This window comes from Tympanuchus pallidicinctus, unplaced genomic scaffold (assembly GCF_026119805.1).
Source record: "Tympanuchus pallidicinctus isolate F22 unplaced genomic scaffold, pur_lepc_1.0 scaffold6, whole genome shotgun sequence".
Lineage (NCBI taxonomy): Eukaryota > Metazoa > Chordata > Aves > Galliformes > Phasianidae > Tympanuchus > Tympanuchus pallidicinctus.
This window is the reverse complement of record NW_026294780.1, coordinates 8,788,525-8,915,339: the sequence shown is the minus strand read 5'-3', so window position 1 is coordinate 8,915,339 and position 126,815 is coordinate 8,788,525. Positions and strand designations below refer to the sequence as shown.

Sequence of the window (126,815 nt, the reverse complement as noted above, 5' to 3'; positions counted from 1 at the left end):
TCGATCTTCTTCTGTGTGCCTGGAACCACAGGTTAATGCTCCTCACCTGTGCCCAGATGTGCACATCTGAAATTAAGTTCTGCCAAACAGCAGGAATGCCCTGTGTACCACAGGGATGCTTTTTTTTTTTTTCCACTTAGGGTACTGGAGAGTATGAAGGTATTCCATTCCACCATGACCTTTGGTTAGTTTAACTAAATCATAGAATCATAGACTCATAGAACGGCTTGGGTTGGAAGGAATCTCAAAGCTCGCAAGTCTCCAACCCCCTGCCACATGCAGGGCCACCAACCTCCCCATTCAATACTAGACCAGGCTGCCCACGGCCCCATCCAACCTGGCCTTGAACACCTCCAGGCACGGGGCATCCACAGCCTCTGTGGGCAGCCTGTTCCAGCACCTCACCACTCTCTCTGTACAGAACTTCCCCCTGACATCCAACCTAAATCTCCCCTCCCTCAATTTCAAACCATTTCCCCTTGTCCTGCTGTTATCTACCCTTTCAAAGAGTTGATTCCCCTCCTGTTTGTAGGCTCCCTTTAGGTATTGAAAGGCTGCAGTGAGATCACCCCACAGCCTTCTTTTCTCCAGGCTGAACAAGCCCAGCTCCCTCAGCCTGGTTAGGAGTGAGATGCAAGTGAATATTCCTTGTAGATACCACTGTCCTAAGAGATTCACAGCACGTACAGCACAACAGGAGTTACTGCAAGAATTGTAAGCTCAGTCAGACCCATTTTATGCACTGCAGTTTTTAGGGATTTCCTTCATTCTTTATTTCCAGACTCTAATCGTGGCAAGATTTTGCTGGTGGCCTGACTGCTATGGAATGGGCAATGTCAGGTAGACTGGCAAAGCAGGGCTAAAGGTGCTAAAAGTTCTTCAGCCAGGGAAGCAGCATACTAGGGAGCATTTCAGTCTCTTGTCCAGTTTCAGCTTCTGGGTTTTCCCCTTTTGAGAGAGGGAGCCATCCCCCTGCTTTTTGTTGTCTTCCTGCATTGCCATAAAAAAATGCCTCTTAGCCTGGTGAATATTGTCTTCCCTGAGAACAGCTCTGAAATGGGCCAGGGAATGATACTGGGTGGTGCACAAACTGTTCTGATACTTGCCCCCTTGGTGGACTTGTGCTTCCCAGCAATTGCCTTATAACTAAGCCAAAATAATAAGTGACTTCACCCTGCTGTAGCTCCATACCAAAAAAAGCCCAAGAAACATTCCAGAACATCTTTTTCTTTCTTTTTCTTTTTCCCAGTAATGTTTTATTAGCTTCAAAATTAGAAATGGACAGCCTGTATCTGTTTCTGAAAGGCACCTCCCCCCACTCCCAGCCAACATCTTTGTCCTCTTGTGGGACAACAGGCTTCCAATCCCTTGTCTTGTCTAGGGTGAGTAATTCAACTGCAATTTTTCACAGCTTCTAAGAGTCTGTCTCAGACTCTGAGACAGTCTGTTTGTTCCCCTCTAGTTGTTTCACTTCTGTACATACTCTCTGGCATATATCCCTTGTAGAATCCTTTTATGGGAAGTCTCATACTTCCTTCTGCCACTTGGACTTGGCATTAGGTTAGAAAACTTAAGCAGAGACTGAGTGTACCCCCCGAAGCTACCACGCTGATGAAACTCTGACTCACACATTTGTTTCACTGTAGACCAATAGAGTGAAGTCAGGTCCCAGCTGTATGGTCCTTCCTGAAGGCCCACTGGGTGGGCTGCTGAAGGGTGTGCTGGTCCAGGCATTCTGCGGATAGCTTCAGTATTGATGCCAGTAGAGCAGCAGTTGAACTCCAAGTCTACCCTTGACTGGTCCTGGATGAAAGCAGGCACTGGGCAGAATTGTTTTGAAGAAAAACCTGTTTAAATGAGATTACTGAAGGCCCTCCTGGAAGCGCTGAGTGCACCGCAGAAGCTGGGCCATCCCCGGTCTCAGCAGCTCTTTGTTCTGTGACTCATTGGTTCAGAAGGCCAAAATACTGAAGCTGAGAATACTTGCTCCAAATTACAGGGTGGCAAACCAGACAAGGCAAAGTCAAAGTTATACTCAGTGTGAAGCATCACTGAGTGAAATCCTTCCACAAGTCAACACTTGTGTACTCTTCAATTCACCTCTGAAGTGCAGCAGCGGGTGTGCGGTCAGGCAGTCCAGTAGAAAACTTCAGTATAATTTGACTGTGACTCCACTGTTGGCAAGATGCTTCATTTGTTACTTCTGTGACAGAGTGTTTGCCAGGCTCTGGTACTTACCCTCAAAGTCCAACATCAGGGCCCCATCCAGACCCATCTGCTGTTACACTGGATCATCCTAACTTTTCATAGATGTGAAATAAAATGTAACTGTGCTTTCATGTCATTTACAGTCTTTCCTGATGCAGTATTATGCTTGTAACCAAAATCTCCAAAGCCTTTCAAGAGGTTCCTTTTTGAAACTGAGCTGAACTTGGGTCTGTCCTGCTCAGTATCTTTATTGACAACCTGGATGAGGGCACTGAGTGCACTCTCAATAAGCCTGCGGGTGACACCAAGTTGGCAGGAAGCGCTGATCTGCCTGAGGGTAGGAAGATCCTACAAAGTGCTCTGGACAGGCTGGATTGCAGGGCTGAGGCCATTGGGATGAGGTTCAACAGGACCAAGTGCCCAGCTCTGCACTTTGACCACAACAACCCCAGGCAATGCTACAGGCTTGGGGCAGAGTGGCTGGAGGACCTGGGGGCACTGGTTGATGCTTGGCTGGACTTGAGCCAGTAATGTGCCCAGGTGCCAAAAAGGGCCATTGGATGCCAAGATGCCAAGGGTGGCGCCCTGGCTCGTATCAGAAATAGCGCAGCTTGCAGGAGCAGGGAAGTGACAGCTCCTCCGTCCTCAGCACTGGTGAGGTTGCACTTCAAATACTGTGCTCAGTTTTGGGTGGCTCACTACAAGAAAGGCATCAAGGAACCGGAGCACATCCAGAGAAAGGCAATGAAACTGGCTGGGGTCTGGGGCACAAGTTATGGGAGCAGCTGAGGGGACTGGGAGTACAGAGGAGGCTCAGGAGAGACATTATCACTCTCTATAACAACATGAAAGGAGGTTGTGGTGAGGTGGAGGTCAGCCTCTTCTCCCATGTAACAGTGATAGGACTAGAGGGAACGGCCTCACGTTGCATCAGAGGAGATTCAGGGTGGATGTTAGGAAATACATCTCTAAGAGACTGGTCAGGTAGTGGAACTGGCTGTCCAGGGAGGCGGGGGAGCCACCATCCCTGGAGGCGGTCAAGAAAAACTAAGATGTCGCACTGAGGGATGCTGTTTAGTGGGAAATACTGGTGGTAGATGGACGGCTGGATTGGATGATCTTAGAAGTCTTTCCCAACCCTGGTGATTCCATGATTCTATGATTCTAGTGCCAACTAAACTGACTGCACATTAGGAACATACTTACCCAGTTCAGGCTGCCAGATTTCAAAACAGGGCAGGAACCCTGCAGGCATTTTAAGTTTATTTGCTAGAGTTGGCAGAATAGAAGCGCCATTTAGAGCACCAAAATAATTAAGGCAATTAATGGTAATTATTTTTCTTCGTTGCTGGGAACTTTGTATTCCCAGCAGCTTCCAGGTCTGGAAAAGAAAAGCTGACTCATGGTAGTCTGCCCCTTGTAGTACTCTGAACTACAAAGAATGTTTTAAACTATCAGAAGGGCCGTGAGCTCCGTGTTTCCTAGGGCTGCACATCCTCAAAGAATCTGCTTAGAACACTCTTGAAAGATTTAATTCATTACAAAATTGGAAGCACCCACCTTGGGACGTGACTTGCCACTCACCAGCCAGCATTTTCTATGCCCATGAAAACTGACTATCATAGAGCCAGCAAGGAAGCTTCGTTGTTTCCTTCCTGAGGTTTCTGTTCTACACACATCTCACACTCAGAATGTTTCTTTAGAAACCCCTGACTTTTGACCTATTTCATTTGTCTCATGTTGGGTATATTACTTAGGATTCATGTACTTGTTTGCTTTTTTAAGAGGTAGTTCTCTTGATTACTTTAACCAGGCAGAACAAAGTGAGAGTGCTCTCCAAAGCTAGCTCTGTATCAAGAAAAGGAAGAGCAGACACTCAGTAAAGGAGCCTTTTGGCCTAGGGCTTTCCTTTAAATGCTGAATGATTCCGTGCTGTTTGTCTCATGAAACTGAAAACGATCTCTTAAAGATCTCAAACTTTTGAGTTGCTTTGCCCCTGGACCACAAATAATAATTTTTAACTGGTGTTTGAAAAGAAACTTTTCAAAAGCAAGAGCTGAGGATATTGTGAAGGTAGCACAGGTTATTTGCATTAATAAAGGGAACGGCTCACACTGGGGGGGCAAAAGTCTAAATTAGATACGTTGCCTTGTCTTGTTCAAAGGGAAATTTTCAAAGCAGAAATTATTTTCTTTCTTCACAACTGCTCAAGCCACTGGGCATAGTAGCACCTTGAATTCATTTCTGTTTATATCTTCCAAGGAATCACTTCCTATTTAAAGACCTCCCAGGGAAATGGGGTTGTACGTTACATTAACTTCAGCAGCTTTCTTCACCTTGAACTTACTGCTGTTATCTGCCCCAGTCCCATCTCACAGGAAGCAGGCCCTGGCATGCCAGTAGCTTAACTAACTCTTCATTTTGCACGCAGGAAGAGACTTGTTTGCCCAGTTACTCAAAAGGAAATTCCATACGAACCCACACTGAGCATTTCATTACATTGCACGGTTCTAGAAATATCCAAATTTTAAGAACAAAGGAGTTCTTACAAATGCCCACTTCAGAGATCCATACCTTCTGCAGCTGCTGGTGACAGCGAGAGAGGAGCAACCTGGCACCTGGGGAGACTTTGTTCACATAATGCTAGATTGAAAAATGGTGAGTCTCAATTGTTTAACCCTTATATTTTGTTGCATACAGCATTCTTTGTAGCAAATTGAAATGTTCTCTTTAAAACAATGGATTCTGATAAAAATCTGCTGTAAATGTGGAGTAGTGCCACTGAATGCTAAGTGAATCTGTGTCACTGACAGTGTTGCTGCTTTCTTGTAGCATAGATGAATGTATTCAGTCACTGAGCCTTGCCTTACTGTTAGTGCAGAGAAACAAACACACTGAAGAGTGAGAAACTCAGTCCAAAAATAGTAAAGCACTGTAGATCCATGTAAGACCAAAGGTTACAAAGGTATGGGCGTAGCATAAACAGCAGCTGCTAGGCCTGGTTCTTACAAACTTGAACAGTAGAGACGTTTTACAGCATTTTGCTATCCGGAAAGTCTCCACATGGGCGGCATCAATGCTCTGTGTGACCCTGAAAACAACATATCAGATGCTCTACAAACTCATAGAGTTGAGGATGCCAGCTTTAATTGGCAGGGAAGTTTCTGTTCATGTAGGCTCTATGCACAGTAGATTTTGGCCTGAAGGTTACCACCACCAGGTGGATCTGTGCATGCACAAGTTCAGATAACACACGGAGAAGAAAACTGCAGTAGGCAGATCTTGAAAAAAGCAGTATTTATTTTAAAGTACAACCCAAAGTTGTAGCCATAAGAAATGCACAAGGTATCTTGTTTTTTCCACAAGTCTTGGCTGTGTGCATTTCATTTCAACTTAAAAATGCATTCAGGTTTACAAATGTACAAAGAGCACAGAAAGTGTGTTACAGTCTTAACAGAATGCTCTTACATTCAGCCATTTTGCTGTTAAGGTTCTGTGTTGGTTCTGTTGTGGAGTTTTTCTTTTTTTCTTTTTTCCTTTTTTCAATTTTTTTTTTTTTTTTCATTTTTTTACATTCTTAGAACCTGTGTTAACAAAGACAGCCTTATTTTTAAAAAAATACTCTGCATTTTAGCACAAAGTGCCTTTTTTCTTATTTAAATTATAAGTTGGAGGGTAATACTGGAAAAAATTTAAAAATCAAAACCGGTGCTTCCATAAAAGTATTGCATGCCAGGACCATTTTGTAGTTCAAACTGCTTCCTACATGGAAATGGCAGATGGTGAAATAGGAAGCAGTGAAATTGTCCAGATTTGCAAAGCTTTGGCTGTAGGTTGGATTTACGGCCACACCCAGACTTTCCCAAGCTTATCTGTAATCTCACACTACCATATTGCAGGATAGACTTTAAAGAGGAGCAAGTGATGAAAGTGTGACTTGGGGGGAGGGAGAGAGAGGAGGGAAAAAATAGCCATGACCAACAGGCGCCTGAAAAGGATGTTTCAAAAAATTTGCATTTGGAATCATATCACGACCTGGATTCAAGTTCTTTTCTTTCGCTTAGCTTTGGGTTTCAGTTTTCGTGAGGATAGTGTGAATTAGACCATGGGTCTGAACTTCTTCTTCCAATCGTTGGGCTCCAAATTCTCCAAGGATTGTAGGTCTGTCCCATATCTTCAGCCGGATTGGCAACAGTGGCAGCAGCAGATGGAGGAGGTGGTGGCGAGGAGTTTTCGTTCCCCATGAGATCAATACCTGACAAGGCATTTGTTGGAGTGGGGAAGGGAAGGCCACTGTTGAGATTACTTGACCAGATGGAACTGCTGAATGGAGTGGTGGACCACAGGCCGCTCGGGTTGCCAAGGATAGACTGTGGTGAAGACAGAGCTGCATGAGTAGCTGCCAGGTACCCTCTGCCGTCAGCTTTTTCTTTATTACTGATATTATTACAGTCCCTTTGAAAGTAAAGTATCTAGAAAAAAACAGATCTGCTGTAGAAGCCCTTCCACCTCCACTGTGACACAGTTTTGAACTATCTTTACTAGACCTTGCCCAGAGGAATCACGCTAACGATCACCAAATGTGTCTGGAAACTGAATGGGCTGCAGAGTGCAATTACATTACAGGCTTTTAAGCTGTTTTCATTTGGGCTTATACATCCCCATGCTATTACTAATTTAAACAGCAGCGGTATTCAAGGGTCAAAAAGCATCAGCCACATTAAACCAGCTTGAGCAAGATAGATAGATAAAGACAAAATTCAAGTTGTGATGGAAAGTAGCAGTGATCTTTGATCCTTTTTGACAGCTTGCAAACCTATCTCCTTGTATCCACACTTATCTGTTCAAAAAAAAGAATCACAGTTTGGATGATATGTTCAAGCCCACACTATCTCCCCATATTCCCAGTATACACATTTTTCTCCTATCCTTAAGCTGTCCAGCTAAAGAGAGAAGGAAAGGTATAAGGGCCATATGGCAGTACCAGCGACTTTGCCCTGGCTCTACAAATGGCCTCTCTGGCAAATGGTGCTGCAGAGCAGCAGCATCTGCACCATGACATCACAAATGAGTTTGGGGTGAATGGACAGGCACAGCAAGCCCAGAAGGTCACATGCAGACATGAACAAGGCCCAGTTTGGGTAAACTGTTTTACCAAAGTCCAAATGGTAGCAAGCAACAAAGAGAAGAATCTAACCAGTGGAAGGTGGTTGTGGAAGGGGATACTTCAGAAGCAGCCAGGGATGGAGATGAGACAGGATAGTATAAATCCCATGCTCATATGAACAAAGAACCTGCCACATGTAGGCTTAAGACCCTAGCCAATAGATTTAATAGTGCACATACACTGTAAATCCAGTTTGGAAATGCACAGTAAACTTGAAACATCCCAGTGGCAGGAGACTTGCTGCATATGTGCTATAAAGTACAAACTTCCTTATGTTTGGATTTACTGGGGGAAGATAGGACATCCCTTGCCAAGATCTCATTCCTCAAACAACGAACACTAAAGGATAACCACTACCTGTGTGCTGTGCACCTGATGATTAAAATAAAAATCTCTTTATAAAGCAAATAGGGTGAACTCTAAAGATGTCTTCATTTCAGGTTTTTATTTTTTTTCTCCCTTGGAACAGAAAAGATACATTCAACCTTATCTGAAACTGGCTGGACAATACTACATCAGCAAAGACCCCTCAAAGAACTTGATGCAAAGAGGTGGATAGGAATTTTGAGCATACTAAGGGGTTAACCAGCATCATTCTGACTATCCAGTGTCATTGGGATGTTGAGTTAAACCAGGGTCACAGTTTCCAACTGTTACATAACTAAATGGTTACATTTAAGCTATACAAGCATTAGACTGCTAAGCCTACAGCAAGAAACACTGATCCTGCTGCTCAGACAGCATCTCTAACACACTAAATCCACTCTATTTCTTGCTATGGGTGAAAGACCCAGGAACTATTCCAGTGTATCCCAAAAAGCACTTAGGAGAGACTGGCAATTGCTCATGAAGTAGAAGCAGTAACAAGGAAAGGACTGGCAGAGCAGTATCTGACAGACAGCTACTCCTTTTCAGTGCTTGTAGAGAGAGGCCCAAAGTGGCCCAAAGACAGAACGAGATGTAAGAAAATGGAGAGGCTGTTGTGAGAAAGAAGCTGAGGAGGAGTAGCACCAATGGTGCAAACTTTGAAGGGAGATGAGATGCAGAAGCCAAATGCTATTTAGTACAGAAGGCAAAGAGTTGTGCATAAAATGGGAAAGCAAGAGGACTGAGGATGATAATCAAAGTCAACTTCCTCAGAATCCTTCCTAGAAAAGAAGGTAAACTAGGAGCCAATATACAACACTGTTTGCAGGAAGAGATTTGGCTCTTGTGCCAGAAAGAGGAAATGCACAGGCTCTGGTCTGGTACCTGTCTTCTTGTCTTGTATTTAGCTTCACTTGCAGGAAAAGCAAAGGTTTCCTATTCTGGCTCACCACAAGCATTGAGAAAACACTGTCATTAAATAGGCCTTGAACATTTCTATCTGTTGGCTGCTTTTTGTGATCTTCTCAATTCACTTCTAAAATGCCCTTTTTCTTTCCCCCCTCAAAATCATTTAAAAGCAGAGACTAAAAATTCTTCTGTATCATTTGCTTGGCTTCTGCCTCAGTGCTTCCTGAAGCACAACTGCAGGTAGCTTTTGTTAGTGGCTAGGATGCAGGCTGTGAGCTAGAGACTGTTCCGGTTGTCCTCAGCCCTTCCTTCTCTCATGTGTGGAATCAGCCCTCTATGCGAGTAAAAGGAACAGTCTTTCCTTTTTATATCTAGTGATGTGCACTATGTACATAGATTCACACAGTAATGTTGCAGCTTTAAACACAGGGCAAGAGAAGGGTCAGCAAACGCAAGTGGGTGAAGCAGACAGCACCTCTTACTACAGAAACATTTCCAGAAGAAAAGATGAAGAATGATTTTCCCTTGCAGTGAAAACAATTACTACACCGTAAGTTTTCTTCTGATGCAAATGTATAAGGATGAGAGAGCAATGCTACAATCTACATGTGTTTGGCATATTGCTGTTTTTTCTTTTCTCTCTTTTCATCAAGATCTCCAACAAAATTAGCAGTCAGTTTAAATGCTTCTATTTAAGCTCAGTCATCTAGTATTATTTCTAAGCTCAAAAGAATACACTTGCGCTTTTTGGTTGTCAACCTTACGTTAATTTACAAAGAGGTGCCACACTGGATTCAGCAAGAAGAATCAAAATAGGAAAGTTATCACATTGGTTATTTTGCAATTGTCCAAACTAGAAGTGACAGCAGCAGTAGCACAGGAGCAGAATGTCTGAAGCATGTGGAAATGGAAGACATGGCTGTAAATGCTCTCATCACAAATTTCATCATCTGCAAGCAAGCACACTAACAGCTCATTGTCCAAAAGCCACTGCAACTTCAATTCATGGAACTATGAGCACTCAGCTGACCTTTTTCATCTAAATTTAAACAATCTCTAAATAAAATGACACAGTAGATACAGAGCAGGTTGGTAACAGTAACAAAACACTGTATTTGCACCAAATACTCACTGCAGTTGTATGAGTTGGCGAACTTGAGCTTGTAGGCCAGGAGGGTATGGAATCTGTAGCTGAAGGATCCCAGATGGATGATGGAACATGATTGAACTCGCTCCAGTTTCTCTGAACATCCTGCCCATACGCAGGTCGAGCTAAACCAAGCTTGCTAAAAACCTCTGAAAAATAAAATGATATCAATTTGAGCACATTACTGTTTCTCCTTGTTCACAAACATCAGCAGACTAACAGTTCACTGTCCCTTCCCATGTCCTTCTGTTAGGTCCTGCTGCAGGAGAACAGATAGAAAAGGTCACACGCAAACAGATCCCAGCTCACCTGCCCCGTATGGGGCAGTTGCTACAAATTTAGAATCTTGATTACAGTGAGGAGAAAATTTCTATACATACAAAAAAAAATTCCACAGGTTGATACTGAATGAAGTATCTCAGGAACTGTTTACTCAAAGGCAAACAGAGAATCTGGTAGAAACACAGCAATACTGCAAATCCTGCTAGTTCAGCAAGTTCAGTGTGGTTGGAGGAGCTGACTGCGCTGAAACAGACTCTCAGAAGTGCAGCACTCCCTTCCCAGGTGACTCCTGACATGGGATGTGGCACTTAGCTATGCCCAGCTGAGGCAGGCTGGCCCTGTCTCAACTAAGAGAAGGAAAGACAGCACCAGTGCTCATGGTTCACACGGTGCCTGCACACAGAATTGATCCCAAGCACCTTACTGCCATCCCTCAGAGTCACTGGAGCCAAGTGTTGCAGGTGAAGTGAAAGCAGACCCCAGACATTTTTCAGTAGAGACCCAATCCAATGACATGCAGATGCCGTATGAAGCTTGTTTTGCTTACTGATCTTTTGCACACACCTTAAAAAAATACCATGCACCCCCAAACATAGTATGCAAATCTACCTCAAGTATGTAGTGCAGTTGTGCCCCACAATATAACCTGCCTGCATCGAGGCCTCATCTCAATAGGCACTTACAGAAAGTTTACCTATCTAAATATAGCAATTAATGGATGGTTAATATGCATCAGTTCATTATACAGCTACACAAACGCTAGAGGAAAACACGAGAGGAAAGCAACATGAAGGATGGGCCGTTGCATCACATATATAGCAATGGGTTTATGCAAGTGTGAGGTGTTCAGGAAACCACAGGTCTCATAGCACACTTCTGAGACCTACTGTAAAGCTTCAGGGGAAGGATGAAGGGGAGGAAAATAGTGAGAACAGACAGTGAGAAAAGAAATATAAAGACATTCTTCTGAAACCAAGAAACTTCTAAACCAGTTGTTTCCAGCAAAACAACATCTAAGACTTTCCACCAACTCTCTGGGCTGAAACACAGAGTACACCACCAAATGATAAAATGTTTTCCTATACTCATTTGGGGGGATGGGGGTGGGAGCAGAGCCTGTACTTAGAACAGTGGAATGGAAATATACCATTTCTTTACCTGTATTTAAGTACTGAAAATATTTGAAAAAATACACTCACCTCCAGTTAAGTTAAAAGAATGTCCAAATGCAGAGAATGAATTGAGAGGTGTGAAGTCAGGACTGCTGGGGTTGCTGATAGGACTCCACAAACCCGAACTGAATAGTAAGGAGTAATGGGAAAGAAATATGCATTAACAGAGTCTCACCAACAGTAACATTGTGCTGGTCCAAACAGAAATATGTACAAATGTGCATGCATACGTGCACACGCACTATCCATATGTACAAAAATGGTGCCCAAGACTTGGTAAATAAGCTTATTTTTGTTTTAAAAAATGATGAAGGGAAACACCATTATCTTGTACATAGAACACTGCACTAGACACAATGCTCTTGGTCTGTATGCTGAGCTCCAACAAAGAGCAGCTCTGTTTTTCAGAAGAATTGCAGGCTCCAGAATGCAGCGCAACTTTTTGACAAGGAGAGCAAGCTTAGAACTGCTGAGAGGGGATACGAATGCTCGCACTCTACTTGTGGATAAGTTTCTTGAAAATACAGATGGGTTAACTGGAACTGGTGATAAATATTTATATAAACAAACCAAGAACTGACCCACAAATCCTGCATAGAAAAGCAATTCCTCTGTACATTGAAACTCGATTTCAAGTCTCACTGCTATATTAGAAAAGCTACCAGACAGCACTCTTGAGAGACACACACAGCCAAAAATCTAACAAAAAAGGCAGCGTGATTGGAAAAGATCAGAAATCCCCATTGCACTGAAGAATACAACTAAGCATGGCTATACTCTGCTTCTACTCAGAACACAAAGTCCTGTTATTGTCCTGGTTTCAGAGTTAAAACAGAGTAACAGATATTGCTGTACAGTGCAAAATCCTGCCTGTGAATTATTTTGAGTCACCTTGGTACCCATTCCTAAATAATCAGAGAGCCAAGCTGAGGTCTCCTTCTTTGGATGCCCAGGGGACACAAAATTGTCAAGTTACTGGGAATGAGAGTGGAAATCCCCATTGTATCCCAGAATGTCTCTCTCCCCTTTTGAGAGATTCACAAAAAATAAACATTCAGAACTCATAAACAGAACCAGAATGAACTCCATTCACTGCCTTCAAAATGCCACTATTTCTTTACAGGCTCTTCTCTAAGAGCTCAGGTATTTCCAAGAGGTATGAACACTTACCTGTCAGAGCCATCACTGTCAACAACTGTGTGGGAAATGCTGATATTGTTGGAAACTTCTGTCTTTGTTGGGGGAACCTTTGGTAAGCCACTGCCACCTGCAACAATAAATCTAAAATGAGACACAGAAGTAAACCAGCTAACCAAACAGAGTGAATATTCTGGAAATATGCAGAGGTATTTATTATGCCAGGCTGGTACAGTACCTGGGCTCTTGTCATAACCTGCAGCAACAGCAGCAAAAGTGGGGTTTCCATTCCTTCCTGGAAGAGAAGCTGCCTTTGCCAGCTTGTGTTTGGTACCACTGGGCTGCTTGCTTTTTGTTTCACTTAAAGAGGAGGAAAAAAGTGGGGAAAAAAAGTTTGTGGTTTTAGACTTCAGACAGTACTTTGATAAACAAGCAATAATTCAATCCCATATTCATAGAAACACTAGCAGTAGTTCAACAGTTTATGTAGGTGCACATTTCTGTAATCTAGCAAGTTGTAACAAACTCCCCTAAAACATAAATAGCACTCTACAATGTGCACAGTAATATCTGCAAAAAAGCAGTTTCCAGAGGAAGAGGAAACGGGTACAAGAAGAGAGATACACCAATATCAAGCACAGTGGTTCCTCAAGCATTCTCTGCTTGTAAAATTAATAGGAGGAGCAGATGCAAACTCACTTGCTGCAGCTGCTGTTCACAATGCTGCTGTAGGTGCCTCCTCGCGGCCCAAAAGCTAAGGATGCAGGAGGAGGAGGAGGAGGAGATGGAGAGGCAGGCGTAGGTGAGGGCTGTCGCTGTTTCAGGAAAGCATCTGCATTCATGGTTTGCAGAGAGAGTTTATAAAGGTTGTCTGTAGCTACATAAAGAAGCACAAAAGACTCTCATGTAGTATTACATTAAGATGATGGCTACTCAAACTCAGCTATAAATTCCATTTCAAGAATGATTTCAAAGACTGTTCCCAGTCATTGAAGTAGCAGCTCCTATAGCAGTAGATCTACTCCTTCCTTATTTTCTCCTACTACTATTCAGGTTTACTGACTACTGTGAGACTATTTTGATGAAAGCATGAACTGGTTTCTATGGAAGAAAAAGAATGGAACTTCTAGCCTAAGCAAGAGCTGCAGGGAGGGCTGACTTTATGATCACACGCAACCAAGAGGAAAATGACTTGTTTCTTACCAAAGCCTTAAAATATAACCAAAAAACTTGTAATAGTGCACCACCCTAACCATTGCAATAAGAAGCTTTCAGTGTTTCCTCTCGAGGAGGGATCACTTAATTTCAACTTTGGTCGCAGAAAAATGAGGAAGAAAAACTCAATTTGCTGTAGAAAATATATTTTGTTTTCAAGCAGTAATTCTCAATTCCTCAGCAGTTTCTGAAAAACTGTGGAATGTGTGACATTCTGCCCATGTGGTGTTCAGATCTCCCAAATTGCACCGGATGCTACCGATATTAGGCTTACTGCAGAAAATGGGAGCATAGATATACAGGGAATAAAAGCTAGGCTAAAAACAGATCAAGCCTGCCTACAGATATGCACTGCAGGAGACTAATTCTGTCATCCTCCAGCGATTACTCACAGCTGCCAGCTTTGTGAAGTGGCACAGAGTCCCACTCTGGTGGAGGAGAATCCTTTTCGCCTTCTGAGCTGCTGGTGTTTCCTAGCTCTTGTCCAGAACTACTGGGGAGAAACTTTGATAATACTGATGGCCTGCTCTCTATTAACTTGTTTGGACCTATTAACAAAAAAGAAAAAAGAAAAAAAAAATTAATCAGTGGATAATAAAGCATGTAGCTTTCTTAACATTAAGCTTCAGATTAAGCTTTCAAAAGCAAGCAGGTTGAAAGTCCCAAGATATTTGTGATACGTGAAAATAACCTCACAATACCTCTTGTTTTTGGAAGGTTTCTTGATTTGGACACATTCGTCAAGAGGTGCTGTGTGGATACCTTGGATGGAAAGGTTTTGCGCTGCTTGTTTTCCAGTGGGGGAGTATAAGGTAATTCCAAGGAACTAAATGAAAACAGAGATCCATTTATTTTTTTTTTTTGCTTTCAGAAGTGCTGCAGGACATACATATACATTTACCATACAGGCTTTACAAAGGACTGCTCTCCTGTGGATTCCTCCTATTATGCTCACTTTCAAAGTGATTCATAAGCACAGTTTTTCTGTCATCTCTTCTATTTCTCCTATATACAACTCTACCCTTTCACCCGTCCTAACTTTAGCTCATCTCCTTCTCACAAGGGCATTCCAGCTCACTCGCTTTCCAGGACTAGAAAGCCTGCTCAATAACACAGTGATAACCAGGAGATGGCATCTGCAGTTTTTCCTCTCTGCTGCCAATCGCATGCTCCTGATACGCTACTGCCACGAATGCACAAGACGACTGATCACAAAACTATTCCAACCCATCAAATTTATTTGGCTATATATTGTTCCTTTTCCCCAGCTGTTTGATTTTGTCCCAGATGCCATACATTTTCTAAGGAAAACTGTTGTATTCATGTCCTGGAGAAGAATTCCAACTCAGTTTGGGCCTCTGAATACTGTCACATATAATCACCACGTGATTTAGAAGATAGAGGAAAATGTATAACAGTAAGAAGAAAAAATAGAAGGGGACAGTGTCTGGCAATATTTTAAGAAATATTTTGAAGAAAATGAATGCATATGCATACCAACTACTCAGTCTAAATCTCAGTCTAGTATTAACTACAGCAACAGGCCAAAAGACAATCCAACATACCACACCTCAGACTAGCAAATTTATTTCTATGGCTATCCAATACTCATTTTGTTTTAGAACTGCAGAATCAGATTTCAAAATAGACTGTCTATAGAAAGGCTGAGGTTCTTTATTTTTCCCTTCTCTACCATCTGCAATCTGTCGGGAAGGGAATGGCATTGGCAGCAAACATCTCCTTTAACAACATATCCAAGACACTGATAGCTGTAACTTTACCACAAGTAACTAAAGGTACTCATATTACAATGCTGCCACTGCACAGTAACTCCTGTAGAAATGTTTACTCTATTTTGTATCTGTTATTGCAAAAGAACTTGCCATTGCTTAACTCCATTTTCTTCTCTGGATTTAGTTCTCATATTATTAATTGACCGTGCATCAAATAATCATTTACAAGCTCAGATGTTCCCTGATACCACAAAGGAAGCAGAAGCTGCCTGGAGCTATATGTGCTGCTGTCATTATCCAGTCTGGCAGCCATAAACAGTAGAATAAACGAATGGTTATCGATCCATCTTCCTGCTTTGTTGTGCTTACCTGCTTTTCACATCTACAGGGATTTCTTTCTTGATACTTGTTAGCAGTTTTTTACTTTTCTGTTTTATTTGCACCATTTCATTTTCTGGTTTTTCCGGTGTAACTTTTCCCTTTTGTTTTTCAGGTTCCTATAAAAGACATTATAATAGGACTCCTGTATTGATCAAATATGTATGTGTTTTCTTCAACAGATAGAATAGGCTAGGAGCACACACAGAGACAACTACTACAGTTCTGCTGACAACTGATAGCTCGTTCCAACCACAGTCACTGAAACACTTTCAGTCCTGAGATGACATGATTCAAGCATGCTGACACTGCCCTTTTACAAAAGAGGAAACACAGTAGTGAAAGCAAGGAAAGGGGATTTTTATAATTAACCTTGTTCCACTTCTAGCTATTGCAGCATATGAAAGTAGGGGAAAAAGAGACCCCATTCCTAAGTGTCATGTTCCTCTAACACACGATCTACCACAGAGCCTCCTTTTATTAGCAGTGCTGTACCTCTTTGAGAAGTGGTTCTGTATCTGGGTTAGAGGTTTCAGTTGTGGTTGAAGAACTGTCATCATCTGCCAAGGAATCCTTCAGTTCATCTTCCTGTTGCTTCCCTTTTCCTCTTCTGTCCTTTTCTTCCCGTTTCTTTTGTGGCTTCACCTTTCGCTGAAGTGCCTTCCCTTTCCCTGAGGAGATAAGAACATTTCAGATTCCCATCAGCAGTACTCTGTGATGGGCTCGCTCACTTCATTTGAGAGGCTAACCCACATGATAAAACCTCTGAAGTTTGCCTGCTATGCTCCTAAGGCCTAATTCCATTGCCTCTCTGCAGACGTGGGTACCTGGTCGCACAGAGTGCTTCTCTGCTACATTCCTGGTGTTTCTTTTGAACATCTTATAATTCAAATTGACTGTGCCACCACATAACAGTACTTTTACACATGGACTTCAGAAATTGGAACAAGCTTTATCATTCTAACAGAGGAAGAACTGGAAGACTTAGCATCCTTGCCAGTTCAAACACAAAGCAAAGGCTAAGAATAAGACTAGAGCGGATGAGAAAAATCACTATACTACGGTTAGTTTGGCAATGATGTGTGCATATCTCTCTCTAGAAATCTCACACCCAAATACAGCAACTTTCCTCAACATATTTTACTTTTTCAAAGTACACTGTATATTAAGAGCCATGGCTAAACTGACTAAAATTATTTGGCTTGACATACTTAAGTGTTACTGCATCTCAACGTACGAAAATCGTGCACTGAACACTCCAGGGATTGTTTAATCACCTTTCTTGAAGCAATCCACATACCAATAAATAGTGCTAGTCAATCAGTCATGTTTTTCTTACATTTTCTACAGGCTAACAAATGGAGCAGAGAATGAACTCAAAATGCAGAGGCTTAAGAACCTTCAAAACAAAGCCAGAGGTCCTGGGCTTGCAAAATAGAAGACTATAAAGCAGACACCTGGGGAAAATAACAGTTATTGAGAAAAGTATTAATATAGAGAAGCTGCGTGCACACGTGGAGTCAACATCATCTCACCACTGCCTCTTGCTGTGTTGTACAAGATAAATGCATTCAGAGTATTGTGCCTTTTGGTAGACATGCTTTATCAGAAAATCTTCCTGAGATACTATGACTCAGACTAAGTACCTTCCTTAACACACCACACAGTGCCTGCCCTCCTGCTTCCAGAACGGATTTTGTATGCTCAAAGCTAAACTGTGTTGAGTAAGTGGAATCAAAAACCAGGATTTGTACCAGCTCACATCAGAATTCATTTTGGTAGAAAAACAACGATGGCTGTCCTGTTTAATTTGACAATTTGTCCCTCAGGGAAAGTTTGCAACCAAAACACACATTTGACTCCAGTATTTTGGTAAATAGCAGATACGCATCGAAGGGCAGCATCTTCACATTTTGCTTCTTTCAGATGTTTTCAGTAACAATAAGAAAAACACTGCAGATTGTTTTTAACATGAATGCAAACGCAAGCATAAACACAAGTAGCTCTGTACATAAATTTTCTAGGGGTCAGCCTCACGCTTATTGGGGCATTCTATTTTTGCCTCAGAAAGCCTTATGCCAATATTCACACCACCTTTAGTCTACATTCAGAACTGCTGAACAGCTTAATGCTCACCGTTAGAAAATTTTCTCTAAAATCATAGAATCCTTAGTGGTGGAAGAGACCTTTAAAGGCCATCTAGTCCAACTCCCCTGCAATGAACAGGGACACCTACAGGTAGATCAACGTGCTCAGAGTCCCATCTAGCTTGACCTTGGATGTCTCCAGGGACACCATCCACCACCTCTGTGGGCAGCCTGTGCCAGCACCTCACGATCCCCTCTGTAAAAGACTTTAACATGCTGTCCTAAAACACAAATATAACTCAAAGTAGCTGTTCAACACAGCTCTAATGTAGCCTCTGCAGTACTCTGCTAAGAAATAAGCTTTAGGAACACAAAACAAGAAGACTAAGAGCTGAGATCCGGCAGAAGACATTCTGACATAGAATTTTAATTCAGAAGCTACTGTTCTTGCAAGTGTCTGCAAAGAGCTCTAGCTGTTTATAAAGACAAAGATCAGTGTGCATGTGCAGATCTGGATAGATAACTGAACTTCCTCTTAAGGTTTACGTTTTAAAGAGTGTGAATGAAAATGGGCAAGTTTTACTTGATTTGCTGACCTTTTGAGCAAGTAGCAAGTTTTAGCAGGATCCCCAAAACTCGGGGCTTCAGTCTCCCATTTCAAAGCCCAAATGCAACTACACATCCATTCTCAAGTATTTAAGACTTTACCTCTCATTACTAAATACTGTGAAATTCTGTTGTTCTATATGATCATGCAGATGTTTCATGATTTGCTTACCTTCCACCTTTTTCTTAACTTAATTTCTAATACTCAAATCCCTATCAGTACTGTTTTTTGTATAACATCACAGGGGAAAATGAAAATTCATTTAGAAATAAACACATCAAGATTAAATTCTTAACAACAAAAGTAGGATGTAACTGAGGTTGTGAATACAAAAAGCATGGTAAGAAGCTCCCAGACTCACAGCATCATCGACATTGGAAGGGACTTCTGAAGTTCAAGTCCAGCCACTGCTGCAGTAGGTTCCCTACAGCAAATCACACAGGAAAGGCAGAAATGGGTCTTGAATATCTCCAAAAAAGGAGACTCTTCTCTGGGCAGACTGTTCCAGTGCTCTGTCACCCTTACAGAAAAGAATTTTTTCCTCACGTTCAGATGGAACTTCTTATAATCCAGTTTGTGTTCATTGCCTCCTGTCCTGTTGTCCAGCATCACTGGAAAGAACCCAATGCCATCCTCTTGACACCTGCCCATTAGGTATCTGTGATAGTTGATAAGATCCCCTCTCAGTCTTCTCTTCTCCAGGCTGAACAGCCCCAGGTCTCTCAGCCTTTCCTCACAAAGGACATGCTCCAGGCCCCTCGTCTTCTTTGCAGCTTTCCACTGGATTCTCTAGAAGTTCCCTGTCTTTCTTGAACTGAAAAGCCCAGAACGGGACACAGTACTTCAGATGTGGCCTCACTAGGGGAGAGCAAAGGAGAAGGATTTCTTCCCCCAACCTGTTTACCACGTTCTTTGTAATGCACCCAGGATATCACTGACCTTGGCCACAAGGACACATTGCTGGCTCATGGCCAACCTACTGCCCACCAGGACACCCAGGTCCTTCTCTAGGGAGCTCCTTTCCAGCAGGTCAGTGCCTAACCTGTACTGGTACATGCAGCTATTCCTCCCCAGGTGCAAGGCTCTGCACTTGACTTTGCCAAACCTCATCAGATTCCTCTCTGCCCAACTCTGCAGCCTGTCCAAGTCTCATTGAATGGCAGCACAGCCTTCAGGTGTGTCAGCCAATCCTCCCAGCTTTGTATCATCAGCAAGTTCTACTCCAAAAGGAGTTTATGCTAATGGAAATAAACGACATAATGAATGTATCTAACGTGTGAAACTCATTTAAAGCATTAATCAAATGAAAAGATGCATAAGAAATTCAAACTCAACTCCAACCTCACACAAAGATGAAGATAACTTATACTAATTTGCTGACCACCTGACATCAGGTATTTTCTAAAATAACTGCAAGCATAGGTATGAAGAATTCCATTCTGAAACAATACCACAGTGGTTTACCAATGCCACAGGGATTTTCCTTTACCCCATCTGTTTTCCCCCTTCTTCCCCTCTCAGATTTCATAATATACTATGACAACTTCCCTTCATCGGCCCCCAGCTCCAAGTCCAAAAGACTTGTGAAGAGTGAATGATGTTAATCCAAAGGCAAAAGAGTTGCAATCAAAATAATTCTTTGGAAAGTAAGAAGTCTAAATATCCAGAGATTTGCTTTCACCAAAGTGTTCCAAAGCTTTTTCAGGAAGAATCATAACTGAGCACTGCAGGAAATTTCACTGCTATAAAATAGACAAAGAATGCATTCAAGATGCAGGCAGATACAGAAGAGTAGGGAACAGCTGAGAAGCTACCACCTTCCATGCTATGAAAACATGACCTTTACAGCTGATTAGATCTTCTTCTGTGGCTTACATAATGAATCATCCCTTTTTTTTAATTAAAAAAAAAAAAAGAATCTTATTACCTTTGTTTTTTGCTAGTGGAGATGGGGGTTGCTCTGTAAACACATCTGGGGAAGGGGCTTCTGGGTGGTCAAAGTCTTTTTCCATAGTTTCTATGAGTCCAGTGAGATCTGAATCCTCTGAGCTGTGCCTCCTGCTGCTGGCACACTCGGCATGAGGCGGGCTGAGAAGCGGTAGCTGTGGCAAAGCACTTTCAGTCTGTTGCTCTTGCTGCTGGGACCCAGATCCTGGGGGTTGCTGGAGGGGCTGCTCTGCCAAAGCCGTCGTCTGCTGCTGTGTTGGCTGCTGGTTCTGCCTTGTGCCCTTGGCTCTTTTGCTTGCGGCATGCGTCTGAGCTGTGGCACCTGAATCCAAGGTAAAGGGGCCTGATCTGTTCACTGACTGCACGGAAGTTGCTTGTGCTGAAGTCCTATTACTAGGCATGTTTGAACTGTTTTTGGATTTGATGTTTTCAACATCAGGTGCATTTCTATTGCTGTGAAGGTGTGCTGTTGCACTGCATTGTTTATGATTCCCTGCACTGGATCGTGAAGACGAACTGCCTGCTCCATAGATCCCTCTGGAAGGACCATGATTAGAATCTGATCCAAGCGCATTCAAGCTGGAAGAACAAGAAGTGTTTAAATGTACTTCACAATGTTTTAGTTCTTCTCTATGAAAAAAAAAGAATCACTATGTCCAAAAGAAACTTTTAATTATACTTTTCTTGGCATATAAACAACAAAAATGCCTAAAACTTCTTTGACAAGCTTTTACCATTCCCTGTTCACTTGCTCACTGTACACATAAGCAAAAATGGTTAAAATGACAGTCAACGTATATGTTGAGGGGAAAAGAGAAGTCTTGTTTATTTTTTAACATAAGTCCAAAGGGAAAACTTTTGGCCTGCTATTTTTCTGCAGTCTATACTTTACCTTCTAGAGAGTTAACAGAAAACCAAGCAGGATTTGTTTTGACAGAATATTCTTCACAACCACAAAACCTGTTTTTTGTAGCCCATTATCTCTCAATCCATGGAAGAATCTCTATTCATTCACCTGTTCTAAAGAGTCTATTTCTTTCTAACTGGTCTTATAACTAAAAGGGGGGGGGAAGGGAGAGGAAAACAAACCCAAACCCATACATACTTTCCATCAGACGAAATTCCAACTATTCTCCTGAGATCAAGTGGTCTTCCCATATCGAAGGGTGGGCCTGAGGCCTCAAAAGACAAGCGTCTTCTAAATGGCTCCCAGATTCCTTGAGCTTCTAGATAGGCTGTTCCAATTACTAGGAGAAAGAGTACACTGCACAGAAGAGAGGCACTCAGTTAAGTATTGCTACATTTTGAGCATTTTAAGGCTTATGAATTTAATCAAGCATGACAAAAAGCTTGTATCTTATACAGAAAAGCTGAAAACTGCATCCAACTCACATTTCTGTCTAACAAACATAAAATACCTAGACCTAACGTAACATACACAGCAATAAAACTGAAGAGCAAAGTTGAGATGTAGGTCTGGCCCCAAGTCCCCCATTTCAACCCAAATGAAAAATTTAAGATTGAACTGAAATACTAAAATGGCCACCAGAAGGTCACCAGCTCTCATGGATTTGGTACAATTCCACATGAAAAGGAAAAAACCTTCCCAGCAAATTGTGCTGCAGTTCAGAGAACTAAAATGAAGGAGCGCTATTTCAAGTTTTACAATTGCATCTGCAGTGGTGTTTAGGAGCTCTTCACTTACATAACGCACTGCAGTGAGCTGTATTTCTCATGAAGCAATTAAATCACTGCAGAGACATTCAGCACAGCGCTACAGATCTCATCTTCTAATGGTAGGAAATATCAAGGGGGAGGAGACAGCACTGATGACTAAAGACTGCCTTGCCTATTACCCTAGAATATTTGTGCAAAATTAACTTTGCATTAGCAACTTCAGCTTCTGCTCTCCTCCCAGATCCAACCAGTGGTTTTTGTAAGCCAAATGTTATGAAAAAGGACATCCATTCACAGAAAGTGATGAGATACTTGGTGAATTCGAGCTGTCTAGAAGAATTTGATATAGATATCATCTTTTATATTTTAACTGTCAGCAAAAATTCAAGCAGCTCTGGAGATCAACCCAGCTGATTTTAGCTGCTTATCAGTAGCTTTTCCCATCCCAGGGATTAAAATGGATAGCAGATACATAACCATACAGCAGAGTGCAGGCAAAATAAATTTCATCTGAGGTACTAACAAGCAACAGAAAAATTAAAGAAATAGAACAAGCTTACACAAACTCCTAGTCAAGAGAACACCACCTGCCTTGGACACTATGCCCGCAGATATACTGCTACTTTAGGGATGAGAAGAATGAGGTGTCACCACCAGCATTAAGAATTATATTAGCAGTATCTGAAAATATCATAATGCTGATACCAACATGATTACTGCATCTCTATAGCACTATACAAACTCGAGACAGGGCACAGAGCTTTGGTGCCACAGGTGTGACACAGGAGTGGGTGCAACAAATGGTCAATCACCACAAGGGCTTCTCCTCTGCCACCCTCAGGAGAAGAACCATACTGCTTTTACCAAAGCAAACTTTGTTGTTTTGATAAATGAGTATCAGCTTTGAAATTAAAAAGTAAACAAGCATGACAAAACCACAGAATAAATCTTTTTTTTTTTTTTTTTTTTTAATAAAATGCTCTTTCTTATCTTGCTGGGGTGGTGGTAGGAACAGTGCTGGTCCACTTTATGTTTGTCCACACAAACTAGGGATTACTTTGTGATTATACAGAAGTATTTTGGTGGCAACAAGCAAAACTCCATATTAGCATATGCTGAAAGATAGAGGATGTGTGCCTGTTCCTTGGAGTATGAGGTGGTCACATTAGGACTCCTCTAATTTGCTGCTGAGAAGTGTTTTCAACTTGTAGGAAAAAAAGTGAAAGGATTAGCATTTGGTTTTGTGAAGTCTGATTAACAAATACAGTACATATAAAGTTACCCAGGCAAACTACACGTGAGCTGAGAAATGTTATTCACTCTGCCAACAGACAGAGCAGAAATTAAGTTTGTGCATTTCTAGCAGATATATAGAAGAAACACAAAATAAGATCAAAATATTGCGTTCATGTCGAAGTCTCATGGAACCAAAGAAAAAGCAGCACACTTCTCTATTTCTTTTATCAATCCCTAAACAAGGAAAGACAGCCTAACTAAATACTTACGCAATGCAGTACAGCAAAATCAATAAGTTAGCATCTAAATATGAAAAAAAGATGCAAGGCTTCATTTGCTACTAATGTAGTGGGATAACGCTCCAGATTTGCAGCACAGAGAAAGATCACTTTTTCCATAACAGACATCAACAGCAGCAATCCATCTCACCCTCCAATACAGGCTTCAGGCCACCCCCAAAAGTAAAACATCCATCGTTACTGATTAAGTTTCTACCCTATTGTTTTCTCAAGATAAATGTAGTGGGGAAAAGCATCTTACATCCAAGGAAATGAGCAGGGAAGCACTGTTTATAATCTCAGGTTTTGAAAAATACAATAGATCTATACCTAGGTTAGACTAGGAAAACACAATGGAACTTTCAACTCAAATTTCAACCAGTCACTTTGAGGGGAAAAAAACAGCACCAGTATACTCCTACATAACCTCAGAGTGCTCAGCATAGCAGACAATGCCCTTCAGGTTCTCAGAAATTCCATTATTAGTATCACCAGTTGTCTGCCGCATACAAGTGGCAGCAAGTTAAATTCATCTAAGGCACCTGCTAAGCTCATTGAGTCACTGCCTGATATCTTTCTAAAGCACAGCACTGCAGAAGGATGCTTCAATCTCTACAGGAATTCACTGCTAACAGTGCTCTAATACCTAATTCGATTCAAGTCTGGCTTAATCAGTTGTCAAAAAAACACATTATCACAGCTAACAGGATCTTGCCTAACAGCCCCAAGCAATAAACATATTCTGTCCTCATTTAAAGCAGAAAGTCAGTACTCCTCAACCTAAAGCTGTTCACATTAAATCCTGACAGCTTTCATTAATTGTTCTCCTTTTGCCACATCACATACTACTCTAAACATAGCATGTATTGAATACACATGCCTTTTTTCTATAATCTATATTTAAGTACAGGTACCTCACACACATATACTGATAAGAAAAGAAATACACGTTACCTCATTATTCCTGAGGTAAGGATGTACAGTGCCAATTCCCAGTTGGGCCTGGGCAACGCTTCTGCACATGTTGCTAGCATATGATATGGAAGGGATGCATTCAAGATAAATATGAATTCAGAGCCTCCTGCTGTGATGAGTTTTAATTCACGAATTACTCTGGAAGCAGTGAAATCTGGTGTAAACCTGAAAACAAAGTAAAGCATGTATATATACACATACAGACACACACACAAAACCCAACAGCAGCTATACCTAAGCAATGAAACTGATCATTTAAGTGCTTTGCTTTTTGAAATGCCATGCTTTTTGAAAACATCACTACATTTGTCTCATCACAAACTGAGATCGTTGCAACAATGCTAGTGAAGTTTCACTGCCTGCAGTATCTTGGACAACCTCTTGCATAACAGTAGCATCTTCTGAACTGTTTAGATACTGTATTCCAAATACCTGAGTTTAAACCAAGCAGAGACAAAGAATAATCTTTGGTGTGAGATCTTTTACAATAAAAATGAGCAGAATTAACCTACTGTTGTCATTAAAGCAACAGGCAAAATATTCAAGACTGAAATGCTGCGCTTTACGACTTTAATCCTTACATCAAGGGCTTTTCAGCATGTACTGCAATGCAGCAAAAATATACATAAATCTAGATCTCATGTGCATTCATAACCTAAATGAAGGAAATGGATAAAAAGCTGGGTTGTAGCATTATTCCAACTCATTAAATTGCATTTACTGGACAGTAACAAATATAACACTACAGTCAGTCACAGAGACTTAAAGTTTTTTAAAGAACAAGTATTGCCTGCAAGGAGAGGTTTTATACTTTAACCTGTATTAAAAAAAACCTCAAAGCTTAATTAAGAACCCTCAGAATTCAACCAATATCCACTGCCTTTGAAAATACAATTACATATACCAAATTCCTGATATACAGCTCCATTCAGATAAAAGAAAAAAAACAACACTTACAATATGACTATGTCTTTAGAGGCATTGACACTTAGTGCAAACTCTTGACAGTTAACTACTTTAAATCCATATCCTTCACATGTATAGCCACTGATTTCCATAGTTTTCACGTTTATCTGCAGCTGCCCTGTGTTTTCCACTTTAAACGTTCTTCTGAGCGTGAAATTTGGTTCTTTGTATTTCATTTCTGAAAACAGATGAAAGTAATTAGTGCTGTGCTAAAATGACGTTCTTCACTACATACATCTACAGCAGAAGGGAGTCTTTCAGTTTCACATCAGGAAAAAGAACTGGCAAGGCCACAGAAACCTTGCATAACCTGCAGGAACAGGTTTCTGCTGTCAGACTGCTGTATGTTTGCACAGCTCCAGAGCATTCCAACTCTTCAGGGAAAGAGATGAAAAGCCCAAAGTCTGACAGTGCTACTGCCTAACAAAAAGCACCTCAGCTATAAGTTCTGTGATGCACTGCTTAGTGTAGAGGTATTCAGTGACAAGTCCCAGCACTTGCAGAATGAAAAGTTATCTTTTTGTACCTTAAAGGTAAAATCAACTGCTAAGCTACATTAGCCAAAAAAACCCTCACCAAATGCTAAATCACAACGTGTAGAGAGGTAATGATTAAGCTTTACTTGAAATTTTCTTACTCGTTCCTCAAAAAAAAGAAAAAAATCTCAGATAGTAATTAATACAGTACATATGGAAATCTGCTAATTAGTAATGTAGATTTTTATAGCAGGTAAAAACTAAGCTGCTTTTGCCAGATCTTTTAGATACCGTCTAAACAAATACCGTCTGGCCCTTCTCCCAGAAGCAATCCTGGGGGTATGGAGCAGAAAGCCTCCGACCCCAGAACAGAATTTGCCTGCACTTACTTTTCAAAGAGCATACCCTTTTTGTTTTTCCCTGCTGGCCATGTGCAGATTTTGAGTGTCAGGGGGAAAAAAGAACACAAAACTACAAAACAGATAGAAACCATGATGTCTTTTTTCCTAACATTCAGGAATTATACTTAATTCCAATATTCTGCTCAAATTTTCACCTCATACATCTTGAATTCTATTGGACAAGGAACTTCCCAGTTTTCCTAACTTTCATATTAAAATTTAAAAGATCAAATATATTATTTTTCTGCCTAAATTAATAAGCAATGTTAATATACTTAAAGGAAAAAACCTCTGACACACTGGAATAGGGAAAAAATGTTTCCAAGCATACATGTTTTAAGTTGTACATTTAAAACGTGTTTATTTTCTCTTCAGCACAGCAGTTCACAAAGTACTCACTTTCTGAACAGTCTTTTAATAGTGCTTCCGTGATTTTAAAGCGTAAAGAACTTCCAAGACCAGGAGGTTTGCCTGCAACCTTCAAGCTCTCGGTTGTTCCCTGTCCTTGTACCATTATGGCATCTATTACAGTCAAATTATTTCTGTATTAAAAAAGTAAGAGAGAGATAGTTGGAAATATTCACGAAAGGATTTTGCAGTTCACTGTTCCTGCAAGCTTCTCTACAGAATATGAAGTGATATCCCAGCCCAGATAATTCCTCACAGTACAGAAAGAAGTAGTGCCAGTTGTCATAAACAGGATTCTTGCAAGCCTAAAGCCTAAGAAAGCACAACAGAGCATGCAAGTAATAAGGATGAATTAGTTATAGTTTATATTTCATCATCATTTTAAAGTATCACATGATAGAAAAAGTAAATATTTATGCAAACAGATTTCTTCACCAGCAAGATTGAAATAGCAGCTTTATCTTGCAAATGGTACCTGCAACCAGATACCCTGCCTCCAAAGTAGTACAGTGTGTGTTTAAGGAAATAAGTCTGAATATACTAATTATATTTCTATATTAGTAAATACGTACTGAATACAGCTGAACTACGGTAAAACAGATTTACCCTAAAAGTAATTGTGGTTTCTTCTCACACATGATTCTGTAACTACCCTTATAAAAGTGAGCTCCTGACAGACAGCAAGCATAACCATACATGTAAATAAAGACACATCAGAAATTCAAACTCATTTCAGAAATATCCACCGTACCTGATAACAATTAATGATGAAACAGTTTTGTTAAGAACTGGAGTGAATTTTACTTTGACTGACTTTCTTTCCCCAGGTTTTAACATTAGGCTTAGAACTGAATGACGAGCCAGGCCTTTTGTAAGTCCAACAGTGCTCTGCAGAGGCTGGACCTTAACAGAGCAAGGAAAGCAAAGTAATACTTTCATAGAACATATGTTCAGGTAGAAAACTGCTTGCATTCTATAAAAGCTTCTCACAAGAACAAATTAACAGCATGTTTCGTTGAGTTGTTTTAGTCAGAAATAGACTTCTAGCACAATAAATTCCCTATAAGTCAATCACCTGACAAGCAGAAGAAACAGCATGACAGCACAAAGCCAAGCTATACAAATGTGGATTCATAAAGCTCTAACACAAAAAGGAGTTCTGAAGTTTTTAAATGTGTATTTTTAACACTAACCTAACAGTAAGCCACTATGCAGCATTTTTATTTATTTATTTTTTTAACCACTATGGAAACATGTTTGAGAATACTGTTTTCAAGAGTAAAGAAGGAAAAGGGGAGGAAAAAAAACGGACAAAATAGAAGGCCTGTTGAAAAAAGTATATTTCACCTAGTTTCCCTTTAGATGCAATGTAAGCATGAGATTGCTAATCTAAAACTAATTGTAAATGGAGGAGAAGTGTATATATATTGGATGAGAAATGGAAGTGATCAGAATGTCACATGCTCTGAAAACATGCATAATTAAGCCTGTACACAAAACATAAGAAACAAAAAGGTTTAAAATAAAGAACAAAGCAATAGAAAATTCAGCACTTTGCTAACTTTAGAGCTACAAACCACAACACTGATAAAGCAATCCCTGGTATCGGTAAGAGAATGAATAAAAATGTGTCAATACAGTTTTTCTGCAACTTCTGCATTTGTATTAACATAAGTATATAGTGAAAATTAAAATGCAACTGTTACATTCAAAATACTTTCCTACTTTCTTAAGATTACCCAGCAGATGTATCATATTTTTTAAATACATGCATGACTGAACTCTTCTTAAACACTAAAACTGCATCTAAAGAATACAATGGAATACTTACACAATTTCTGAAGACCTGGAATTCTAGAGTCCTCAGGTTGAAATCCGTTGGCTTACTCAAATTAAACCTGAAACAAACACACAATTTCTCTTTTCCCCCCCGTTCATGAAGAAAACAACTTACTTGTGCTTATTACAGACATTAGCACAAATCAAGAACTTATGGAAGGACTCAAACAACACACAGCTGACAGAATAGCTTGGCTTTCCTTATTTTTTTTTTCTTATTACTTCAACTTAAGGAGAAAATGTAAACATTTTTAACTCAGCATAAATTCAGTTGTATGTTCAATGCAAACCACTTTAGATTCAATGCCCAGCTGGACTGACTCAAGTTCTAGAAATGGACAACAATAAGCAGCAAAAAGCTGTGTGCAATTTTTGTAAAGTGCATTTTGCTGGAGAGTGAAAATGCCCTATGTACTCTAAAACAATACTTACCGTTCCAGCATTTTATCAGCAAACATGGATGGGTTAGAGTACAGGGCTACAGGAAGGAACTGAACATACACAGGAACATCAGCTGGATTTTCTAGAAAAATTTCTTCTTCCTAATCAGAAACACAATGTTTGCAAAGTTTACATTTGGTTAATTGTAACTAGAAGAAGCTATTAAAACAAAAATTGAGGCAATCAACAAATAACTCACTGATGAACTGTTAGTATTGGTGAGTGGGAAGCTCAACTGGCGTGGGGAGCTAAGTATGGAAGGCCAGGCCATTTCTGCGGTAACTGTCAACCGAACATCCTTCTGAAGATCTGTGTCCACTTCAAATACTGCATTCAGCCTGTAAAAAAATAGTTATAAAACTTACTTTACAGGAGTAAAGAGGCAAAAGCCTGGATAAAAACAATCCTGGAAAATGGAGAGTGCTTAGAAGCACCCTGAAAACAGCATTAGGGTATAGCAACAACTATCAACAACATAGTTGAGAAGATGCACATTATGTTTATTTAAACATCACCACCACCTCGGAGATCTGCCCATATCTGCCACTAATAGAAAATGCAACAGAAACCCCCAAAACTTGCTCTAGGAGGCCAACTGAAAAATTAAAAAAGATGTTCACTACTTAAACAGTCATCAACATCCATTCATTCATTCCAAATTCTATTAGACTGTAAAGATAGGGTGACCATAAGATACAACAGGACTTGGAGAAACAGCAGAGAAAAATGTGGAAACAAAGGAGTATGTGCCTATACTCACAATAGCAAATCTAAATGAAATCTGAAATCAGGTCACACATTACTTTTTCCATAACTGAATGAAGTTCTTCGTTATTAACCAAACTGCACAACAGACTTGATTCCTTGGTTACTCCATGAGCTCTCCACAAGCTGAAACATGACTAGCTACTGAGTTCTCCAGTCAGCAAAGCAAACCAAATGTCAACCTTAAAACCTGGAGAAGTATTCTGGAGAGAATCTAAATCTAAATATCCAAGTCAGAATCTATTCAGAAGGAGCAGGTTCTCCTTTGCCAAGTGCTATCTTAGCTAGCTAGGTGATTTTAAAAAGCATCAGACATTCCCCAGTTCTGCTGTTTAGTCAGAAGTAGTTTCTAATGGTGTTTTCCTCTACTGTCTTACTGCAGATGACAGAATATTCTTGTAGAAAATTCAGTTTACAACAAATTAATTCAAGAGTTGTTTAAAAAAAAAAAAAAATAAATCAGTGTTATAACAATGAAGCTACTTACAATTATTTTGTCTTTCTGTAAATATACAAATTTTTTTAAAAATCAGTCTGCATGCTATCACCACAAAAGACATCACTTACTGTTAAAGCAAACATCTCTTGAAGCTTAATCAGTTTATGTATGTGAAAATGGATGTTTGAAAAGGTATGCAAAAGCCTCCAAATATTAGATAGCAATGATTAATCACTTACTAGTTAGCATTACCCAAGGAGAAGTATCAGACAACTAGATTATTAACTGAAATACAATAAATTCAGAATAGCAGCAGAAAACCTTATGAAAACCTAGAGGGGTGTTAAGCTTACTACTTCAGAAGAGATTAAACAGGGATGCTGTGTACAATATAACTTGTTTTAGAAAAGATTTGCAGAACAGAGACTGTCCTTGCTCTTGCCGTTCTTTATGAACTGCAGTACGCTCCAGTCAGCAGTAATTACTAAGGCTGTGATTGACTTGAAGAAGTTGTTATTTAGTGGCAGTATTTTTAACTTTTTCAATTTTCTCTTTCAAGCTTTTGCAGAGAACACCAAGTAGCTGTTTTTTGTTCTCTCTCAAAAAGCACTCCAACCTATTTTTAAAAAAATACCTCTGTATTTTATAACACCACATGTAACAGAATTACCCAGTGATTTATGGGCTGAGGAAGTAAAAGGCATAGAACACTTACCTATGGCTTGAGTTCTCTTTTATTTCTGTCCACGCTTTGAACAAGTTCTCGTGCAAATCCCAGTCAGAATCCCACATATCTTCTAGCATTGCTAGGCTGTGCTGAACTTTAGATTCCGCTTTAAAAAACATAATATATTTTTAAACCCGATGTGTAAAATCACTGCTTAAGGGGAAAACAATTATTTGTAATTTTCATTAACAAGAGATATTTACTTACATTTAGATAGAAAAGGCAATCCTACATAACAGTGATCCCCACATTGTAAACCAGGATCAAAATAAATATTTGCAATCTGCAAAACAGTAAGAGCAGACCAAATAAGAAATTGCACAGTAAACTCGATGACTGAAGAAAGAAGGAAGATTTCTGATGACCACACTCATATAGGCAACACACAAAAGGGGAAGAACATGACAACTTGTAGAAGTAGGCAAAAACGAACCTTTGACTTCTTTCCTGACTCCAGCTCTTCTTTATTACTTCTCAGTCTCTTATAATAAAACCTTACATCTTCAGACAGGGAACGTATGTGCTGTATTTTCACTTTCTGAGAGAAGGAGTTCATAATGTTCAGGCTCTGGTGAACTACTTTCCCCTTAGGAAAAATAAAAGGGTGGAAAATGGTGCATTTATTATTATGCATTTTCCCTAGCATATGTATTTATTTTCTTACGCAGACTGGCAAAAATGCTACAGCAGAGTTGAGATATTAAACTGAGATTTTAAAAATGTTCTCTTAAAAAAAATGCCTTTTTTTTTTTTTTTTAAACACTTTGGGGTAGGTTTCCATGAATATGATTTCTTCCTCTATCTGTTTCCAAACATGATTTGTCTCTCTTTCAAAAGAAACACGCTTTAAGGTTTTTGGAGAGCTAGGACATTTCTGTTTAGTCCCATGATGTTTTAAGAGAGGCAGGGGAGGAAAGGCAAGAGAAAGCCTTGGTGTTATCAGGGTCCAGATACAAAAAGACAATCTTTTTGTAACGAATTCAGAAAATAGTCACAACTGTTTAGAAATTATCTTAAAGGAGCACTTGAGTGAAGCTGCAGATTATCAACACACCAGGTGACAGAGAACATTTTACAGAATGTTATACAGAAGTATAACCTTCCCTTCCCCTCCCTATGAAATGAAGGCACCAAGCTATCAAACTACCTTGAAAAAATTATGATGAAAAAACTAAGTTAAAAAGTGCGCTTCCCCCTCCCCCCCATCATACCTTTACATTTGGTCTTTTAGGTAGAAAACATACAGTTTTAACTGTGTCACAACCAGAAAGGTTGCAGTACTCAAAGCTCTCCCTTTACCTCCAACCCCCTTTTAAAGCTCACTCCAGTTTGATCTTGCTTATAAAGCAATGATTCTGCAGGCATGCCTTTCACCTTATCTCAACAGCCAGGCCTGATAAGGATATGGCAAACAATAAATGAAAAGAAGAAGTGAAAGGCTAGACAGGATTGGTGACAAGATTTCAGACCTATATAAGAGATAAATGCAGGCAAATTTAAATGCCAAGAACTATCTTTTAACAAAGAGGTTTTAATGTTCCCCTTAAATCAATACTTCCTTTAAAAAAAAAAAAATCAGAAGAGGAGAGATGAACTTTGCAGACTCAAAATTTAACTACAGCCTTGGGAAACAGTCACTTAGCAAAACAGTCTCAATAGAACCAACTGCAGAGGAAAGAAACTGCAAGAGTAATTCTGTAAATAGTACAGTACTCTTAAACTGAACAGGAAGTAGAAATGACCATGTGTGCTTCACCTACAGAAAGCTGAGTAACCAACCTTCACCATTGGGCAAGATGAAGGTTCAGTAAATTCTGCAGAACAAACGAAAAGGATTTTAGTAAGTTCCCTATGTAGCTTTAAAATATTGAAGAGCAGATAAGACTACCACGCATTAATAAAAAAAGATTTTTAAAAAACTTGCTAAAGAGACATTTAGCATAGTTTCTCAGAAAAGCTTCGTTTGGGATAGAAAGTTAGGACAGGTGGCACTGTAAGCTAACAGTGCAATTACACAAGTACAAGTCAGCACAGAAAAGGTGCTTATGTCAAGTCAGTGATCATCAGAAGGCCTGTATGCATCATTCGTGTATTGCAGACAGATTTTTACAGTATACCAGCAATGAGACTTAGGTGCAAATACATTAAAATTACAGACAGCACTGGGAACTGGGCAGCTGCAGGAGAATTACACCCTAGGTATGAAATGAAAAACAAGCGTTACTAAAATTGTAGTGCCTAGTTATTCCTGGATTTTATAGCAGTCAGATTTCTCTACTGCAAACTGGAACAAGAACAACTAATGCTATTTTAGGCTTATTCTCTGAAGTTATGGAGGCATTACTGAACAACTAAATGCAAGAAGATCATGAAGTCAGTAATCACAAGTTTAGTTTGAAAGTAAACCAAGAAAAAAGAAAAGCCAGTCTGCTTTCAGTGTTCTCAAATATCAAAAGAGGTAAGTGTTCAACGAACAGAAGTAGCTACTAAAGCCAACTGCTCTAAGAAGAACGAGTTTTGAACACAAGGCAATCTAGAATTCTGTCTAAAGTGATAATGCTCTCTAAATTCATACTCCCAAATAAATTTCAGTAGCTCAAAAGTCCCCTGAATTAATTAAAGTGTGAAAAAAAATTACCTGAGAAGAACATGATGCCACTAAAAGCTACAGCAGCCTCAGGTTGAAAGAAAATGGACAGCAATGATACTACCTCTTAGAAGCTGAGAAATGCAGGTACTGAAGAACAAATACCATCTTCCAAAACAAAACAAAACCCGAACAAAATAAAGTCAAGGTGATGAAGAATACAGGACTATATCCAGGTGCACCTAGAAGCTTAGATATTGGTCAGAAGAATGGTTAATTTTTTAAAACTTGCTCCATTATGGCCCAAAATTTAACAAATGGAGGTATTATTGAGGTATTCAAGAGGGACGATGACCTTGACGGGGAAGGTATAGGAGATTATAAACTAGGATACAGAACATAAATTGCTTCATATTTAAGCAAAAGAAAAGGAAATGAACCATTAAGTTTTTGTTTATTGAAGACTTATGGAGTAGTACATGGATGAAGCTAAAAGATAAAAGTAGTCAGTGCAATAAATATCCTGATAATGGTAAAGCTGTATAGTAAAATAGGAAACAGATCCTAAAGATAGAAAATAACAAATGAACCATGCAACTTCAGGAGTGACGATCTGACCTTGACAGTAACAAGACTTCAGAAAAATTTGCAAAGCAGAGTAAAAGGGAGATGGAATGGATCACGAGACAAATGTGGCAATGGTTTGCTAAAGTCCCATTGACTGGCCTGTTCTCCTCTGATGAATCCTACTGCATTATTATTATTTTTTTTTTTTTAAACTGTCATTTATCTACTGGGCATGAGGTAAAGCACTCGATAAAAGTGCCAGTGAAAAAAATACTATTTAAGCATACACAAACTGTAAAATCAGCAAAAGATATTAAGCAGCTACTGCAAGATGAGGAGAGAACAGACAGTGCTCTAAGAAAGAAAAAAATCAGGGTGAAATAATTAGTACATAGTTTACTGAAGATTGATCTAGGAATAAATATTCCTAGAATATTCATTGCTTTGGTACCAAAAAGTATAAAAAGAGACAAGTTTGATCCTGCAAAGTTAAGAAGTACTTTCAGAATCAGAGAAAGATCAATATGGCATACAGATTGACCTGTGGACCTTGAGTAAGGAAAATAGTCTGAACTCAACAATAGCCAAGTTAAGATCGTGAATTTAGGCTCTAGTAAGAAGTTTGTTTTAAAGGCTTAAGCCTCCCTGTTTGAAAAGGCAAAGCAGGTAGAGAGGAAGATGGTCTGTATATGGTCATTGATCCACAATACGTTAAGACTAGAAGGACAGATAAGGAAACAAAATCATTTCCACCAACACACATAACCTGAGGCATCCTCTCTGAAGATAATTAAGACCTCTAATGAATGTGGTAAAACTTCACTCAGATGACGTGGTACATTTGTGATTACTCACTAAGAAAAGAGAATGCTACACATGGAAGATTACAGAATGGGACATACACAATATGTAAAGCTGGAGAAAACAAGAAAATATCTTTTTGTTGGGTTTTAACTATCAACAAGCCACAGCACATACACTGTTCCACATCAATGTCAAGTGCTAAAAAAAGGGGTGGGAGCTAATTAATCTTAATAAAGATCAAGGACTGCTCATATGGGATAAATGGTTATGAAGTTACAAGGAATAATTGTGGACTGAAAAATGCAGGAATATTTTCAGCTATTGTAATTACAGTAGTGGAGTAACTTCCTAGCAGGAAGAAGGAAGAGTCATCATCATCAGATAAAACAAACAGTAATAATGAAATAGAAATAAAATAATGTAAAAATGCTCAGGGCCCCAAAGAGATAAGAAAAAAAAAAAGCGGCCAGAAGAAATCTAGACCCTTATCCCACTAAGAGAAGTTGGAAAGAAAACTTGGCTATGAAGTACAATACTGTGACAGAGTGGTTACACAGAAAGCAGCTCTGAACTATTGTGTCTAAGCTAAACTATGCATGAAACAGAACATGTTCACACAGACAAGTCATATAAGTGACAAGAGATGCCTGCCAAGTAAGCATCAAGTCAGGCATTGCTTCAAGTATTTGTACAGCATAGATGCGCCCAGTCTGTTCAGGAAGGTGCTTTTTATAAGACACTGATGGCAAACCAACCTGCAAAAAACAACCCACCAGTGACAGCTTTCTGGAAGGCATTACAAAGACAATTTAGATGTACAAACCACTCAGATCCAGAACACCCATCTCTAGGAGGGACACTATTTTGTTATTCTTGACACACTCTCAAGTCAAGTATTTCTTGACTTGAGAAAATTTTCCCAAATCTTCACAGTATTCACTAGCAAAGTCACTGGAGAGCTTTTTGGAGAGCTGCTATTTCAAAATACATTGAAGATGGCTTTAACTTTTCAGAAAATAGTCGTATTTCTATCTTGATGTTTCCTTCTATCCTTTCCTATCCTTTTTTCTTTCAGTCTACTGTTTCTCTCTTGATGATTTCCCATTGCATTACGTTCCACACTCATCAGAAAGTCACATGAATCTCAAGGCTTGAAATACCAATTGCAAAGTCAATATGCCTTGACTGTCCATGCTTCCATGGGCATACTGAATGTCAGGTAAGAAAAAAAAAAACATTATCCAGTTAATAGATTGGTGCACAACTGAGCAAAAAAGCTGCCTTCAGCCATCACTGAATAAATACTACTGCAGGAGGAGGAAAGAAAACAACCTTAGCCTGTTTTTGCAGAGGGCTGCAGACTACCGCAACTTTCTTGCTTTCCTGTTCTTGTACTCCACCATATATCATCAAAGATGATCTACTTTCAATGTGGAAACAACACAGTAATGCTTCATAGAGATCAAAAATCTCTTATACTGAAGCTTTAGTTCATTAGCTGACTCATCTTGGTTTTACACACTAGAAATTTAAAAAACACATTTATGCAATGACATCTTTACAGCTGGTGCTAATGTGCACAAATTGGTAATAACTACATAAACAAAGTTGTGTTAGAATGAACCTGCAAATAATCACGTTCAGGATCACATCAGTATTTGAAGATCCCATTTAAGTGGGCATAGAGGAGAAATGAAGATAAACCATGCTTGAGACATGTGAAGAAAAAACTGACTTCAAACTCTCCAGCAACTTGATAGATAACAATTTAAGACAAATGTTTATCTTGAACACAACAGATGAATAAAAAACAGCACAAAAAGGTTTAATGCTGTGACCTAACAATCTTACCGGAAAAGAAGGTGGAAGAAATATATGTTTTGGGGAGCAAGTCAGTGAGCCTACAGCAATCACTGCTTTCACTGGTATAGTTAAAATCTGAAAGAAAGAACAAGAGAGTTAACAAGGGAGCTAAGGAAAAAGATGTTACTTTCAGCTTTCAAACATCTCTTCTGCTTTTATTTGCATAGATTAATAAAATCCTAAAATTCCACAATTAATGTAGCCAATTAATGTCTTACATACACATTTAAAATGTGCAACCATGAATTAAGATTTCAATGTGTCATCATACTCCTACAGTCACTCTGTACTGCCAGGAAGCAAATCTTTGCTCAGTCATAGTTAGCTTTTTTCTACATGGAATACAACAGCAAAGTTAAAATAAAAGCTTTGCAATAGGGCATTATACAAGTCTCATCTGAGAGAGACTTACTCTCTTAGAAAGCAGGAGGATAACATATTTGAGATTACTATTAATTACTAATAGGGAAGAGGATATGCCAAAGTTCCCAGAAGACATCAGAACTCATGATAAGACCTTGAAACAAAAGTACACTCTGGAATGCAGAAGGGATGGCAATAACTCTTACTGTGTATGCTGCTCTAACCATTGTTAGCTCTGTAACAATATAAGTACAATAACTTGTAGGGAAAAAAAAAAACAAAAGAATTCAGTTGTAAAATTGAAGAATCGCTTAAACATATGGACATATTAAAAAGTTTAAGGTCACAGTTACCTGGCAGAAATTAGGAGTTTCCTATTTTCTGCATCAGAACCACACAACAAGTTTTATACTTTCCTGACTTCATAGACATCATATTTTTTTCTGCACGTATCACTCAAAGTGAAAGTTGTAATACAAAAATATTAAATATGGATTGCATTATATATTATATCACTCCTGCAAAATATTTTATAACAGAAAAGGCATATGAAGTTGAGAATTAATTGATTGTTCTCTCCCTTGCTAACTTTGGTGTAAGATCTGTTTATTTGTCAGCAAACCTCAATTTCTCCAAAGCAATTTTAACGTTATATTTTGAAAAAATTATTTCAGAATTATAACTCAATTTCAATAACCAACAATGTACCAAAAAGCAAACTGTGAGCATATCATGCCAAAAGATTTTTGCACTGATGCTTTAAGGGTTCATCAAGAACTCATACGTCAGAGCATCAGGTCAGACGTGAACAGAAATTTCTGAAAAGCAGATGAAAAGCTCAATGAAAGTCATTTTTCATTCTTTTCATTCTCTAAGAGAAGATACGGCACAAGCAGCATTACTGCCACTCACTGCAGTGTTAACTTGTCCTCTACCCTTTCAACCTTAGCTTCTTCCATGTGACACTGCAATCTATCCACTTCAGACTTCACAGTACAAAATAAAAAAAACACTCTGCTTGGACAATACACATGAATATAAAATAAGCATACCTCATAATCTGTTGTGATTTGCACAGCTCCATCATGAATTCCTTCAAGTTCTTTTGCTATTAGTTTTACTCTAAACACAGCATAATAACCTGATGTTAGTATCACCTGTGAACGGTAGGAAACAAAATTGTATTCCATTAAAAACAGAAAATAAATTTTGCAAAGAAATACACTAAACAAGTCTGTATTTCCTTAAAATCCCTGGAGGCATTCAAGGCCAGGCTGGATGTGGCTCTGGGCAGCTTGGTCTAGTGACTGGCAAGCAGCAGGGGGGCTGAAACTGGATGATCCTTAATATTCTTTTCAAGTCAGGCCATTCTATGATTCTATAATAAACTATCTGAAAAAAATGACAGCAGTAGAAGTAAAAAATGCAAACATAAGTAAACTAAGATTAAATATTTCTTGGCGATTACTGCTTCTGAACTTCCCCTTTCAAAATCTAACCAACTTGAAAGCTGTACTGCTACTTACAATAAAACTAAAAATAAGAATTTTTTTTGACAATCATTCTTCATTTTTATTCTCCTTCCCCCATGCTAAAATTGAACTATAAAAAAATATACATTTGTCTTTTTTCCCCCCACCTACACTTAGCTTTAAGCAATAGATTAAAAGGGTTACTTACTGAAGACTGATCAGATGCACCAGCATTTTGTAGTTTGTGGTGGTTTGCAATTACTGTTGTTCTATTTCCCTTTTCAGTTGTTAGGAGTTCTATGGCCAAACCATCCCCTATAATATGCCAACTTTTTATAGCCAGCTTAAAAAGAACAAAAGATACTATTTCAGTAACAAGACTGATGTAAGATTCTTAAAAGGCAAACTAAAAATAAATCCATCCTTACCTCTATTGGATTGCTGTTGATGATGGCAAATAAAATGCTGCTAGCTTCTGCTGCACTCAATATGCCAAAATCTATAAATCGTTCCTCAGTTTTTGGAGGCAGTACAAAGTACTAGAAAGATTAATAAAGGCATTTTAGCATAATTAAATACAAAATACGCTCAAACTTTACATTTATTAACAAATAAATAAGAGCAACAGTACTAAGATAATCTCCAAATTCTATCCGTTTTCTGCATATAACTAAAGGGAGCAAAAAAAGAATTTTCCAACAGTAACAAAAGCTGTTTAAGAAAAGAGCTGGTGAAGTGGGTGATGCTACTCGTATCTGCAAGTCCGTTGAAATTAAGAAAGCTATGCCCCCATAGAATCAGAATAAAGAGAGTCATATGAAATCTGCCTCCAAGTAGACTGGAATAGCTAAAAAAGACAAATACTCACATCTAAGAATCCTGTGTATGCTCGAACGGGTAGGTGAAATTTAGAAGCATTGGTGATAAGTAGAATATTGTTATCTATATGGACAGATGATGTGGAAGGCATAAAGTAAAGTGTAAATATATATCTGGATTCATTGGGTGGAATTAAGACAGGTTTGCTGAAGTTCTGGACCTAGAGCAGTGAAGAATGAAGATCAAAGTTACAATTTAATGAAGCGCAGCACACGTAAACGTTTTCTCCTAGGTAAAAATATTCCACTGAACTGAGGCTTACTTTAAACATTGGTTTTGCTTCTTCTGGTAACACAACATCATGTATAAGGACTGCAAAATTGAATGTGTTTGTTAGATAGATTTGTCTTTCCACAGAATCAGAAGCACCGTCACGGATGTGAAAAAGCGTAGCAGCATGATCAAACCCTAAATACCTGTGAAAAGAAAACAGTATGAAAACAAATGAAGTCTTTCCTTATCTAATCATATATTACACATATACTAGATTTCTATCATTTTTATTTTAAATATATATATACACACACGTGTGTGTGTATGCACTAGAATTCATTTAATCCATCAGCAGGAAATGTGCACAGCACACTGCATGCTAATAACAATACTACAGGACACCGATTACTCAGTAATGCAAACGAAGTAAGAAAATACATAACTCAGCATCCTACAAGGACTAAAACCAAGCGTGCATATATTAAGATAGCCTGTAAATCATGCACGTTCCTTACTATCCAAATCAGGAGCTTGCAGCAGCAGAGTTCTGATGGGTAATGTTTAGTTTAATTGCCTTTAACATACTGTCAATTCAGTTGATAAGGCAACACGTTTCAATGACAATCCGATGTCAACTTAGACAAATTTTGTAAATGAATTAAAAAAAAAAAAAAAAAGAAGTGCTGACATGATGTCTTCCAAAATTTTGCTTAAAACTAGAAATATTTTCTCTACTTTTTCTTCATATAGTGGGTGACAGAACTGAAATTTTTTTTCCAGTGTCTCATCTGTAGTCTTCAACTGCTTTGAGAAGTGACTCATGCAGGTCACTTTGAGCACAAGATTTGAAACCAGTCTGTGCATCACTGAGACTACCTCATAAGCATAAAAACAGAAAAACTTGTACCAGTGATTGTAGTTCTAGGTGAGCTTGATTCAGAAAACACAGATACCACCTCTTTATACCTCTTCCCTTGCCAAAATGGCTAGAGTTACCTTCCACAACAGCTTATTTTCAGCATTTTTTTTTTCTCCAAACATTGCTCAACAGCACACTTACCCATCCAATACTTCTGCTTGATAGGGAATTTCAAGTTTGGAGTAGCTTTTCTCTTTTGCTTTAACAGTTATTTTCCCAGAAGACTGTGATGCTTTTTTTGCTTTTGATGCTGTAAAAGAATATAAGCAGCTTGTTCAAGCAGACAAACACAAAAACCCATCAGGTTAGATTAGCATGAGTAGTACAAATGGACCTAGACCAGAGACTAAGTATCGTGGAAGAAGAAAATTCATACTGAACCTTCAATATACCCCTGACATAGAACAAGGGTTAGAAGATATCTGAGTTCCTCCCCTTATGCCAGTTAGTTGATATGGTTAAGTTATATACTCTAGGAAAGCCTAGTTGTCAAATAAATGATTTAAACATGTCCAGAAGATAATTAAGATGCTGCATAAGCCTCTGAAATTCCTCACTACACTAGGTACTGTTCTACATTAACAGAAGTTTGTGAGTGTTAGGCTCCTCATTTAAAATTACCAGTCAAGCGGGACCTTTGGGCCAAGAACACTGAAATAGAATCAGAATCCATGCAAGATCCAAAGCTAGACAAGTGCCAACAACAAAACTCACAGGTCTGTTCCAAGGTCACAGAACAAGCAATGTTATCCTGGTAGCAACACGACCAGAAAAGTCAAGGGATTCAAATACTGGTTAGTAGAAACTGCCAGCCTCTAAATTCCCTGCACGTAGTAGGACAGCTGTAAGAGCAAATACTTACGGCAGACTGCTAAAATAAAAATAATTCACCGAGTCAGTCCCTCAAATGTACTATGCACTTTGACTAATTTTTTTTTTCCCCACCAATCAATCCCATCAAAACCTACCACATGTCAGTCTGTACATTCTTATACAATTCCTTCCAGCTTCAAAATCTGGACGTGTTACCTCAGGTTGACAGAGTACAGCTATTTCAGAATTCAATATTTATGGGCTAAGACATATCTCACTCATCTTACAAACTGCAAGCTATTCAAAGTCTAAAATGCTAATTAGTAAACAAAATCCTTTCCTCTCTATCCATACAAATTCTAAAATTATGTCTACCTGAAATTAAAAACACTGCACCTGTAAGACTCCATCTTTAAGTCTCTCATCTTGGATTGCTTACAGTACCAGCTAGGATCATAAAGCAGTAAGATTTGAACAGGTCAACAGCAGTCCGTGAGTTGATAAGAATCTAATACAAATGGAGGTAACATTTCTATCAAAGGTTGGCATAACATTTACAGTCACACTATGTAAGAAGGAAATGAACCAGCACTTCTTTCATAAACATATAAATGAAAGTCAGTATGAGGATACATAATGTATCCTCATAGGAAAGGTTACAGTGAAAGCCTTGCTACTCTTACCTGCCTTTCTCTATAATATACATTCAAGATAAAAGAAAACAAGCTAGCATTCACACTAAGATTCTCAAGTGCAAGACAGAACCCTATTTCATGGGTATTCCAACAAAACACTTTGGGGGAAAATAGTATCTTAGAGTCTTTAAACTTCAGAAAGCTCAAAGGGCATTCCAAGGGATATACTCATTTTACATCAATGCGATGAACGTGCCTTGGTTTGCTAGGATTTCCCAAAAGCAAACACCTTTTTAGGCTAATAACGTCTTTCAACCAATGACTCAAAATACCACTTATGTTTACAACAGAATCTGATGCTCAGTTTTTATATTTACACACATAAGATTCTTTAAGAATCCCTTTTCTTCTCACTATTAGTTATCAGATGAAGTCACTGGCTAGTTGTGACTTCAGAAAAGACCCTTCTGAAATACACGTACTCAGCAGAAACATAAGGCCCTTCCAAATAATTCTACTTCCTCCTCAAAGTGCCAAGCATTAGTTCATTAAGAGACTTCTTAGAAAACAATTCATAAAGTTTCAGCAAGTGTTATGAAGCATTGGACAAGTTTTAAGAAGAGAGGTGAAGCACTTACCATCAAAGCTAATACTTGCAACTTTGGTATATTTACTTTCAGAGGCTTTTAACGTAACTGGTTTGAAATGTACTGTTATAGCTTCATTCTGTGGTGTAGGTCTCACACTCTGCAAACAGAATCAAAAATATAAAGCACTCGTACATTTATCATTGTTAACACACTGTGCAGCCATCATTCAAAGTGATACGGCTGCAATTAATTGGTGCTGAGTTTGTATAGGTCTATATTCCCTATAACAGAACAGCATTACAAGTGGCTTTACTATGTTTTTCAAGTCCTGAAAACTACTCAATATGCAAAAAAGCGGACAAGGAGTTTCCCTTGAAAACAGAGTGAAGAGACAGTATAGCCAAGAATGTGCAAAAGAAACAGAAAGCAATTTCATTTTTGTAAATTAAGAATTATTTTCATTCTTAACGTCACAAGGTTACAACAGCCATAGGCTATTTGTTTCTAGCTCACTCGCTGGCAAAGCTGTTAGCTGACTTGTGTAATTAATGGCAATACACACATCCACCTTGTCTCTGATCCCATGGTAAACCTGCAGAACTGCCATACTAATTAAAAAATAAATCAGTATAAAGAACAGGTCTGTCAATTTGAGATGATATTTATTTTACAGTGACATTTTACAATATTACCTTTTCAATCTGACAGTTATTATTTCTAACTACACAGAAAAGGTGAATTGGATGTTACCAGAATAGCAATTCTGTCAGTTGTTAGCCAGAGGTGATTTGAAGAGATATGCAATGTCATGCAGCAGAATTACGGATGGCAACCATCAATACCTGAAGTGCCTACAGAGACTGCTAGCAAACCAGTTAGATTTCATGTACAGAAACAGGGCTTGGAGCACTTCAATGCTCTTATTCTTATTTTGCTTAAAATTGGGATGGCTGCCATGATTCCTCCTCCCCAGCTGTCTTCTGCTGTAAAAACAGCTCAGCTGCTCATATAGCAGCTGCTAAGCTGCCATAAATTACAAGACACTGCATTAAGAAAATTGAAATGAGTGCTGGTTTACCTTATGCTAGGCCACAGAGGTTTAGCACCTGCTTCATAAGCAGCTGAGATTTCCTTCATCAGAGAAGAGTAAGACAGACTGCTAGTGCTACACACCAGTTAACAATTCTTCAAAGCTAAGCTATTCTTGACTGTAAATGAAAGCTGTAAAATTTTGCATACATAATTAAGTTCTGCAAAGTTACATAACTAATGCACAACCCTCAAAGGAAACGAGCAGCACTGCTCATGTTCTAACTAATGAATAATCTCTGTTAGCTCAACCGGAAGATTCTCTATATTGGAGTTACAGCAGTGACCTTTGTCAAACACCTGCACACACATGGTGCAGATATTTGATACATCTCCTCGTGAGCTGATTTATAAATATCACAATCTCTTTCTAATGGAATCCATATTGCAAAACTGAGATCTCGAGGTATCTTTGAAAAGCCCCTTAAAGGAGGCAAAACAAAAGCTATAGTCAATTTCACAGCTTTCACCTGGTAGAAAAGGTAACCATTTCTAGCAGCTCTTTCTATATAAAAAGCTGGTTTTGAGCTACTAAAAGCTTGAAACAATGCTGATTTCATTCAGCTCATCATCAGAAAATATACGAAAGAACAACCCAGTGTGAGAAAAATTTTCAGGTTTCAGAGGAGTATGTCTTAAACCTCAAATCTACATGGATTAGTTCAAAACATTTATAAATAAATTTAGTTAAAGAAGGAATTTAACACTGTTTTGTGGATTTTTTTTTTTTAAACTATATCAGTCACATTTCTATTGCTGCTTGATTTCATGCTATAAAAGCAAATATAACATTAAGATGACTAATGGAAACAAAATTCCTTAGGAATTCTTTTAACTTCATTTTCCTCAAATTTTAACCCACTTCAAATAAAGCCCAAGCAAAACTTGTTTCCTGAGATGTGCCTTATGAATCATCAAATACGGGCTCCTCAACAGCAGGTCATAAGAAAACACATGCAAAACAAGTTCCACTGAGAATCTAACACTACCGATTTTCTCAGAAAAATCCCCATCAGCAATTTCTGTGGGGAAGAGGAATTTCAAATACTGCATTTCATTTACATACAAATCTCCTATAGAAGTACCTCAGTCAAGCTTCAAGATCTTATAGTATATGGTTTAAGGACTCACAGAATGTATCTATTCTAATAAGATGAAGAAGGTGTACGATAAACTACTAGCGAATTTGAATCTTTGAGGCATTATTTTGAGATCAAAAATTGAGATAGAGAACATAACTACTTCTCACGGGTTGGTAAGAGCAAAAGTCTGTGAAGTAATTGAACTGTGACCAAAGTAAGCACTTTCTCATACACTTATCATCAAACAGATAGGCCTAGATTCAGTACATAGGTATCCTCAAGTTTCTTGTTCTTTATGCATAGAACATGACCAGGAGCTGAAACTTACAAATGGGACTTCACTGTTAACGATGAAATGGACTTAAACTGCCTTAAAGAAACAAAATTTTCTTTCTAGAGAGGGGACAAATTAAAGAGAACCATCTGACTTCATTACACTTTTGACAACATTGCTTAATTGTTGCAGCACAACAGTTTGTCCAGTCACAAAGTAAACACGATGCTCCCTAATGACGTAAAAAAACCCTATAAAAATGTAAATAAGGAAGTTTTGTAAAGACTCTTAAAACTCAAGAAAGAAAGTCCAGTGACTCACTCTTATGTTCCCTAACCAAATTGCTGGACCACAGGATGAGTAAGAACTTAAAAGCACAACTACAGCTCTGGCAGCACTGTTAGCAGTCTGTCATACGCAGATGACCTGAAGATATTTAGTTCTTCCAGCAGCCAACTTAAATATATGCTAAATATAGCCCTGGCCTTTACTTCTGACATTAAGATTACAGTTGTGGCAGAGCTCTGCCTCACTGCTTTTAAACTCTGGTTCTAAAGGATCAGAATTCCATTTCTACACTATTCACTAGTTTCTTTGCAGAATTTCTTTGCTCTTGTTTTACCATTTTAAAACTGACATAGCAGAAATTCACACAGTGCTCGAAATATTGGTAAGGTTATACAACTCACAAACTTCACTAATTGTGCTTTAATAAGAACAATTGACTCAGACGTGCCATATGTGACATTGAAAAATATATCATATTTCATCTTAAATGAAGTAACTTTATCATCACAAGGTAAGTTCCAGGGCCCTTCAATATCTCTAAATTCATTGCTTTGGCACATTATAAAAGAATAATTCATTTGGAAAAATTCTGTCATACCTGTAGAATGAGCAGATAATAGCCTATCAGAAGACTGTGGTCTATGGCCTACGGTCAGGAACACAGAGACCATAGCTTTTAAAAAGGAAGTTTTTTTTTTCTGGAGAAGTATGAAATAGGTGCTAATTAATAGCAGATATGATACTGGCAGTTTGAACAAAAAGTTATTTGGCTTGTACTCGTGAAGTATGTCACACGCCTTACAACAAACCTGGCAAGTCTAACTAAGAACATGGGCATGACATAGGAAAGCAAACAGTTGAGAAAAAATCTAGTAAGTTTACAAATCCTCTGATTGTAGGGATTACATATAAGTCTTTCTAGAGTGGCAGGAAAGACAAAACTTTTCAATTAGAACATATTACCACACTCTATGGGAGGTGCTTTCTAGCATACAAGGCCACAAGGAACCTTAAGGTCATCTACCCTCACTGAAATAATAAGCACTACGACTTCCACAAATTAAATTCTCTTATACTATACTATTAACTTCTCCTGACTTGAGAGTTATCCATGAATAATAACTGAGCAGAAATTGCAATGGACTGTCATTACAGCGGAAAGCTATCCTCATTACTAAATAAGTATTCTGTTTCTACCATAAATTTGTCTAGCCTCAGTATCCAGCATCCTATCCTATGTTTTTGTTCAACCTTTACTATTAAAATATCATTCTCTACAGTTAAAGCTTTAAAAACTAAGTAATGCTCTCCAAGAGCTCAGTAAGAAACCTTTGCCAGTCCTTCAGTCACTCTTCTGGCTCCTTTGGTTTCTTTTCAACACTTCAACACTTTTTAAAATGCACTGGGACAATATATAGCTACCAATACAAACAAATCTGCAAAACAAGGAAGACAGGAGGAAGAGAAGGAAAAAGTGAGAAAAATAGTGGCGAAAAAAAAATCACATAGGAAATTACACAGGAAAGAGGTATGCATGAACCACAAGAACACAGTAAAAACTCTGAAATAAACACAGAAAATCCCAAAACTAGAACTCTGAAACTGCCTTTATATGCAGCTGTAGCAATCTCATAGGAAAGGACTCTGGAGTGTTCCCAGGCCTTTTTCTTATTTCAAGATACAAATGAGATGGACTCAAGAAAACAAGGGCCACGTTGCAGTCTGCTTCTAAAAGCTACTCTTTGCCCATCTTATAAGACTACATTGGAACATCACTTCATATGCTTTCAGGGACTCTGATGTAGACAAACAATCCCACAGAACCTTAATCTCTTGTATGCCAAACTGGAATTACAAGTAGAAAAGCTTAGGGACCCTAAGATATTGCAGACAATCTCGATATCTATGATATTGAAAAAGCTGTTGAAAGAAGGCTATGAAGCAAATTAATGTTACCATGCATATACATGATTTCTTTTCTTAATACTAAGTCATATTTTAGTCATCTATTACCTAGCTTCTATTTCTGAACTCTGCATGGTTCATGGATTATCTGGAAATGCTCAATTTTCATGAGATGAAGTAAACACAGGTAGAAAGTTTCAAATAAAACTTACTGTAATTGGCACATCTTTTGTTCCTGAATTTAATAAATGCAGATTTAAAATTTTTGGCAGATCTGTTGAAGAACAAAAAACACACCAGACTATTAGGCTATGTTAATACGAAAACCTTATACAAAGTTATCTGTGCTAGCTAGTTTCTCATAAACCCACCGTTGTTTAGCATTGAAGAGTTACATTAACTTGGTAGTACAGCCAAAGTAGCTAGCCTCAGGAACATGACATTTTAAACAGCATTTTTTTATAGTAGTAAATACCACATGCTTCAGTTAACTACATTTATTTCTAACACACTAAGAAATGAAACAGCTAAAAATAGTAAAATGCATGATTTTGGCCAGATGGACTAGCAAAGACAATCTTACTTAGTAATCTTATTTGTTAGCTACGTTGCATGGAAGATACCTTTGGTTTTATTACTTTCTGTCAAGCATAAATAATTCTTTGATCTCACTAAGCAATACTAATGCAAAACATACAGCATAAACTTGTAAATGGCGTTTTTAAAAAAGAAGAAATCACAAACAACTTGGTTAAGTTTGCATACTTCTACTATTTCTTGTGTATGAAAGATATTAAAGCCTTGTAGCTATAAAGCAATCTTTCCCTAAAAAAAAAAAAATAATGAAATAAACCAACAGCAGTTTTCAGGTTAAGCCATGTGCAAGTAAGTTTTAAGACTCGTGTCAGTACTTGACTTATAACTAAAAATGTGGAAACTACTGTTTGCTTGTACACATCTCAAATTTACTTGAAGGCAAACACATTTGTACACAGTAGCAATGCATTGTTTTCCTATCTTTGAAACTCTGGCTCTGAAAGAAAAAACAAAATAAAGTCATAATCTCACAATCTATTAGGACAATTACAAAGATGACCATTCTTCCCTTTGCCCCTCACAGATACTTTGAGATCTGAAGTACAGCTTTACCTTGTGTTCGTAGCGTACCAAAATCTAGCATTTCTGTTGATGAATAGATTCCTGGTGCTTTAAGGGAAGAAAAAGAGACATTACCATTTTCTTACTGCACAAGTTCATTGAAGTTAAATAACGACAAAAATGCTTTTTTACAAACCTGTTGTAACTTCTACCTCAACAGGGAGAATGATAAATTCCGTGTTGTCTGAGGCATTTGTTTTTATTCTAATGAATGCTGTATGATTATCTGCTTCTCTCGAAGAAAAGCTGGCTCTCATCACACCTTTTGTTTCGTAGGGAGGTATTTCCTAACAGAACATTAAAAGCACATCTGTGAGATTGCAGTAATTATAAAAAGAGCTGCTACAGCAAAAACTACAATAGAAGTATTGAGCATAATTGTATGATAAGAGAAAAAGCAGCAATGGAAGCAAGACAGAGCCTGCATGTTTTTAAAGTTACCATTAAATTTCATTTGAGTAGTTTTTTCCCAACAAACACAACACTGATTAAAAACAGGTATACAGAAGAGGACTCTCAAGTTTTATTTCTTAAAGCTGTGGGAAAAGGCTGAGAGATTAACGATAAAAACGTTACTGAGTTCAGTAACATCAAATGCTATTTTTATATATTCTAATTGCTTTTTCTTCAAAGCAGATTCAAAGCACATACAGTTTCATACACATACACAAATGTCAAAACCATCTAGCTAAACAAATTAAAATAGTGCAGAATTGCTAGTAGTCAGAGTAACTACATTTGGAGAGTCTCTGAATTAAAAATTATACTGACAAGTCTAACTTTCAAATTCTGCTCTCACTTATTCACAAACCTAACATAAACAAACTGCTACATTGTCTCCAAGGATGCAATTTCCCTCTTCCACGTGAGTAATTAGAAATTATCCAAAGTTTGTCCGGATCCCTGAAGTACCATTAAATAGCAATCATAAAAATTCTCCTGCACATGCAGACTGCTTCATCCAATCATCAAAACATCTAACATCAATACAAATTGTGACAACATTGTACAATTTGACAGCATACTTTAAAGTATCAACACTTGTGTCAACCTTGTTTCAAATCATTTATTCTACTTTCTCTTCTGCTATATCTTCATGCTTCCACCTATTGGTTTCACTTCTTTGACTTGCTTTACTGATTTGAAATGCCAGTGCCCTTCCAGTGCAACTTTTGCATGCTTGTCATCAATGCTTTAACTGGCAACCTGTCTTAGGGAAACTGAATAGCTATTTGCTGAAGAAGCAAAACCAGAACTGAGGTAGACATTTAAAAATCTTCTTTGCTTTTGTTTGTGGTTCTAACCACACCAAACAGGCACGTTGTTTATATACTCACTAATGATTATAGAATTCAACAGTACCCTTAAATTTTTTTTGTTCATGAGGAAGGGGTTATCATGTTTGCAGGACAAGGGGAAATGGCTTTAAATTGAGGGAGGAGAGATTGAAGTTGGATGTCAGGGGGAAGTTCTGTACAGAGAGAGTGGTGAGGTGCTGGAACAGGCTGCCCAGAGAGGCTGTGGATGCCCCGTGCCTGGAGGTGTTCAAGGCCAGGTTGGATGGGGCCCTGGGCAGCCTGGTGTAGCACTAAATGGGGGGGTTGGTGGCCCTGCATGTGGCAGGGGGTAGGAGATTCATGATCCTTGAGGTCCCTTCCAACTCTGGCCATTCTTTGATTCTGTGACCATTAGAAGCAATGCCATCTGAGTAAAACTATGTGTCAAAATATTAAGACCTTCACTTTTTTTTTTAATCTGATTTTATTTCTTATTTCCAACTCCCAATATGTTTGCTCTTTCCACTGATTTTTAAAATTCTTGTGATTTGTATTTCTACTCCTTTGCAATATGTGTATCTAAAACAAAATTATAGCCATTCTCACAGACTTTCTCCAGAAAAGCCAGGAATTAGTTTTTGTGATTTTTCTTCTTGGCTTGGAAATATGCTGGCTTTATTCATTCCAACAGACACAACAGTCAGTGACTGTAATGATACTTGGAGTAAGAGAAATTCTGAATCCCCATGACTTAGAAGTCTCTCCCAGACAAAAACAGACATAAAAAAAAGAGCAGTAATATCCATCACAGAGGAAAACAGTTTTCATATCTAGTCAGACATTACTAAGAGTGTAATATACAGCACAAAACCAAAACTTCATCTTCTGAATGCTTCTAAAACTTATTTCCTGGGAAGATACCAGTACGTATCACAAAGAACACAACAAAACAGATTTAATAGGCCAGACCAAGTGTCTCTCTAACCCATTATTCTGTCACTGGCAGAAGATACATAGTGTAGGGCACACATACTTTCCAGAACCATTTCTAGCCACTCTTGAATCATGATTCAGAAATTTACTGCAGCTGGACACATTGCTGTTTTACACTCCTCAATTTGTTCTTCCTCCTTAAGTTCATTCAGCTGTTTTTTCCAACTCACATAAACATTCACAGTGATTTGCAGGAAGGACTTGCTCAGTTAAAAAAAAAAAAAAAAAAAAGGTTTTATTTTAGACTCTTCTTGTAGACTGAATCCAGCTTGCAAGGCATAAGAAGGACTACACTGTCCTGTGTGATCAAGTGGGTGTGATTCATCTTCTCCTTTCAAAAAAGAACAGTTAAATGGAGATAGTTTCTTGAAATTAAGCTCTACTTTCTATTTTTATTATCATATAGCTAATAGATCCTGTTATCATTTCAGTTTTATGGAGTTCTTTTACAGATTACATGACAAACGTTTGGCAAAAAAACAAACAAACAATACAATTCTAAAATAATATCAAAGTAAAAATTCCCTAAATATCTACAGTAAATGCTGCAGACATTACTACTTACCCACAGCTTCTTTGTACCTCCTTGCTGACCTGTTGGAAGCTCTAAATGGAGATCACCTCCACTGGAATACATCTCTACTACCTGGAGTAAATAACAGGAAAACGTTCAATTACCATTAAAGGGAGACTGTTTCAGTTATCAGATAACATAATGTTCAATGTAAAAGATTAGCAACTATTTGACCACTGCAGTTTCTTATTAAATTCACTTTTAATTATGATAAAACCACTGGCTAGTGCTACACTCGATGTGCTTTCTGTGGAATTTCGCAGTTTATGAATCATTTACCAAGTAGTAGAAATTCACTACCAGGCTATTGATTTAGTAGCTTGGTTACGTTCAGATATCACTTCATTCATTAATCCTGCCTTGATACAAGAACACTGTACCACCGTTGTATTTTAAGGTTCACAGTAAAGACACCACTAGTTGGAAGAAATCACAATAGTACTATATTTAATATACAGCCCAGAGAGACATTGAGCTTATTGCATTCACATTTCATTGGTGGACATTTCTGGCTGCGTTTATTGGATCAAGGGAGCGTTCTTCTTTCTTCACTGTTGATCAATAAAATAAAGCTCATCACTAATTAAAATCAGATTACCTCCTGAAATATTTGGCTAACATCAACAAAAAAAATTATCAATGCAAAATGAGCAGAAGGGAGCTAAAAGGCACGCCTGGATTAAAAATGCAAAATCTATGTTACTTCATTGGCTTCATTACTCTTCTTGACTACCAGTGAAGGGTAGTTCTCCATCTTACAGTAATTATGTGATTTTAAAAATGGAAAACCCATAGTAAAACCCCAATTCAGCAAACCAAAAAGATTTGTGAACATAATCTATAATTTCTAGAACAACTGAACAGCATTTAAACAGAAACACAACTTTGTAATGTATAAAACTCGGTGTCACACAGATTTACAGTTCAAATAGATTTACGAAATACCAAAATAAATAAAATTTCAGACTAATATCATAAATGAATGAGAATTTAATGCTTTTAGGCTCACCTGCAAAGGTTCACTGTGAGGGTTATGTATATTTATTATAGGAGAAAAACTGCTATTTACAGGAACTCGTGCCCCAATAAAGGGGCGCAAACGATAGGGGTTTGATACTCCAATGCCAAACACCTGAGACAAAAGAAGAAAATAACAAGCCTAAGCAGCTGGATATCTTTTTTGTAGCATTTAATATATATGCAATTTTTAATAGTCTACCAAGTACTCTTTTTAATTAATTGTTTAATATACTTCTCACTGAGCATTCAAAAATCAGCATCATGCTAAAGCACTGGAAAAAAATCGGTTTCTTTACAGAATACAAGTATTTCTAATAGCCACTACTTTGTTACACTGACATATTTAGATCACAGGACATCAAAATAATATCTTTGTTCTGATACCCTGAAATACTCAATACCAGCTAGAGGCTAAAAAGGTATTAAATCTTATCATTAAAGGATTATGGAACAAAGTATCTATATGGGAAAGGCTTCTGTTGTTTTCAGAATGCTGCTATGTAAGAGCTAGATTCCTTTAATGAGGATTTCCTTATAGCCACCTGTCAGTGTTTAAAGGGGAATAACTGGAAAGAAGCAGGGACTGTGGTGACAAAACAAGGAGAAATTGTTTTAAACTCAAGCTCAAGAGGGTAGATTTAGGTTAGATACAAGGAAAAAATCTTTTACAGGGAGGGTGGTGAGACACTGGAACAGGCTGCCTACGAATGTGGTTGATGCCCTGTCCCTGGAGACTTACAAGGCAAGGCTGGATCAAGGCCCTGGGCAACATGATCTAGCTGTGGTGTCCCTGTTCACTGTAAGGGAGTTGGACTAGATGGCCTTCAGAGGTCCTTTCCAACTCTAAGGACTCCATGATTATCTCACTTTTCAGCCTCTTTTATCTGTACAGTTTATCTTGTTGAATCTCAAATGGATTTTTTTTGCCAGCATAATGAATAAAACTGTCTTATCAATGTATCAAATAAGCAAAGAACAAAAGAATGAGTTGAATCACTGCAGCGAGCCACTAACACACACCCCGTAAAATCCCATATAGTTTTCAGCGATCTGGCTTATATTACTGGCCTGTAGATATTTACATATTTGATATAACTGCATTACAACAAGCAGCTAGAGTGAAAGCTTCTTTAACTTGTCTGGAAAAACACTGCTGTGTTGTTAAATACGCAGTAGTAGATACAGCCATAAGGCTAATTCACATTTTACAACTTTTTCTGATTGTTCTCCACTTATCTTACCTGATAAGTAAATACCCCATGGTTAGAAGTGTTAATAAATAAAGTGTTCTCTACATTTCCCACTACTCTTGCGAGGAAAACTACATCAAAGGATGTATTGCCTCCTGGAAGAATTTTCTGGGGAAGAAAAAAAAGGCAAAGAAGAAGGAAAAGCAAGTTTATTGAGGTCATTGCACTTTTCAGGAAAACACTTTGTGTTACAGAAGATATTCATTTGTTCTTTATTCAACACTGAAGTTAGAAAGTCTACAAGAGACTTGGAGAAAAGCATACATATTGGTAATGAGATAATCAAAACATTATTTTACAGCTAACGTCTACCGCAAAACTATATTCAACCATACTTTTAGGCTAAACTGTAAGTTCAGAATTCACCATTACATAGAAATACCTTGGACTGAGCTTACTGAACACAGGAGAAAGGCAATTACTACAGAACTTTGAAAAGTGAGAAAGGCTGCTTTATAGTCAGCTTTTCTGCAGTAAGGACTTCTTTTAATTGTTTGTTGGACCCTGCTAAACCACAGGCTCTATGCACAAAACTGAAACTAGAGAACTGTATCTGACGGTAACATGGTTAAGAGAATTAAACCTACTGACACCATGCTTTTCAGCTTGCAAGTTCTTATGATATGGCTGTAATAGCTACAAGCTGGATTAGTGACTGCTCCAGACTAATACCTCTTCACTGTATCTACAGTCTTCACAAGACTCTAAGAACAGCTCATAGCTGTGCACGTGCTCTGAAGTACAGGACACTTAACAGTCACATCAGCAGCAAAGGTATCTGCTGCTAGTGACAGTATATACTTACACCCTAGCTGGAACTCCTAAGAAATATTTAATTCCTTCTTTTCTAGTACGGTTTGCATATGATTCCACACTCAGTTCAAATTTGTCTGGTAACCGATTTGAGATCAAGATCTGAGGTATCCTAATATTTTTAGGTACATAATTAATGAGATAAATGGCTCACTTAGGGAAGCAGGGTTGGGCAGGAATCAAGTTCACATACAGAAAATGAAGAAAAAGCTCATTTTGAGAAAGCAGAATAACTTACCCTATTTTGAAAAAATGACGCATGAAAATGCGATGTTGTAGCAGATATTGATACTAGTGTAATTGTTTCTTCTGAGCTAGGGTTATGTAGGTAAACTTTCTCCATTTTTGGCATTCCAACTGGCCTACAGAAAAGGGAAGAAAGCATTTTAAACTGTTAAGATTTCTAGCAAACAGGACAATGGGTTTTGTCCTCTCAAGAGAAATAGGTACATATTGCATCTGGAATACTGACAATGAAACTTTGCTCATGTGTTTAAGTAATGTATATAATTCTACCTTAAATAAAGGCTAACTTAACATTTTTTTCCTTAATATTTAACTGATTACTTATTATTTTTTATGAAGACTTACTTAACATTGCATTATCCTACAACTGGTACCTACTGAAAAAAATATGCTATTTTTCAGGTTTCTACTTCACAGTCAGAAGAGGTGAAATGGTCTACTCTTATGCTACAACATCTGAGTAATCCTCCTTCAAACACTCCTTCAATGACATCAGTATAGATGGACTTGAGCATTTTATCTGCTTGGAAACTGAAGGACATAAATGAGCTTCTATAAGCCAGCAATTTATCAGTGAATTCATTGCTTAGAGAAAAGTCTCCATACCTTGAATAAACACTTTCTGATCCCACTGACAAACAAAAAGACAACACTGAAAAAAAGCTTTCAGCCTTTCCTGAGGATCAGCCGTTCTCCTGTTCTCACAGCAACTTCTCATGTTCTCCAGCTGAAGACAAGTTCCCAGCAGCAACCTGCTGCCTGTCATAGAATAGTTTCTTGACAATTCTCTTCCCTGACCATGTTCAATAGCTCTCCAAGGTGAAACCATCTTCTTCCTATTACACTTCACTCTTTATAAGAGGAATTCAACAGCTAAAGCCAAGAATCAAGCAGAATAATTCCAGCCAACCACAATAGCAGGAAGTAACAGAATAGGAGCAGACTTCAAGCACTGTATCGCTTATGAACAACCTACTTGACTAGCATACTGCTTGTGGTCTCTGGAGAGAACCAACTATGTACTGAAAACTAGGATCAAAGTTGATTTAAGCACCGCTTTGTTACGATCTTTAACGCATGAAAAAGCACAAAGTCAAGAAATTATCTTGAATGATTTGGTAAGACTGAACTCTAGTTTGTTCCCAGCAGGAAGGTAGTTTGGAAGTAAAGTACACTGTGCCAGGAAACGTTGTAAACAACAGCAACATTTTAAGGCAACAACAATTTTCCTGTACTGAAAAGAGGCAGATTTAAGTCACTATATTTGAGAGGCTAAAGCCCATTTAAAAACAAACAAACAAAAAACAACAGTAGGGAAGTAGTCATGACAGACATCACAGTCCTCTGAACTTCAGATTTCAGACAAACACCACATTGCACGTGATAAAAGAAGTCACTGAAAAGGAATTCTATTGCTAGGACTACCTTTCTATTTTACAACTTTGTAGACTATTTTGATTTTGTAACAGCATCTCTAATATTTTGCTTCGCTCAGATAGTTTCCTTGTATACCCTAACCCTGACGTTAACTAAATCGAGAGAAATAGGGGGGGAAAAAGATAGAATTTGTCTTTTCTCATGAGACATAGTAAAATTCAGGTAAAACAATGTGCACCAGACACACGTAACAAACCTATACCCCAGTCAACAATCAACTAAGAGATACTCTCCAGGCTGTGATTTATCTAGTCACAGTAATCTGCACGAGTACAGTGTTTACTGGTGCCAAATCGTACAGAATTTCCTGGAGCAGTCACAACTAATACTTCTCACTGCAATAAGATGACATAGATACTCATCTTCAGACAAGCAGGAACTGTCAAAACATGCGATATTTTGCTCCTGATCTTTTGTCCCTGTAAAACGCTGGGCCTCCCCACACTGATAAAAAGCAGATACTAAAATGTGGATGAGAAGATGGTAATTACCAAGGGTGAGGTGCCCGTTCAAATAGGTAAATAAGCCTGTGTGGATGCACCATTTTTACTGTTACAACTCAACTCTTTCTAGTATCTAAGTTAGCATCTTGAGTACATTGTCAGCACATCTTTGTAATGGAATTCATTTCAACTCTACAAATAAAGAGGCATACACTTAACTAAAGGAAAGCAGTTTCTGCAAGGAGTTGGGGAAACAAATCCTTGAGCTATTGGCTCAGACTTGCAAAAATATTTAACTACTCACTATGAAGAAAACACAGACTGAAACTGTCCATTTAGAAGAATAATTATTTTCTTCTTACTGCATTTAGTTGAGATACTTTCATTTAGGGAAAAAAAAAGCTGGCTTGATTTAAAAAAAATGATGCCAGTGTATAAGCAAAAGCCCAAGAATGTAAACTTAGCAGATGAATTATTCTCCCATCTCCTGTTCTTTGCAGCAAGATTGGAGAGAGTACAGAATTCAACCAACAGCTTTCCACTTATATGAGGAAATACTAGGAGTTACCTCTGGAGAATGCCTTCTGTAACCCATTCTTACAAAAAGTATTGGCTCCTTACAAGAACTCAGGTTAAACATGAGGAAAAATTTCTTTTCCAAAAGAGTGTTCAGGTGCTGGAATGGGCTGCCTAGGGAAGAGATGGAGTCACCAACCCTGGAGGTGTTCAAGAAACACTTAGATGTTGTACTGAGAGACATGGTTGAGTGGGAAATAGGTGGACAGTTGGACTAGATGATCTTAGAGATCTTTCCCAACCTTGGTGAGTCTATGATTCTATGAAGGCAGTTCCTGATATTCAAGAGTAGAGAATCAGCAACTAGAACACTGTCCTGCTTCACATGGAACTATAAGCATTGCTGGCCGAGTGATCCAAGCAAAATACTTAACTGAAGTAACCAAAACCAGAAGTTTGAGAATGCAAGCTTGTCTCATTAATTGGGAAAAGCAAAACAAACAAAAACCAGAAGGGATCCATATATAAGGCTACAGTTCAATTGTTCATCAGCTTCCAGATTCCAGTGTTTTGGTTTTTTGTTGTTTTTTGTTATTCATCACTTTTGTTTGTTCCCAAACAAATGAAGAACATTTTCATATTAAACTTACAAGAAGTTTGTGTCCACATAACTTGAAAAACCCTGAAAGCAGCAAATGTCACATTTTATGCTAGAAATCAGATCCTGCAAAACACATCATACCTTTTCCAAGCAGTTAGCAAAATTCAGTGTACAAAACAGTACTAGCATAGAATTAATCGATAGTGTCACCAGCTGTAACAAAAGCCAGTGTAAAAAAAGATTATTTGCTTTGGCGGCACTTCTATATACAAACAAAATCAGAGGTACATTTGGACTAAGTGTCAACTTACTGTCAACTCTTTCTTACATTTAAACTCCAACAGAAGTGAACACTTCATTTTGCAACATGAAAAAAATCCCACAATCTCAACCTCATGCATATGAAGTTTATAAAACATGCTGCATACATTGTAGGTACCTGATAGGTCCCAGCACAGTTCATAAATATATTTTTGAAATATAAGAGAACAACCTTACATAAAATGACTTGGATAAACTCCTCAGTTGCTAAAATTGTTTGCAATTTACTGTTCAAAAACAGAACATCCTTGAAACACAAGAGCTTAGGAATAAAAATGCTACTAAAACCCCTTCTAAGCAAAATATTCTAAAGGAAATACAAAACAAGATTGCTAATAAACAGAATGCTGGAAGATAGTTTTTTAGAATACTGTCCTACCACCGAAAAACTATCTAGAGAGTGGGACTCAGCTCAAACTGAACGATGCACAAATGCCTATTCACCACAGAAGCATAATAAAAGCATGCTTTTGTACGTTACCAATAACCAATCTGAAAACAACTTCGGTTTTAAAATAATTTAACATTTTAAAATGTTGGCGATGAGCAGTTCTGACTTGTAGCATCAGTATCCTAAAATCCTCAATATCAAACTACTCCATCATCAAAAGTTATTTCTGCCAAAATTTTACTGTGAAGAACTGACTTTTCATATTTTCAGAGTTGAATTAACATAGATGAAAGCAATGTGTTAAGATCTATGAAGATTTAAGCTCTCTCATAAAGCAGAAACAAGAAGAGAATGAAAACTACACTGCATCATAGTCTTCATCTAGATGGACCACCTGCAACAGCTCAAAATATGAAGATGCATCTCAAACATGAGAAGCTTTACAGATAGTGACTGTCCTGTCAAAAGAACTTCTGGGCAATCACCTTCCAAAGTTACAGAAGACTACCCAATGGTTACTGTCTTAACATCAAAGAAAAGAAAAAAAGAGAGAGAGAAGATTCTCATATTAAAAAATGAGTGATATTCCATTTAGTCTAAGCAGTTTCTTGGATCACTGACCTGAAAGAACCTGCCTTGGTCCCACCCCATTCCCAGAGGCTTAAAGTATATCAAGAACATTTGGGATCCTTTGAAGCAAAGATTTGCATATCCTAACATAGAGCACATATTTCTTGTGATAAGTCTGAGATTATCTGGATTGTCTTCAAAGTGGTAGAATACTGTATTATTTTGTGTTAAAGCAGCATTTCAAAACCAACTCTCGTATAATAGAAGTTTGCAACCACTGTAATCTCATCTCCAGGTAGAACACAAGGAAGTGTGTCTACAGGACTTATTTAGCAACTGAATCCCAGTTTTGATTTTAGTAAAACAGATTTCCATTAATATCACAGACGTTTAGTTGGCAAAATTTTGAAAGACGTGATTAAACCCAAACACCAGTAGCAGAACAAAAACGTTACAAGAAGGATGGGCTATCTTATGACTGAAATTAAATGTTGCAATTCCTTTAGCCTAGAAATGATACATGTTGATAGCTTTGCATCAACATGACCTTTGGAACAAGCTTGCTCTACTAAATGCTACCTAGTAACAAAACACTCTATGTACAACTCTTACTCAGAAACTAAACACGTGTTCTAGGACTTTTCTATTTTCAAATAGATTTTTTATTGTCAAATAATTGTCAAAAAGAAAAGACAAAGTGAATACAAGAAAACCCTGTCTAATTTAAAAGGTGAAAAGCCAAAAGATTAAGTATGAATTGTTTTACTTCCAGGGAGCACAGCATATGCAGTTTATTCAGACCCTAAGTTTGAGTTGCTCATCACGTCTCCAAGTCTGTTCACCTCTATTTAAATGCCTAAGGGTAGATTTTAAACTGAACACTGGGGCTCCAAATCAAAACCCTTTGTAAAGCTGTTTTTCACATCTTACTCTAGGTCTTAATAAACCAGAAGATTATTTCTGCCTGAGGTTATTATCTAAACAGCTAAATTAAGGGTAACAGACTTTTAGATTAAAATTTAAAAAAAAAAAAAAAAACCACCAAAAGCACAAGACAATGATGCAAATTCTGACACACACACACACACGTTCCCTGTGTTAACAGATAGAAGTCAGCAACCCCTGAGTTCTATACTTACTGTACAAAACCCCTTACGCTTCTTGTAAGTAATTGATTTGCACTATTTTAATGGTATACTAGATCCATACTATTTTGGTGCTTTCAGCTTACATAAAAATCAAAAATATAATGAACAGCTTGAAGTATTCATATTCATGTCAGTGTGTGAACTAAAAGTAGTTCATTTATTTTAAAAAAATGGAGTAGATTGGAAATCCACACAAAAAAAGTAGCACATACAGCCACTTCAGGTAAGTATATAATACATAAATGACCTGCAAAATTAGCAGACTTCAAACTACATCAATAGAACATTTCATTTTTAGCCAATGAGGATTCAAAAAACTAAAACAAAAAAAAAAACCACAACATCTTTGTTGTCCAATTCTGTAATTACTATTAATGGAATATTTACTTGGTTATAACAGCAAGTCACTTGAAATTAAATCAATACATTTTTACAGGAACTCTGGTTGACAATACAGGAAGGACATCGAGGTGCCGGAGCAGGTCCAAAGAAGGGCTTGGAGAATATGCTCTATGTGGAGAGACCGAAGGAACTGGAAGCACTGAAATAGGCTCCCCAGGAAGGTGGTTGAGTCACCATCCCTGCATGTGTTTGTGGATGTGGGTCAGGGACGCAATTTAGCGGAGGGTTGTTAGAATTAGGGTAGTTTGGTTAGGTCATGGTTGGACTTAATGATCTTTAAGGTCTTTTCCAACCTGAGCAGTTTATGATTCTATGATTTTATGAAGAGCAAACTGCTGTACAAATTTCTAAGTTTGTACCACACTCAACTTTATTACTCTATAACACAGTAATGTTTGTTAGAGAAAAGATGCAGTTGAGCCAGACTTCCCATTCCATATTTAGCTACTCAGCTTAGAACCTTGTTGTCCTCTTACCTATGACCAGTTACTAACAGAAACAAATATTTGATATTTTGAAAGAGTAACGAAGAGCTTATTGTGATTTATTATGTCTTTACTACAATCAGAAAATAATGAGTTCCTATATTAGATCATATTTCTGCAGACTGACACAAATAAGCTCTGTAAAACGAGTGATCTCCATCTAACTTCACTGCGTAGATATTAACTTTCTGTCTTTGGATAAAGGCTATTTCTAGAAAGCCACTCTTTGTAACCAATACAAAATTACAACTCCTTTTGCTTCAGAAACAAGTATACACTGTATCAACACACAGGTGTCACTTTGCACATCTCTGTAATGACTATATCCATATTTAGCCTTTCCTACAAACAAGGAATAGGACATTTTGTTAATAACCCACGGCTCATCCGTAAACAGAAGAGCCTTTCACCCAGCAGCAGTGCTGACTAAAGATGAGGGAAGTTTCTCACAAGCATTAGTGCACTAAGGCATACTTATGCTGTTTCTTCTCCTCCGTTGAACTGCTAACAAGAATGTTCGAGATGTCATCGCTTCAGTTTACACTGTCCTGAAGTCTGAGTCAGGCACTGAAGCTGCTCTCCGTACACCAAGCTGTCTTTCACTTTTCAAAGCTCTTCAGGTTTAAGTGAACTGATCAGAAGACTTTCTTAACTTACTGTTCATGGAAATCCAGCATTGGTGGCTCGAACCGCAGAGGTCGGCAATTTCCCCGATATAGGGATACACTGCAAGAAAAATTGAAATTCTTAAAAAGATACACTTTTTGCCTCCTTTCAGCTTGAATTACCCTATTCATTAATACAAATAACAGCATATCTAATTCAGCAGAAGAAACATAGCTTGACAAACTTGTCCACAATTTATAGTAGTTTTACGTGATTATGTTATCTCCAAGAAAGACTATGCAGAAGTACAGATATTGGAAACAGACATAATTGAAACTCATCATCAGTATTTAGAGGAAAAATACGTGTTGCAGTAAGCTAAATAAGTTTACATCATCTTTCATAGCAATATCCAAACATTCTTCTCAGAATAGCCAGCAAATACATGACAATACACATGAGTTTCACTAGCTACACCTGTAGTAACACATAAACCATCTGGATCCAATTTGCTGGTGCTGATGTCACATGGGAGAAACCAGCCTATATTTTTGCTGTTAAACCTCTTAGTACTCAAAATACAGTAACTTTGGTCTAGAAACATTCTTTGGCCTCACCTGTACTAACCTCCTGCTGGTACCTGAGAGACTACTGGCAGATGAAGGCTAAAATTTAAATACCACTCAAACCATCCAGCAGTAAAAACCACAAAGTATCAGAAACCACTCTCTGGTAATGTTTAACTTTTATTTTTACTTTTTTAAGTTCAAACTGTCACAGTCAGAGAGCACAATCAATAACCCACAATGTAAGTTGGAACAATGAATACAAAGCAATTGAATTGACTGAAACATTTTCTTGTTCAGAATGAAATGACTGCGTCCGCACTCACATCTCTGTACGTCAGTAACACTTTATCTTAGGCTGAGTAAAATTCTTGATCATACAGTGAACAAAAAGCAGGGAGACAGTAATGGAAGGAAGGACTACACAATGGCTCTGGATCAATGGCTTTTTTTTTTTTCCTATCATTAGCAAAATAGCACTCCTCTTTCAGATCCTGTTTTCTGACTTGGTATCAACAACTACAGACTCCCAGAGACCAAAATGTAACCAGGCACCCTGGGTAAAGAGAGGTGCTCTAGAGGCCAACAGGGCAAGAGATGTTCCCAATCTACCTTATCAAAGGGAAAAGCAAAAAGGTGTAAGGTATCCTCAGAAAGGCATCTGTGGCTAGCCTTATTCAGCTGAGGCCTTGAACTCGACTGTCTAGCATACCTTCCAGAAAAATAGCTGTCAAGCAAATGTAGATGCCTTTCCAAACTGTAGAACCGTTTCAACAAGGAAGGCATTTATAGGAGTAAAGCTTCAAAATTGGAGCATGAAACCTTAATGTATTCTCTAGTAGCCTAAAACTGGGCAGCAACAACACTATAACACATTCACAGTATATTTTAAATTAAATATAAAAAAAAAAACCAGAAACTCTTAATTATTCACTCCAGTAATCTAGAACTATATCCCTCCACTTCAAGTACAACACATGTGTAAGAGATCTATTCATGCTTTGAGCTGATTTACAGCTCTACACATCCAGATGTTGAAGCATCTTCAATACTACTTAAAGCTTAGTCCTTAAAAATAGCCCTATCCCAAGATGAGGTGTCATACAGACTGCTTTAATCACACATATTTGTATAAATCTGAAAGCAGTAAAAACGCAGGTGCAAGTCCCAGTGGTAGGAAGAACAGAATTTAAGCCTATAGAAAGCACAATTCTTGCTGCTATTGTGCTGCTGTGCCTCATAGAGCAGTCAGATACGAGCTAAAACCAAACCTCACATAACACGTGCTCTGCAAAACCAGAGTTACAGACACAATTAAGCTGGAAAATTACAATAGTAATGAAATTTTGACAGGATGAAACAAGTTCTTAACTCGTCTTCAAAGTGATCACCTCCCTTCTTCAAAGCTTACTGTCCTATTTAAAAAAAAAAAAAAAACCATTTGTAGCACTTTTTTTTAACTAGAAATGGCAAAGCTCACACATCTCTATTGTCAAGATAATTGTAACACTGAACTGGAAATACATACTTTTCTTCTCAAGTGATTGTTAAAACAGTTCTTTCTATAATACACTGTAATTTCTTCCAGTTTCAAACTCCTGAAAGGTGAGCCATGCAGCACTTCTGTTTTTATTGGTAAAAGAACATAACCATTCCTTTTATGTAAAAGGTATTAACTTTTTAAAAGTTATCTGAAATATTTATAGTATTTCTAGGAATGATAGTGAAGATTTTTATTACAAAATGTATTAAAGTCACTTCACCTAACTTGGACAATCAGGATATAAGCAACTCTTCACATACTTGAAAAGTTCAAGTATCACTTGATTTAGTACAGATTTTTTAAAAGATTAGAGGTTGGTAAAGGCAGCTACACCACAGCAAACATCAACTATAACATAAGTAACATATACAGTAAGGCTCAAATAGAAACGAGCAATATTGAATTCCATGACTTTGCCTACTGAAAGGCCCAATTTGCTGCAGACTTACAGGATGATGATAACGCCTGTTCTGCTGGGCAATTGCTCACAGGAGGCTGGATACACCCATGGGTTGGGCAACTTTACAGTGTAATGACATTTAAGTTAATAATTACATATGCATGAGGAGCTCTAGGCTTCCCAGGCTTGCATCAGAATTACACATTTTTCTTTCCCTGCCCCTTCAAGTTTTCTCATCTTCGAGGTCAAGAAGAACATGAAAAAGAAAAGATGCATTTGAATGAGAAAGACCTACTGACATCTGCCAGCAAGCAAGCTCCAGCAGACCAACAATTAGCCAGAAATCATCTGAATCTCTGAAGTTTTAGGAAAGGCTTGTATGTGGTACTGACCCAAGGATGGTCCCTATGCTTCTACCCTTCTCCAAGAATTCTGATTTTAAAAGTGAGACTTCAGACTGAACTACATGCAGTCCTGGACACAACCATTTCCCTCGCTGTACCTCCATTCTGTCATCAGTGCGAGAGAGCATTTTCCTCAAGTACTTAAATAACTACTTTATCAGTAGAACATAGACACAGCATACTACAAAATGTGATCCACAGAAGTGCAACTTAAAGCCCCAATAAGGTTATTCCCAGAAACAAATATTAAAGATGCTTAAAATATCAATGCATGGGAAGACGGATGTCCACCAGTATCAAGACATCCTGCTACTTAAGAACATTTTGAAAAACATTTTAAAGAAATGCTGCCGCTTATCGCAGTATGATAGGCATTCAATTTTACATCAGCCATGCACTTCTGCATTTGGAGATGGACAACATCTTTAAAGAGTTCTGCAAAGTTTGGTAGTAACTGTCTTTCTGTGTTCTCCCTTTACCGTTCTGGGATTCCTGGAAGATGCTTGTGCTCTGTGGAATCTTATCTATACCATCTTTAATTGCTACTGTGGAAAACTCAGATCTAAGGATTATATCTACATGCATCTTTCCCATATTACTTTAACATTTGTATAAAGAGTTTTACTTCTTTTCCTGTGCCATAAGTCAACAATATAAAGAAATAAACACAAGAGCATTAAAGCATCAAACCGAAAGAGATCTCATTGCTTTAGTAGCACTTAAACTCTTAGAAAGCCACTACTCTATTCGTTCTGTTGCCACAAAATAAAATGAAAATGTCTCCAAAATTAGCCATATTAGTTTTTAAAGTGGCAAAGTCAAATATATCACAATGGGTACTTTTTTTTTCATGGCAGAATGTCCTTGAAAGAGCCACCTTAAAGATGGAACGTTTTAGGCTACAGTAAGTAACCAATCACATTTCCCTTGTCACATTCGTGACCTTCAAGTATTAAAAAAATAAGGATGTGCTGCAAACATCAGAAAACGTATTTAAAATTTATACCTAAAACAATTTTAGAAATAAGAGCATTAAATGTAGTCTCAATGAGAAAATCAGCTCCCACAGAATATTTGCTCCCTTAAATACCCAGCATCAGTGACAACTGTAAGTGCAGATGAATAAAAACACTAGCAATAAAGGTTTTTAATAAACCACATGTAGGTAGTGGTTGACTTAGTTATGCCAGTATTAACCCTTCATCATGATAATGTGCTCATTATATCAAATGTTAAAACTTCAAAGTTTACTTTTACTTTCTCAGGTTGTGTGGGGAAAGCATAAGGAGAGAACAGAATCAATTGAATTGATGTACTGTAGTCCAATCACAGACAAGAACAAAACAAAAATTAAGTGACTCGCTCAGTTCTCCCCTCCCACTTAGCATTAAAAAGCAGATCAAAGAATTGAATAAATCATGTAGATAGGAAAGAAATATCTGCAAGCTATACCAGGAAAGAGGTATTACAGTCTCTAATAAACACAATGCTAAACAAGTCATCTAGAGAAGTTAAGCATGTGGATGAGACACTCAGTTTCTAGCAATGGCATTTTACACAATCACTTAGAAAGAAATATTGTGGGAAAAAAAAAAAACAGTAGCCACAAAGCCAGGGAGAGAAACAGAGACAGAAGGCAAACTGAGTATTTACCTTGTAATACACCACTGAAAGGCATGCAGTGCGGGTCTTTATGTTTTTATTGCATTGTGACTGAACCAAATAAGCCACTGATATGAAGAACACGCTGTATATTTCACAGAATATCCTGAGTTAGAAGGGACGCAACAGAATTGTTGAATCCTGGCTCCACACAAGACTACCCCAAAATCAAACCCTATATCTGACAGCAGTGTCCAAACGCTCCTTGAACTCCAGCACTGGGGCCGAGCCCACAGCCCTGTGCATCCCATTCCCCGCCCACCGCGCTGTGGTGCAGCCCCTTTCCCTGACCCCCAGCCGCCCTCCCCTGACAGCTCCATGCCGTTCCCTCGGGCCCTGTCGCTGTCACACAGAGCAGAGCTCAGCGCTGCCCCTCCGCTCCCTGTGAGGAGCTGCAGCCGCCATCAGGCCTCCCCTCAGCTCCTCTGCTCTGAGCACGAGGGACCTCAGCCACTCCTCACATGTCTTGCCTTCCAGAGATGAAGTCTTCACAGACATCAGTTGAATGCTTTCTAGAATTTCTTCTACAATTCTCAAACTAGAAAGTTTTTCATATCTGTAAGCCTGTTGTTTTTATTAGAATACACTCTAAAACACAAACTTCCAACACAGATATAAATTTTCTCAGATGAGAAATTAAAACAAAAAACCTGAACTAATCCATGGCCTGAGCATCACTGTCAAGGGCCATAAAATTTCTGTGTTTTCTAGGGGACAAAGAAGTCAAACACAATCCATACATCCCAATAAAAGCAGCACCTTCTTGTTGCCATTGAGACAATTATTTAAACAACCTCCAAAAAGTCTGATTCACCATGAGACGAAATTGGGCCTTTGAAGTTCCATCATTATTCCTTTATGTATTCCTGTCTGCATACTTGCAGTCCGACTGACATGCTGCAGCACATACATGTACAGCTCTAAGTGGAAAATTTGGAGTCTTCACAGTTGAGAAATAAACAGGTAGAAGTCGTGAATGGCAGAGAGAAGCCTTCTGTGCTGAGGGTGGGGAGGGGAGGAGAGGTGGGAAGAAGCAGGGAAGGTAAAGCAACAAGAGTTTTCAAGTTTTATGCAGCATGACTAAGCTACACTTCCTTAATTAAAAAGCAAATTGAAGTTGCTAGAATACAAGTTTGACAAAATTCACATTACCATAATATACAAACTGGCTGAAGCTTCAGATTAAACTATGCAGTAGCTGCCTTATTTCAATACATAATATTAACTCTTCTTGTTTACATTATCAAAAGATAAAATAGATTTATTTTAATTTCACCCGGCATGAAAAACCTGCTACATCCTCACAGATTCTTCAGCATTTTCACATTCGCTCTTTGCCCTTGCTAAGCTGTTCATTGAGTATTAGAAACTTAACACTAGGTAAGCCAAAATGTATGGTATTTCCATATAATTCAGATTTACCTCACAATATTTAGGTAAGTATCTAATCAGGAAGCAACAGAGATGGGCAACAAGATGATATCAACAGGGATGAAGCCTTTTTAAGTACAAAATGAGAAGAGTTTGTTTTTCACCCCAGAGATTTTTCAAAACTTCTTGCAAAAAGATGCTCTTACGCTCACATTTAGGCAATACAAACATACACACATGCTGATCTGTGTGTTCCATTAAAGGCAAAGAACTATCTGAGGAGTCTTCAGAAAAAGAATTAGGGATTAGGAAGAAAAAAGGACACCTTCTGCTCCTCATATACTACACAGTTCCAAGCAAGGGAGGAAAAAAAGCCAAAAAACAAAAACTAAAGGAAAACTATTGAAAGCAACATCATAAAGCTGTTTTTCAAAAGGGCTCCTGTGTTGCAAAAAAGCTTTTGCAGCATGTAAACAAATCCACTCCTTAAAACATTCAGTGAAACAATACAGAAACCTACAAAAATCTATTCCCTTGTTACTTGCGCAGAATTATCCTGTGGCATATATTACTAAGTGGATTAAAGAATTCAACTTGATGGATTCTGTAATTTATTTCTTATGCTAAGTAATTTAGCTGCCCAAGCCTCCACAATACTCACATCACCACTATTCACACAGTTGCAGTAGGTATTTTTAGTGTAATAGTCAAGGCTCTTGTTTGTTAGCAGAAAATTGTTATCAAATTCACATAAATCAAGTGAAACATTTCATATTTTTCCTATGAAAAGCTTGTTCTTTCTCACACATTCAAAGAACATAAAAATGATATAAATAAGCAAAATAATTTTCTATTAATAAAAGTTCAAAAATCAAAATTAGAAAAAGTTCCACATTTTATTTTCTCTATATAATAACAATACTCAAATCTACAAAATTTGTATTTGATTTTTTTCTAATACTAAACTTTTTTATTCTTGCAAAAAATATCAACAATCTCACAATAGCATGGCTGTATTAAAACTTTCAGAAAACTCTGCTTACCTTTTCTGTTGATATGAACTGAGGCCTATAGTTGTCTCAGTCTGTAAAAATAAATAAATATATAAATTGAAGGAACTGACAGCATTATATTTCCTGTGAGGGAAAAAAAGTCAACATCTCTAACAAGCTATTGACCATATTTTGAACAACAAAAGAGGAAGTTCTGATCAGAAGAGAAAATGTATAGCAGCTTTTTTTTACAATTACTTGCAGAAATTAAGCCAGCAGCTTCTATCCAAAGACCATTCGGCTCCAGACAAGAACTCAAGACAGTTCAAGTGATAGAAACTGCTACAAGCTGTGAGACAAGCAGTAACTTAAAGCAGAAAAGATGATAATACTGTAGGGAGCAATAGAAAGAGCTACCAGAGACACAAGAAACAAATTACAAAGGAAAACATATAAAACAAGTATCAGCCAAGTAATAATCCTACTGCTGTTATTCAACAAACTAGAAAACAAAGAACATAATAACTTCTATTTAATCAGGAAACTTCATCTCCTTCTCTGCTAATGATCTCCCAGCCTCTATTACTGATACCTTTACTATCCCTCTGCTGGACACTACAGTTAGCCATCCGAAAAGAAGAAGGTAAGGCTGTCTAAGAAATTCCAACTAGTTTGCTCTTCCTTAAGAAATCCCAGTCAAGAAGGTTCTGTATGGAATGTCCTCTTTGACACATTCAGACGCGTGCATTTTTTGAAATCCTGTTTTGATCTTCGGTTTGAGGATCAGATGCAGGATTTCATTCCTACTCTTAAAAGCATCTCAAGGCCAAGATCAAGAATTTTAATCTTCTGCAACAGGAAAAGAAGGCTACCATTCTGACAAAGCCCATGGTATATATATATATTAACTCAAATGACACCATTCATAACACTAATAAAAGGAAGTTTTTTCACATGGTGAATGATAATTCTTCATTTTGCTTTTGAGAACTAAAAATCAACTCCCTTGGCTGGGCATTTCATTGACCTCTAATTCATCAACAAGTTCTATTTTCTGTCCTTTGCTAAGAAAAAAAAAGTTTCGTTAAGAAAAAATAAACAAATCTTTACTTCAAATGTGAAAATCCCTACAAGTAAAGAACCCTTTTTTTTTTTTGAAGACAGTTTGTTGAATTTAGTAATTTTTTTTCAGTAATTATTACTACTGAATCATTTACTTAAAAAAAAAAAAAAATGTTCAATTCACAACAAGGGATCAATTCTAGACTGGAAATGTAAGTAATATTTCAGATTTAAGATCAAATTATTTGGTTTAATAAACCTACAACTGATATCAAACTAAAAAAGCTGGAAGTGAATTTACTTACCATTTAAAAACCAAGATAACCTGAGGATTTGATTTTAATTTTAATGACCAGAGAATCAATTATCTTTCTTCTTTTAAAGTCTCTGGGAGAGATAGGCAGACTTCCTGGCAAGGACATGGCAGGAGGAAGGGGTTCACAAGAAATTATGCTTTGAAGCACAGCATAATCAGGGCAGTTTTTCCTCAAAACAGAATTCTAAGAGACAACGTAAGTTGATCTGTATCACCAATTTTATTATAATTCAAAAATCAACAAATTGAGAAGCTTTCATTCAAGCTTATTATATTTGTAACATAATTAGGAAAACAGCACATTTCTTTTTGTTGTTGGGGCTTTTCTTAATGCTTTTTTATTGCTTTTTTTTTTTTTTTTTTTTAAGTAAAATATTTCAACTTGCAATTTTTTCCTAGCTAAGCTCATACATTGACAAGCCTTGAGTTCAACCTCTTAATTTTTTTTTTTTGCTGCTCATAATTTTGCATTTCCAGTAAGATGCAAGTTAATACAGTACAGCCATTTATGACTATTCTCCAAATTTTACTAGTTTCATTCTTCCACACTACGCATTGGTACCAGTGACCTACTGGAAAGAGACAACCAATAATTGCTGAGACAAAGTTCTTCACAAGTAGTCATACAGTCAAACTACAACCCAAAGTTCACAGATATAAATCATTCTGAATTCCTTACCACCACCCTTGACAGTGCAACATCCACTACAATCAAGTACAATCTTCCTTTCAGTAATTGATTTTTCTTCAGAGAATCATAACTAAGGCACATCATTAAATTACCAGCGGTTACCTGGCAGATGACAGAGCCAACAGGTCTGGATCCTATGACAAGGCAATCAAAACAGTTGCTATCAACACTGTCCCATCCTTGACAACTAGCTTTGGCTCTAGCAAAAGAGCAAATTATTACATTTTAAGCTATTTAGTAGGAAAAGTTGTTTGCTACCTACTCTTTTAAATACTCTGACTAGCAGTCAACATGCCCTAATATTAGCCTTAGTGTAAGAGCCTACTCAGACCAGCTTTTAAACAGAAAGCAGTGGAGACCAAACTTAACTCCAGAAAATACAGGAATGAACAGAAATATACATCATTAACAATAGCTGAACTACTGCACAGCTAGAGCTGTTGGGAGTTAAATTATCTGGATGATCCTGCACACGAGTTTACACTCTTGTATTCTGTAATTACAGACTTGCAGGGAAAATATTAGCCTAATGCCTGTACGCTGAGTTTAAAATCACAAATCACTTTGGCAAATTCTAAAAACAAAGTAAAAACCTACTGAAGACTTGCTTATGAAGAAAAGCCTGTTTGTGGTTACAGATGTCTGTGAAATACAAAGCAAAATGACAAATTAAATGGCTTTTGGGAGGTTTGAAATCAGGGTCAGTCAAGAGCAAAGAGCACAGGAAACTCAGCAGCTCAACCATAGCATCATGGAACTAAACCAAAAATAAATCTCATGTGGCAGTTTCTATAATTATCGCTCATTTTTTATTGCATGTCAGCCTTCATAGTCTCACGATAAACAAAGACATATGAATGTGTTCAGTTACGTGTTTCAAATTACTTCTACTTGACCACCAAGTAGAATTATAGTTTCACAACAGTGTTTTCCACTGTGACTATATCCTTTCTCCAGCTATCAAACGAATACCAAGAACTAAGAAGTGTGTACTGATCAATCTGCAGTATAAAGTGCAAGTTTTGCTGAACATCAACGGTTTGTCAGGCAAAGAGAACTAAAAAGTAAGCTTTTAATAAATACAGGTTATTTTCCAGTGTAGAATATACATCTGTAATACAGCAATATTAGAAAAATATGATTTACAGGAAAGTATTATTACAACTTTTCTGTACAGAAATACTATATAATAACAAATATAATATAATAACAAATACTACCTTGCAATTACAAGCTTGATACAGATGAGGAAAAAGGCTGCTTGTAAACACTGTTAATATTTCAAGAGTTATAAGCTAAGTTACGGGGGGAAAATTTCAATTGGAACAGTTTCACAATTCAGCTAAGTGCCTAACAGCAACAAAAATAAGGTCAGCATAAGAAAAGAAGTAGAAATATACAACTGAGGGGGATAGTGAAGCAAGAGAGAGAAAGATCACCCTTTCTGTCAGTACTATGTGCTTAGAAATCCTCCTACCCAAAATGCTTGCATTCAAGTCTTGGAGATACTTCAGAAAAATGCAAAAGCCTTCTGCACTGGTTTCAATACTTAAAACAACTTGCCGTGGGGGTTTGCACCCTCAAGAAAGATTTTACATAGACAATCTATACCTGAAAGTATACTCCACTAACTCAGCAACAGCTTTGGAATGATCCTGGACCAAAAAAAAAAAAAAGAGAGAATCAAAACCCCCAGACCTTACACTCCAAATGTCACTCTAGACATTAATGTTAACTTCAGCCAGAAAAACAACAAAAAAGTCCCAAGCAACACTTACTTTAATCTTAATATCTCACCAGTTTGTTATAACAGCTAATCTTTATTTTTTGTAAGAGGTCACATTAACTAACACTACATTCAGTTATCTAAACATAGGCCTCCGCTGCCACTTGAGATCAACTGTCCATGGCAATGTGACTGCTGGCAAACTGTCTCTCCTCTGTCCTGTGCCATACCTGCCAGGTCCATGTAGATGTCTTTGGTAGTCCAGAGCTCCTCAGTAAGCGCTGGTTACCCGTGTTTAGACAACTCAAACCGCCAGTGTCTTAAACAAGGTTTAAAAAGGGTGAAAGGGGTGGTGAGTAGCAGAGGGAAACCGGAAAAAGATTTTAACCACCACCTGAGGTTTGTTGGCAACAAGTACATTTCTTAAACATTAATGAAATTCTCAACAACAAACTTTCTGTATTCCTACACTCTTCTGGTTCTCACCTTCTATAAATGTTCTAAATATTATTTATACTGCAGCGAGTTCCCCACTTGTAGAAAAGCTACGTGCCATTAGCAACAAGATGTTGAGAAAGCTACAAAACTGATATAGATGTCTACTTCAGTCCACTGCTTCATTCATCATCAACTCTATGTTCAGACAGAGGATAATTAAAATAAGCAAAATTAATCATTAATATCTTGCTTGAGGTAATGAAAAAAAGACTGCTGTAATCTGGGAGGTAGCTGAAAGTGGACTGAGTCATTCTTGCTACACACTTTCATGACACAAACTCACATAAGGAAACAAAAACATCAGTTGACTTCAGCTGATGCAATATATGCTGTGGACTCTGACTTTACAACAGTCACCTACTCCTGGGCATCAATTAATGATTCTAAAGCCTGGGGGAGGAAATTCTTCCTGCACAAGAAGCAACTGCAGCTTTTAAGGAGCAGAGAGACTTGAGCAGCTCACAAGCAGTGGCAAAGAAGTGAGAAAATACCTTACACACTGTAAAGGAGTTCCAGAGGCCATCTAGTCCAAACCTCAGTACAGAGCTCCAGTTAGTGCAGGTCACTCACAGCTCTATGCTACTGAGTACTAAACGTCTCCCAAGACAGCAGTTCTCCAACTTTTATAAGTAACCTGGTCCAGTGTTTGATTACCCACAGGTTTTTTTCTTTACATTATTCCACAGTTTCCCACACTGCAATCTGCATCCAATGCCTCTCAAACCTCCACAGTGCATACTGTGAAGTCTATTCCATCAACTGCATACTGCCTTTGTGTAAAGAGCAAGGGAAATCATTTCCTTTATCCGGCCTCACTTTTGTTCATACCAACCAGTAGGCAGGTGGCTTTCTTCACTACCTACTACACAAGGCCAACTTCTTTCTCTTCAGCTTGTTGTCCAAGACCCCCCAGATCTTTTCTGCTGCGCTGCTTTCTAGCCAGCCAGCGCCCAGACAGCTGTGTTGCATGGAGTTATTCTGTCCCAGGCATAAGTCCCTTTGAGCAGAAGCCTTGCCTTCCCATCTACCAACTACTTTGCCCAATTTGGCAGCATCTACAAACTCTGTGAGAGAGCTCTCCTCCCCATCATCCAAACTGATGAAGACGTAACTCCACGCTGACCTCAATATCAAGCTCCAGGGGACATCACATGTAACTGACTGCCAGGTGAACTTTGTACTGTAGATTACACCCATACAGGTCAATGGCCCAGGCAGTTTTCCACATGTTTTTCCTGCCCACTTACATGGTTTGTATCTTAGCAGTTTGCAACATGAATATTAATGGCTATAAATACATGAAACGTGAATATTGCTACAGATCATGTCAAAGTCATTTTTAAGTCAACAAACAGTACAAAAATTTGAGGTAGAAACACTTCTCAACTTCATGCCCTGAAACAAGTTACGGTTGCCACTGGTGTAAACACACTCCTAAATTTACCATGACATAAAGAATGAAGTACAGATCGTGCAGACAATACTAAAATTCCTTCAGCTAGAGATTGCAATGCTCTTAGTGTTCAGCTTTCTCACTTTAAAGCTACTGCAAGTCATATTAAGACTCCCCTCATTTGATTTTAAGGATGGTTATAGTTCTACTTACCAACATTTGTGAATAACAGTTTACAGCAGTTTCCCAAAGACAGCAAATATATATTACCTATACAAACTCACAGTTTTCTATTTCTATTCCAGTGTTTCTTCAATAAGCAATAAATAGCAGTAAAAAAAATTCTAGGAGTTAGCCTGTAAGAAAAGCACTTCATGCACTTAAGATTAACATAGCATGAGAAATTATAACAATTGAAGTATTTCACATTAGAAAATGTGTCTGAAATTTGTAGGACTAGGCTAGTTAAGGAATACTAGTACATCAAAAGAAGTACTTTTCAAACACAGTCTGAATGGAAGATCACCACCTGTACTGCGCTGGAAACTTGAGATGTTTATGGCTAGAGCTCTCACCATAAATAGGCTGACCTGGGAAACAGTCTTTTACGAAGCAAAAGCAAATTCTGAAGCATTAATTTTACGTCACTGTCTACTTTTCAAAAGAAAATCCTCAGAAAGTAAGTGTGTGTTAGCTTAATGTAGCTTATCCTTCCACAACTGTTACTTATAATAATTGTTTCAGCACTCCTAATATTCACAGATGACATCATTGGCAGAGAGGCTGGAAGCATCTGTCAGGTTTGGATGAGGCACAGAGAAGTGGGCCTGAGACTGACAAGGTGAAATTCTGCAGAAGGAGAGCTCAAAAATAAAACCAGGAAATGCTGTTTAAATTCATAGGCAGAAGTAACAGATTTATTCAGAGATAAACCTTCCATTTAAGCATATATGCTAAGGAATAAAATTCTCACTTGCTCTGTTAAGACAGAGGGAAAAGCTATATGGTGCAGTATCGTGTTCACCTCAAATACCGCGTTCAGTTTTGGACCCCTGAAGAAGGACATAGAGTTGCTGGAACACATTCAGAGGAGAACAAGAAAGCTGGCAGAGACTAGAAGACAAGACAGATGAAGAGCAGCTGAGGGTAGAACTGGGGCTCTTTAGTCTGGAGAAGGGAAGGCTGACAGGAGACCTCATTGCTTTCTACAACTACTTGAAAGGAGGTTGTTGAAAGGAGCGTGTGAGCGTGTCAGTCTCTTTTCTCAGGTGATAGGATGTGAGGAAACAGCCTCAAGTTGTGCCAGGGGAGGTTTAGACTGGGTATCAGAAAGAATTTCTTCACAGAAAGGGTGGTTAGCCATTGGAATGGGCTGCCCAGGGAAGTGATGGAGTCCTGGAGGTATTTAAGAGATGTGTGGATGTGGCACTAAGGGACATGGTTTAGTAACAGAACTCGGTAGGTCACATTGATGGTTGAACTAGGTGATGTTGAAGGTGTTATCCAACCTAAATGATTCTCTAATTCTATGTGGAGCACTTTCTAATCCACATACTGAAAGTCTAAACCCAGAAGGCGAGACTTTGCTACAGTTATCTACTAGCATTAATGACATTTCCATCGTGATTTTGCAATTTGTTTATTTACATATGTAAGGATTTGTGCTCTTTCACAAGATACAAATTTGTTTTTACAACAATATATCTGCTCTGCTGTTTTGTTTTTTAATTGCACTCAGTAATCACAAGAGGTCACCACATAAAAATTGACAGAACAGTAAATAAATTGTAAGCCAGAGTAAACATGCTGTACCACTCTGATTAAAAGGAACTGCCTTCAATTATGTGTTTTTATCTTAAGAGTGATAAGATCTTAATATCGTAACACCTAGCATATAAAGCAATTATTAACAATTTTTGTCTATCTTGCTGTAGTTTAAAATAATTCAGCAATATGTTAAGAAAAGAAGCAGCCAAACACTACCCAAAGATTAGAGAGCAACATCCAGGAGTGTTTGACTTTGTCCCATCATCATATTTAAACTATTTTTTCACTGTCACATCTGTAACAACATCAGAATGATTAAAAATCCATTTTGTTTGGTTTTGGTTTTTTTACTTTGTTCATTATTGAGGTGTGTCACAGCAGTACTGTTACTTTCTATTCCTGAGAGCAACAGAAGTTGAATGCTAAAGTAACTGAAAAATTTTTAAGTTTGTCAGATTGGTTTTAATTAGTTAAAAAGGAGTAAATGTAGATATCTGAACTCATCCACATCCCTTCCATCTCAAAAACTGTGCTGACACCTTGGCTCAATTGATTTGGTCAGTCATTCTTATTAAACACTTCTTCTCAAGCAAAATATATTCTAATTGAGTATGGAACAGAAGAGCTAAATCTAGTCATTTTTTTTCCTCCTATTTATTCTGGTAAGTGGTATTTCCAAGCAAGCTGAAGAAATCTCCTGAGTCTAACGTGCAATAATTGAGACCGCAGCCAATATATGGAAAGCTTCCCCTGTTCTATTCTGTATGTCAGTAAGTAAGCTACACATGTATCCAAGAAAGGAAACACAGAATCACTCAGGTTGGAAAAGACCTGAAAGATCATGGAATCCAACCATGACCTAACCATTCTACCCTAACTCTAACAACCCTCCACTAAATCTTAAATGTGCTTAATACATAACAAATAAACAACTGTTTAACTATTTGCTTTTTTTCTCATCTTGTCTTTCTCCTCTCACCTATTGCAGCTAACAACATCCAGGAATTTGAACAAAAAATATTCTCAACATACATCCATAGTGCACACATGAAATTCTAGTCAATACAAGTTCTGAACTCAGCAACTCAAAGAAGGGTTAAGCCATACTGCCATGACTTTCATCCCAACATCTACCATAGTATCACAATTTTAGCACATGTTCTTTTAATGTTACATATTTTCTAGGAACTATGTTGCCATTCTCCTCAGCTTTTATTGGCATAAGACAAACAGACAAAATAGTATTTGCAGCAATCTCCACACTGCACTGACTTGGGCTTTCTTTAAACCCAGTGGTAAATTGGTCCCAAGGCTACCTCTACACTAAGGAACCCTGTAACACTTCTCAGCTCCTCTAGTTGTGCATCTCAGCTCCGTATTCAAGATGAACCTTGAGCACAGAAAAGCCCCCAGTTTTTCTGAGAAGGAGAAAAATAACAAAATGTGAACCAACAGGCCAGAAAGAACTGGTGATAAGTTCCACCAGTTTCCTGACACAAAACATCAGGGGACAAGAGCCTCAGGACACACCAAAGCACACTGATGAAGATAAACCTGGAAGGCCAAAACATTTTTGCCAACACTGAAAACTGCTTACTGTGAGTTTCAGAAAGTAGCTATCTAACATGAGACGATGAAGTACTGTTAATTCAGATAATTTACTGAGTACATACCTGCAAAAGGTCTCCTTCATCAAAACGTAGCATTTCTATTATTCCATCCGACTGGATGAAAGCTGTGCAGAAAGACAAAAAACTGCAGTCAATTAACAGAAAAACACCTTAGTAATAACAAGAGCAACATGCATCTAAAATCTGCAGTACCTCGTCTTGTAGATAGAGCTGTAAGCACCCAAAGTAACAATTCAGAGTTTGGCAAAATAGCAAACACAAGTTTGGGATGCTAATCACTCTCAGAGCTCCTAGATGTTCATACATCTAGCAACATACTTTGCAGATCAATCTTCTCAAATGAAAATTAACAATTTATTGTGGGCTCCCCAGAAAGACTGGCTGTACTAAGCTAAGTCAGTATTTGAACTGTATGAATTACTGGGTAGCCAAACAAGTTCAATGCACCGAAGCCCAGTGAAAATTCTGACACAACTGGAATTTCAGTTTCATTTGTACACTTAAAATCTTAACTGTACATCTGGAAAATCTTCACACTGTTTCCTAATTCTCATTGTGACTCTCCAACTTGACAGTGACATCACAGAATCTGAAACAGCTTAGAAATGTTTGGCTTGAGTGCTTCCATATGCTTAAAGTCAATGAGTAGTTCATTCCTCAGTCACAAATAGAATACACAAAAACAACACAAGCCTTTGAAATAAAATACAGCTATAACCTCAAACCTGAAAACTGAAACAACACAAAACCTCCATACTGTGGTATCAACAACTGATCCCTTCCCTACCACTTTCTTTTTTCCCCCAGGACTGTGTTTATCATTCTGCTTGATGACATTTGGAATGTAAGAACACATCTCTCTCTGAAAGGAGGGACAATTTCAGTGAGAAGACATTAAAAGTTTGCCAGCTCCCAGAAACACACTGTGTTAAGAAGAAAGTTGAATCTCAGCCCAAAAAGGGGGATTTGACTCTTTATCTCCCAGTTTGAAGTTCAGTGTTCCAATAAATACAATTATTTTAAGGTCACAATGCCACTTTGTTCAGACGTTTTAAAAAATAAAAGGAACATGCATTACTTTCAAATGTATGTTTGCACATCCTGTTCTGGGTTCCGAGCTCCACCCATTTTTAAGATAGATTCTCCTGAAAAATACACCATCCTATGTTTTGCCTTCTTACTACCAAAAAATGAAAGTTCACATAAAGCAAAGGTTGCCCCTGTCATCTCTGCTTCTCTCTCTTTTTTTTTTTTCTTAAAGCAAAACAAAACGCCACTCCCTCCAAATAATGTCACACATTATGCATTTATTTTTCAGGCCACTGTGCTTCAGACTTCTGAAGTTCAATGCCAATGGGCTGAGGATGCAGACCAGCTCATCCCAGTTGAGGGGGAAGGAGTGGAGGCTCAGGCAGTGAAGAACACGCATGTTCTGCAGCGCACTGACCGTGGCATGAGCAGTACTGGTCATCACATCAGCAATAGCTTACAATTTTGCATGTGTCATTATTATTACCTTAATGAGTTTCAGAACAAACAAAAGGCATCCTCAAGCTAAGAACAGGGGTTCTGTCAATCTTTTACACAGAAGAATTATAGAGAACACTGAACAAGAGCAAAAACAAAAAAGCCATGGGAACAAAACATCATTTTAATAGCTGTTACAATATCAAGTCCTAGAATTCAATGAGGTCTGGGCTTCCAAAACCCAAATTACTGTAGCAAATCTATCAGTTTAAAGATTAACCCTAGAAACAAAGAACAAGAGGATTCTCGTATACATACTGCCAATTGAATGGACAAGACTTTAAAGTCATTTAATTTTGCCTTAAAAACCACTCAAAATCTATATGAGAATTGCAGCACAAAAAGAAAGAACATGAAGCTCTGACACGTTATGTTAAGAACTGAAGTGTGATAGTTAATCAAAATTTCAGAAAAATGCCATGCCTATCCTCCACACAAAAAACCCAAGCTACAAACTGACTCAGAAGAAAAAACATCATCTTTTAACTAGAGAGAAATCCAGAATGAAATTATGTTTACAAATGTGTCTCATTGAAACCAAGCTTAACAACAGTTCCATAAAACAACTTATCTACGAGAGCACTTCTTTCCTAGTAAAGAAAAGGCATTGTACTTCTGAAGCTCAGCCTTTGGGCGCCTCTAGTTTTTTAGCTTTCTGATTTAGAGACAAATCATAACACACCAAACTTCACAGTGACATCAGGCAGAACAAACAAAAACCAGTAAAAAATGGCTTTTTACATTCATAACCTGTCATCATTTTGAAATGCAAAAAAAGCACTTTTTCAAATGAACATTGTTGCATTCTTTATATTTTCTTACAGTTTTTCCCCCCAGTTTAAATACGATACACACAGAGCAGAGAGGCATCAGTTCTTCTGTAATAACGCATACAGAAGCTCCCAGAATCCAGCCCAAGTCTGACGCTCAAGCAGCCTGAGTTCAGGCAGCCCTTCTGCAAACCCCAAACACTTTCTCAGCCACTTCACAGTTACTTCATCTTTGGTTTATCTTACGAACAAAGCAACAGATGTGACAGAACATTCTGAGCGGATGACACAGTTAAATAGAGGCGCCATTCATCATTGGATGGTTCAGAAAATGTTTTCAGAAAGCAGGTGACAGTTAGTGCCAGGTGAAGTCAGACGCACTGCAAAGCTTGGCTGCTGGCCATTTCACAGCAGTTGCTTCTGAAACCAGATCATGAAGATGTTTCTGCGGTTATACCTTTTACTCTGTTTTAGACTGTCTTTCAAACCTCTGTATTTTATCAGTGATTTCATCAAAGCAAGGAAATGACAAGCATATACCCCACTTGACAAGATGAAAGCTTGTTTTTGCAACCGACTCCTCAGACTCTCAATTCAGGATGAAGCAACCGGTCACCTCATTCAAACAAGGCAAAAATGATGATATTTTATAAAAGCTCCACTAGTGAGTCGTAAGGAATCGCCTAAATTCCCTTATGTGTGTAGCTCTCAAACTGCCTGATGCAGCCCAGAGAAAGGACAAAGGTTCCTTCAAAGTGAAACGCAGGCACTGCTTCCTTCTCAGCATTCACCCATTCCAGAATTAGAAGCAGTTGCTCACTATTTGCACTTGCAGTACCTAAGCTAAGCAAGTTCACAAGCTTCTGCAGTGTAAGCCCAAAAATAGCCTTCTCTGTCTTTCTATACAAGTCATGTATGTCACCAGTGGAAGTTATTACCAATGCCAAAAGCAATTAAGTGTGAGATCACTTGGGCATGCTTTACTTGGTGAACCATTCCCCCCATGCTACGGAGGAAGATGACCGCTTCTGCAAAGTCCCTGACAATTTCTTCTGGAGCAGCTCCTTCTCAAAGCCTGCCCCGATGCCATTACACTCCATGATCAACCTAATACTGCAGCCAGTCTCTAACACATCAGCAAATGTACTTCCATACTCTGGAATGATAATCCACAGCAGCCAAAGAACTGCTGGCTGTGCCACTTCTCTCACCCCTGCCACTTGCCTGGCAGCTGCTCTGACATTGGCACAACATAACATTTGGGGTAGGAAGCATTTCAGCTGTCCCAGCATGATCGACCACTGCACAAATCAGCAGCCAAGAAGCCAAATTACGCATCAGGAAAATTATTTCTTCCTGAGCCTGCAGGCAACTGAAGCCCTGAAGCCTGCTTATAATAGTTATTAGTCAAACTTTAAGTGTTACTAACATGTTTAAGGTCCACAGAGGAAAAGGATGAAGATTCAAATCCATGGATTTCAAGGCCAGAAGAATCACTGTCTTCTCTTTTCCTTCCCAATGTATCATCTTCTAGTTGGATGCAGATGTTTCCCAACAGACAGCCTTTATCTTTCCACACACCCCCAAGAAGCCAGTTTGCCAGATTCATGCAAATTCCCTACAGTATCAGTCACTCTCACTACTAGGATATTACATGATCGCAGGGTTAAATTTTTTCAGCTTGCAGTCTGCATATTCTGTTTTCTTCTTTTCTAACAGTATGTCAGTACTGACGGAAGTGATATAAGCAACAGCAAATGCTAAAAATACTGGGTTTTATTTTCTGCTTTCACTGTACTACCTTTAAATGCAGAGCATTTTTAAGTCTTCCATAACTCCGTAAAAAATTAAAAATAAAAAAAAAAAAGAGAACAAAATTCATTACCCCTCCCCCCACTCCAAACCACAGCTTTCTTTAACATTAAACATCTGCATTGCACGTGCTTTATTACCAGTAGATTTCCACATTTTGCTCTTTTCAACAATTAACAGCTTTTGAGGCTACACAAATACCTGGAGTAAGAGAATAGGAAACATCACCTAAGCCAAAACAGATAGCAAATTAAAGTTCTTCAAAGCTCAGATGCCATCTTCTCACAAGTTAATATACAAGTAATCAGCAGACACGTTTTCCTCAAAGACACATATTTTAATTGTTTCTGCTTTGTGCATTTCGTATTTCAGCTTTAAATAAGAAAAGCACAAGCCTATCAAGCATCAAGTAACAAAAGAAACTTTAAATCCCACAGTTCTCCAAAGTAATATGGAACATCGTACCAAAGTCACCATCAATCTTTAGACAGGCCTGAACTGCACGCAGGAGAATAAATTTGCATGTAATGCAAGAGCGCTGAATATGCCAAGGCTCTGCGCACGTAACGATAAAAAACATTCTCCATGGTTCAGAGGTTATGAGGCCAGCTCCTGACTGAGATCTGATTTTTTAAGGTGGCCTTGCAAATTTTTTCCTTTCATTTGGACACTGACAACTACTTTGTTCCAATAGGAAGGAATTCCTATATCCTATATGGCATATAGACTTAATTCTTCTCTTAACCCATTTTCTGACCTCTTAGGAACTATATTTCTAGAACCTGGTACCTGTGAATTTTCTCCCAGTTCTGGAAACACTGCCCAAACTCCTTACAGTAGGATGAGATTACATAAATCTCTCCTAACTTACACTAGAATTTTGTCTTGTTTTCAGAAGTCCAGTTTTAGCCCTTTGTCTTAATGACTAAGCTCATTTCAAATGAACTATAACCACATGAGCCAATAATTACAGTGTGCTAAGTGTCATGCACTCCTGTCTACGTAACTGTAATTACAGCATTTGTATTACCACCAGTTAAACAGCACAACTAGAACTGGACAAGTCAGTTTCAAAGCTCTGACTGGGAATTAACTGCTAATGCACAATCACACCATTTCAATTGTCCCAAGCAATGGAAAAACAAGCAGCATATGAAATCCAGGCAGTTGGGTATACAATAACAAAACATTATTATGAAAGGAAAAGTACACGGTAAAAAGCAACAGCATTCTACAGCCATTTTTATTGGCCACATGATTATAAAAGCCTGGTGAGCCTCCAGAAACACACCTCAGTTCAGAACTCAAAAAAATAAAAGCTGGTTAAAAAAAAGCCGCCACTCCCAGATGGAAAAGTCAGTACATACCAGCCTGAACTTCTGCCCACATCCCAGCAGGTTCTCTGCAAAAGTGAGGGATCATTCTCTCATGAGCCAGTGAACATCAGTCAGGCAAGCAGCTCAGAGACAGAACTGCCAGTCAGCACACTTCCTTTCCAGCTAAATCCTCTTGCAGTTCCAGAGCCAATTCCTTTGTTTCAAGTTGTCCATAAGGAAGAGAAATGGATACTTTTCCCAACAGACCTCAGGAAGAGCCATCAGAGCCAAGACAGTGAATATATACAAAGTAGTAAAGAACATCACACCAATCACAGGATCATCAGTGTTGGAATCACTTTGAACTCTTTTTACATAGCAATACATTCAGTCTTCATTAACAACCTTAATTACCATTCCTTTAAAAAGGCAGCTTGCTAAATTTTTATTTACTGTTGACACGTTAGCTGAAATCGAAAACATTTCTAGATAATGCACTCCAGTTCATCATATGAAAGCATAAGCAACACATTAAGCTAAATAAAACAAAGAACCAATACTCAATAAGGGCACTATTTGGTACTGATTAAAAGCATTAATTTCTATAGCTTTAGACAACACATACTCCAATATCAGGCACAAGTCTATGCCCAATTTAAAGCAAAACAAGCAGAGCCAGCAGATCACTTAGACTGCAATATCCCAATGTGTGACTATTCTGCAGGGGTGAGGGGCAAATAATTTGAATTCTATTGCACGCGACAGCACAAATTTGGATCTATACATACAGACTTAGTTGGGTGTAATCTTCTGCTAATTTGTTTGTGTCTCTTTTCTGACTTTAGATACAGGATAAGCTGCAGGCTGGCTTTCTTTATACAACAAAGCCCCTTCCTAGGAAAGATAGCTATCACATTACATTCATCCACTTATCTCTTTCCCCTTTAGTTAAGACAGATGCATGCTCTTAGTAACTTGGTTGTCAATCCAGTTTTAAATATCAGCCACAAATCAGAAAGTGACAACACGGTTGTAACTGTGTAACTAACTCTAATACACATCACAGACAATGAAGCTGCAGCTTAGTTTGGGAAAGGAAGAAAGTGCTTGTCCCTCCTGAACACAGTTCACACATTCGACTGCCACATTTGTCTCACTTTTTAGGGACGATGCAACCTTCAAAGGTTTCTTTTAAAAAACAAAGTGGGAGCTTGCACTGACTAGAGCTGTTGTCTAATAGCTAAATCCTTGCAACAGAACTATAGAATCATATCTTAGGGGGGGGGGGAAGCTAACTGAAAGCCATATACTATGCCTAACAGGCTGCTTTTACCCATCTGAAAGAAACATGGGACATTCAGACCAAGGGTTTGCATTTGGGGTGGTCCAGTGTGGAGCCAGAATACAGATTTGATCCTTGTGGGTCCTTTCCAATACAGGATATTGTATGATTCTATGAATCATGGGGTACTCATGTACCTTCCTCAGATGCTTATTCTATACTCAGCCAATAATTCTACCTTACAGAACTCCCCCTTTATCCAATTCAGCTATAGCAATTAATTATTTTAACCTGACTTTTCTGTAAAAAAGTTTTTAAAAGGTTATTCTCTCCATTCACCATAGCATTCAATTTCAGATAATCACAAGAAATATAATAAAACCCAAGCGTTACATCAAAGGGTGCTTTAAAATGCCTATTAAAAACATTTGCTTCAGTTTGGTGCTTTACTTTTAAACATGAGTAATTTTTTATTTTTTTTTTAATCCCCCAAATACTTCACTGCTGGTTCCAAAATGCTGCTTGAAAAATAATGTCCCACTCTGCTTTTTTTCCAATCAAGATCTCATAGGCGTTTGAGAACACATGGAATAAAGAAAAGTTATTCTCTCATCTCAAAAAACATTAGCTTACATTATTAGCTTTAGCTTACATTATTTTTAACCTGAAGAGAACAACGCTTCTGACACTCATGGAAACTTCTCCCTTACTTTAATAAATAAATAAATAAATAAATAAAGGAGAAAAGGAAGTAAGAAAGTGAAGTAGAAACCCAGTGTTTGAAAATAACTTTTTTTTCTGGCTGTGGGCCACACAAATTGATTATGGCTTCTTATTCTTTCTTATGACGGTGATTTTGAATGTTTTATAATTTCAACACCCTCAATTAGATCATACTTCTACAGACTTGTTGCATCAAGCTTGCACGGACACCTTAATTGTAACTAGCCTCAAAAGCAAGATAATCTTGCCCTACAGTGGAAAATGGGAAAAGTGGCAAGCTGTCCTTAATTTTTATCACATTATCTAACTTAATTTAATTCTCAAATTTTAGGCAGAAACTTCTAACTGTAGCAATTAATTTTACTGCCCATATAGCACCACAAACTGATGGGTACACAGAGAATTTGGACCTACTGTAATTCTAACCCTTTAAACATAGAAAAACATTCAATATTAACTGACAGTAACTGTTTGCCCTTTCCATCATCTTTCTAACAAGCACTTGTATGAAATGAGCCACTATTGAACAGGCCTACAAAACTCAAAAATGGATTGTGTCAACGCAGTGCAAAGACCTGGATAGGAGATGCATCCAGGTTGATTAACGACCTTAATAAACCTGTACAGTGAACAAGATTTGTTCTTTATTCTGTAGAACAGGAGGATGAGATTCTCATAGTTAAAAAAATAATAATGCAGATAGCATACAAACACCAATATCTGAGCGCCAGCTGGAGATGGGAATACAACCAGCAAAAAGCTACAGCTTTGCTCTGTATCTCTAACCTCAAGCAATAGCACTGCACAACGGCCTACTGAGTGCCACAGCTCTGCTCTCCTCTTCTCACCCCCCCAAGCTTTTTTCCACCTAATCACTTATCAGGGTGGAACTGCATACATTCATAGAACAACTCCAGAACTTGGAAATTATTAAGCTACTTTTTGCTCAGTAAGACTTTCAACTTCTTTAAGAGTAAACTACAACTGGAGGGAAAAATCCCTGTGTGGGAAGAGCGCAATATCTCCACCCTATTTGTGCTCATGAGGCAACCGCTACTCAAGTGACCACTGGAAACAGCTATTAAGCCTGGAGGACAAGGAAAAGAGCAGCAAGATAAAGCTTAATCAGCCACTATGCAAAGCCTATAAATACAACAATCAAAGTTCAAGAAAATGTAGCAAAAGCCTTAATGTTAGACCTGTAGTGCTAATGAGGTAGCACTGACAGAACCTAGTGATTGTGTAGCAAAGCATTTTGTTGACTTGCAGTGTGGGAACACAGACCCAGAGGAAAGCTGGCTGCAGTGTCTGATAAAGCCAGAAAAAGAAAAAAAAGCTGGGTGGAGAAGAACAGCTGCAACAAGTTCTGTGAGAAGATAAAACACAGAGAAGAAGCATGAAGCGAAATGAAACTCCGATGTTGGGGAAAAAAATGAATCCCAAACTGTTAATGAGAAAAACATGGGAAGCAGTTACCCCTCAGGAGAAAATAATCAATCTCTTCTGCCCAAAATCTTTCAGAAACTGCTATGATGATCTCAGCTGACACCCCATGTAACACAGATCACAACTGCAGCCAACAATCGCAAAGCCCTAGGCTTAGTTACATGATGTATTCTGAAGAGACATCTAATTCTACTTCAAAGATGGCAAATACCACAGAATTCCCCACATCACTAGAGTGCCCCTTAACTAAGATAACAGTGAGTTATCTTCACTCAAAAAATCTCTCTTTTTTTCCTACTTTGATGTCTCGAGCAACTAGTCTCAAGCTAACTATGCTAGATTAACGATCCTTCCGTAATGGAATCTTTCCCCTGATGTAGGTACTTTAAAAGTATAACCGAAGTCACGCTTTGTATCATGCCAAATAAATAAATCATGCTAAATGTATTTCATTTTTTAGTATTCTATTTTCATGTCTCCTTCCCTAGAGAAATTCAGTTTAATCAAAGGAAGGACTCATGGGACTCATCAAGTACCAGAACTCTGATCAAATTTTCCTTGATAAAACGGGATTTTGTTTCAGGCTTTTCTCCATCAGACAACAACATTCAGTAGTACCACAGAGCAGTGTAACTTCACCTCTGAAGATCCCATCTCTGTCAATAAAAAAGACCTCTCTTTCAGCACTAGATGTAACCAGTTATTCCCCAAACCAAGCAATTTATTTATCATTTCATTAGTTTGGAAGATAACATCTCACCAAAGCTATCTGGGCAGGTCATGATCAGGTTAAGCTATCTAAAAAGGAACCGACAAGCTGTATAGAATCATAGAATCTCTAAGGTTGGAAAAGACCTCTAAGATTATTGAGACCAACCATCAACCCATCCCCATCGTGTCCCTCAGCGCCACTCTGAACACCTCCAAGGACAGTGACTGCACCACCTCCCTAGGCAGTTTGTGCCACTGCCTCATTGCTCCTTCAAAGAATTTTTTCCCCCAATATCTAACCTGTGCAACCCGAGGCCACTACCTCTTTCCAGGTTCCTCCTTATTACTGTATGATAACATAAAAGCAGCTATACCATAATACAGAATTTCCACATGTACACCCTCCCTCCAACCCTTACATTTAGGATCAAGAGTCTGAGTGCTTTCTCCCACCTCTCACAGAATTAAGCAAAGAGGGAGCTGGGGGCAAAGGAGTCACTAGATCATGGTAATTTCTGGTACCTGTAGTCTGCCTCTGTGTCTGAGATTACACACTGACTCAGAACACCAAAGCAAACATGTGAGAAGGAAACGGGATTCCAGTAAGGAACCATTACTTCCCTCCTGCAAGAATGGAACTGCCAAACTTGTAACATCCAATATTCAGGCTTCTCAATATTTCCTCACATACATAAGCTCACCATTAATTACAACATTTGTTAAGAATTACTTAACACATCTTGTATATTAACATGTCAACCACAATCCAATTTATTGTCATATTAGGAGCAGCTGGCAAAGATGGGAAACTTAAAGGCTATAGGGCCCTTCACATTAAAGATGTGATACAAGAAAGAGAACTAGGGAACAAATAAAGCCTATATTATGAACAAATGCTGAAACAAGTAATGGGCAAAAAGGTCTTTTTTATTTTTTTTTTAATCTTGATCAACTTATTTCAGTGATAGAGTGACATGGGAAGCATTCTGGATCTAATTACAGCTCCATTTCTACCTAAATCATACACAAATTACTACTGCTATAGCATTGATTTTACCAGCACCCAGATTTCTGTTGCCTTACAGACATTCCTATCAGTTGTGACAAAGTTATCAGACTGGTGACAGGGCCCAAGGGAACATCATGGAGCTGTCAGGGGAGGGGTAGCTGGGGGTCAGGGAAAAGGTCTGCACCTGAGGGCGGTGGGCATGGAACAGGATGCCCAGGGCTGTGGGCACGGCCTGAGTGCTGGAGTTCAAGGAGTGTTTGGACAATACTCTCAGACATACGGTTTGGATTTTGAGTGGTACTGTGTGGAATCAGGAGCCAGACTCAGTAATTCTTGTGGGCCCCTTCCAACTCAGGATATTGCATGACTGCATGCATGACTTCCAACCAAGTTTTTAAAGTTATGAGGAAAATCCAGAGAGAAGATATGAGGCTGGAGAGGACCTTAAGATAGCATTCTATGTTAACCTCCAGTTGAAAGAACAGCAAATACTGAATTTCGACCACATTGCTTAGGCTTTTGTTTAGCTTGGTCTTCAAAACCTCCAAGGTCAGAGATTCCCCAGCCTCTGTAGGGAAGTTTGTTCCACTGTAAGAATAGACAGTGAAATATGTTCTCCTTAGGCAAGCCAGAACATCATAGTGGTCTAGATCATCACACACTGAGAAGTCAACAATTCACATAGCAATTAGAGCTAACCTGAGAAGTTGAAAGCCTGTGCTGCACGTACCCCTGGCTGCAGGACAACTTCAGCCAGATTAGTGCAACAGGAACCTGCAGCAACTCCCGCTTGGCTCAGGAAATTATGTGTGGTCCTTGCCTTTATCTGGACTGTAACAACAGGTCCTCATGTGAGCATCCTTTGTTTGACGGTAGAAATTACAAATGGAGTCGCAGTAGGAATTATGAATAGAGTTGCTTTCTCGAAAGGAAATCCTACAATAGCTCAAAAGGAATAACCTTTTCTATGGACTGGGCCTGCACAGTAAGTCCCATATGAACTGAAAGCCTGTTTGATGCAGCATTAACTCAGGGTTTCCAGAATCTGAAGCAGTGTGAGATTATCTACACTATTCTATCTTTATAATGTTACTTCTAATAAATACCACTTTCAATTGTATTTTACAGAGTCTGAGTACCTTTCTTTCTTGGGTCATTACACGCCAGCCCATTCCAAACATAACAAATTGTATTTCAATTTACAACCACTATCCCTTCCTGTCACGCATCTCAAGAGTCTGGTTCCGTTTCCTTGGCACTTCTCTGCTTAGATATCAACAGGCTGCCCCGATCCTCTGAAGACTTATTATCCCATGGAGCCTCAGGTCCCATGCAGTTCATGCATCATTTTCTCAGCCTTCCAGAGAGCAGCAAAACTTGATGCGATGTTTTAGGCATGGTCTACTAAATGCTGAGTAAATGGGCATAATCACAGTTCCATCTCGTGACTACATTCCTGTATGTTGCCAGAGTACACTGCTGATTCACGTTTAGCGCTTCCAGCTTGTACCCTCTGCACACGGTTATTCTGTCCCAGACGAAGGACTTTCCATTTGTCCTTGATGAATTCCATGATGGCCCTGTTCAGCTCATTTCCCCATCCTGTTTAGTTCCCTCTGCAATGCAGCCCTGCCCTGAAGCAGACTGACTGCTCCCCAGATTCAGTACACTTCCACCTCCAGATCAAATGACAAAGATATTAAGCAAGACAGATCCCTTGGAACTCCTTGCAACCACCCTCCAAGGCAGAGCATAAACCACTGCAGAGAACAAGCCCAAACCAAACACCTGCAGTTATCAAATTGCTTGGATGCTTTTTTTTTTTTAAACCAATATCTACAGATTCCATCTATAGTTATTTGAAAACTATTGTGCTGCAAACCACTTGATTCATTAATTCTTTCTTTATTGCAGGATGACTTCATATATGCTCACAAGCTTCAGACAACCAGCTTTTGAATTCACTAAACATACCATACCAATATCTCAAATGGAGGGACCCAAAACTCCCCTATAGGAAGCAGCTGCCACAAAAGACAGCCAATTTCTTTACTTTATCCAAACATTATTCAGTATCTTCTATTACCTTCAGTCTGAGCCAGAATTTTCAGTCCACAGCTTATCTACTAAAAAAAAAAATTATATAAGCCATTCATATCAGACTGTGCTGAATCAATCCAATTTCATTCTGAGGAAGAAACTATCTTGAGATGTTTCCAACAAAACATGCCTGTAGAGAACTGTTTCAGCTTCTAAAAGCTAACATACCTTTTTTTTGACAACTTTTCTCAGCCTTTTTTTTTTTTTTCTCCCCTTCACCACCCTCCTCAGCAAGGATCCATTCTATGGATGTAAAACAAAAAGCTGATGAACAGTGTGCACATGAGGAACTTAAGCAGAAGTGTTTGAAATTATTTAAATCATAAAACCACAGAATGGGTTGGGCTGGAAGGGACCTTAATGAACACCTAATCCCAACCCTTCTGATGTCGACAAGATTGCCCAGGCCCCATCCAACCTGGTCTTGAGCACCTCTAAGGATGGGGCATCTACATTCTTCGTCCAACCTGTTCCACTGCGTCACTACTCTCCTGATGAAGAAGTTCTTACTAATATCTAGTCTAAACCTACTCTCCTGCACTTGTTGAGCATCATGAGATTTGCATGGGTCCACCTCTCACACCTGTCAAGGTCCCTCTGAACGGCAACCCTTCCCTTCAGCATGTCAACTGCACCACTCAGCTTGGTATCGCACCAAGCTTCATGCAATCCCATCGCCCATTTCAGCATAAAAGACGTGATATAATACCAGCCCCAATACCAATCCCTCAGGAACACCATTTGTCACTTATCTCCATCTGGACACTGAACTGCTGACCACAACTATGTGAGTTCTTTATCCAATTAGTTGTTTGCTTATTTGCCAAATGTATACATAAGAATCATGCTTGGCTACAACTTTGCCCCCATCCTCACTTGCTCAAAAAATGACTTATTCTGTGTAGCATCTCTGTTAGCTGTACTTCCTGACTTAAATGACTTGAAAGTATACCAAAATGAAGGTAGGGGCTTGGTTTGACAGATTGAACAACCTTTTAAAAGCCCATCCACATTCTATGACACCAAATATGTACAGTCCAACAGATCTATATATTCAATTTGTAACTTCATACAGCTAGACAGAAGGAACAGTTACATAGTTTCATTTCCCCTACTTCCCACTTCATGCAGGGATCCTTAAAACCAGTTCAGTGTTTACCATAAAACACAAGTTGCTCCCTGACGAGTCTCTACTTTACACATCCCAGGCAAAAAAAGATATTAAAAATGCCTCTATGGTAATCCTAACTAGAAGACAGTGTAAGTTAGCAGGAAACTCTTGAAGAAGAAGAAAAAAAAAAAAAAAAAAAAAGCAGAAAAAGAATTAATTTTCAGAAAATATTAGATTGTAATCCTTCAGCTCTTTGTGATTTTCCCATGACATCCAACGCTGGAGGGACAGCTCCAAAATTACTTCATTTAATATGCTGAAGTCCAAGCTATCCAAGCCAGTTCACCCATCCCTTCGGTTTCCCTCCCCATTTTAGTTACAAAGTTGACAAAAAGGAAAACATGAATTTTGTAGCAAGAACTGCTGCCTCCATATCTGAACTGTTCCTCCATATGAGATAAGCAAACTCCAGGAGAAAGCAAACTAAGCTGACTTGTGCTCCTGTTTCCAAATTAACGTACTAGATCCCTAATGCCAAACGATCACAAAGATAAGGGCCATTTCAATGGCACGCTCCCAATGAAAGAAAAATTGCATCTTGGCATCAGTCATGAAAAATGGTAGTATTCTAACATTTATATTTTTATCAATTATTTCTAAAATAGTTGTAGTTTAAGCTAAAATTCAGTGACTACCACAAATGAATGGCATCAGTTGTTTCTGCAACAGGTATGCAGCATGCTCTCCTCCTGGAGTCACAGTCCTAGGCAGGCTGGATGTGACTCCAGAGGCCATCAGGCCCAACCTCCTGCTTGAAGCAGGCCCAGTGAGAACAGGCTGTTTGAGGCATTGCAGTCCCACACTTATTACCATGAAAATTACCCACAGTTATTATCATGAAGAATGCAGGTTTACTTCCAAAGCTGTCTTTTAAACGGTGGGGGAAAGAGACCCTCTTGCATGTTGTGCTACAAACAGGGAGGCTCCTATGTGCAGCAGCCAGAGGCACCACGCTGGATAGCAGTCACTAGCAGGAGAAATAAAGCATTTCCATTGCCTTTTATTCTTGCCAAGCTCACAAACACAGGAACAAACCAAACTGGTTCTAGGCTGTGTTTCAGTTACAGGACTTTTACTGCCGTTTATGCATGAACCGCAACAGCCACCATTTACTGAATGGTGATTTACCAGCAAATCCCAGCAGATTTCCCAAGTGTACAGTTTGAAAGATTCTTTACAGAATCACAGAATGGCCCAGGTTGGAAGGGACCTCAATCTCCAACTCCCTGCCACATGCAGGGCCACCGACCTCCACATTCAATACTAAACCAGGCTGCCCAGGGCCCATCCAACCTGGCCTTGAACACCTCCAGGGATGGGGCATCCACAATCCTCTCCAGGCTGCCTGTTCCAGCACCTCACCACTCTCTCTGTAAAGAACTTCCCCGACATCCAGCCTAAATCTTCCCTCCTTACCCTTGTAAACTTAGATCACACACAGAGTCATAGTACACATAGATTGAAGGAGAACTAAACTGGCTAGGTTTTGATATAAAGTGATATACAGAAAATGTGCAAGCTTAATTGCAAACAGTTGCAATTTTAGAATGCAGAAGTGTTCACAAATGACTCAAAGTAACTTGTACTGCAATGCTGGCAATCAAACACAAAAATCACTACAAAAGCGTTAAGCTAATCAATGCCTATGGACTTCTTCATCAATGCCTATGGAATGCTACAAAGTCTGGAGGGGCTTCATCATGCTGGGTACCATACAAATAACAGTAATTTCTACCAGGAGTTGAACCATCTCCACAGGCAAGGACACCTCAGCTTGCCTCATGCAAGCAATAAAACCGGACACCTGTAAAGGATAAAGAGACGCAGAGGAAGAAAAACAATTATTTCAAGATAACACAAAGCCATGGAGAACATGAGGTCTCAGCTTCCTGTTCACTGAATGACAATGCTTGCTTACATTTAATTTAGCCCAAAGATTCTGCAAATGAGCATGAGATCTTTCAATCCAAGCATGTGGTTAATATTTATCATTCAAGAAAGCAAAGAAAATCCGAGTAACTCTCCTATACTTAGAGTTTCAAAAACACAGTGAGACAGTATGGTCAATTTTTATCCTCACTGTGCTTTCCTCATACTTAACATACTACTACTCCATCTATTACAAACTGTGTGTTCACAGCCTGACCGAGGTCGTTCTTTCTGGATCACATTTTGATTTGTGTCAGGGTCAAAACATGAGTATTAATATCAGCGGCTAGAAGCTTATATTAATTCTGACAGTAGGATATGAGAAACGAGCAGTGTATGGGAGGAGTTTGTTACCTGATTGTAAGCATGTAAGCTTTCTCCCACATCAACTTCCAGCATTAGCTTAGTTTTACTCACAGGAAGTATCCTGGGTTGCCATTTTAGATATTAGCAAAAGAAAAAGCTATTTGTCTGAGATAAGACAATGACAAAACCAGAACAAAAAGCTCAGCAACCAAGTGCACTGTTTTAAAATCTGCCTTCAGATCTTTCATTACTACATCAGCTACCATTTACACTATTTACACTCAGTAGTTATCTTAGTTTCTAGGATGTTAGTAGAGAATACGTCAAGTTTTGGTTAAAAAAATAAAAATGTATCATTTATACCATCAAATCTTGAATGTTAAAATTGAATTTTCTCCCAGATTCCACACTAAGATATAAATTTTAAAAATTACACCTAGAGATTAAATCTAGTCCAAATGTCAATCATAGAATGACCAGGGTTGAAAAGACCTCTCAGATCACTCAGTCCAATCTTCAGCCCACCCCCACCATGCCCACTGCCCACGTCCCTCAGTGCCACATCCACACGGTTGTGAACACCTCCAGGGATGGTGGCTGCACCACCTCCCTGAGCAGCCTGTGCCACTGCATCACTGCTCTTTGTGAGACAAAATTTGTCCTAATATTCCACCTGAACGTCCCCTTGCCTAACTTCAGGCCACCACCTCTTTGTCTACCACTATTTACCTGGGAAAAGAGGCTGGCCTCCACCTCACTACAACCTACTTTGAGGTTGCAGAGAGCTCCCAGGACTCGCAAAGACATTCAGGCTCTCTCGGGCTCTCTACCTGTAATGATTTTGAAAGGTGAATAGATAAAAGCTATACAAATAGTGTCAGCAGGCCTTCAGCCAGCTGACCAAATAAAAAGCAGCACAATTTTTTAAAGTTGCTGTAGTGTAAGATAAATAATTTTTAGGAAGTTACAAATGGAATAGGAACAAAGAAACAAACACAAGAGAATCCTCAAGCTCAACAGCACACTCATAGAAAGCATCTGTCTTCAAAACATAACCCTGAATACAGGGTTTATAGTACTATTATGGCTTCCTCCAACTTGAGAAGGATACCGTGCATTCCGCTCCACCAAGACAACAAAAACTGCACACTCAAATAAAAACTGAAAGTTGTCCTCAAACCATGTGGCAACACAGAATGTGGTAATTATACTAGGAAAGGAAGAGTGTTCTACAAAAAGCCTGAAAACATACTTGCAAAAGAAACTCTTACATTATATTTTTGCTCCTCCCAAATAGCAGGAGCCTCTTTGAAACCAAATGCGCAATTTTCTTCTTGTCATTCTTTTGCTATGGGTTCACAGATTTCCCAAATGACAAAAACAAACAAAACAACTTTAACTTTCTACTCAGTCTTACTCATTCATATACAGGCACTAAGGGCCCAGCTAGACTAAGAAATAAGAAGTAGCACGTCACTGTTTAGTCTGAAATTGATGTTTGAGCTTTCTGGCCAGCCTACATACAGTTTGCTCTGCTCTCACATTTTTCCCATGTACTTCTAACATGGTACTTCTCTAGCACAGAGAGCACATAGAGGAATATCACTTTCTCCCCCATGAGTTTGATTTACAGTCTGTATACACAAAGGATTTGAGTTTTGCTTTTCATTCTTAGACAAATGGCAAAGCTGTTCATTTTCCACAAACTCCTTAACTAAGACTGGAGACCAGAAGCAGTCACATCAATCTGAGATCCATCAGCATCATGATTCTTCTCACTTGTGACAACTGCACGAAGAGCATCTTGCTGCTCATGCTTGAGACACATGAAACAAGCATTACACTGCTGTGCATTGGCTCCATCTTTCCCCATACTTTGCTTCACAGATATGCAAGATAGGAGGAAAAGCGTTCTCCATTTTCATTTTTCTCTTTTGTGATATTCTGGTTTGTTCTTCTCTCATTTCTGTCACCCATCTGGGCACCCACTCCTATTTCTTTTTCTTCTGCAGCATCTTTTCCAGAATTTGTACTGCATGCACCGAGTGTCTTCATACAGTCACCCTCACCTGAGCACAGCAGAAATAGGACAGGAGCAATTCACAGCCTCACTTCTACCTCCTCTCCACAACTTCCTTCCTGCAGCTCTAGTGAAACACATATGTCCACATCTGAGGGACTGAAATGATATTCCTATTTTTTTACTTCCTGTTTTTGGCTAGGTTCAACCAGCCCCCCCCCCCCCCTCCTTTTTCTTTTTTTAAACTGTGTCTTCCTATGTTTTACTTGTCACAACCTAGTAAGAAAAGTGCTGAACAAAGGGTGAAACACCCTTCTCTCCCTTTCCTTCTCATGAACTACCGTTTCCTTTCAAGCTCCTACCCACTGTACAGACTGGTCCTTCCTCTTCCATGCTCAATTACTGCACCTTGCAGAATGGCACTTGGTTAAGATCAGCGGGGACTGGATCTCACAAGCCACTACCTGAAAAGTCTTGCTTTAAAAATCCACTGGACTATTTCCATTTTCCCCTTCCTTCTGGAGTTACACACACACGTTGCACTGAAGAAAACATTCAAGACAAGTTTTCAACAGTGGCCCACAAATGTAGGCCATCAAGGAATTCTAAGAAATCCATGAAAGATTACTTGGAGAAAAAAAAAACAAAAAACAAAACACCAGTCCATGATTTATTAGTAAATAAAGCATGCTACTAAAAGAGTCTACATTTTAAATAATAGACTGTATTAACAGATGGAAATCAGTGCAAATTCTTCCACTTTCTCAACAGATTTCAACCACAACCATCCAAACTCTGAATCTAGCATTGGCTTTGTTTACCCCGGAATGCCAAGGGAGGCTGTAGAGAAAAAGCAGCAGCTCCTCTACAAATCAACAAAGCCACACCATAGCCTAAGCTGTCACAACTTCCAGGGCATCAGTCCCATCACATCAGTGTATGGCATCACTGACAAATCTTGTATACTCGTACATGTGAAGGAATGCAATCAAAGTCAGAGTTAAAAATAGATAGTTCTGAAGTATTTGAATGATTCCAGCGCCTTGAGACAGACAGACACACTTACATGTTCCCACCGCTCTAAAAACGCCGAACCTTCTTCACACTGCTTTCTAAACAGTGAATTCTCAGAAAACAGCCAAATGAACAAGAGCGTCTGCGACTCAGAATTCGTTGTTTTTATTATCACCGTAATGCTGACACCAACGTATTTGTAACAACAATTCGGTAAGCAATCACTCAAATCGAGCACTACACAAGAAGGAAAAAGAAGGCTTACTGACCTTTATCGTGACACGCGCATCCTAACAACCCGGTTCTTCCCTCAGTTCTGCTATGGAGACACGCTCGCTATCTCCTTGCTGAGCTCCATGCCCTTCCTTTCCTTTATCCCAACTCCACTTCGCTCTCTCCGTCCCCCCGCGTCACCCCTCACCCTCCCCACACCTCCCGCAGTGCAGCACCGCGCTCGGAAAGCCGCCCCGCGCCTCCCACCCGCCAGCGCCCCGCGCTCCCCCGCCGCACGGCCACGCTTCAAAGCGCTCTGTGAGCCCGCACCTCGGCAGCGCAGGAAGCAGCCACCCTCAGCAACGCCGCGGCGTTCCGCTCGGGGCTCCGCTCTTCCCCTCCCCGCAGCACGGCGCGGACACACCGCACCCAGACGGCGACCCCCGGGGTTCCTCCGCCTGTCCCCGTTTGACTTTCGACCAAGTTCTGGCCGCCCGTTTGCCTCGGGCCGGCGCCGCGCCGGAAGCCGGCCGCGGGGCAGCCAGCTCGACGCTTTTTTTGTTGTTGTGTTCTGTTTGCTTTTCCCCTCCTCTCTCTCTTTAAAGCGCGGCCCCGGCCCCATCCCCGACGCTGTCAGCGACGCCGACCCCCCCGGCTCTCCCCCTCTCCACATGCACGGAGTGCGGCGCGAGGCCCCGGGGGCTCCTTCAGCCGCCCCACGGCTAACAGCCGCAACCGCCGCGGCCGGAGGAGGAGAAGGACGCGGCGATGAGAAAAGACGGGAAACGAAGGGCTCACCTTCCTTCTCGGCCCGGGCCGAGTGCAGGAGCACCGCCAGGGTGAGGCGCAGCGCGGCTGCCCCCCAGCCGCCGCATTGAGGGAAGGGGGAGCCGGCCGCCGCCTCCCGCCGCGCCGTCATCGCGCTGCCGCAGCCGGTGCGGGTCCGCCGCGTCTCCGGCCGGGCCGCGGCGCGCGCGCGGAGGAGCTCGGGGATGGGAGGGGCGCAGAGAGGCGGGGCGGGAGGCGGGGGAAGCGCAGCGTGGGTACGCGCATGCACGCGCCCCGCCACCCCCCCGAGGGGCGGAGCCAATGAGGGGAGGAGGGCGGCGCCATTTTCAGTGTGGGCAACACGCCTCTTCCTTTGCTGAGGGGTTACGAGCTGCGCTTGGTTTTATTTTTCGTGTGTGATTTTATTTTATTTTTTTTTTTTTTAATTTTTCCTTACTGTTGTTATTTCTGCTGTGACTCTGTGCTTTGTGCAAGCTCTAGCTGTCCGCAGTGTTGGTAATCTCGCTTCTTCATCGCTATTCCCTCCCTCCGAAGGCTCAGGGGCTGCTCTCATTGTTTCCCCGCAGACCGCACCGAGGTTTTTTCCTGCCCGCTCTCAAAATGGCGGTAGGAGGGCTGCAGTCGCGCCGTTTCTTGCGGCGCTTTGCGGGCTCGCTGGTGCCGCGGGGGGTGGGGTAGGGCCGGGCCGGTGGCTGACCACGGGCGGCAGCCGCCCCGAACGCCTTTGCCCACGAGGTGTCCCTTGCATCCGCATCCATCCGTCCTCCAGCTGATGGTGGATCCTGGAGGCTGCTGGGCTGGGATGTAGGCAGTGCTCCCTGTGCTAGGTCACACAGTGCAGGCATTGGTAACAACGTTAGTTGAGCCGTTAAGGTTGGAAAAAACCTTTCAGATTATTTAGCCTGACCAGCATCCCCAGCATGCCCACTGACCACGTCCCTCAGTGCCACATCCACGTGGTTCTGGAACACCTCCAGGGATGGTGACTGCACCACCTGCCTGGGAAGAAATTCTTGCTAAGATCCAACCTGAACCCTTCCTGGCACAACTTAACGTGTTAAATGTCTCATTCAGTTGCTGTGACCTGGCAGAAGAGACTGAGCCCTACCTCACTACAACCTCCTTTCAGGTCATTGTAGAGAGCAATAAGGTCTCCCCTGAGCCTCTTCCAGATTGAACAATCCCAGTTCCCTCAGCTGCTCACCATGAGATTTGTGCTCCAGATCCTTCACAGCTTTATTGCCCTTCTTTGCATGCACTTCAGGACCTCGGTATCTTTCACGTAGCTAGGGGCCCAGGACTGAACATGGTACTTGGATGGGGGCCCGGACAGCCCGGTCTGTGGGAGGTGTTCCTGCCCCCAGCTGGGTAACCTTTGGGCATCACTCCAAACCCAAACCTATCTGCACCACGCCCTGAGGTGGAGCATGAGGGTCAGTGTGAGAATACAATGACATCCATCTGCTGAGGAAGAATGGAACTTAACACTATCCATTTTAACAACATCTGTGGTCTTTGGATCTGTGAAATGAGGGAAGCAAATGTGTAATTGGAGAGATCATGTGTTGTTACATATGCAAGGCTGCTTGTCCATCAAATGGAGGCAATATTGGGTGCTTTGCAGCAGTGATGGCAGGAGCCATGACTCCAGGGGTGTGGCATGCGCCCGTGTTCTTCATAATTCACTTCCCTATAAGATCAACATCTTAGATTGGGTTCAAAGTTCTTAATGATGAGGTCCTGTTTTAGCTGCTGTAGCAACATAATAGGTTTGGATAGAATGGTAGATCCAGAGTCTCAAAGGGACTGATTGATGCATAGACTAAATAAAAATAGTTACATTTATTATGGTTCTTACACAGTTGTTGTATAGGCTGTTCTTTATTGTCTGAACACACCAAAGGCACGTTGAAATTACATATATTGTTGTTTTCTTGAACTATGGCCATAGCATCAGGTAAGTCTATTTTTGAGGCAAATCAGCAGCGTAGGATCAAACCTTTTCACCACTAACAGTGGTCATTTCCAGAAGACACTGATTTGAATTAAAGGCCTAAGTGTAAATACTAATCTCTCACACTGCATTTTCTTTTAACTGCTGCATTGAAGCAGCACATATGTGAATGAGTGACTTGAAAACTCTTGAGTCCCTCTTAACATTTCTCAGAAGCACTCAAACCACAGTAAATACGAAGCCAGATCAGTGCTGTGAGCAGGAGCCACATGTGGACTTCTGTGGGGAACAGGTATGTGAATCAAAGAACGCAATCAAAGTAAGAACTTAGAAAGGCAAACAACAGTCAGGGCGTAATCCTGATTTTACTTTATTAACAAGGCTTCTACTGTATACACATTACTTTTCTGGGAAAATAAGTCAGCTTTTTCCAATTCTATTTTAAACCCAACATTGCACAACCGAGCAGACAGACTTTCTCATTCTAATTTATGCTGCAGCGCATTCCACCTCTAAAATGAATGGGAGTTCTAATGAAACTAAGATGTAAGGATGGTAAAATCTGCCTCCATTTAAAAATGGAAATAACAACTGTGTTATTAAAAAAAGAAAAAATAGAGGGTCTGTGAAGTAAAAAGGAGAACAACTGTGAGTCCTACCATTATAGTATGTATGAATCTTAAATCTTAGAGCATAAAAATACAGGCAGTTTTAATTGTTCTATACAGAGAATGTCTTTCTCAAAAGATATTATTAAATATTTAGAAAACAAATAGCTCACAGTGCATATTCTTCCTTTCATCTTTATCCAGAACTCCTACTGTTTTCAGTCAAGAGTTCTGTGCGGAAAAAAAAACAATACAATATGGTTCAATGTCTGTAAATGATAAAGCAAAAGACATTCTGTTAATTTATTTCTGAGCTAATCTGGTTTATATTATTTTGTACAAGTCTGAGGCTCTCCAAGCTGCGTGGTTGATGTGTGTTGGGCATACAAATACAAACATTTGGATATCACAGTATTATATGAGCTTATTGAACAGTTTTGTGTTTTGTTTTTTGTTTTTTTTTTTAATGCAAGTCTCCTACTAAAAACCTAACATAATAAAATATTATGCAATGTAAAATATTATTATTTCTGAAATGTACTTCTGTAAATAAACTGTGTGAATTCTGACACAATGATGTTCAGCAACTGACTAGTCAGATAGTAGTTCAAAATATTTCTCCTCTGAACACCCAAAGGTCAGCTTCCGACTGTCATGGAAGCTGCCTTCATTGAGACTCTAAACTCTTTTTTTGGGCAAAGAACCAGAACTGATAAAATATGGATGTGCAGTTTCTGTCCTGCCATCTTTACAATGGAGTCAGGAGGCTCTGGGAGAGTGGTGGAGCAGTCAGTTAGAAGCCAGAACCTCGGTGGCTGCTGGTATTCATAAGAGGTCATCTATCAGAATCCTACAGCGATAATCAGATGTTCGAACTGCCTGTCTCTCCTGCAGAGGCACTCTGATCAAATCAAGGTGACACTGCAGTGTTTGTGGGGTCCTTTTCACAAGTTCATCTGGGAGGATGAAAAGTCACAGTGGGAAATGCAACCTGCTACATTATCATTGAGATTTCTGTTGTGAATGTACTGTGGATTAAATTCTCTTTGTTTTTGGCAGATGTTGAAAATGATAAATTGTTTGAAAATAAACCAGGAAAAAAAAAGAAAAATAAAGATGGAAAGCATGTGGACCATTCAGTCATTCTTCTGTCGGTACAAACTTACTCCTGGTAGCTTGTTTATTAGCATATTTCAAGTTCATTTTAAAATGATTTAATTTAAAAATTCCTGTCACTTCATCTGAAAAGTGTGCACAAGTCCTGCTCTTCACTGCCAAGAAGATTTTCTGATAGTCTCACCCCATCCTCTTTTCCTTTATTATGACTTATTCCCATTTACAAAAGCCCAAGTATTTCCTCCCCGTCTTAAAGGTTTACATTACTTAAGTATTTGCTGACTTAAGATATGCCTCCATCTATCTCTGCTTTAACAAAACTAGATGTATTTAGCTCTTTTAACCTTTTTCTATGAAACAGCTCTTCCGGATAATTCTTGCCTCTGTTCCTTAAATTGCCTCATTTGCTTTGACATTATGATGGATTGCAGAGAAACGTTGCACATACCAGCATTCCATCTGCTAGGAAAAAGTCGTCCTTTCAGAAATGTTTCAGTAAGCTCAAACTGCCAAAATGAGTTTGTGTCACTTAAATGTTTTGCATCACTCGGCTATATTTTTGAGCTAGTACCAGGCACTCCAAAGCTGAACTTCTCTGCTCTGTGAGTCTGTGGCTTGTCTTTTACTTGTCAATACTCTGCAGCTCTGGGTACTCCACTGGATTTGTCAGCTAAAGTCAAGCCCTTCAGCTGAAGACAAGTAGCTCAGGACACCGTCTGCTTTAATATCCATGCCAGATGAAAATCACTGGAGAGCTTTGTTTCCAATATTTTATTTATGGCATTGTGAAACTGGTACTCAGAAAACAAACAAACAAAAAACCAACACAGGAACTATAATACATATTCAAGTTTTTCTGCAAGATTTATTTTCAGTGAACCCTTGTTACCTTTTACTTCCTTATTCTTTAGATAAGTAGTTGTAAATTTTTTATTCTTGGTTTCATTTTTATTTTCTGTTCAGTTAATGACTCGTATGATCATACATCTAATATAAAATCCAAGATACATCATAATTTTTGTTAAACCACTGAAAGAAAATACCCTTTAGTTCTTTAAGAATTCTACGTTTTGTGACCTAAATGTAACGAGCCAAGGTTACTTCCTCAGATAAGGGGATGATCAACTTCTTATCAGTCTTGACATTTATGACACCTACTTGTGCTGAGAGCCTCGATTCAGCATTACTGTGATAAAAACTGTGACAATGTATGATTGTGGCTTACTAGATTCCTCAAATAAAAGAAATTACACAGTATTTTGACAACAATTGTACAAGTTGTAGTAGCACTGTGGTGAATTGTGATGTGAACCGTAGTTGTAGATACAGCACACAGGAGTGCAGGGATGCTGACCAGAGAGACCCAGACAGGCTCAAGAGGTGGCCCATGCAAACCTCACGAAGCTCAACACGGCTGAGTGCAAGGTCATGCAACTGGGTCATGGCAATCCCAAACACAGACTGGATGCTGAGGGGGTGTAGAGCGGCCCTGCAAAGAAAGACTTCGGGATGTTGGTGGATGAAAAACTCAGTAAGAGCTGGCAATGTGTGCTTGCAGCCAAGAAAGCCATCCTGGGCTGCGTCAAAAAAGGTGTGGTCAGCAGAGGGGGAGGTGGTTGTTCCTCATCTATTCCATTCTTGTGAAACTCTATCTACAATACTGCATTTAGTTCTGGTGTCTCCAGTTGAATTGAGTCCAGAAGAGGCCACGAGGATGATCAGAGCACCTCTCTTATGGAGACAGACTGAGAAAATTGGGGTTCATAGAATCATAGAATCACAAGGTTGGAAATGACCTGTAAGATCATCTAGTCCAACCATCTTCTAATTACCATTGCTACCACAAATTAAACCATATCTCGTAGCTCCTCATCCAGACGCGTCTTGAACACAGCCAGGGATGGTGACTCCACCACCTCCCTGGGCAGCCATTCCAGTGCCTGACCACTCTGAGAGAAAAAGTTTTTCCTCATGTCCAACCTAAACCTCCTCTGAATCAACTTGCAGCCATTTCCCCAGGTCCTGTTTGTTGCCTGGGAGAAGAGGCCAAACCCCTCTTCACCACAACCTCCCTTCAGGAAGTTGTAGAGTGCAATGAGGTCTCCCCTGAGCCTCCTCTTCTCCAGGCTGAACATTCCCAGCTCCCTCAAGCCGCTCCTCATAAGACTTGTGCTCCAGACCTTTCAGAAGAGCAGGAGTGGGATTCTTTACAAGGGCATGAAGTTATAGGACAACTGGTAATGGCTTTAAACTGCAAGAGGAGATATTTAAATTACATGCTACTAAGAAATTCTTGCAGTGAGGATGGTGAGGTGCTGGAATGGATTGCCAAGAGAAGCTGTGAATGCCTCATCCCTGGAGGTGTTCAAGGCTAGGCTGGATGGTGCTTTGGGAAACCTGGTCCAGTGGAAGGTGTCCCTGCCCACAGCAGGGGGTTGAATTTATATGGTCTTTAAGGTCCCTTTCAACCCAAAGCATTCTATGATTCTGATTGTATACATATTTGGAAATTTACACACAATATACATTATCTCATTAAGAAATCACTAATTCATGTTTTCCTGCTGCTCAATCAGTGTCATGTAATTGCCATAGCACAGCCCCTCTCTCATAACGATGCCAGCACCAAGAATCTTGGTTGGTCTGATATGGGATGACCCGTATTGGTTTGATATGTAAAAGGTGAATGCACCTAGAGGGGCCTAGCTTTTAGTCAGCTGTAATACAGTGACATGAACTCTCCGTGTGGAGTGATTCGCGTATCGCTTTTGCTCAATCTGAATTGTTAGCAGTGTTCTTGTACCCTAACCATCCAATGCAGTGCTATGCGCTGCGACATAGTCAAGTTGGGAGATAAAGCAAAAAGGGTTCAATCCTGCCACAAAGCCCAGCCTAATGGGAGACCTTAACATCAGATTAGCTCTGTGCTTAAGAGCAGCATTGGTGAAGTGAATTACTCACATATGACCATGTATTCATTAGATGTCTTGCTAGTATGCTTCAGACTTGCCAGACTGAGTTCCCAAGGGTGGGCTGTTGCAGCCCCTTTTGGTTGCAAGCACGATTGTATGGCCTAGATAATGCTTGGCAACCTGGCAAAATTCCTTTACTGATGGTGTAGCCAATAGGTGTTTCATTGTGACAGGAAGGTGATATTTACTCCTCTCATACGCTCCACTGCTGTATGAATGCTGGAACTTTGTAACGTGGCACTGCTATCAAGGCTGGTGTGGTTCTTTGCAGGCCTGCAGAGCAGAAAGTCAAGGCCGCTGACATGGTATCATAGTGTTGTACCCACAGAATCATGGATGGGTGGTAAATGTGCTAAATTCTTCATATTGATTTTTTCTGTTGGAAAAGGAGGTATCTTGTGCAAAATAACCTTTGCATGCAGAAGCAGTCTAGTGATGCAATAGGAGAGAGCAAAGAGGAAGAAACAGGAAAAGAAAAAGAGTAGGCTTAATCTGAGGGCTGACCAACCAACTGCCCTATTCAATCTACAGATACATAAGTTATATTCCTAAGTTCCTAAAGCTTTTCTGAATGTTGAGACTTCTGATTTTTGGGTAAAATGGGATCTCACCAAAATAGTGATGTACTTTACTATGTGTGCCTTTTCTGATGAGCACATCCAACATCCACACATTGATATTCTCCTGTCAAAGGACATATGTGCCCATGTGGAAAGACATTAATTAGCTACTCAGACTTGGAAAATGCAAGTGATTTTAATGGAAGTCTGTAAATGATCAGCATGCTTGATCATTTACCCAGTTGTCTCCATGCAGATTCTAAATAGACATCTGCATTTGAGGCTCTTGGACTGATTTTCTTTAGTTTCATGCTAGCTAACAATGCACATAGAACCCAGATACACCTATGGAATAGGAGAGCATTTTTATGAGGTGCTGTTGATTTCAATTCATCAGCTAAATGGAGCAAGATATGAAGCATCCAAAGAGGGCACACATCAGAGGCAGTGTCACCTGTGTGTTCTGATTACTATCTGGGCCACTTACCCTCAAAGAAAGAAACCAAAGCCCAAGACATCCATGCGTGGAGATGAGACGTGGGATGAGGCAGGGTGAAGTTTTTATGGTGTAATCTGTTTAAATGCCTTAAAATTTGGAAGCAGATCTGTCTGCTTGTTCCTTCCTTCTGTGCTTTTGATGGTTCTTCTCCAGCTTTTTGCAGTCTCTTCTGGAGGAGCTTGAAGTGTTTGATGATTACATTCTTCTCTTTGCCCTTCAGACAGCTCGAGATATTTTCTCCATCTGAACTGAGTCATATGCTGCATGATATGAAGACTGAGTAGGTGAATGTCTGGATTTTCCTGTCCTTTCAGGTAACTCATATTATCATTCAAAATGTCCTTCTGGGTATAGACTTAGGGTGTGCACTTCTTCTTTTTTGGTCTTTTTTTCTGTCTTTCATTTCTGTTTCCGAGCTGGATTATATAAATTATGGTTCTTCACTGTTGGCTGACTTCCCCTTTCCTGCTGTGGGTAAGCATCTCTTTCAGTTCTGCATGTTAAAATAGAAAAAAAAAAAAAAATATATATATATATATGAGACCAAAAGTAGAGTAGACTACAGAGATGGTGTATCTCTGTAGCCTTGAAAAGTCCTTCACTGATATTTCATTGCTATGGCCTGATAGATGCCATTTTAACATGTCTCCAATGCTTATGATCTCCCTCGCACTGGGAAATAAAGCCTCTCAAGGAAAAATGTGGGGATATTTATGGGTGAGGGTTAGTTCCAAGGTCTATAGACTACACCAACTATTATTATTTGAGGCTGTGTTCCCTAAGTTTTGCATTATTTGCAACCTCCTCATGTTCTTTTAAAACACTCTTGGCTGCCTTTTTTTTTTTGTGCAGTAAACTGTGGGGGAAAGTGGAGTCAGCAGAACTGATGTAGATAGGAGAGTTGTCTCCTTAATTTCACCTTTCAGAGGAGATGCCAGGCTTTTTAGGGCAGGTAAAGGAGAAGTGGCATCAGCTGGGCTAGAACAACACAGCCCTTACAAGAGGCTGCATTTGCAGTGGGGAGTTGAACTGTCTTCAAACAAGTTGTAGCAGGCAGTTTGGGATCTGGCTGCAGTTCCCACCTCTGGCTCGTCTGAATTGAATTAACATGTAATCCAGTCCTGCAAAATTGTATCCAGCGTCTACCAAATCTCAGATCTGCATAAACTGAGATGTGGTTGAGTGTCAGACATCCCAATCTTTTGCTGCACAGGAGAGTACAGAAAGATTCAAAAGAAAAAGCACTCACTTGGATGAAGAGCTGTGTTGGGTTAGTGTACAAAGGAAGCCTGAACTGAGGCTCCTGAATAAGTGGTTGATTTTCTTGAAGAAGGTTGTTCTGTATAACAAGCCAGCTGCTCTTCATCCAGGCACTGCTATACCGCCAGCAGTGAAAGAGCTGTCAGCCTTCCCTGTCCAAACTGAGATATGGGGGCCTTAATATGCATCAGGATGGAGGTGACATTTCATTCAACAAAAAGAACGGGGGAGAATGGAGAACCCAAAACATTTTGGGTTCAAAAAAAGACAGAACATTTTGGCACTGATGCCTTCTCTGAAGATGAAAGGACCCTATACATTCCTGTAGGGGTATATCTACATGTCTGAATGTGGATAGTTGCTTGTCTACTCTTACACTCTGAGCTATCAGGACACAGGCCAACTCTGATATGAAAATGAAACCACTGTGCTTATATTTACCATGAGTGCTCTCTCAGCAGGGCTTATCAACAGTGTTCTTAGCTTTCTAGTCAGTGCAGCTACCTAATATCCAGAGCAGTCTGGCTTGCATTCAGCCAGCTCAGTCCAAAAGCAGCTGCATGCACTGCTCCACATGTCCTCACTTGCATTTCTGTTTAGTTACTTACAGTAGGCAAGTATCACAGTGGCTTCTGCAGCAGTTGTACATGGCTAAGAACAAATTGTGGCAATCATTCTCACAGCTCTTGTGACAGTGATATCCTTGATATATAATTTCATGGCCTGTTCAATTAAAATGTAAAAATGAGAACATACTGAAACTAAAGGAAAAAAAAAAAAAAAAGAAAGAAAGAAAGAAAACCAGAACAGCTCTAAGCTATTATTTATTTAAAATCACTTTGAAGTGAAATTAAGCTTTTCAAAGATGAATGGGTTTATTGTGGCTCCAAAACAAACAATAACAAAATCCAGGCTTGCTTGTGCAGCAATGATTTAGGTGGTGAATGGGGAGGAGATGGTCATAGTGGGCTGAGCTGAATAAAGCACGCTAGCAAGTTCTTGAAAAACCCACGTAGGAGGGAGTCCTGCTGCAAATCTGTAGAGTGATATGACTCAGCTTCATCCTGATAAGGTTTTCATAGGGAAATAAGAGACAAAACCTCTGATCTTTGTTGCTGTCATATAAAACAGGGTTATAAATGGTCCTGCTAGTGTCTTAATCATAGCTTACAAGTAATTTTTATTGCCAACATTCCTTTGCTTTGTAGTGTACTTTGACACAGCGCTATTGTGTGTATTTCAAGAGAACTCAATAGCTCTTCAGTGTGAGACTTGATGCCTCACAGACCACCAGAGGTGGCTGTGCCAGAGGGAAGACAGTACATGAACAGGGGCCAAGTGGACTTCCTGGATGGGGATCATGCAGCTGGCCATCAGCCTGCTTTCATAGAAACAGAAGGAGCAGAAACATCCCCAGAGGACCATTCGGGCAAACAATGACAGATGGGTCCAGGCAGTTCAGCTTCTCCCTTAAGCAAAGTCTGCTTGTATTGGAAATATTCAGAGAGCCACACCACGCTTAAAAGGAAACAAACAAATAAATCTACAAAAGAAAAAAAGAACAAACCAAGATGCCAAATTAGCTGCCAAAGTACATGCTTGCTGTGATAACCAGCTGTTTAACAATGAAGCTGCATGAAATGTTTGTTCCCTTGCATTTCCATAGTGCCAGCCATACAAAATGGTCAGGAGCTGGAAAGGGCTGAAACGGACTTTCTGGGAATGTGGTTGAGTCACCATCCCTGGAAGTGTTTGAGAAACATTTAGATGTTGTACTAAGGGACATGGTTTAAAGGGGAAATGTTGGTGGCAGGTGGATGGTTGTACTGGATGATCTTGGAGGTTTTTTCCAACCTTGGTGATTCTATGATTCTAAGACAGAAAGCAGAGATCATTCAGTAGCCTAACCAGGAGTCTGAGACCTACTTGTTCTGGTATGTCCAGAACTGGCAGATACTAATCTCTTGATCCACCCAAAAAGCCAATTATTTTTCATCACTTCTAGTTTACCTGCACATTTATCCTAAAATATGCAGAATGCAAAAACACTTGAAAATAATGGTACACAAAGCGTCATTAAATTCTTATGTTCATAAGTCTTGTGATGCATTTAGAGTCAGGAAACTGAGATACAGAATGGTTGAGCTGACAGAAAGGAAGGAAGAGGAAACACCATTGCTTTGAACAATGTTATTTATATAGTAGACCTGTGCTTTTATAAATGAAAATATGAGAAAGCATATTTTTGAAAATGCTACACCTAATGAAAAAAAAAAAAAAAAAGTCCTAGAGTGAAATCCTGTGTAGTTTTCAAACTTGTTTGATGACTGATGTTGGTGCTCTAGTGGCTGCTTATATAGAAAGCGGTGTAAGTTTCTGGAGAACAAGTGAAAACTGAATTATTCATAGTTTAATGTGTCATTTCTTTTCATGCTTCGTATCTTTGAATGCAGTGTCATTTTTAGCTCTTCAAAATACATAGGCACCACTTTCATTTTTGCGAAACTGTGTATTTTAAGGAGGATGTTTAAACAGCACTGGCAACTTTGCAATTCTAAATGTTAGCATTCTGGTTTTCAACTAAATAAAGCAGGGTTTGCAGTGGAAAACCCAGTGTGTAAGCTTGAAAATACGGTTAGAAAGAATATGTGGAAAAATGAAAACGAATTAAAAATATCTGTGTTACACTTGGGTTGTAATGCCTGCTGCAATTGTACTGTTACTGATGCATTTGCTGTGGAGAACTGAATACTAGCATGAGGTATAAAAGCACAGGTATTAACTTCTAGCTGTTCCAGCAGGGCAGAGCCCTGTGAATCACAGTACGAAGCACAGATCAAATGCTCTTATGCAAACATCATACTGTGCTGGCAGTAATTCTCCATGCACCCTCAGAGGACTGATGATGTGGCATTCCCCGTGCACATTTGCTTTGTATAACTGTGGGCAACTGCTCTCAGGCACAGTATGCCTAAGTATAAGCATTTACATCCACTGCTATGGGTGAGCAAAAATAGACTGGAAAAAGCAAACTCTGAAGGTGGCCACATGCTCACCAGGCCACCTCCTACACATCCAGAGCTCGTGGCTCCTCTAAGAGATAGGATGACCTCCCTCCTGCACACCTCTATCCACCCCCATGGAGACCTGGGCATGTCCTGCCAGGTCTGCATCATGCAAGGACTTCAGAACCACATCTCTGGCATCACCGGAGGCTTCCCAGCTGTCTTCTGCTTCAGTGCAGTGTTGAGGCCACATCTCCTGTTTCTCATCAGTGTTTAATTTGCTGAATCAGTACTCTGTGAACTGATTCAGACCCTAGTGTTGATGACTAATGCCAGGCACTCCCTTCCTTCTAGGCACCACCTCCTTCACGCTCCTTAACCCTGTTCAGCCAGAGAGCTACAGGACTGGAGACCAGCTGGGCTCTCCACCGTGTGAACAGGTGGTGATGGTTAAGGCCTTATCCCCAGGTGGTTATTTTTTATTCACATAAATGTTTCAATTAATATCTGAACATATATATATTTCTAAATCTGTGTAGCTACATGATGATAGAAAATAATCCTTGCACACCCTATGGTTTACAGGACTGTTCTTGAAAAGAGATCCTGGGTGGATTGAAACTCTTGTTGTTTCTCAGTCAGCTGGTATCAGATGTAGAACAAGGTAAATATACTGGAAATTAAAATTATATGATAAATGTAGCTTTATTTATCAAAAGTGGTCTTCTAACACGTAGAAGATTAAGACTTCTAGGAACACTCTCAGTAAAATCTCTGGCCCAACTTCCATTTGCCAAGGCATAATATAATACGAACAGAGGAATGTCCTACTAAAAAAAAACATTATATCACCTCTGAGTGCTTTGTGTACTCCTGGTACAACTTTTCCCTCTTTTGTTTGACAAAAAAGCACAAGCAGTGTGATCATTGCTGTGATCTTGGTGGCTCCAGGAAGACCACCAGTCTTTGCAGGCTCCAGTGTGGAACTGCCTGCTCAAGTCTAAGGGATATCACACATTCTTCATTTTTATTCTGTCTATTAGTGAGACTAAAATGCTGGTGCTCACCAGACTCATCCATTATGTGCAATTTGTGTCTTGAAAGCTTCTATACAGAAGCCAATGACATCCGTAACAAGTTAAACCTTCTAAACCAATCTTCTAAAAAAGCTTCAGAGTTCCTTGGGCTTGTGCTGGATCTTTCTCCTGTGGGTTTTTTTTGGGCGTCTTCAGTTTTCATATCTTGAGTTAGATAATTTATCATCCTCCGAAATATTTCTGGTATATCATGAATATGAAAGGTGCTCTGCAGAATTTGCAGTTGTTTGTGCTTTGCCTTAATTTGTCAATGTCACTGTAATTGGATGACCTAGGCTCCAAATCAGAACTAATAACGATATTTTGCTTTTGATTGTATTGAGGTGGGCCACTATTTTGAACTGCATTTCTTTTAGTGATTGCAAAGCTTTGACTCATCTGTTGGAGAAGTCATGGAGGGGTTTTGATATGTTTTCTTTTTCCTTAAAAGTTGTGCTACGGGAAATTCAAGATGAGGCAGATGTGGCCAAGCCCATTTCTACCACCCAATGTAATCCCTCACAGTTATCCATTATGACAAGAAAAAAATATAAGGGCACGTTGTGATATGTCACCTGATATTATAGCTGTTTGCAATGCACAAATTCTTGCAAGTGTAATGAAAATGGCATCTATTAGAACTTAAGCTTCTATTTTTTGTCTCTGTGAATGTTTCCCTTCACCTTATACTAAGTGGGACGTTTCACACTTTTTTGCCAGGACATGCTGTGGAGCGTTTGGCTATTGTCCTCAGGGTCTGGAAATGTTAACCACTTTTTTTTATTGTTGTTGTTCTTAGAGCTCAATTTCTAGTGCCTTGTGAGGCAGCATACTGACTAGGAGAGAACCTGACTGCACAGCTGTAGTTTCAAATCCTCCAACAGATCCACTTAGGAGTAGTATTGCACAGTGACCTACTTTGGAGCTAGCAGAGGGAGTAATTCTTCTTTGCCACTCCATACTCATTCTAGAAACATCTGAAGCCCGGAGAACTCCCTGAAGCCATATCTCCTCCTGCCAGCTTCCAGCCGGGGGGGCTTCAACACATTTCCAAAGCACATTTATTCTGTCCAGTAGCCCACAACCCCTCCTGGGCCCTTACATGAAGGGAACTCTTGCTACAGTAGCAGTAGAAATACCAATCACGATATAATCCAACTTCCACAGACCAGAGGGTTAAAAGGAGATGATTTTCTTTCTGTGTCAAGCAGTCATGAACACTTCCCGGTGTTATTCTGGAAGTATGTTTTCTTTCCCTTCATCTCTTGAGCATTTTCCATGGATCAAGGTTTCACCAAGTCACAGCCCAACAGCACTTTGCCTTATCAGCTATTCACTTTAGCAGAGCATACTGTGTGCCAGCTTTCATGTCTGGTTTTTTTTTTTTTTTTTTCACATGAAAAACACGTCTTAAGAACATAAAAATATTAGATGGTATCCAGAGAAGGGCTATGAAGATGGTGAGGGGTGAGACATATGAGGAGCAGCAGAGGTCCCTTGGTGCGTTCATCCCAGAGCAGTGGAGGCTGAGGAGAGGGCTCATGTTGACCTCAATCTCATCAGGAGGGGAGCAAAGGAAACAGAGGGACAGAGCCTGAGGGAATGGCATGGAGGTGTGCCAGGGGATGGTCAGGTTGGGGATTACGAAAAGGTTCATCACCAGGGCATGGAACAGACTGCCCAGGGTCACAGCCCCAAGCTGTTGGAGTTCAGGGAGCATTTGGACAACGCTCTCAGATATAGGGTTTAAATTTGAGATGGTGCTGTGTAGAGCCAGGAGTTGGCCTTTATGATCCTTGTGGGTCCCTTCCAACTGGGTTATTCTGGTTCTATGTCTCCATTCATTGCTGGTGGTGTGCCAACAATTCTGTAGCTCTTGGTTTCCTGCATGAGGCTTCCCTCCATTTGGGCCACTCCACCTCCTTTGGCCTTTGTCTCCTCATCATCTGCTGAAGTCCCATCTGGCCTGGGACCCCCTAAATAAATCATTTCTTTCAACCGACCCATGGGATTCCTGGATGCCTATGAACATGTTGCACTTGGGCCTCCTCCAAGGCTTTAGTCACTTCACTAAAAATGATTCTTTGAAATGCTGCATCTGGTCTAAATGATTCACCCTGAGGCTGGGAATTCACAGCTGATACTTCTAAATTTCTGTCTCTGTGTTTATAGCTCATTCCATAGCCTGTCCACTGCATTACCAATTACGTTATTTTCATTGGCTGACAACTGCAAGTTGCCTTTGCTAAACTTGTTCAAAGTAAATGGCAGTACTAGAATTTCTGCCGGCCTCTCCCTGGGCACATCTTCTCCACATGTTACTCTCTCTGAATTCAGCAAACTAAGTTCTATTTTACTTAAACCATCTTCTGACCTGGGACATTTAGGGAAACCCCCAGGAAAATCTTCCTCAGTGCAAATAAGCATCAATGTAGGGGCTACCCTGTTGCTGCTTTTGAATGTGCTGTTTATTTGGCATTTCCAAGGAGCTGGGTTCCACTTTTTTTCCTTCCTGCACTTCAAGTGCTTTGTAAATGCATAGCCTGCATGCAAAAATTCATGGCAAACTTGCCTTTGCTATCCAAAAGCATGCTGTCCTGCTGTCTCTTTACTCTCAGGGAACAATAGCTCAGTTACAGAAAGCTCTCCTACTTGAGGATTACAGATATCTCAGAAAAAAATGCTGCTTCTATTTTGAGGCCACTGCCATGATTACAGAGTAGAAAAAGGCGGCTGGGGAAAGGCAGTACCTTTTGGAGGAAGTGCTCTCTGAGCTAATTATTTTAAACTACTTTTTCCCCTTGCCTATCTGGAGGCGGCTGGAGGCCACTGGGGGAAATTGAGCAGCCAAGAAAGATAGTGGTAGAGTTAAAGCCATGCAGAGTTTTTGTGCAGAGGAAGCCCTAGTTAGAGCGAAAGCAATGACAAGAGACTCACATGACTCTTCTGAGTATGAATCTGGCTCTTGGGCTGGGACCTGGACCTGAAAAGTTATGCTTTTAGGTTACCATGCTTGTTGCTAAAATACTCTCCTTGTTAAGCAAACAGCAACCAAGGCCATTTGCCAAACCACCTTGTCCTCACTGTCATCATGAAAGAACACTGACTCATACCTCTGCCAATTTGGTTTATGGTTACCATGTGGTCAGAGATTAGGAGTGTAATCTAAGGCACCAGTCGAGGTGGGTTACCAATCCCTTTGCAATAAAACATTCGTTTAGACTTTGTTTCCAGTGTAGTAGATCTCCTTAGGAAGAATCAGAATCAGAACATCGGAATTGTATGTAATGACTTTTTCCCTTTTTTGTTTTTTTGATATTTAATGGCAAAGGAAACCAAGAATAATTTCTTACTGTCTCACTTAGCTTTACAAGTTCTGTAACCGTAGAATGACTTTTGTACAGCACAACAGCTGACACACAAGGACAAACAGCATTATTTATCGTTTCTGTGACTCACTTGACATCCGTCCACGTTTAGTCATACTTCGAGGAGTATATTGATAGGTAGAGAAATTTGTTTTAGTTATCAAGCAAATGAATATTTTACTTCATTTTATTTATGGTCTGTATCTACCACTGTAATAAAATAAAATTTAGGGCAAAAGACTGAGACCAGAGACTTGCAATCTCAGATTTGTGGGAGGCACACAAGTTTTTTCATTCATTTATGTCTGCCTTCTTCCTTTCTCTGAAGTGGGTATTGCTTAGTAAGCAGGGCCTTCTTGACTCAAGAGTAGAAATGTTCTATGTGGCTGAGATCCCTTCTCAGTGCTTGTTTCCTTCTGAAGGAAGGCTAACTCGCTTCATTTCTTTTTCAATGAAGAGTGACATTTTCCATCATTCCAAGCATGAGAATTACCAATCCCCCATCGCCAAAAATATCTGAGATATGCGTGGCCATCTGCCATTCCTCTGGGACCACAGTGCTGTGTGGATCCAGGGTTTTCCTTTTCCAGAGGGCAGAGATGGTACCTTGGCAGCCTCCAGCCCTGCTGCCTTCACTCCTGGCACTCTGTGTGTCTTCAGGTAACCTCGCGTACTGTAAACTTTTTCTTATCAATAAAATTCTGTGATGAAAGAGGAAAGGAACCTACAAGGTTATATGAGGAAAAAAAAAAGTCTGAAGTGTAAATGCAGTTATTTTCTAAGACGATTGACAGCTCAGTCATTGTTCCTCTTACTCATTCTACCAACTTCTGGACACTTCTTCAAGGAGTACTGTATGAAACCAGTATGCTGCAAAATGCTTCATGCTGCTGAAAAACTACAACAGGGAGATCAGCTTTTTCTGTCTGCTCTACTGAGAAATCTCTGCTGATATCCAACTCTATCAGCATTACTGAGATGCATTATTAACAGCCTCAGTCTCTTCCTAAAAAAACAAAGTTTTGCTTTCTACTCATCTTGCTCTGATGATTTTCCACACCTTCATTGTTCCAGTTGACTACTGAACAAATTTTTGGGTGTGATCTTCTTTTGGCTAAGCAGATACAGCTGAGTTTTCACATTGCCTGGATTCTCTAATTGGAAAAATCCTAACACAAATAGGGGAGGTTACCAGACTTCTTCCTGTCATCTGTAAATAATTTTCAAAGACTACGGAGAATATTGCAGACAAGTCAAGTTTTCAGAAATCTCAGAGGAAGAAACTGGAAGATCCCCATGTAAATTCAAAGTGGTGTGTCCTATCTGTCCTGGGAGGCCATAATGCAGATCAGACCAAAAATGAGCCCTAAAGTGCTAAAGCACTAATATGCTTTTGTTTGTTTGTTTGTTTGCAGACAGAGGGTCACATATACCGAAGTGTAGGGCAACCTAGAAGGTAAAGTGATGTTTCACTCTCTGATTTACAAGGGAAAAAAATAAATAAATACTGTTGTGTGCTGAAAATTCCCTAAATTATCACTACAAGCCAGAATCATCATACATCCCACCAACCACCTCTAATGCTCCTTGACATGGGAATTGCTGGTTCCATGTGAAGTCCAGAAAAATCAAAGTTGTATAGAATGAGCAAATAGAAATTGTATTTCTTGAAGTCTTGAAGAGTATTTCCAGAAAGATTTCTGGAGAGAAGTGTACAGAAATGTCAGTAAAGACTTCTTCAGCTAAGAACACATGGTTTTGCATCAATGATAGATGGATAATGACCAGAATGCTGCATGCTGGCAGTTATGTTATGAGATTCTACAACATAGCCCATGTATGGACGAAAACAATTATATCAGTAATTGAAGGTATGCCTTATGTCTGTATCCTAGGATCAACTGTGGGAAGCCACAGCAGGTTCAGCACTGTGTTTGGTAACCATGTTCTAAGAGAAGGAACCAGGAGTTATGATATTCTATGGCATTTCAAGATGTGAGTGTGAGCAGATCTTCCCTAAGAGATCTTTTTGAGGCATTTTATGAAGCTACAGAAGCAATTACATTTTGCCCAGCTTTATCCAGGAAACAAGGTACCTGGTGTACATTGTGCCTTTCTGCTCCACAGCCAGCCATGCAGAAGAGATGCCATGCAGAAGACTTGCTTTGCTCTCTGTGCCACTTCTGCTTGCAATGGTGAGACAGAATTTGTGGCATAACAGCCCAGATGGAAATAGTGCACACTGATTACAGGGGCAGGCCAAAAGTACTATACATAGCACATCTATCTCAAATGCTACTGGGCTGAACATTTCAGCAGTGGAATCTCTTAGGAAAATTACTTTGTCTACTTCAGCTGACTTACAAATTAGGCTTGCATTTCTTTGGAGGTTAGTGTAACGCTGGTAAAAGTCTGAAGGTCTGTGTTTCCAAGGAGAATTCTTTCTGTCTTTTCCCCTACCACCAGTTCCAAAATCTGGAAGAAAAAAAAAAAAAATCATTAGAGATTTATTTAGCTGGAAAAAATATTAATATACTGTCACTAGTGGTTTTACACTGTAACTAAAACTGCTGGCTTTGAGCTAGATGCTTAACCTTCTCTCCCATTTACTAGTGCAGGTCCAGATCATTACATGGTGGAACACTGGAGTTAAGCACCCTGCCTTGAGAACGTACGTTCACTGCCCCAGCACCATGGCCTAACCTCTGATTAGGCAGGAGATTCCTTGTTTGTGGTCAGGGATGTGGCACATGAAAAGAGCACAAAAAGGAATGGAGTTCTCTTTGAACTCAGCTGAGAAATTATCTGTAGAAAAGAGTTCCAGGCTGCAATATGACTGTTTCACTCTCTATCTGGGAGAAGCTGTAGAAGGTTTCATGGCCACATGGCTGGGTAACTACAAAATACGTTTTCTGCTGTACGGCAACAAATACCAGCTAGGGATCAAAACTTTGCCTGGAACTGCACCAAAATATTATTTTTGGTGAAATAGTTGGTAGTCAGTTACTGCTAGCAAAGATCAGTAATACTCAAATGATGACAATGAAGAAAATCCAAGATTCTTGACTGCTTTTTGCCAGTAGCAAAAAATGTACCTCAAAGTATTAAAATTCAAAGTGGGAAAGAATGGAAACTTTGCTAACTCATGTTCTGGGCTTGGTTCAGTCACTGCCAGTGCTCACAAGATTTTTCCTTGAATCAAGTGATTTATGGCATTTTCCACTCTTGCCCTCCTCCTCCTTTTAAATGACTGTATTGGTAGCGGTCATGGAAGTATTTAAAACCCTAGGCTTCCTCAAGTCTGAAAAATAAAAAAGCAAACAAATCCACCTGGTATGTGTATATACATATACATCCGTACACCCATGGGTATATGTACACATGGTATGTCAGGTGCATCCAGGTGTATCTGTTGTCTGTGTGCAGGGAAGGAGGGGAAGAAGAGAGGCACACTTAAACAGAAGTTTTAGTCTTCTTTTCTACTCTGCTTTTGTGAGACCCCACCTGGAGTACTGTGTCCAGTTCTGGGGCTCCCAAAACAAGAAGGACATGGAGTTGTTGGAGCTGATCCAGAGAAGGGCCATTAAGATGATCACAGGGCTGGAGCACCTCCCCTACGAGGACAGGCTGAGAGATTTGGGGTCTGCAGAAGAGAAGGCTGCAAGAGCCCTTATAGTGGCTTTCCAGTACCTGAAGGGGGGCTTCTTGGAACTTCTTATAAGGGCATGTAGCAACAGGATGAGGGGAAATGTTTTTAAACCAGAAGAGAGTAGATTTAGACTCGATATTAGGAAGAAATTCTTTACTGTGAGGATGGTGAGAACAGGTTGCCTAGTGAGGTTGTGGCTGCCCCCTCCCTGGAAGAATTCAAGGCCAGGCTGGATGGGGCTTTAAGCAACCTGGTCTAGTGGGAAGTGTTCCTGCCTGTAGCAGAGGAAGTAGGTGGTCTTAAAGGTCCCTTCCAACCCAAACCATTCTATGATTCTATGATAATTTCTAAGCCAGTCTCATGAGTGTTTGGAGGTACACAGCCTGTTTGGAGAAGACTCAGGATGCTGCCAAAGAGATCTGCTTTGAGACTGTGCACATAGGGCTGTTGCAGTCACTTGTTCCATATGGGCAGCTTTTCTTGTGGAGGCAATGTCCCAGAAAGGCACATGGTACCCTGGAGCTCCATTTCTTCCAGCACGAGGTCCCAACACTTTGATATGGCCAAACTTTTGCCTGCACTCGATTTTCTCACTTGTGGAAGCAAAGTTTGCATCATGCTCTGTGAGGTCAGAAGCTAAGGATCCAAAAATTGCATTCTTCCTTATGAGTAAGCTTCAGCATGATCTCAGGTGACTCATTAGGTTGCTGTGTTGTAAGGCCAGGTCATTTATAACAACGTGCTTTTAAATACTGGCTGAGTTTTCTGAGGAAGAAATGTTGTATGAAAAGCATAAGAAATTGCATCCTGTAAGCATTCAATATTTAAACACGTTTTTGGACAAGGTTTGAACTCTGTATGCTGTAGAATTTCTTATTTACCTTTTTTCGTATCTGCCAAAATAAACTAAAAAAAAAAAAAAGAAAAAAAGTAAAATCATTTATGTTAGCAAATAATCTCACCATCCAGTATATTCAGACTTTTTAAATTAACTTGTCAGGCTTGGTTTTTACCATGCTCTTTTTGTGGCTATGACAAATTATATCTTCCAGATCTGATCATTCATTAAATGTCTGCTGTGAATTTCAGGCTCCCTAATGCCTAGAATACAGGGCATGTTTAATGGGCCTAAGAATTAAAACACGTTCCTTAATTTTATTTAATTTATGTCATAAAATCACAGAATTTATATGCTAAGGACTATGCAGAACACATCAATTAACAGCGCTGAGCTTATTAACTTTTATAATAATTTTTTTGATGGCAGCACATAAATTTTCAGCCCTGAAAGAAATGACTGGACTGTTTATTACTGAGATTAGCTTAAAAGGTTTGTTTTGATTTCAGAGGTGGGCGCATTTTAATCCACTTTTGAAATAAATAATGAATGACTGTGCTCACTGCATGACGATCGCTGCAAAATGATGAAATTAAACATGATTTTGGAGTATGATTCTTCACTGCTTCTTGAGTGGCATAATAAGGCTTTTGGAAGCTCACTTCAGGACTCTGAAGACACAAGCATTGCTGGGCTCTAGTGAACTACAATGTTTTGTTCTCCAGCTGTAGGGGAGCAGAATCAGGGTTCAGGTTCTTGCTAGCTGCAGCTCAGGGCTCAGTGCTGTTCAGTGCCTGACGTGTGTCAATGTCTCTGGGGAGATTCCCCAAGTTCCTATAGTTTGCATGAGAACTATGTTGCACAAACTGCAGCCAATACATTATTTTCATGTGCCTCTTTCACCCCAGAAAGTTATTTTATCCTTTCTGACCTGAAGATAACATAACACACTTCCTTCTTTTTACTAAAAAAAAAAAAAAAAAAAGAATGCTCATCTCTGTATGGATTCCATTCATCTCTTAACCATTCAAGGTTAAGAGAGAACCTAAAGTACATCTTTGTGCAAAATTTGCATGAGAAATTATTTGTAGCATGCAATGCACCCAGCCACCTCTCAATTTGCTGGAAACACCCTCCCCTCTCAACACAGCAAAAGTTTAAAAATAGGTCTCATGTACAGAGCCTGATGTTATCGCTGCTGTCTTCATCAGCTGCAGCCTTGTCATTTATGACAGCTGAGCAGTTTGCACAGCGCAAGCCTTTACCGGCTGAGAATACACTGAGAGAAATGCAGTGTTTGTGAAAATGCAATTAGACTAATAAGCCAGAGGGAGGATGCGGAATGAAAAACAAGTTTAGTGGACAACACAAGCACCCAGAGTCATTCCAAGAAATCATTTCAACTGTCCTAACTGTATGATGGTGCACAGCCACTGCACAGTTTGCTGTAGGCGGCATTGCTCTCACAACTAAACTCAAAATCTGAATTAAAGACTTCTTTTCCAAAGGACTGGATCTCCAGAAGTCCCTTCCAACCCCTACAATTCTACCATTCTGTGATTTTCTGCTTCAGCTACAGCTACTGTGGGTGCTGTTAAAAATGCCTTGCCTTGTCTTGTTTCTGAACTGAAAATCAATCTTTTTAGGCAAACTCCTTTCAGGGAGATTAAGGTTTAATTTCAATAGGTTACACTTCCCGCAGACCTTTTATCAGTGATTTTTGTGGTTGTGGCTCATTCTCTCCTTTTTCCCCCTTAACACTTTCCTCAATGACATCCTCTTCTGCTTGGAAGATGCTTCCTGAGGCAATCTCATCTTCCCATGAAGCATTTTCAAGGCCCTTTTCTGTTGTGAGTGCACAGCTGCTGCTTCCCAGCTACAGGCAGGCACCTGTAAAACAGCAGTTACATTAAAAGTCTAAGAAATTGTTTTGTGTGTATTGGATGATTTTCCCTTCTCCAAAACCGGTGTGTGGCTTGTTTTCATAGATCCCAATCTACGAAGGGCGCTTGGTCTAGGAGCCAGTGGGAGCCATCATAATATAAACATTAATTAAATGTGTGACAAGCACACCCAGATCTGGTTCTCTGCAGTGGGTTACCCAGCCTCCAGCACCTCACCACCTTGTTGGTGCTTGGCTTTGTTTGCATGGCAGAAAGTATCTGGGAAATGCCTTGCTCTGCTTTGTGAAGCTGGTGAGCACAGCTGCCAGTAGTCACATAAATAAAGTACTGGGCAGCAAGATTTCTGTGGTACGATCTGAGATGGAAGCCACGGTTGAAGGTACAGAAAGCAACAGGCTCTGGCTGGCAATAAAATAATCCTTAAATGCTAGATCTCCATTGGCATTGGACTGAAAAGACTCAGGCAAAGGCACTGGCTGACACTCACCATCTTCAGTGTGAATTTTGCCACTGAGGAGAGGAGTGGGGTCTGCAGTTAGGGATGGGTGCATCAAGAAGCGTGTCAGCTCCTTCCTCTGACATGTTGTTTGACTGATAATGCTTCTTTAGGAAAAAGGGAGGCATCTTTTCTCTCTCTCTCTCTCTTTTTTTTTTTTTTTTCCAGAACACATACATTTTCCTGTGCTTGTGGGAAAGGCAATGGGCAATGGCCTAATTTGATGCAAATTGAAGGGAATTTCTTCATCCTCACGAAGAATGGTAATATGCGCAGCACTGCGGATATGTGGAAGTGTTGAATGGTGACCTGGGAGCAGTGAGAAGGGAAGACCTCCATTGCAGCAGAGCTGTAATCACCTCATGCTTTCAGTAATTGCCAGGAGCCAGCATTCTTGAACACCGTGCGATTTTTTATATAAAATCTTTCAAATTGCTACCTTTTCTCCAGCCATTCCTGTCAGCCCTCGTTATCTCCTTCCCTCAGCAGCGAGTCTTAGAAATGAATGCAATTTCTATAGCCCCACATCCATGAAACTGATTGTGGTGTAGAGCAGACCCTCCGTAAAGAATAAAAAGGAGTGAACTGCTGATGACAATGGCATGAAGCAGGCTGTGGACCCAACTCCCTTCTCTAAACTAATCTGAGAATAATCTTCCACACACACTGCCTTGCTTCAAAGTAAGCTTCTGTATCTCATAGGTGATACTCCATGTTTATAGTTACTCCACATTTTCCTATGTTTTTCAGCAGAATGATCAATGAGGCAAGCTCTCAGGAATAGAAAATGTGCTCTTTGTATTTGCAATAATTAGTCAGGTTCTTCATTTCACATGTGAACCCCTTTGAAGTCTTTTCTGTCCCTCCTGTGCATCTGAAAGATTGAGCATGCATCAAAAATGCACATAGATATCAAAAGGGACAGCAGAAAAGAGCACACAAGAAAATTAGCTAGCTTAAAAATATAGTAACATCTTAATAATGGCATCTGGAAAGTTCCTCAGGAATGTGCTAAATGAAGCTATCACCACGCTCCTTAAGGTTTTGCCTGAGAAGTGTTTTTATGGAGGTTCAGTGCAAGCATTAAGTCCCAGAGCTGGGCATTTTTGTGTCAGCTTTACTGAGAGCACGGAGATGAGAGAGAGTGATGACATTAGAAAACCATTAACATTCTCCCAACGGAAAAGGAAATAATAAAAAAATCAGATATGTCATTTGCAGTTTTCTACAGAAATACTCCAAGCAAAAGACAATGTGAAAGTCTATACAGCTGCAATTAATAAGAATTTAATTAAAAGTGTATAATTAGAGAAATAGTTTTCAAAAAATCTGCTACTGATGTGGGAATGAATAAATAAAACCAAGAATACTCTTAGTTCCCTGGTCCAGCATGCTCCATCTTACTTGCTTTGCAAATATTAACTAGGGGAACTGTGACATCAGCCTGAGATGAATGTCAGCGTGTTTCATTACCACTAGCGAGAGGGAAGCAGAAACAAAGAGGGGCTGGGTGATCTGCATAGAAATAGAAATGTCCCGACACACATTCCTTTCCTTCCTATGTGAAGTTGACAACAATGAACTGAAAAATAATGTCTGAATTGCACCTGCACGTACATCACGTGCTTGTCAGTGTGCTATTTTTTTCTGAACGTTAGCACCAGCCAGGCCATACACCAGGCCAAGCATAGAATGTTATTTTTATATATGCAGAAGTATGAAGCAGTAGCCTCTTTTTTTCTACTGCATGTTAAACTTCAACGCGAGTATGTATTTAACATGTAAGGTAAAAGATCAGTTTCTTAGTTTGATCTGAATAATCAAGTAAATCAGAATTATTTAAATGCTGTAATATTTCTGGCTGTGACAACAAAGAGTATTTTCTTCTTACGGGTCACAATATTCTTCAGCTTCAAGAGAAGTAAAGCAGGTGTTCACGCAGCAGAATAGCTGCTGGTCTTCATTTTGCATGTTTTCAAATATCTGAAAGCTATTGCTCTCAGGAAAGAAAGAGCTTATGACGGAGTTAATCTTCAACCAGAAAAACAACACACACTTCCAGTGAAAGTTTGGATCTTTTCTGCGTACCTGGAATGAGTGCTCACAGTTAATTGCTGACCCCCAAAGAAGTAAAGCAGGAAAAGTGAAAGGCTCAACTTTCCTCTTTTATTACCAACTGCATTACAGAGTTGATTGTTTACCACCAGTATATATGAATCAGTTGAACATTTATTTCTGTGGTGTCGACAGGACACCGGTGTTTAACTCCAGCAGGAACGGAGTGTGAAAAGTACGGCGGAGAATGTCTGGGAAATACGTGTCGTCACTGTAGATTGTTTTCAAGCTAACTAGAGTTCACTTATGGTAGCACAGTGACTTTTTTTGTTATTGAAAGAATGCTTTACTGAATGGCAAGCAAAAACAGAGGGAAGAAATGAAGTGTGCCTGTTTTTCCTGATTTAGAATGGTGAAGAGCTTGAAGATGCTAATAGGCTGTGCTGACTTCTGTGTTTTTCTATCTGTCAAAAATATTAGTCTTCCCTTGCCAGTTGCCTAAACTTCTGTCTTTCCCAGAAAATTCCTATGATGTACTTATGAATTCCAAGTATGAATTTCTTCAGACTGATGGAAATTACAAGGCAAAACAAAGCAAAGGTAGCATAAAAATAAGCAAAAGGAAAGACTGTTGGAGTAGTACAAAAATAATTTTGCTTCACTTGCTACGCATGCAGGTTCACTGAGGCATGCTGGCTGCAGTGGGGCTGAAACGTGTTTGTGTCTTATTCTGGACTTTTGGAGTGTCCGTGTTCAGCTCATCAGCAGCAATCACTCAGTCTAGTGTGCTTAACTGAGGTTAGAGACTGGGCATCCTGGCTCCTGGTTCCCAGGGTGCTGACAATATTTTTCAAAACCAGATATTTCTTGGCAAGATTCCGGAGCTGCTTCTTTTTCACTGAACCCACCCTGAGAAGAACCAAAAAAGGGAGGCTGAGGAGGACTCTGAGAAGACTCTTGAGCAGGGAGTCAAAGCAGGGGGTGCAGGGCTTTCTGCAGCACCTCACCCAGAGCTCTTGTTTGCTCTTGAAGGCAACAGCATTTTCTGTGTTTATTGTTGTCATAACAATATCAGAAACATTAAACTACTCAAAAGTTGTTGTGTCACCCTGTGTCACCTCAAATACTTGAAAATAACTTAGCAGAAACAATACGGTCTGTAAGTGCCAACACCATTTTTCCTAGCTTGCTACATATCAAACTGGCTTTGGTGCTTTTTTTTTTTTATGACGAAAATCAACAACTTCTTTGGGGTTGAGACCCTTTTTTTTTTTTATCAGCACAGACCACTAACTGTGAACACAGTGTAAACCACAGCTTTATTTAGGTATTCCTTTGCAATACCACTGCAAGACAAAATTTAACCGCATCTGAAGCCCAGCTAGATAGCTGCAGGAAACACAATAATGGTCTGATTTCTATTTGCAGATGTGTTATACTGAGCACTCTGGGCATCCTTGGTGGCACAAGGTCTTTAGTACAGGTTGCACAGCTTTGAGGCGTGAAATGGTGGAAGGTATTGCTAATGGTGGAAGGTATTGTTATAGTTCTTCCTTAAGTAAAGCAGAATAAAAAGCAAAATATATTACCTCTGTGTAGAGAAATAAGTCTCTTGGGCGTCAGCAGTCTTTCGGACAGATTCTCTCCTTATTTCTCTCCTGAATGGTGCTTTGCATAATATTTTTGCATAATATTTTTGTCATGATAAACTGATCCTAAACTTCTATGAATTAAGAAACAGGACACAAAGTTATTCATTTTATGGATGAGTAACAGCTGAATCACAACTGGATTGGCAGACTCTTAGAATCTCCATTCCAAGTTAAATTCCAAAACAAGAAGTCATAAAAAAAAAAAAAAACAAAAAAAAAAAACCAACCCTGAGATTTCCCATGGAAGGAGATTTTTGGCCTTTTTTTCCAGGATAACATTCTGGATGACGTATCTGTTTTGTTCCTTGCAAATTTTTCCTTAAGGCCTTTAAGCTGCCCGGAGCTCTGGCTCTTTCCCATGCTGTGACGTGGGAAGCCCAGGAGCAAGGGAGCTGACAAAAGCCTGATTTCCTCAGATGTTCAGACTGCTGAGAAGCCCGGTTCTTGGAAGCCTTGGAACAACCTTCCCACGAGCATCTTCAGAACCTGGAGCCAGTTGATTGGGTGATAATTCATAGGACAACACGCACTAATCACGAGGGCCTCGTCACTTAAACACTCCAATTACTTCTTTTTTCTGCAGCAGCCTCTGGTCCTCTCCACATCCCACAGCGTTCCAGGCCTACCACGTTAATTGGAAGTCTATTCCCATGTGTGGACTTTAATTAGCGCCTGAGGGGCACGAGCTGGTGTCCTGACTCAGGTGCGCCTCAGAGTGCTCCACAGGGTTCTTCTGTGGGGCTGCTCATGAGGCAGGCATGGCCCGGCTCAGGCGCAGGCCTGCAGGGTGCTCCCAGCCACCCCTGTAGAACAAGAGGCCCCGCTGACTGGTCAGCACACAACAGTGTGGCCTGGGGCCCTGTAAAACAAGAGTCACGCCAGCTCTTCCCATTATTTTGCTTGAGCAGTGAGTAATATGAGTGGCTCCTGATTTTACATCTGTGAGCAATGTCGGAACACTGTAAAATTTGGGATTGTAGGCAGCCGTGTAACGAGTTAATAACTTCGACTATTATGTGACTCATCTGTAAAATGGGCCCTGAGTTATGAAGACACACACCGACTGTGGAGTATTACAGAAAATTAAGACTAATGTGACATAATTACGATAGAAGGTCTGCAGCTGGAAACAATGGGAAAAATGGGAGGGGCCATAACTCCACCGATCAGCTTAATTACACTCCTGCACCCCATTTCCAAAATAGGGCAAGTTGGTGCCAGCACCTCCTGCCAGCCTTTGTAGCCCTTGTAGGGGGTGTAAAACAACCTTCCAGCATCATCCCTCTGCTCCTTCCTCTTCCTCATCTGTGTGCACTGAGAACCCTTGTGTCCCATTGGTGAACATTGCAGAGTGATGCGTGTCCTCGTCATGACGGGTTGAGCCCCATGTGACAGTCCGAGGAGGGCCACAGTTCATGTTATCCATCACCCCAGCAGCATCCCAGCTGAGAGACACGTATGTCCTGCCAGCGGAAGCAGCTTGAGATCAGCATGTCAGCACGTACTTCATGGAAGCTGTTATCTTTGAATTATTTCAAAACTTTAATACATGCTAGAGTAGGTAGTATAATATGTTGTGAAGAGTAATTGAAGGTTATCGTAATTGTGCTCAGACTGGAAAAATAATTACAATACACTGAAGCCTCTGACCTCTTCTGAATGAGCTCAGTGGTAGCAACATTTTAAAAAATGCTTTAGGAGAAGAGAACTGATTTTATTTAGACACAAGGTCCTGCCTAAAAATATGCTAAGCAACACGTCCATCAAAAATGTAGCACAGATAAATACGAAAAGAGGTGAAAAAAGTGTCTCAAACTCTTAACACATTTATTTTCTTGTTTTATCAAAATGGTTCTGGATTTTATTAACACCAAATCTGTGTTATATTGTTACAAGTCAGTATGTTCTAAAATATAACATTAATAGCTTTAATGTCACCTGTAGAATCTGATGTGACCCATATGATGTGAAGGGACTGTATGTCTGCCAGTGAAGAGAAAGCCAATCCTTATATATAGTCTTACATTTTGCAAATGTAATTATTGTAGAATCATAGAATATCATGA

General features: G+C 39.4%; 1 protein-coding gene across 1 annotated transcript; it reads right to left on the bottom strand.

The window, feature by feature from the left end:
• Window positions 1-5,490: 5,490 nt before the first annotated feature.
• TMEM131 (transmembrane protein 131) lies at window positions 5,491-97,910 on the bottom strand. The gene is made up of 41 exons (XM_052705673.1): window positions 97,747-97,910; window positions 77,642-77,703; window positions 68,567-68,607; window positions 61,629-61,697; window positions 54,650-54,773; window positions 53,590-53,706; window positions 52,338-52,460; window positions 51,320-51,400; window positions 48,621-48,771; window positions 48,476-48,532; window positions 47,539-47,600; window positions 42,737-42,845; window positions 40,792-40,900; window positions 39,781-39,934; window positions 39,508-39,678; window positions 39,068-39,178; window positions 38,848-38,982; window positions 38,220-38,324; window positions 36,793-36,879; window positions 31,417-31,569; window positions 31,191-31,266; window positions 30,972-31,089; window positions 29,252-29,390; window positions 29,044-29,153; window positions 28,604-28,670; window positions 27,524-27,675; window positions 26,764-26,906; window positions 25,479-25,665; window positions 24,501-24,686; window positions 21,461-21,619; window positions 20,336-20,934; window positions 16,210-16,385; window positions 15,706-15,833; window positions 14,305-14,429; window positions 13,996-14,151; window positions 13,088-13,265; window positions 12,627-12,748; window positions 12,422-12,518; window positions 11,279-11,376; window positions 9,783-9,946; window positions 5,491-6,578 (listed from the first exon to the last, which is right to left on the bottom strand). Exons 1-41 carry the CDS (start codon window positions 97,865-97,867, stop codon window positions 6,282-6,284), a joined length of 5,619 nt encoding a protein of 1,872 aa, XP_052561633.1. The 5' UTR covers window positions 97,868-97,910; the 3' UTR covers window positions 5,491-6,281.
• Between the last annotated feature and the right edge of the window lie 28,905 nt (window positions 97,911-126,815).

Excerpts from the sequence above, each read along its gene's own strand:
- TMEM131 (XM_052705673.1), bottom strand. The coding sequence starts at position 97,867 with ATGACGGCGCGGCGGGAGGCGGCGGCCGGCTCCCCCTTCCCTCAATGC. Across the intron at positions 42,846-47,538 it reads CAAAAGATGTGCCAATTACA|AGTGTGAGACCTACACCACA; the intron begins GTAAGTTTTATT and ends TTCTGTTTGCAG. Across the intron at positions 14,430-15,705 it reads CCTGTAGATGTGAAAAGCAG|TTCCTTGGAATTACCTTATA; the intron begins GTAAGCACAACA and ends GTTTTCATTTAG.